The following is a 144179-nucleotide window of genomic DNA, read 5'->3' on the forward strand; positions in this document are numbered from 1 at the left end:
CTCCCCTCAATTATGGGGAAGGAACCATTGAACCTAGGCAACAATTGATTACTGGCAACAACAAATAAAAAAACAGGAACAGGCGTGAAGGTCACTGGGCAAAAATCAGTGTCCAGAAGAGGACACTGAGCAGAGAACCACCAACAGTGCCTAACGGTATCAAGGAAGTCAGTGGACACTGCCCAGAGGAACTCTGCCCAGAGGCGTGATTGGGTAAGGGACCAGAAATAGGCCCCACAGTCACAGAACACCCCTCTGACAAGCTTCCTCCTCCTGGAGTGATGGATGGCCTTGCAAATTTGTGGGGCCACAGATGGGGTGTGCCAGGATCAGGAGGTGTGGAGAGAAGTGCAGACAGAACCTCAGTAAGAGGTTCTGGGGAATCAGAAGAGGGGCTGCAACCTGACACCTCTATGTAGATGTGTGCAAGGGTCTCCCTCTCGCTGGAAAAGGGGAAAGCATTGGGGAAGTCTGTGAATTGTGCCAGGTACCTGCTCATGGCTCCATGAAGGAGCTGTCAGCTGATATCCGCAGTGGGCCACTGGACCAAAGGAAAGCACAGACTGGCCCACTGAGAGTCCTCTCCCTTTTTTGGTGGCAGCAGGTTCTGCCACTTGGTGTCGAGTTGAAAGGTGAGTAGGGAATCAGGCAGGGGACTGCAGGAAGAGAAAGGAGGATCACATGGTTCAGGCAGTCAAATGCCTCCATGGAGATTTTAATTCTATCCCTGCTTTTGCCACAGAGTTCCTACATGATTCTGGGCAAGTCACTTTGACCAAAACTTTTCACAGCTGGGCACCAATTGTGTGTTCCTCATTTTCTGGGTGCCCAACTTGAGATCCTGGGATTTGCTTTGCAGAGTGCTGAGCACTCACAGCTGCAACTGATGTCAATGGGAGTTGTGCTTTGAACATTTAAGTACTATGTAATGCTAAGTACTCTTAAAAATCAGGTTCTACACAACTCAAATTGGGCACCCAAAACTCAAACTTTTGACCTTAATCTCTGTGTCTCAACTCCCCACCTGTGGGATAATACCACGCCCTCACCTCACAAGGGTGTTGTGAAAATAAATTCATTAATACTTCCGAAGCACCAGATCCTAAAATGATGAGTGCCAGAGAAAAGCCCATGAGGAAATTAATAAATCTGCGTAGTAGGGTTTGAATAGTTTGCAGCAAATAAAGTCTAGGGCCACACATTGAGCAGTTAGGGAAAAACAAAATATTGAATAGCTGCTCATTCAGTGAGCACTGTCCATCCTGTGCCCTGAATGAGGTTCTATGGAAAAAATAGCATGTGATGATGTAATTAAAGACTAGATCATAATGTGTATGCACAAGAGGACAGAGTTAAGATTGTACAGGCAACCTGATTTCTGGCATCTCCTAACTTTGTAGTGCTTGACTTGGCGGCCTTAATAATGTTATTTTAATACAGTTAAAGCAGGAGAAGTTTGAGATCCATGGTGTTCATATTCTTTCCATCCTTAAGGCCAGCTTCTCAGTTAGTGTAAATCAGTGTAGCTTCAAAGAAGTCAATGGAGCTACTTCAGTTCACACCAGCTGAGGATCTGGCCCACAAAGCTTTCTATAACCCAAGACTCACCCTGGCTGATGATGATCATCTAAAGTAATAAACAATGGAGAAAGTGTCAGATTTGTGCACCACAGAAGCAAACTTGGACTTTAAGTGAATGACAGACCTTGATGTCAATGAACTCTTTCCATTAGTCTGTAATGAGATGGCCACAGTCCAACATCCCAAATCCAAGCACTCCCTGAAGATTAGTACAGTACATCTGGTATTCTTATTACACGCTGGTATTTATCATCTGACAGAAATGTATTCAGGACTTCATTATGAACTAAACAATTAAAAAAAAAAAGAGCTTGATTGAAGAACCTCCTTTGTAATCTTGTTCAGCCATCCACGTGGGCAGTAAAACAATTTCTTGTGCTGAACTGGGATACGCAAGAAATCCATTTTAAGATAAAAAGGAAACCGAAGCAGTTTTTCCTGTTAAAACCTTAAAAACATAAGAACAGTCATACTGGGTCAGACCAAAGGTTCATCTAGCCCAGTATCCTGTCTTCCGACAGTGGCCAATGCCAGGTGCCCCAGAGGGAATGAACAGAACAGGTAATCATCAAGTGATCCATCTCTTGTCACCCATTCTCAGTTCCTGACAAGGGGCTAGACACACCATCCTGACCCATCCTGGCTAATAGCCATTGATGGAGCTATCCTCCATGAATTTATCTAGTTCTTTTTTGAACCCTGTTATAGTCTTGGCCTTCACAAAGTTCTCTGGCAAAGAGTTCCGCAGGTTGATTGTACATTGTGTGAAGTTTTTAGAGTTGTTTTTAGAGTTTGACAAGGTACTTTAACCTGCCTGCATCATGCCTATGTTTTGATTAACTGCAGAGGAAAAGAGCCAGCAACCCATCACTGACAACCAACCATGCAACAACAAATTAAAGGACCTAAGACTGCTATTAGTATTTACTATTTGTATTGTTGTAGTATTACACCTGTAGGCATTCTGCACCAAAAAATTAAAAATTCTGTGCACGATATTTTAAAATTCTGCAAATTTTAGTTGTCAAAATAACACTACATCATCACGCCAGTTTCAATTATTCTGGTAATTTATTTCAAAATACCTGTCAGCAAGTATGTCTGTAATAATACAGACACACAAAATTTCCCCCAGGAGTAGAGAGTTAAAGAAACCCCTATGACAACCTAGTTCCTGTTTCTCTGTTTCCTTCCCCCTGCCAGAGCCCAGCTGGGGGGGCAGACACCCACAACCCCTCCCCTACAGAGCCCACCTGTGGGCCCTCCACAGCCAATACCCCCAAACCCTCTCCTCCCCAGAGCCCAACCGTGGCCCTCCCCAGCCCAGATACCCATACACTATCCCTCCCCCCAGAGCCCAGGTACGGAGCCCCCCTTTGCCCAGACTCCCCCTGTTTCCCCCCCACCCCCAAGCCCAGGGACCCAAAGGGAGAAACAGCCTGATGCTTGGTCCCAGGCTTGCACAGAGTTTCCTACATGCAGCCCTCTCCTTCCCTCAGGGCATGCTGGGAACTGCAGCTGTCAGGGACCCTCTAGTTCACTCTCCTTCCCCTGAGCCATGTCTTCTATGTGCAAGGTGGGTTCTTCAGAGTCCGGTGGCCCCCAGTGGTGGTTAGAAGCACTGCAGACCATTTCTGTGGGGGAAAGGAAATTCTGCGTGCACAAAATTAATTTCTGCAAAATTCTGCATTGCGCAGTAGCACAGAATTTCCCCAGGAGTATAGTATGTAGGAGCTCCAGTCACAGATCCCAACCCCAATGTGCTAGGTGCTATACAAAAAAGATGGTCCTTTAATTCCCTAAAATGGCCCTAAAATTCCTACTGAAATCAATGGGAACATGGCTGGTTAAAAGAAAAGTAGATCTAGCCTGAAAATCTTGTCTGCAAACACAACAGAAGAAATCAAATTTCAGTTTGAAACTCCCAAGTAGTTATTATCAAGCAGTGCAAAATGGCAGTTAAAAGTATCATTGTCCTCTCAAATAAACAAAGCCATAAGCCGTGGCAACTAATTTTGGTTACAATTTCCAACTTGTAGACGAGAGCTCTCTGAAATGCATCTCGAGCATTCCATTGCTGCAGTATCTATGGGCCCATAAATCCCCACTGGAGTCAATGTAAATTTTCCCATTGACTGCAAGGGAAGCAGGCTCTAAGCAAAGGTGCTGTATAAAGACTAGACTGCAATTTTTACTCTCACATTAGTGAATTTACACATGCAATTAGACCCATTCAGCTCAATGGGATTGCTCATGTGAGCAAGTGCTCACCACCAGAAGAGTAAGGATTGCACAAACTAGCCTTAAGTAAACAGAGGGAAAATGGAAGTTAATTCCCAAACCAACCATCCCTTTCAACAATGAACTAAACAACCTTTTTATAAGAAAGCTAGCTCGAAGTGGCTCCATTTTAAATCTCAGCCACTCCAGTGCCATCCAGGTGGCTAGTAAAAGCCACTCTTAGCGATGACTAGTCATGACCAATAAGGTATTTAGCTCTCATCCACAGCGCAGAGATTTTAAATTAAATTAAAAAAAAAAAAAAGGAGGAAAAGGTTACAAAAAACTTTCAGTCTTTGTTTTATTGAATTACAACAAATGAGCAACAGGTTAGAAAAGTTGATTTTATTCCAATTCCCTAGAATTATATTTGTGCAGTGTACTGAAATATGGGTAAGTCTCCAAAAGACAACTAGTCAGATTGCAACATTTTCACCAGATATCTCTCATGCGTGCTGGCTCACTCTAAAATAAAAAGGTTAGGGTTATTTGAAAAAAGTGCACGTGGGGGATCTAGGACTGATCTAACAATTTAGTGGCAAGGGTTAAAGGAAATGTATGTTGTACACTACAACATCTAAAGCTGAAGGGCAGAAAAAAAATATAGTCCATCTTTGTACCAACTAAGGAAATATGAACAAGTTCATTTATGAAGAATCTTCATTTCCCCATTGTCACCCCTTTTTGGGGTTGTAATGCATGTAAAAAAAAAAAAAAAAAAAAAAAAAAAAGGTGCTCAAATATGACAGAGGCATGCTGTTAAGGTCTGCAGAGGTCTGTGGCTCCAGTTGGTATTTGATGGTTGGGCAAGAGAGAGATACAGTAGTTGGAAAGGAGATTTGCCCCTCCATTGCACAGAAATGTGGAGAGTTAAATAATAGCAGGTAGTTTGTTTTTATTTTTAAAGAAAGCTGAACAAGCAACACCACAAACCCCTTGATGCATTCGGTGGGCTGAAATGTAAACCATGATTGGGGTGAAAATCCAGGATTTGCTACTGATGCAACACATTGAAAAGATTTCAAATTTTTAATATTTTAAAACCGAAGCAGATATAGTGGTTACTACTAATTCTAAAAACAAAAAACCCCCAAACCTTGCAACGGTATGATCTGAAAAAGTAACTTGCACCAATTAAAAAGGTAACAAAATTCCCACTTTGTACAAATCAGTTCCAGCAGAGGAAGAGGGTGAGAGGAAGGGAAGCTAAGGAGAAAACTATGTACAAGGACCCTTTCTTCTTTAATGCGGTAGTGGGATTTTGGCACTATGAACAATTCCATATCAATGCTCCACGATATTTCTCACTGTGCCTCTGCAAGCGTGGTTGGACTCAGAGTTGCAACTCATTGGTTATCTTGTCCCAAGCAGGAAAATAGACGGTTATCCTGTTTTCAGAGACAGTTTTCCCCCTTGATTATCACGACAGCACGACTGATTGGCATCCCTACAAAAATTAAAAATATTTTATTTTTTAATAAATGATGAGCACACATTTGCACTGTCAATGTACCTCTTCACATTTATAGTGCTATTATATTTTACATTAACTATACTTTGAGGCCTTCCCAATAGCGTGCCAGAGTTTTTCAATTTACAGAGCATTTAATTGATACTTCCCCATACAGATTTCTAATGCTAACATAAAATAGGCCTGATTCTTCACTGAATCTGATGATTTAGCAGGGTCTGATTCTTCACTGCCTTGTACCTTGTGAAGTCACTGACGCTTCTATGAAGTGATTATAATACGCTATTGTTCTGAACAGATGTCAATGATTATACAAAGTGCAAGGTAATGAAGAATCAGGCCTTTCTATGTCACATAGTTTCAGGGCTACCCACTCTTGATAGCTTTCCTGTGGTTTATTGGCCCTAATGCCTCATGAGTAAAGGACTCTTCTTGAAGCAGGGATTTAACAAACCCCTCAACAAACTAAAAGACACCACCGAGTTCTCATGGCATTTCGGGTGGGGATGTACTGGACCAATTTACGATGAGGTTATTACAGTAGAGATCTGTTTTGAAATATGAAAATTAGTGAAGTGTTGAGTCTGGGTGAAAGTGCAAACATCAGTTTACTCTGAAGTGGAGTCTAGTAGTGACAGATAGGCAGATCCGGTACAGTTTTCAAAACCCATCATACACCATTGTGCTAAAGCATGTTTAAAAACTTTGTGCTAGTCATTCATTCCAGACCTTTTGTTAATATTGCCAATTAGTCTGATATTTTCTGAGAGCACCATTCATCATTCAGGACGCAGAGCAAACCAGTTGGTTAGTGTGAAATAGTGCACACACACAGGCGGTAAAAAAATTCCCAGGCTCTGCTGTCTTTGCTCAGCAAAACTCACATTGAAATCAATGGGAATTTGCAATTGTTGTATCAGGCTGAGTTGTTTAATCTATTTAGAGATTTACACCTTGCTCCTAAGAGGCCCTGAGCACCAAAAGCCCCACTGAGTTCAGTGGGAGTTGTAAGTGCTCAGCATCTCAGGATCAAACCCACAGGCCATTCTAGACCATTTTGGGTTCATCCAGCCCCTGCTGAGGTCAGTGGCAAAACTTGTATTGGCTTTAGTAGGAACAGGATCAAGCACTCGGGGCGCAACCCTGCCGTCCTTATTCCAACACGCAAAGACATCAATGGTGCCAGTGGCAGATGCCTTTTAGGATATAGCCCTAAATCCCTAAAGAAATGAGAACTTGAATGAAAAGGGAGGGAAACCCCAATATTGCAACTATCCTTTTACCAAACCAACCACCCAGCTAGGGCCGGGCCAGGTTATGTGACAGGCTGAGTGTGCTCAACTCTCATTGAAGTCAAAGGAAGTTGAGGGCACCAGCAGGCACCATGCAGCACAGGGGCTGAATGCACAGAGTGATGTGTACATTTGGCAATCAGTGAGTCGGAAACTTCTTTGTTAAGCACTTCCCAGGTTGCCTTTGGTAAATCTCTGCAAAGCACCACTCTGTGCCTGACTCACTTGCAAGCAAGGAACATCCTGTACCACCTCTGCAGTGAGGTAGTGGAGAAGACTGTGGTGGAGATACGGACTGCCTAGAACAAAGAGGGCACACAGAAGTGTTTCAGCAGCTCAGGAATAAGATTCTCATAGGCAGTGGTAACAACTCTAAACAGGAAGCTCATGCAACTGTCAGAAAAGGGAAAAAAACACTTCTTTGTACTGGTGGTCTTTGAAAGTAAAAAGCCCTGCTTCGGAGAGACACTGGTCTTGGGAGCGCCCAGTGGGAGACAGCGGCATGAAGAAAACCAGCAGTAATTACTAACCTTGCTGGCATTATCTGTTCCCACTCTCATGCCACCCCATATTTGTGTTGTATTTAATTTAGGACCAAATTCCGCTGGTCTTACTAACACAAATTGTAAACTGGGAATAATTCCACGGAGGTCAATATAAAAATGGTGCAGATCAGATCAGAATCAGGCCCATTGACATCATTGTGAGTAGGATTTAGGGTCTCATTTGGGGCAGAGCATCTTCAAAATCATTGTCTTCAATGCACCTTGCAGAAGGCACTCAGCACCTGGCAGGAGTGAATTCTTAGCCCTTAAACTGTAAGCTCCTTAAGGGCACAGGTCTTGTGATCCTATGTTATATGACTTAATAATACAGCTTTTTATATTCTATGGGTGGAATTTTCAAAATCATTCAGTTTTGACCAAACTCCATTCCCACTAAAATCGGACAGTGGTAAAACTCCCATTGACTTCACTGGGAGTACAGTTTGGGGAATGCTGAATGCTTCTGAAAATCTCGTTCTCTTTCGTTCTCTAAAGAAACATGTTCACTATATAAATAGCTACTAATAATTTAAGGACCTACCAAAATTACATTTATCCATTAAGAATAACCTAAGAAATTTGTGAAATTTTTATCAAGTTTTAGGGAAATTTGACATGAACTCTGCAACAACAGAAGTATCAAAAATGAATGCTGAAAACATTTAAAGTAATACCTAGGAGTGGATTTCTAAAATGCTATTGTTAAATTAACATTAAAAAAACCCACTCATTTTCAGTTGACGTGCTGGGTATGAAAAAAAGCACTGAGATTATGGAATCTTATTTAATTTTTGTAGGTTTCAAAGTTCATAAACACTACTCAGTCCTAAATGTAAGTTTTCAATTTAATTGCATCTAATCACATTAGGAAAAGAAGGTATTGCATTATTTAAGCAATGATCAATCAGTAATTAGACATCTATTATTAATTATTATTATTATTATTATTAATTCCCCTCCCAGTCAATCCTTTAGTTAAATTCCAGTTTGGATAGTAATATCCTGCTTAGCAAGAATCCTCCTCCGTTTTCACTAGATACAGTATTAATAGTCACTTTCTGTTTTAAACTGATGTATAGTGCTGGTGTGGGATGTCGGAAGGGCATATTTTGAGTAGGGAAAATCCAGGGTATTTCCAGTGACTTTAATTGAGTTACTGTGGGCTTTCACTGCTTTAAACTGAGAAAAGAATCTGGTCCAACATTAGGTAGGTTAGGACCAAAATTTAGGTTTAGTTTTTAATAAAATAAGTTGTATAAAACCTGCTATGAAGAGGGGTCAAAGATTTTAAAAAAAAATGAAGAAAATTAGAATAATCTGTCTTGTGGAAAAAATGAACAATTATTTTCTTTTCCTCCCAATTTGAAATCATTCATAATGTTTTTGGCAGATGAGGTGAATATTCCACTGTGTCTCTGTGTGCGCTTCCAGGAGCTTGCAATGATATTTCAGGGGTTGCCAGAGCCAGAAGAGTACAAGCAGCGCATTACTTTTAGGCAAACATACCAATAAATAGTGGCAAGCATGTCAGAAGAATGTCACATTCTGCCACTAGAGGGCACGCGGGCTCACATTGAGTACTGAAGTGATAAATTTGTATGAAGGAAAACAAAATACCTGTAGATAAAGGCTTCAGGCTTTTATCCAGCACTAGGGCCAATGTGCTAAGAAATGAATATATTAACAGAGGATAAAGTCTTCATTTCTTGAACAATCTAATAGGTGAAAGTGCTATTAACCCAAACCAGTATATGATGGAATCACTCTTCCTTAAAATGTACTTTTATTTTTCTAGCCTTTATATGAAAATTTCCTGTCAAAAAGATAAACTAGTTGAAATTTAATTGATGTTAAAATGTTTTATATTTAAAAAAAAGTCTCTGAACACATCCCAGTAAGAATGTCTCTGCATGCAAAAGTTGTTGCAATGGTGTACCAGTGTTACCAGCACGACTGTTAAATAATCTCTCTCAGAACAAGTCTAAGCATCAATTAATCCTATATTGCTGCACTGGTAGCGTGCACTAAAAGTACAGGCAACTGCATCTGCACTGTTGCAATTAGTTCTTCCAGCACAGTCCCACAATGCACCTGTAGCCCCATCAGTGACCACTCGATGCAATATGCATCATCTGCTGTGCTCAGAATCATTTTCTTGCTTTAAGCTACTACAGCTTCTGAAAATTTAATGCACGATTTTTTTTTTAATATGGTGCATTGCATGCAATCTCCATGGCCTTTTTAGTTAATTTAGTTAATGATAGTACAGATTTTTTAAACTATTTTCAAAATGGTTGATTGCTACATCTTCAGATTATCACCAAGGGGTGATGTGCCGGCAACTTTTGGAAATATGCTTCATGTAGACATGCTGAAGATTTTGCTCTAAGCCAGGATGGGTAGCTTACAGTGGTTCAGTTCTACTGAACAGTACAATTTTCTAGTGTAGTCAGGGCTAAGTGTCAGTCATAGCTTTGAATTTTCTGGGTTTTCTATTTGCGTGTGTTTTGCATTTATTGTAGTTCAAAGGAAAATTGTTGTTAATTTGAAAACCAGGTATTATTTAACAATAAATTTCTAATACATACATGCTACTTTATTTATCTCATGGATTAAGGAGAGGATAAGTTTAAGGAGGGAGACTTCATGTAACAGATTCTGGTCTCAGTTACACTAGGGTAAATCTGGAGTAACTTCAATGAATTCAAGAAGTCATTGAAGTCCAATGAAGTTAATGGAGTTATTCCAGATTTACATTTGTATAACTGAGATCAGAAACTGGTTCCAAGTCTTCAAACCACACTTCCTTTTACACTTTGAGAGATCTTAAAATTATAAATCTTCTTAGCAAAGCTCCTGCAGTTCACTTTTACAGTGAAGCTCTTGTGAAGAAAAGCTGCTAACCCACATGCAGGCCTCGGACTGGAGTAATTCTTGGGCTTCTAGAATATAGTGTGCCTGCCCCATGTCCCTGTGTGTTTAACATTAGAAAGGTCCCCTTATCTGCAGGGGGAAGAGAGCTCATTTGCACAAGCCATTTCTGTTCCCACTTGGCTCAACATTTTGTTACTTGCTGTTGCAAGTAACAAAAGAATGTTTTTGAACTGGGCCCAGGCATCAGCTCGACCTCTTCTCTGAGCCGGGCAGACCGCTGCTGAGCCAAGATCCATGCTGACCTGTTGCAAAAATAGTCACGGCCTCTATTCACTGGAGATCATCATTAGTAACTATGGTTACCTACTTTTTCTTTGTATGGCTTCATCAGCATGCTTTATATCAGGCTCTAAAGAGGTTATGGGAGGTCAATTAAAGGCAGAGTGTTTCAGCATAATGAGTTATTCCGAGCATCCTCTCTTATCCAGTACATGACAAACACCAAAAACACAACAAACAAAGAAAATGTTCCCAATCCCTCCCATATTTAATCTACAGAAGACAGGACAGCCTCCCTTGTGCTCAGAAATCCAGTAAACACACAGCATGCATCAGGAATGCACTCCTGGGATTTAAATTAAAAGGCACTATTGACACTTGTCAGGACTAAGGCTAGGTCAGACTAACAGGGCAGTGGTAGCGTTACCTGTCTAAATATGGGAATTGTCTCCAGATACACTTTCCGAATCAAAATCTGCTAACTCAGCTTGGCCTTCAGGTGCAGTTTGACTCCAGCTGTCTGTACAGTCCGAGACAGCATCATCATCCCCTACTGTCACCTCCACCCAGTTCACATCGCCAGTGTCCTCATTTTCCTCACTACCATGGCCGTCTTGGCTGTTGCATTCCAATCTGTCCTCAGTTTGATTCCCTAACAAAGAGTCTTTTGGTGGATCATAGTCTCTGGTTGACCTCATGACTAGTTTGCCCACATTCTCTTCGTTCAGCTTTTTATGCTCCTGGTAGTGCTGCCGAGACACCTGGTTGCTGTTCTTTGGACTTTCATTTTGTTTTGATCCCTTTTTCTGGTTTTGCTCATTATGACCATCAACAATATACTGCTGTTGGTATCGGTCAATCCATTTTAATGTCCCAGTTCTTAGGGAGGATCTATTCTCCTTAAACCAGCGGACTATTTCAGTTCTAGTGAGCCCAGTTTGAGCTGCTAACTGGTCATACTCCTGGGGTGATGGCCACTGGGTTCTTGCAAATGTGCTCTTCAGCAGGTGAATCTGCTCTTGGGTTTTTTTGTTAAATGCTATGGAGGATTCGGATCCGGACAAAGAACTGGGTAGCTGGGAGCTGTTCAGGAGCTCAGACTGGCTTATTGTACCATTATGGAGTCCCTGATCCTTATTTTTTTTGTTGGATCCCATAGAGTCCAAGACAGCTTGTTCCATGCTATCCCTTAGCTTTCTCCTCTCAGAGAACCAGGAATCAACCTCTCTTCTACTCAGCTTGGTTTCCACCCTAAGCCTGTCCAATTCTCCTTGGGTTGGAAAAGAGCTTCTAAGAAAACTTTCTTCAAGAATCCTAAGCTGCTCTTGTGTTTTCTCTTTGAACCTCTGGGGTGTGAAATCTGCGTATGTGTGGTATGTACGCCCGTGCCGCGCAGCTGCAATGGCTAACTGATCTTTTGCTATAGATTCACTAGTGATGTGAACAATGCCCCTTTGACTTCTGTATCTGTGATCACTGAACCACTTCTTGATCTCGCTTCTGGAGAGACCGGTTACTTCTATTAGCCTGTAGACTTCTGCATCGTCAGGAAATTGGCTCATGATAAAACTAGCCTTTAGTTCTGCTATCTGTTCCTTGGTCTTTTTTCGGTCATTTGTTGGCGTCAATGGTGCAGCATTCAGCTTGGGTGAGACCTCAGGCACATGAACTACGTGTGGACGCTTGACTTCTGGGGCACCCGATAAGGTCTGTATTGTCCGTTTCTGTCCGTGATTAGCAGCTACTGCAAGTGTAATCGGTGAGCAAGAAACTGTTGATCCATTTGACACTTGAGTCAAAACCAGGCCAGTCTGGCCGAGTATCTGGCAAGGCAAAGCTGTTTGGATAATTGGCTGTGGCATTTTTGCAGCTGTCAGATGAGCTGGCAGGACAGTGATGGTTTGGGGTACTGACTGGATGGTTCCATTAAACATCTTCTTTCTTGCCTCTTCTACCTCTTCTGGAGACCAACTTATTCCATGCTTCAAACGCTGGGTAGCAAACCAGATTCGGATTTGCTCCTCTGGATGTTTTGATGCTGCTGTCAACCATGACAGCTCTGCTTGGGTTGGGTAAGGAAATTTATTAAAGGAGTTGATCATGGTTGCATTAGTGTCCAGTGCACAATTGTATTTGGTACTGTTCAGAGGGACCGGGACCTTGGGGACAAGGTTGATATTTGGTGGCAGCTGTACAGAGGGCATAACATGAGCCAATACATCATGAAGAAGGTCAGCTCCATTGATACAAGCAATAGATTCAGTGGTTTCTGTAATGACACGGGGGAGTGTCCCCTCCACATGGTTTTCCATACCTCCCTCTTCTGTCTTTTTGGGACCCCTCTTGGTTTCCACTTTAGGCTTTCCCTGTTTCATGATTGGGGTTTTACTTACATTGATCTCACCATGAACGGCTTCATCACACTCTGCATTTTCTAATCCACTGTTTGTGACAGTGACAACATTATTCGTTGTCTCAATGGATTGCTCTAACACAGTCTGATTATTGCGTTTGATTAATTTCAGTTTAAAATTATTCTCTCCCGGGTGATATTTTGTGTTGTGATCAGATAAGGAATCATATTTTTTGGTTGTAAAGTTACATTCAGCACACACGTAGAGAGGGTTGAGGATTACGTTTGGGTGCTGTGTGTCAACATGCTCCGTAAATTCATTTAGGTTTTGCGTTGAATAAGGACAGTATTTACATTCATAACCACCTTGGGGTTTCTTGGATTGATTCTCAACTGGGGCTTTCCCATCCACCATTTCACATTCTTTTATAGAGCTTTCTGTATCAGCAGCCCAGCAATCTTTAGAATCTTGCTGGGGTGTGCCAGCACCCCTTTCTTTTAAGGCTTCTCCGTCCTCAGGAACAGCCTGCTCCATTAGTTCAGGTGTTCGCAGCATACATGGAGTTGTTGACTTTCTTTTGCTAGCCATAGCACCTATTATGATGTGCAACTGTTTCAGACGGTGACTCTCTTTTGGGGGAACAAACCCAAAGAAGCTCCCTCTAATGGCTCTGATTTTCCTTGAATGTTATGGCCTGGTATGTTTCCAAAAGAGTTTAAGTGCCATCTGTGATCGTCAGCTCCAACCCCCAAACATACTGGGCTGCATTATACCTGCAAAACAAAACACACACACACACACACACACGATTAGATTCTTATTTATAATGCATTTTTAAAAAAAAAAGTCAGCCCCCAAGACATGTGCATCTAGGATTCAATCCTGGATAATGCTGAGCACCCTCTTTTCCTTATACTAGATAGACGGATGTGAAACCACTGTTTGCTTCACATGTCACAAGGCATGAGAGCATCTAATATTCTTTTCCCAATGAATTCAGGGGCAGGATCAGGCCGACAAAGGACAAAAGGAATGAACACCCCAGAATGAAAAATTCATTAAAGGTAGAAAATGGCACTGGAACAGAAGTCAAGATGATCAGACATAATGTTTAAGACCCATTACAGAGCCAACACATTTAGTTGGGCAAGGGAGAAGATACGTGTATAAATACTGTGTATCTTTCTTTAGAAGCAGCAGCTTCTATTACCATTATTTTTAAGTCTACAATTTTAAAACTGAGTATGTTTTATATGAAACTTCATTACGCCCCACGGTGGCTTGCATAGTAAATATATGGCTACTGAATGAGCGTGGTTACTAATCCAGGGTGATTTCTAAACAAAGATATATGGTGGTCTCACTTGTGTTAGTACATGCAGAATGGAAAGACGGAGAGTTAGGGCAAAGCAAATATTTATTATACACAGCCACTCAATTTCAAAGCGCTACATTTTGATTTAGAATAGGTTAAAATAGATGGCAAATTGCTGCATCAGCCCTTTGTGAAGATCTACAAGTTACAGCTATATAAATAAAGTTTCCTTAAAGAACACTTTTCACTGAAAATCGATAAAAATGACTGAGGAAAATTTCTAGAAGGCCATTTCTCTCTCTCTCTCACACACACACCCCCACCCACCCACCCTTACTGTACTTTGTTCCTGCTGGTGTTATGATCAAACTATAAGTTATATACTGAATTTTCTGAAGGATTTCCTTAGCTCTGTTTAACTGTTTCAGGGGTTGGATTCACATGATGTAGGAATTTGAAGTCCTTTTTTATTTGATTTGATGTTCTGCATGGATTTCTTCTTAAGTTAATGTTTTATTTCTTTAAAGAACATGACATCAGCACCAGTCAGTAGAATAGCAAACAAGAACAAAATGACACAAGCTGTATTATGAACTCTCTGCGCCGACAAAGGGAATGGAATTTAAGTGTCACAACAACTTAATGTACCTTAAACAAAATATTGATGTCAGTGTAAATTTCACTTGTAAGTAAATGGAAGAGTTAAAGAGACATAGATGTTGGATCATATTAAAGAAGTTCTGTATTAAAAATCACAAATGAGTTTGATTCCCCATAGTTTAAATTCCAGGGTATTACTAATTAAGAGGCCTCTTGGTTTTTGGTACTGTTTCTCTCCCTCTATGTGTGAAACTTGCAAGCTGCTAATTGTGTTAGTACATTCTAAGACAGAGTCTGTTCTCAAAGCAATCCTTTGTAACAACAACTACTCACACACACACACACACAGAGAGACTCAAAGCAATACTCTGTAACAACAGAAACAGCACCCAGAGACTCCCCGATCTTTTGTTGTATTCATCTCGCTTTGTTAACAATTGTGATTAAAATAGAGATAGAGGATGTATGTGGATGGATGCGTGGTGTGGATAATAACTGAATGATCAGGGAGGTGCCAGCCTAAGAATGCAGTGTGCATCGGCTGAAGAAGGCGTCAAGTGGAAATAACCAGAGGACTCCCGGAGGGCAGACTGGAATCCACCCAACAGCTTCAAGAATGGGAGAACCAAAGAACAAGATAACATCTGGCAGCACGGAGCCATCAGGAATGTGCCATCTGCTGATTGATTCAGCAACAGCACAATGAAGCAATTCCCATAGACTGGCATAGGAAGAAATTCCTATAAAAATGGACTCTAGAAAGTGAGAACTTTGGGGTCTGATTCTGCAAACCAACTTCCAGGAGCATCAGATGAGCATGTGACAAGGCCCTGCTCCCTCCGCATGTCCAGGCCACCTGGCCAGTGGCTTGGCATGAGCAACTCTAAGGCTGGTAACTATGATAACAACCTTGCAGAACCTGTGTGTGTGTGTGTGAGTGTGTGAATGAATGTGAGAATAAATATGAAATTGAATGGGATGTTATAGCTATAACTAACTGCTTACTATGATTCTTTCTGTATTCACAATAAATGTGGCATTTTGCCTTTTCCCCTTTAATAAGATCCTGCTGGTTTTTATTTTATTGGTATAACAGAGACCTTCTGAAAATATCTGTTTCTCGGTAATAATGGCAGATTTTTCAGAGATGCTGAGAATCTGATGTTCCCATTGAAGTTAGATGGAGCTATAGATGCTCAGTACTGCTGGAAACCAGGTCAAACTCAAAAAAGGTCAAATTCTTCTCTTGGTTACACAGGTATAAACCCAAAATAACTGCATCCATGGGCTTCAACGCCAATGGATTTAACTGTCTGGTTCAAACTCAGGTAATGCTACTTCAGAAATAGGCTTTAAAAATCTTGTAAATGCTGTTCACATTTCCAATGGCTCAGGTCCTGAAAGTGCATCTCACTCAGGTGCAGAGGCATTTCTCTAATTCACAATCAAACCTGGATTTGGTTCACTTTGGGATCACTCAAGAGCTCAAGGTAGTGCAGAATGTCACTGCCCACTTGGTGTGTGGTGCATCAGGCAGAAGCACATAACACCAGAGAACTGCTTCCCTGTAAATTGCTGGGTGGAGCTCAAGGTGCTGGTTTTAAGCTATAAAACACTGAATGATTTGGGACCCCGTTGACTGATCCCTCTCCTTATGCCATGTTCCCAGCGATCAGCAAAGACATGCACTTGAACTGACACCTCTTACTGACAGGACGTTTTCTTTGATGGGTCCTTAACTCCAATTTGCTTCCTTCCTTGATCTGTCAGAGCCTGGATTTTGTAAACTGCTGTGCATGCTGCAGAACTAATCTTTACTAAAAGGTAGCCAGGGTTCATAGATGGAGGAGCTGGATATGGAAGGGGACTTATGGAATGAGTAGGTAGAGGGCCTTTATTTTTGTAAGGGGACTATTAATTGGAGAATTTATGGATCAAGGTACTATATGGAAATAAATTTAAATTTTTCTAATTGCCTGTTTTTGAATGCTGGGAGGAATCCAGAGCCTAGCAGAGACATCGGAGGAATCTAAATTAAATAATGATATAACATTCAATGGCAGTTTTAACTGGATACACTGTTTTCCTGTCCAGGGTTACCGTGCACTATTAAACAGATACGGCATCCCAGCCCAAAACGTGCCTGCATTTCAATGGTGGGTGAAGCGATTACCTAGATTTCACAGTGTGGAGCACCTGGGCACGAACGGCTCTCACTAAATGTGAGTTGTTAAAATGATACAGCTAAAGTGTGGAGGAGAACACAGCTGAAGATGCTGTTTGTTATATAATAGACGTCTCAGCATAGATCCATGCTGTCTTGGTCATAGTCAGCTTCCTCTCATCACCTTTTATTAGTATGGACAGCTCTGTTCTACGTACTAACAGAGACTATGCCTTGGCATGCTGGGGAGGTATGCTAATACATATTGGCCCCAGTTCAGCAAAGCACTGATGGATGTGTTTAATGTTAAGCACATGGTTAAGTCCCATTGGGACTCAACGGGAATTAAGCACATCTTTAGGTGCTTCAATGAATAGGGATGGGACTGTTTCATGTGCCTCAGATTAAGCATATGCTGAAATGCTTTGTTGAATCAGGGCTATTATGTTCCATATTCCTCTGACCTGACAGCACCGATATTGTACACCAGAAAGGATAGTGCTGTCCAAAGCCTTGCAGAGTCTGATGCGATACATCGGGGTACTGTACACATTTGGATTGACTCAAACAAGATTTCTCTTTTTATTTGAAGAGTTCACATGAGGGGGCAGAATTCAGGTTGCCTAACTGTCTTGTGCATTATGATACAGACTTTAATTACATGGTCACATACCACTTTTACTGCAGGCCCCTGTCTCCACTGAGCGTCACTAGTAGAAACAGTTGTTTTCTGGAAGTAAAAAGGGCTCATGTATTTTCACCACCATTGTGGCTAAATCTACTCAGAGCTGGGTTAGATGCTGCAGCGGTGAAATCTTTTGCTACTACTGGTGGTAGTAGAGCTGGTGCTGGGAAATTGTTAGAGAAGTGCTGGGGGATGCAAGGCCATCCATCCTTATCCCCCCCTCCATATGGGACAGATTATTCCATCAAAAAGAACAAATTCAAATTTGCCCATAGAAGAAACTCATTTTTATACTGCAGTGAGCACAGTCAGTTTATTAATAGATTATAAAGTCAGAAGGGACCAATTTGATCTAGTCTGATCTGTTGCATAACGGGCCATAGAATTTCCCTGAAGTAATTCCTCTTACATGTTTCAGTTTCCATAACATGGCAAAATCCAGAAATCACCCAATGAAATACAACTGCAGAAACATTTTATAATTATTTCTAAGTTTCCACTATTCTTGTTCTAAAATAAAGATTAAAAGAGAGAGAAACAGAGAGAAACAGAGAGAGACAGACAGACAAAGAGGCCACTTTGGTTTCTAGTCATCTCCCTTTCTCATTTTGCACTTCACTACTTTTAAATAATAATACCACCTCGTTCTTCAGCCACAGAGCTCAAAGTGCATTACCCTGGCATTATCATTATCCCCATTTTACAGGTGCCAAAACTGAGGCACAGAAAGGTGAAGTGACTTTCCCAAGGTCCCTGAGCAGGCCAGTGGCAGAGACAGGAGTGCAATTCCCAGTCTAGTGCTCTATCAACTAGGCAACAGTGCCTCCCTAAGAACATGTTTTATTTTATTTTGTTTTTGTTTTATTTTCTCTAAAAGAACCATGTGGTAAAATCAGCAAAAGAAAGAGAATCAAAGAGGCATCAAAGCCAAAACAAGACTTATTGAGTGTGTGCATATGAGGATGCTCAGACAGAGTGAAGGAGCCGAGATACCACGATGGGTACGTTATAAATAGCTACACGGACAGATGGATAGATAGATGTAGAAGAAAGCAAGACACTGTTCCAGTTAAGATTGTGATTAAGGCTAAAAATTGTACAAGGCTCCACTTGGGCACGATCTCGAACAGCTCTTACGCAGAACAATGTGGAAGGACTTTTTTTTTCCCATTTAACCTACGGTTTGTAAATTTCTTTTTAAGAATTAGTTTTTCTGCTCAAAAAAATTATGACCCTATGTGCAAATTAAAGACAAATCAGATGCTTCCCTTTAGAGATTTGTAAAAAGTTAAATCCATTTTGATCATCGTGTTTATTTGCAGGAAAAGATCCACAGAGGTTCTCCCCAGTCCTAGACATCAGTGAGATCTCTGTGATGGCACAGAAAACCCCTTGACCTTTACGTGAGATGGCCTGCCTGCAAGACGAGAAAAATAGGGCACAAATCTCTAGAGCCCCCGGAGATGCATCTCAAACCAGCTGATGCATACATTGTCTTTTGCTGTTAGGGTGAGAAAAACATGTCTCCAGCGCTTGACCTCCTCGATGGGATGTCTGCCAAAGTGCAGAGACGTTATGAATTCAGACGTCCATGGTGCCTGCCCCTCCAATACCTTGGCTCACGTCTCATTTGGGATAAATTAATATAAAGTTGTTAAGAAGCCCCCTCCGGCCCTGAAGCTACCAGTCAGTTCTCATACTAAATGAGGACCACATATGCCAAATCTCAAAGAATCACACCATATGAATTTGGAGGGGCTGCCACATCTAATTTAATAGCTGTTCACTGGGAATGTCAGAGAAAATAACAGAAGTGTCTCAGAGCTTTCAAAAGGAAGCATCTTGTCAGGACATCAAAACCCACAAAAGATGGCTTTTAGCTTCGTTGGGTCTTCTGACAGAGTTGTTAAATGATTCTGCCTCTGCTCCTCTGAAATGGGAGCCTCACAGACAGCTTAAAAGTTAACTCGATCAGCTGCTAAGGAAGAATATCAACTTGCTAGCACAGGGGTTCTCAACCTTTTTCTTTCAGGGGCCCCCCAACATGCTATAAAATCTCCACGGCCCACCTGTGCCACCATCACTGGTTTTCTGCAAATAAAAGCCAGTGCTGGCGTTAGGGGGTAGCAAGCAGGGCGACTGCCTGAGGCCCCATGCCACAGGGGTTCCCATGAAACTACATTGCTCAGGCTTTGGCTTCAGCCTTGGGTGGCGGGGATCAGGGCCCCGGGCTTCAGCCCCATGCGGTGAGGCATTGGCTTTCTATCCTGGGCCCCAGCAAGTCTAATGCTGGTCCTGCTTGGTGGCCCCCCTGAAACCTGCTCGTGACCCCCCTGAAACCTGCTCATGGCCCCCCATGGGGCCCTGGACCCCTGGTTGAGAACCACTGTGCTGGCATGAGTCACCATGTTGTACTACAGATGGCTGTTTCTGTAACTAGTAATGATTTAAAACCAAACAAACCCCAAACTCACTCAGCTACAGCCTAGCTTTGTTCCACAGCAACAAACAAATCTACATAGAAAACAAAAGTTAAACCTCATCTCACAGCCTTCATTTAATTTTTCAAAAATACTAAGATTTTTTGGGGCCAAATTCATCCCTGCTATGAAGCCAATGGTATTTGCCAGGAATGGATTTTTTGCCCCAGTCATGCACAGCCTCCCTCGCCACGACCCAGCCTGTTTTGTTGTTTATGTTTCATGAGATTTGGGAACCCACTGACCTTCCTTTCAGTTGCTTTTGCTGACCGAAGCAGTCTCAGGCAGTGTGGGGGTGCAAAGATGAGCGGTTGTTACTGGTGTTCCACCACACGAGTCATGGAACTAGGCCCCAGCAAGCACATTAGGCAGAGAGGCCTTAGACCAGTGACTCATTCAGGCCAAGCATACATGACTCAGCCGGACATGGGGATGACATGCAGACTTCGCACAGCCAAACCCTCGCCTCCTTCCTGCACCCCCACCCCCTCAACCTAGGCTGCCATATTACTTTTTTGTCTTGCCGTGCTAGAACACAAAATCCTGGTATTTCATGCTCTAAGACACAAAAAGCTAAAGACAACAAGGTTAAATATGAGATCACTTGTCTCTCAACACACAGCTGTATGCCTGAGCTTGATCCAAGCCAAACTCCGTGTGGGTGTGTGGGTGCGCACGCACCCTGCTACTGACAACTGATTTGAGCTGATCGTGTACAAGTCAAAAGTGGCCTGCTCCTTTAAATATATCTTCTTAAAAATACATTATAGCATTTGAGTGGCCACAGTGAACGGCTTTGTTACTGTTTAGCTTTGGGTCAGAATAACTCAACTTCCCCCTCACAATGACTTTTCCTGATGGGTTCTTAAGAACCATACAGAGAGACAGGCTGCGGGAAATGAACCACTGCTTAGGCCAGGTCTACATTAGAAAAGGTTTGCCAGTATAGCTATACCAGTGTAACTATATCAGCAAATCCTTCCAGTGTAGATGCAGCTTATACTGGCAAAAAAGTGCTTTTACTGATATAGCTTATGCCAGTTCCCTGAGCTAAATAAGTTCTACTGGCAAAACCACTTTCATGTCAGTATAACTATCTACAATAGGGCTTTTGTGAGTATAGAAATGTAAAAAAAAAAAAAAAAATCCACTTCTCAATCTGACATTTCTGTACTGTCAAAAGTTTCTAGTGTAGACCTGGCTTCAGGAGTTGTTCTAGCCTAGGACTGATCAGACCAAGAATCAAAATCTTTACTGGCTGAACGCTGAACCTCTTGACAAGTGAGCATTAGCTCCTCTTCATACCGTCACATCCCTCTCTTTCAACACTTGTGGCCCTAAACACTGGCCACCTCTTAATCTCTACTTTGGGGCTCCTTCCCCACAATTATCTGCTTGAGGAACAGTGCTCCCTCTAAGCTGGCTCCTCAGAGGAAGCAGCAGTGTGGAAATTTTCCATACAGCTGGGACACTGCCCATTTGCACAAAGCACAGCCCAAAACCCAGAGAGGAGCAACTGCAACCAATGTGACAGAGAATATGAGGGCGTGAGAAAGTTATTTCCTCACATCATCAGAAATTGTAAGAAAGCTGTCCTTAAAAAGCAATAAGGAAATCTGCGTAACTCTGAGAGAAAGGAGAGAGTAGCAAAGATGGGATCAAGCTACACAGCATCCTGCTTCTGTATCAAAATTGGCCAGATATAATAAATGGGTAAGGGATGAAACCCCAAACTGTTTGCAACCCTGTCCTGGGTGAATTGTATCTACTGCAGATTTATACTCGAGAGGTCTGTCTGCTTTAAAAATAAAAAAAAAAAAAAAAAAGACACCCCCACCTTCCTCTCGACACACTTTGGCATCCCTTGTATGGCTTGTCATGCTAACAGAATCTAACTGATCTGTCTTACTCAGTTGTCTGCTCTGCCATACATCAGCACAGAGAAACCCCAGCACCTGTCTTCGTCCAGGAATTTGTGGCAGGGAAAAGAACAACAACAATCAAAATAAAATATAAATTCAAACAAACAAAAAATTGGGGTTTCACTTCCAAGATATAGAAAGGGTGTGAGTGGTGTCGCCACTTTGAACAGAGAGGGTTGGGGCTTTTTTGCTAATCTTTTGGTTTAATTGATCAGTAGCCTAATCTCCATAAAAAGTATGTTCTTGATAATAAATTTCCTGAACACAAACATTAGTCTCCACAACTCAAGGAATGAATTGCACCCTATGACTCAAAACTGTAACAATATAAAAGCTACAAGAAACAATGCCCCAGATCGGATGTCTAATTTCACTGAGTTCTGAACTGCCTCACACAGTTCTCCAATTCTTTTCTTTGGAACCCGTTCCTCGCAGCGATTTACAGATGAAGCAGCTGGGGAACACACGTTGAAGCTTGCTAGAAGGGACATCTCTGACAGAGAGCATCCAAGTCTTTATGCCTTCAGGTTTCAGGATATTATCCCAGTTTACAGTGCAACAAATCAATCTGATTGAAAAACAACTACAGTCTACATTCATTCCTCTTAGATGCCATTCAGACACTGTTTCTATCAACTCACAAACTGCATGAGCACTTTATAAAGTAGAAAATCAGTTGCATTTATTTCCTCTTAGCAACAGAATTTCTTACCACAATCAGTGCTCTAAAGCCAAGCACTCTGCAATGCTGCATCTACTCTATACCTGAACTGGCTAGTTAATTTCTGACTTGCTTCATTGATGGCATCCTCTCCCCATACCTTTTAGACTTGTGTGTGCACATCTTCTACAAGACTCAAAGTGTAGATGTGCATGCTTGACTTTGAAACACTTGATTCCAAGAGGCATGGCTATGCAAAAGTCATACTCGAGGAGTTTAGGTCAGTGCAGATTTTAATTAACATTACACGGTCGATTATCATACAACACCCCCCATTTTTCACCACACAAAGAACATGGGAGGGGAGAGGGTAAAGGTGTGCAGTATATTAGAGTTATTATCCTGTCTCCATTCAGAAAAGCTAAATGCATGTTCATGTTGACAGAATATTATTCCCTTACAAATCCAGGGATGTGGGATGAGAGTTACATTTCAGGGTATGAAAAGGAACATACACGGGATAGTGTTTTCTCCCCCCACAACTGTTTTTAGTATGCAGCAGTTGCAGTAATTTAAAAAAGCATAACAACTAGGATAGTGAAAATGCCATTACGTTCTACTGTAATTACATGCTCAGCACATTTTAATCATGTACAATGAATAAGCATAAATGGACCCGGGCAAATGAGACCCATAAGAAGGTTCATATATAGTGGCTGGTTATGACTTACGTGATTTACAGAAGAAAATAGTAGAAGGAGGGAAAAATTTTGGGATGATCTCACACTTGGAAGTTGGAACACGGTTTACATTTGGACAATGTGCTGGGGAATACAGACTAGATCTTCTAAACTTCTATTCATGTTGGAGCTGGCTAGAGGCTTGAGACCCTTTTGATTCTTTGTAGGTTGAATAAAATGGAATTAGAAGAAAATGGAATTAGAAGGTGAGATAAATGGAAATGGTTCTGAATAAGATTTATAATACTTGTGTGGAAATGTTAATTTATTAGGTTAATGTTAAAGATAAACTTCTGTACAATTTGAATTATTCTATTACTTTAGCTTCATAGAATATCAGGGTTGGAAGGGACCTCAGGAGGTCATCTAGTCCAAACCCCTGTTCAAAGCAGGACCAATCCCCAATTTTTGCCCCAGACCCCTAAATAGCCCCCTCAAGGATTGAACTCACAACCCTTGGTTTAGCAGGCCAATACTCAAACCACTGAGCTGTCCCTCCCCCCATACACTACTTCATGTATGTTAGCAGTGACAAAATGAAATAAACAATGTTATATTGCCATAAACACAATTTGAAAACATCCAGGTGTTCATGATTATGGCTGTTCGTTGACACCTAGAATTCTGTGACTAAAGGAAAAAAAGTGATTTGTAGTTTTTCTTTCTTATAAAATCATATGGTCAAGATTTCCAAAAGCGACTAGTGATTCTGGGCACTCTGCTTTTTCGGCACCCACCCTGGAACACTACAAAGGGCTGGACTTTCCGACAAAATCAGGCCCTCTTAAGGTGCCCCTTAAGGTACCTTTAAAGGAAGCACCCCAAATCACTAGTCACTTTAGTCACTGGTCTTCATCACTATAGCCAGCCAATTAAATATAGAACAAGATTCCATGTTGTTTTTTGGGGGCATTGGGAGGGTAGGAAATTTTCAAAGGGGAAATTTTCAAAGGCACCAAGGGGTACTGACTGCAGAGGAAGGATGACCCAGTGGTAACAGCACTAGCCTAGGACTTGGGAAACCTGGGATCAGTTCCCTGTTCTGCCACAGACTTCCTGTGTGACCTTGGGCAAGTTACTTCGCCTCTTTGAACTTTAGTTCCCCATCTGTAAGATGGAGATAATAGCACTGCCCTACCTTGTAGGGACATTGTGAGAGTAAATGCATTATAGATTGTGATGCACTTTGAGATCTACTGACTAGGAGTGTGGTATTTATTATTATTAAAGCCAATAGGAGTTGTGTGTCTAACTCCCCTCTGTGTCATTGAAAATCTTCCCTTTTGTCTTTAAACAAATTTGGCTTGTATATGACCAGTGTGATAGTGATTTGGGCTTATTATGGTATAAAATCATGTATACTGGGAGAGGCCTTATCAAACCAAGACATACCAGTAAATGTTATATAATTTATACAGGTTCTTTGTTCTCATTGCATACTTTTAAACTATAGACGACAGCTATTTTAAGACTTTCATAATGAAAAATAAACTTTGTCATTTGCATTGCTAAGAGTCCAAGGCCTCACACGGAATCAGGGCTACACGAGCTATTGTACATACACAAGTGGACAGTCCCTTCCCAGTTAAGTTTAATATTAAACTAAAATACTGTGTGCCGTGACTTTTAAAAAAAAATTCCCAGCTAGGATCATCAGTCGGAATATTTACAGTTGACGGCTTAAAGGTAGGCACTTACATCCATGTTTACGGTCCTAAATATAAGTGCAAAAGACACTCATTTGTCCCAGTGAAATCAACGGGAGATTCAGGATCTTAGCACCTTCTCAGGCTGCTTATATTTAGTTGCCCGAGTACAGTTTTAGGAGCCTGCCTCTTACAATCTCAGGTCAGAAAATGTTGACCCTGACTTTGTATTTTGGATCATCACGGACTAATCTGTCCAAAAGGGAAGTTTCTCCCCTAACCCTTTTTCACTTTGTGGTTAGTTTACACCCTGAAACATAATTATTTGCAGTACAGTAATGCATGGTGGTGCCACCCATGATGAGGGCCTCCATCTGGCAAACACTGCACAAACATAGTAAGAGACAGTCTCTGTCTAGAAGAGCTTACAGGCTAAACAGACAAGAGGTGGGAGGGAAAATGGACACTGGGAGGTGAAGTGACTTGTCCAAGGGTCAAACAGCAGATCAGTGGCAAAGCTGGGGATGGAATCCCTGTTTCCATACTTCTTGTCCAGTGCTCTATTCACTGGAACAGACTGTTTCTGCAGGCATGGCATGAAGGTTTATATCTTTTCAAAACTATATTTTAAAATATCCTACTTATTTGTAATAGTGAGTGTTCTCAATTGTCACCGAAATGTCTGTCCTCTTTTCAAGTCCTTGGCCTCAATTATTTCCAGTGGCAGTAAGTTCTATGGGTTAATTGTGCACTGTGTAAAAAAAATGTTGGTAGTAAAGTTGTGGTTTGTTGTTTTTTTTGTTTTTGTTTGTGTATATGTAAAAAAATAAAATCAATCTCTGGATTTCTAAAAAGAGTTTTTAAAAAGTTGACTCTGAGTTTTCTTAATAGGAAAAGTATAAAATTACAACACAATTACCCTAGGCACTCTAATTCCCTGCCTATTCAGCTGGTTGAATTCCCATCCCTGGATTAACTTTTTCCATATTGGCTTTAACTAAGGCCATAAGATGGGAAGCACATGATTTACAGATACAGAATAGAAAATGTATTTCTAGATCGCACCCTCCACTACACTGGTAAACCCCAGCTGCTTCCACATTTGATTTGACATGGAGAAAATTATTTGTATGAGTATTTAGTTTCTTCTCTTTTGTAGCACAGTTGATGCCTTTACAGAAGAGTGAGTTATCCCGGGGGGGGGGGGGGGGGGGGGAGGAGGGAGGAGGGGAGGTTAAAGGACCACTCTTCATTCTAGCAACTTTTAGAAATCAACTCCATTTGTTAAGATGGAACATCTAAATGGCATCTCCTGGGTTTCTTTTCTCCTTCCTGTGTCTTCCATTACAGCGGTTCCCCACCTACATGGAATACATTCTCACACTGAAGTACTTTTATCCACTTCAAACATAAGGTAAGAACTCTACCAGGTTATGTGTCCCCAGACCACAAGGAAAATTGGACAGTCTAGGATCAAGCCAGGTCCTTCATCATTTGATTTCTTCTCTTCATATGTTTACAGTTTTTAAGCAATAGGACAAAGTGTTTACCCTTTTGTGTTTCTAGCACCAGTCCTCTCCACAAATGCATCTGTTTACACTAAGAATTATACAATCTTTCCATCTAACCAGACAAAAATTACCTTTTCCATGCAACAACATCAATTTACAGGCACTCATGAATGCTTTTAAAGTTGAATTGCAAAGTTAAAGAAAACAGAGTTAAGCCTATTTGTACCTGCTGGACATTCCTACCGTATGGGGCATTCAGCACGGAAACAAGTTTTAACTGCCTTTTTAAAAGACCTTTAGTTTGTTGAAAAATATCCCATAAAGCACTGTTCTCTGGCTTGACAAAGACAACATATGGCACATGTCACGAATGATACAGGAAGCCAAGCAGTGCCCAGAGGATTTCACAGAGGAGAAAACTTATTGTGCTAAAAGCTCCCCCTCCCCAGTAAACCAGCATAGTTAGGGGCATTCAATGCCTGATTTAAGTCTCAGCAGAAATGCCAAGGATTAAATATACGTGGAGACTCACTTCTGCAAGTGATTTCTGCAATGAAGGTTGAGGCACGCTGGGGTTTGTTGTGGGAAAGCTTTCCCTGCTGTACCTGCTCCGTGAATTTTGGGCTTCAGTTTCCAGCATCAACAATCTAGCACCTTTCACAAGCACTGAAAACTTTTTAATTTGGAAAAAAAAAAACCCAGAAGGGAACGAAAAAACCTGCATATAATCAAAAGGACGTGTTTGAATGATGTATACTCCTTTCAGCCTCCCCCCCGCCCCATAGACTTTTGTTTGAGTAGATTATCGACCAGTTAGGAAAGTTCTTAGTATATACCTTATAGAATGGAACAACAAAACAAAAGACTGAAAAACTAATGATGTACATTTGTAACTCATGCTTATTCAATCTGCTGACTGGGTCACACAGAGAGGTCGATAAGCCTACAGAATCAGCCTTGGCTAAGAGAGATGTGTCTTTTAGCTCACGCATAGCTGTTCATCCTTTCAGATCCAGAGATTCTGGGTTTGATCCCTGCTGTCCATGACACACCCATTGTGCTGCCTTTACATATTGGACACCTGTTCAGTGTTGCCAGCAGCTGTAATTTTGTTAGTTTTGTGATATTTGAAGTTCTTAAAGCCTCAGCACCAGAAGGCAAATAGAAAGAACCATATATATATATATATAATGATTTTTAAGTCAATTTCATGATTTTGGGGGGCCTGGCTCATGATTTTTGAAAGCTTAGGGTTTGTAATATTACTGTTGCATAGGAGAAGGACTCCACAGGAGAATCTAGCAGAGGTGGAAAGCAAAATAAATGTATATATATAAAAGTTATATATAAAATAAGGGGCTATCAAATGCTTAAGACGTTTCTGCTGCACGTGTGGCAACCCGTCAAGATGCACTATCAAAACAACTGGATGGGCTGCATGATTTAAATGATTTATTATGCAGGTGGGTCACTATCTAACTACTTTATTTCCTTTCTCTCAGGGGCTTCTCTATGTACTTCATCTTTACACTGTTGAAGGAGGATCACTATTTCACTGAGCCTTTTTTTACAGATCAGGAGAGGGTAATCTGAGAACGGTATAGCTTAAAATCTTCCTCCCACATGGTGTTTTCAACCTGACTCCCAATATAAAGCTGTTTTCCCCATTTCCCTTATTTTCCTCCTTTATCTCTCTCTTGCCACTGATGCCACTTATCACTTGTAGTCATTTAAATTGGCAAGGTTCATGAAAAGTGAACTTCAGTTCAGCCCAGAGCCCTTTTTTAGCATCTCATCTCAGTAGTTCCCATTTTTAAATCACCGGTTCCAACCTGGAATTAAAGTAAACCAGATTTAAAACCCTTTACTAAAAGTGAACTCCTGAGGTTTCAGTGCCTTAACACTATAGGGAATGGTGCAGGATGCACTACAGGGGAAACCACAGCAGAAGTATTTGCACAATAACTATGCTCTCAGAAATATGTTTAAAAAATAGGAGTCCTTATTCCATATTTAGGCACCTAAATAAATAGCTTGGTTTTCATAGGCTCTGAGCATCCAGTACCTCTCAAATTAAGCCAAGGGTAGCTGCTGTGTGCTTAGCACCCAAGAAAATCAGGTCCCTTATTTTGGTACCTAAAACCCTGATTCAGCCAGGTTCTTATGCACATCTAGCTTTAAGCACAGAAAAGTCAGTCCCACTGAAGTCTTTGGTACTACTCACATCCTTAAGTTCCTGGCTGAGTCAGGACCTAAATACGGATTTAGGAGATGAACCTCAGGCACCCATTTTGAAAATCTCAGCCTTGTACTCCAGCCTTTATTTTTCCCGTCAGTGGAGAAAGCAGTTTGTTTGGTACAGCTTCTTCCTAAAGTTTTATCTAGTTCCCCTGCAGTCACAGTCAGCACTGGATGATATTAACATAAAACTTGCCTCTCCTAGCTTTTAAAAGAAACACACCCCAAGATATCACAAAGATCTTGTGCAAAAGTATTTTTATAAGACAGAGAAGCTTTTGATGGAGATCAGCTGGCCAAATCTATATGGCCCCATTGTGACGGATTACTTTGTACAGGTGGTGGTGGTGATGGTTTCCTTTTTAAAGCATAGCCAAAATGATACAAGGAATACAGTACTTGACTAGGGAGTATTTTAAAATGGTTAGGTTTTCTTGTCTCTCTATTTTTTTAATCCCATGGTGATTAGAGGATTTAGTTTTAAATGAGAGGCTTTTGTGCAAAGATATAACTGGGATCCAATCTAATCTTGTCACATATTTTTTAATTAAAATTTATCTTATTGTAACTTGTTGAAAGGAAAAATCATTTTCAAAAGTATTCTGTAGATGCCCATCAAAATGCAACGCCACAGCTAGGGGACATTTTTTTTTTTTTCAAGTGTTGCCAGGTGATTTCCATTAATGTAAGCTAAAATCCCTTGCAGCAATTGGAAAGTATACCTTTCTGTGTCCCCTCTAAACACACAGACTTCTATCTTAGGTACTTATCTATCTGTGGAACTTATATGACCCACATCACTGTAGTATCTGGGCACCTTACAATCTTTTTTGTGTATTTATTCTCACAACACCCACTGTTTAATAACAGTAGGGTACACAGTCTCCCAGCATCTCTCACAAGCAACACATTTATTTAGAATAATAAGAAACTGAACAGCATGCTGCTTTCAGCGAACTGGCTCAAGAATCATTGTACCTAGCTTCCATGGTAGCAACTTCACAAATGAAAACCATCATTATAATTACACTGAATTCGGCCTTCCCATCAACCTCTAAATTGTGGATATAGTTAAGTTTTTCAAAAATGCACTCTATGAAATGATAGTCAGTGAAGTTGGTTTCATTTTGTAACAAATGAGACAATAACTACTTCAAGAGTTAAGAAAAGAGTCTCAAATACAGGAAATTAAACTTAGACTCAGATACATGTTTCCTTTAGGACAATGCACCCCTCACTTGCGAAGTGGGTGAGAATATAAGGATAGTTTGCAAACACACATCCCTGCTAGAAAACCTTTCAAACAGTGCCCATTCCTAGGGAAAAGGACTGTCCAACCATATAATGCCTGATATTTCAGGTGTGCTTTTACAGTTTATTAAGCATTACTACTTGCAAATCAGGCATCTATTAGGCACAATGGCAAACAAACACGCTTTGCCATTTCAGATCACATGATAGAACGAGCTTCCCCTTCCTCTCCTAAGCGTATTTCACCACTCAGATTTGACACAGTGTAAAGCCATTGCCCTCTTTGCACAGTAATGGTTTGCTACAACAAAGATTTGGCAAGGTCACAAAAGGCCTCTGTACATGCTAGAATTTGGGTGCACAAGGCAATTCTTTCCCCTTGCCACCCAAAATTGATTGTGCATAGCCCAGTGGAAAAAAACAAACCTCTCTCTCAAACTTACACTCCCTTTCTTCCCATTTTAAATGGGCAGGCAGGGAAGACACAAGGAAGCAAGCAAATTTTTTGTAGCATTAATTACTGCTAATTCTAATCTGAATTACAGCAAAGAGTGATGAGTCTCAGACAGATTATGGTGTTCTCTCTCAGTGGGTAAGGCTGCCAACTTTCTAATTGCACAAAACCGAACATACTTGTCCCGCCTCCTGCCCCTTCCCTGAGGCCCAGCCCCCGCTCACTCCATCCCCCCTCCCTCTGTTGCTCACTCTTCCCCACCCTTACTCATTCATTTTCACTGGGCTGGGGCAAGGAGTTGGGTAGTAGGAGGGGGTGCAGGCTCTGGCTGGGAGTCTGAGCTCTGGGATGGGGCCAGGGATGAGGGGTTTGAGGTGCAGGAGGAGGCTCCGGGCTGGGGATCAGGGGTTTGGAGTGTGGGAGGGGGCTTCAGGCTGAGGCAGTGTGGGAGGGGGTACAGGCTCTTGGAGGGAGTTTTGCTGTAGGAAGGGGCTCAGGGCTGTGGCAGGGGGTTGGAGTGCAGGAGGGGGTGTGGGCTCCAGGAGGGAGTTTGGGTATGGGAGGGGGCTCAGGGCTGTGGCAGGAGATTGGGGTGCAGGCTCTAGGAGGGAGTTTGGGTGCGGGAGGGGGCTCAGGGCTAGGGTGACCAGACAGCAAATGTGAAAAATCGGGAAGGGGGTAATAGGTGCCTATATAAGAAAAAGCCCCAAATATCAAGACTGTCCCTATTAAATTGGGACATCTGGTCACCCTACTCAGGGCTGGGACAGGGATTCAGGCGTGGGCGGAGATTCAGGCTCCAGTGCCTGGAGCCCCCCTGATGACCCCTGCGCCTAGGAGCCAGAGGACGGAAATGCCGGCCCCTTACGGAGGCACGTAGGGAGCCTACCAGCTCCGCCAACTGGGCTTTTAATGGCTGGGTGTTCCAGTCAAAAAAATGGACACCTGGCAACCCTATCAGTGGGCCTCTTTGCAACATTAGCTGGTTTGGAAACATACAAAACAATTTGTTGGGGAAGAATCAATATGGCTTTTGTAAAGGGCAATTGTGCCTGGCCAATCTGTTAGAATTCTTTGTCGGGGTCAACAAATGTGGACAAGGGCGGTCCAGTGGATATAGTGTATTTGGATTTACAGAAAACCTTTGACAAGGTCCCTCATCAAAGGCTCTTAAGCAAAGTAAGGAGTCATCAGAAAAGAGGGAAGGTCCTCTCATGGATCAGTAATTGATTAAAAGATAGGAAACAGATAGGAGGAAAAAATGGTCATTTTTTAGAATGGAGAGAGATAAATAATGGTGTCCCCCAGGGATCTGTACCGGGACCAGTGCTGCTCGAGATATTAATAAATTATCTGGAAAAAATGGGTAAAACAATGAGGTATCAAAATTTGAAGATGACACAAAATTACTCAATATTGTTATATCCAAAGCAGACTGCAAAGAGTTACAAATGACTCACACAAAACTGGGCAACAAAATGACAGCTGAAATTCAGTGTTGATCCATGCAAAGTAAAGCACATTGGAAAACATAATCCTGATTCCCCACTATAAATACAAAATAATGGGGTCTAAATGAGCTGTTACCACTCAAGAAAGATGTTGGGAGTCAATGTGGATAATCCTCTCAACAAAATCTGCTCAGTGTGCAGCAGCAGTCAAAAAAGCTATCAGAATGTTAGGAACCATTAGGAAAAGGATAGCTAACAAGTCAGAAAATATCATGATGCCTCTATATAAATTCATTGTACATCCACACCTTGAATACTGTGTGCAAATCGGTCACCACATCTCAAAAAAAGATATATTAGAATTGGAAAAGGTTCAGAAAAGGGCAACAAAAATTATTAGGGGTATGGAACAGCTTCCTTATGAGGCGAGATTAAAAAGACTGGGACTTTTCAGCTTGGAAAAGAGACGACTAAGAGGTGATAGGATGGAAGTCTATAAAATCTTGACTGGTGTGGAGAAAGTGAACATGGAAATGTTATTTACTCCTTCACATAACACAAGAACTAGGGATCACCTAATTAAATTAATGGGCAGCAGGTTTAGAACAAACAAAAGGAAGTATTTCTTCACACAATGCAGTGTCAACCTGTGGAACTTCTTGCCAGGGTATGTTGTGAAGGCCAAAAATATGACAGGGTTCAAAAAAGAACTAGATAAGTTCATGGAGGAAAGGTCTATGAATGGCTATTAGTTAGGATGGGGAGGTATGCAACACCATGTTCTGAGTGTCCCTAATCTCCGTTTGCCAGAAGCTAGGAGTGGACAATAGTGGATGGATCACTTGATGATTGCCTGTTCTGTTCATTCCCTCTGAAGCACCTGGCATTGGCCACTGTCAGAAGACAGGGTACTGCCCTAGATGAACCATTGGTCTGACCCAGTATGGCCATTCTTATGTTCTTTTACTAGAGACTCAAATATATTGCTCATTGAATTCCAGGATTCTTCTTGCCCTCAAGTAGCTTTATAGATGGTGTGATCAAACTAGAGCAATATCAATCACTTGCTTTACACTTTGCACGGCACATTCATCCTTAGAACTGCCATTGGTTTCTGATGTCCTCTCTCAGATAGATACCAGATTCTTAAAGGAAGGTGCAAGAAGTAGTGAATAAATCTGTAATAACCTCCTCTTTGGAGAAGTTTTTTTTGCTAAACCCTGTCAGTTAGTAGTTGCACACAGAGAACAGTAACCAAATTATGCAATAAGAAAAGGAGTACTTGTGGCACCTTAGAGACTAACCAATTTATTTGAGCATAAGCTTTCGTGAGCTACAGCTCACTTCATCGGATGAAGTGAGCTGTAGCTCACGAAAGCTTATGCTCAGATAAATTGGTTAGTCTCTAAGGTGCCACAAGTACTCCTTTTCTTTTTGCGAATACAGACTAACATGGCTGCTACTCTGAAACCTAATCAAATTATGTAACTGCTCTGCAACACACAGAGCACAGGATGATGGACTGAAGATAAATAAAATTAGTAAGTATTTGACGTGACTTAGACTTAGTCCAGTGGCCATGAAACCAATGAATGGATTCCCATCAAATTCAGCGGACCAGAAATCTTTCAGAGGTGCTGAGCCCCCAGGATTTCAACTGAAGTCAATGAGAGGAAAAGGTACTCAGCACCCCTGAAAATCTGGCCCTTAGTCTCTTGTAAGCACTGCAGAAAGAGAGGGTCTTTGAGAAGGATTTGAATGAGAAGAGAGCAGTGGCTTTGTACTGCAGCTCAGGAAAGATGGCCCATGCTGAGGGGGCAGCATGGAATAAAGTGAAGAGGTGATTGTGAAACGCAGACATATGGGGTACTGAGGCTGACATCACTGGTGGAGTGGAGGACTGGGATGACATCATAAGAGAAAAAAATCAGATAAGAGTGTGTGTGTGTGGAGGGGGGTGGTGTTGGTGTTGAAGAGGAGGACAGGAAGCTTGAACAATCTGGAATGGAATACAGGGGTAAGCCAAGACAGGAATTCAGAGGGGTGTACTGCATGTGACAAGATCAGATCAGATCCACAGGCAAGGAATGTGGTCCTTAGCAGCATTGCTTTGTATGGACTGGTGTGGGAGAAAGCAATATGGATGTCAGGGAGAAAATATGTGCAGATAAATAAGATTGCTATAATGTATCTTGAGCAATGGGTCAAAAAAGCAGAAACAGGGAATTACATATGGACATTTCAATGAGTAGGAGGGATCTCTTGTTTTACAAAGAAAACACTGGGTTAGGCATACAGAAAACATCCACTTAGAGAAATAATTCTCAGTTCCCACTTAGTAGGTCCACTTGTTATTTGATTTTGCCTTTTTTGGTGCATGCTAAGTCTAGGCATTTAACAGCTTTATTTCTTTATCAAGTATTTGAAGAAATTATTTTAAATACTTCTTGTAACTAGTGTATTCATGCAAAAGGCAGAATGTATTAGCCCTTCTCCAAAAGGATTATATTAGGATGAATGAAATACAGCAAGTGCAAAATAAAACACAGCTAATGGAAGTACAAAAGTGTAAATAAACTCAAAGCTTCACAATCCTACGCCCATCTGAATCAGTGGAAGGGAAGCAGGATCTAGGCCTAGGTTTGTAACATCACTTCAATGTCATACTTCAGTTTTCCTTTTATGTTTTATGGTTCTTATTCCTCCCTCAACTTCTTTCCTCCTGCTCTAAACCCCAGTGCTGTTCTGTGGTTGCTAGACATGATGGATTCTCTAAAGGCTAAATTTCGCAGGGGGGAAGGGGAAATTGAAAGAAAGTGTTAATATCTTTCTATTTCTCCGTTTCCACATCTCTGACCTGTGCTCAACAGTATGCCCCTAATTTGCAGGGATATGGTGAGGCCTGTTTGTCAACGAGGCACTTTGAAAATCTCAGATGGAAGGTGTTATAAAAATTCTACATATAATTATTTCAGTAAAGAACTGTACTTTGCGCAGCCTGGACTGCCTTTCAAGCCAAATGGAATGGAAAGATGTTTTCAGTCAGAAGCCAGTCAAAATTCTGTTTGAATCCAAACACAGCACAGAACTTCACAGTGTCATGTGAATTTCTCTTGGAATCTTAATTTCAAAATAACCCACAAATTGAAGGTGCAACTAAGGGTATGACTCACTCGCTCCCCACCCCCTGCAAAAAAAAAAATCTTCATGAGGCCCCTGTGAACACAAAAGGCTGAGTTTTGCAGAGTGCTAAAATACATGTTTTCTCAGTCAGAACAAGACGTTAATAATCTACAATGCAGTACAGGAGGATCACAAAGTGTGAAAAGCATGAGAAGAGCTACAGACAGGTCGAAAGAAGGAGGACAGCAAGGAGACCAGACTAGCATTGCCAAATTTCTAATTTCTGAAAACTGGAACCTCCCCCCCCGCCTCTTCCCCCTGAGGTCCTGCCCCCTGTTCCACCTTTTCCCCTAAAAGGCCTCGCCCCTGCTCCGCCTCTTCCCCCAAGGCCCCGCCCCCCTTCTCATTCCTCTCCCTCCATTGCTTTCTGCTTTTTCCCCTCCTCCTTCCTCGTTGCTTCCTCTGCTCCAGGGCTGGGATGGGAACTGCAGCCTGATGTGGAGCCTGCTGCCTTCCCACAAGATGCAGGTAGGAAGCAGCCCCAGCTGAACAGGGGCTGGTGCGGGTTGATGACCCGGTGCCTCCCTCCCATCTCCTTTGGTTCTGGATTTTTGGTATCCTCAGTCAGTACATCTGACCAGACACTGCCAGGTCCCCTTTTTGACTGGACTTTGCAGTCAAAAACTGGACACCTGGCAACCCTAGACCAGACTATATACTAGTTTCTCACTCAGTTCCACTCCTCCTTTCCTCGACTCTGCAAAAAAGGCCCCAAACAAATAAACAATCAGTCTTTAAACGACAACAGACATGTCAACAGCCAGTAGTACATCTGGCAGTAAAATACACAAAACCCTCACAAGAGGAAAAGATTCACAAATTACTCTGAAGTTCCAAGAACTGCTGATTTTGTAACCAGCTAGCACTAAAATACATTTTTTGGGGGGCTGGGGAAAGGGGAGGGGAAAGAGTGCTAAAAGCTCCATCTTGGTTTCTCTAATCTAAGAATCGAGTTACTTCAGGAAACTGAAGACATCAGAGAAAGGCAACAATTTTACATCTCTCTTTTGAATGGATCTTATCTCAAACTGGTAACCAGCTCTGTAGAGCTTTTAAATGCATTCACAGGTGGTGGTGTTTTGTTTTTATAGGACACCCCCACCGCCCCCAGATGTTTAATTTTTATACTACAGTATATTCAATATATTGTTTCCGAAACAGAAAAGGCAGATTACATTAATAAATCACTTGAGCAATGCTGCCTAAAATCATTCTACTCACCCACACAGGTCTGGATTAAGGCAATCTGGGGTCATAGGCACTGTCTCATGTGGACCCCCACGGCCACCACTCCAGTAGAGCGGGTGGACTGGTGCTAGTGCCGTCTCCTCAGGCAGCGATGGGAGCCTAGGCTACTTTCATCCCCTGAACGGCAGCAGGGGATTGCTCCCAGAATCACAGAAGTGACAGGCTCCCCCCATCCAGAGAAGGGGCCTGGCCTGCATGGAGGCAGGTGGAAGCTTGACAGCTTCTCCCTGGCTCTAGTGAAGGATACTTGAAGTTGCTCCTGGAGTTCTCCTGGAAGCAGTCTGAAGACAGCCCTGCAGCAATTAAACATGGGTCACGTTTTCAAGCTTTCTTTTGCGACAATAAAGGCTAGAAACAATTTTTTCATTTAAATGAAAGCCTAGGTTTTAGCATTATCACACCTCTCCAGCGGCTGGGGTCCTGGGCACATGCCTATATATCTTATGCGTAAAATGTAGCCGTGCAACCCAGTCCAATAGTTTTCTGTAACTATTTTGGATCCAAATCTGATTCTAGTTAAAGCAGGGAAAATCCAGGGATTTTCTGTCCCTTCTAAACAATATCCTGCTTCCTTATCACTGGCAAAATTCTGTGCTGATTATGCCTATTTAATGGAGCAATCTAGAGTTATTCTTGTTGGGAGGGTCTCACGCAGGGCTGCTGGAACAATTTGTAAAGATAGGGTGCTGAGAGCCATTGAACCAAACTGTAAACGATGGAAAATACTTCAAGCCATGGGGTGCAGCAGCACGCCCAGCACCCCTGGTTCCAGCACCCATACTCAAGACAATTCTGTAAAACCGAGAAAATTAGATCTGGAAGGATTATACTTGTAGAGCCAAAGCAACAGGCATCCATTTACTGTAGGATATATATAGGGCCCATTTTCTTTAGTATTCTCTGGGAGTCCAAGAAAAAGAAATCTACTGCTATAATTATCTGTGTTGTATAAAAGTTACTTTATTCTTAAGAAGAACAGGAGTACTTGTGGCACCTTAAAGACTAACGAATTTATTTGAGTATAAGCTTTCGTTGGCTACAGCTCACTTCATCGGATGCATAGAATGGAACATATAGTAAGAAGATATAGATTGTGTGTGTGTCTAAGGTGCCACAAGTACTCCTGTTCTTTTTGCGGATACAGACTAACACGGCTGCTACTCTGAAACCTGTCTTTATTCTTAAGATTCTTATTGCAGTGGCAGTGATCTGCTTGCTGTGATCACTTCCCCTTTCCCAAATCCCAGCTGAGATGCAATTTGTGCCAAAGTTGTGATCTGTCTTTTGATGACATCATCATTCTTTTCTATCATCTCCATTCCTGGCATTGCACTGATCTGCTTGTGGGTCCATTTTATTGAGGCCAGCTTTCTGATAGCCAGGGTGAGTTTTTTTAAATGCAATTTCAGTTTGGCACATCAGGAGATGGATCACACTACACATTTTGTGTCTTTCTCCCTTAACTAGTCCCCTCACATGCCCTTTGCTAGTGCCTTCATTGGTGGGACTCTATCTGAAAAATTCAAACTGCATTTTCCTTTATTCTTCAAATCTCCTTTTGCACTATGTAGGACACTCTGTACCTCAAAGTAAGCACCCTGGAACCCTCGTCTTCACCACGGTTATATAATTATATGTTTTGTACAAAGTAAGCCTTGTGAGGTATCATTTTAAAAGTCTTGATCTGTCGAACATTAATATTCTGTTGGATTGTATGTGCTGTCATTGTATGTGAAGCTATGAAGTATTGCTATATATGTTACTGAAAGACTTTGTGAGGTTGGGAAACAAGTTGCAACAAAGGAGGGCCCAGAGTGCGTTAATGGCCCATCAAGAAAACAATCCACTATCCCAGAGGCTCCTTAGAGGAGGTAGGCAATGATGACTGTTTGACCAATGGACGCTGACTAGATAGCAAGTGTGAAAAATCGGGGAGGGGGGGTAATAGGAGCCTATATAAGAAAAAGCCCCAAATATCGGGAGTGTCCCTATAAAATCAGGATATTTGGTCACCCTAAGACTGACAGACCCCCATATCACAGCAAGGATCTTTCAAGCAGCTGGAAGAAGGTATAAAAGAGAGACAGTGACATCATCATTTGGCCTCTTTCCCCCCCACCCCCGCATCTCAACACTTGGAAGAACACCTGGAAGAAAAAGACTTTGAACTGGGGAAGAGTGGTTCCAGGCTGGAAGGGTGTCCAGTTTATGTATGGAGGAACTGTAACCTGCCTGTACCATCTGTTAGGGTGAGACATTGCTTGATTCAACTCTTGCTTAGTCTGTTAGAGTTTAGACTGCATTTCTGTTTTATTTCTTGGGTAACCAAATTTGATCTCTATGCCTGGTACTTATAATCACTTAAAATCTAGCTTTCTGTATTTATACATCTGTTATATATTTTAGATATTAAGAAATAAAATAGAAATGCAGTCTAAATTCTAACTTTACAGTGTGTATATATATGTTTTACCAGTGGGAAATCTTAGCTCAGATTATAAAGACTGGTGTATGTCCACTTTCCTATGACGTGGCGGCGAACTAAGTAATGAATTTACACTGGCCAGGCTTCTGACTAGTGCAAGACAGTACAGTTCTGGGCTGCACAGCTGGGGGGAATTGGCTGGAGCCTCTCTATTGATGGTAGATGCGTGGCTGGGAGATCATTCATGTAACTCAGTTGCGTGTGTCCCTGCCTGTGGATGGCTGTGTAAGTGCAGTGCCTGTCAGGGGTTTGTAAGCTTAACACTAGCATCACAGTGTGAGAGGCAGCCAGGCTGGTGGGTTTGGAGGGCTCAGTGGTCCCACCATCCAGGTCGCAGCTGGGGATCTCCATCACCCCATGCTAAGCAACTTTCTGTGCCTCCTACTATTCCTTCACCCCACTTGGTGGTTTAAATGGGTGAGTTATCAGTAGGCATCAGCAAATAGAAACCTAGGAGATATTTTTCCTGCCTCATGGGATCTCTGTCTCAATCTCACTTAAAGAGACTGCCTGCCTGCGAGTCTCAAGGTCTTTTAATCACCTATTGAACAAGTGCAGCACAGTTTGCGGTAGCACAGTCTTCTTCTTGCTGCTTTACCAATGAACTAGAACCCTGACCATGAAGGGAAGGGGAGCTACCATCACACCAGCTCTTAGGCTAAGAGTTCAGTCTTATTGCCGATTCTATTCTGGATCTATTTGCTAAGGCCACTGGGAAGGTGCCAGTTAGTTCCCGCTATGGGGATGTTTGTGTTAAGGACACTTGTCCCCTGGACAGACCACCGGTAGAGGTCATGCTTTTGAATGAAGATGGCTGGAAACCTTTAGGGGTACATTTGTTGAGCCAGCTTGTGACGTGGTGCATAGACCCCACACTGATGAGGAAATGCAAGAGAGGCCCTGTGTGCAGGCTATCCCTGTCCTGCCAATCATGTATGGTAGGGAGAAGGCCCTTAAAAAGGAGGAAACTGCAGTCAGCTGAGGGGAGAGACCATCCTGAGCAGGAAGCTGTAGGGGGCACTCCCATCTAGGCGATCTCCATCCTGACCGTACAGGCAAACTCCCAGCAGTCCAGACAGAAGGCCACTTCGAAAACTTCTATGCAGATGGCCCTGAAGTAAGGACATACTGTTGGCCTTTTTCCTTTTGAGGAGGCTCTGGGAAGAAGTTATTCTCAGGTGCGCTGTGACATTTAATTTTTCTTTTGATTCCTAGGGTTACCAATTTTGGTTGGATGTATTCCTGGAGATTTTATCACCTGACATAATCTTTAATTAAAGATTAATCTTTAATTTCTGGAGATTCCAGGACAATCTTGGAGGGTTGGCAATCCTACTGATTCCCCATCAGAAGAGATTTAAGAAGGCCTGCAAAGGGAGGGGTTCCCCTGGCAAAAGCTAAGATACAGGGGCCTGTGTATAAGCCACCCAGTGTAGATAATTGGGCGTGGCCAGGGTCTCCCACCATCTAGGAGAAAATACCTACAGGGACTCTTTTATGTAGCCTCTGAAGAGGACGAGCGATACTGTGTTAAAAAACTCCAGAGCCCGATACAGAAAAATGCATCCGTTCACTTGGCATCTTCAGTGGCCTCAAGACAAGATATGAAATAGCAGAGGTCAGACACAAAGAGGTATTGCTGTAGGTGAGCAAGTGAGGCTGGGAATGGTACAGATCAGTGGCCCTTTACATCCCTTTCCCCACACATCAGGAGCAGAAGAAGCCGCTTGTGCTTCTGTTTCTCTTTTGAAACATTTCAATCCTCAGTAAAAGTTCCCACCTTTCACATGAGAAGGAGAAAGGAAAAGTAGAGCAGTTTTGAAGAGGTACGACAGACACTTCCCAATAGGTTACCTTGTGTATACAACAATAGACAAAGACATAAAATAAAGCCAATCTGGTGAAACACAATGTGAAAACAAAAAGACTATGCAGAGACATATTCTAGATCTAAATGGTTTCTGTTACAATCAGAACATAACAGCCTCAATTACATTACAATCAGCCTCAAACTGGAATCATTTATCCATCCCAAACTTTGGAGTTTCAGATAAAATGAGATCAAAATCCAAACCACTCTTTTGTTCTGTGTGTGTGAGAGAGAAGGGGGGAATAATTCCAAGTCTGTGCCTATCTCTAGTATTTGGATTATATCCCAAATCTCTGCCTGTATTTAATGTGAATTTGGAAAGTTTTTCAGCTGCCAGCAATTGAGCTCAGAACCTTTTGCTCTCTTGTAACATTGGAGCACACCACCACACTCAGAAAGAACCAGGGGCTACCCTCCTAGCACTGCTTTTGGACTGAAGTAATCAACTGTTGCATGAAGGGGTGGGAGAAGGAAGAACAAAACCTTGATCTTAGGTCTATCTGTACTCTGTTAATGATTCAGGATGCTGAACTTCAAAAGAGAATGGGCCAGTTCCTCAACTGGTGTAAAATCTGCCTAATTCCATTGTATAAACTGGTCTAACACCATTAACATCAATCAGAGGATCTAGCCCAAAGTGTTTAATGTAGTTTAGTTCACCTTTTAGAAAGCGATGGCCATCCTGTTGTCAGTATCAAGTATGTTTGAAGTTGGAGCAATATACTGTTGATAGCAAATAGCAGGAACTAGAAAAGTTAGAAAGTTTAGAAAACTTCTGAAAACTTCTAAAGAGTTATTTTAATGTTTTAAAGTGAAATAACAAGGTGACTGCTGCGATAAATACATTATATTCTGAATGTATCTGTAAGTATTTGCTCTGAAAGAGGCCATTCCCAGTTCATGTACCAACATCCAGCTTGAAGAATGCTGCTTACCCTGTGTTTCCAGTCCTAGAGATGCAAGAACCGTAAGCTACAAGGGAGAGACTCTTGCATTAAACCTGGAGGAGCAGCACAAATTATTTAACCCACTGAAAGAAATGTTGGATGTGATCCAATCTTAGCATTTTAGAGGAGAAGGGGGAAAAAAGTACCGCCCAAGGCCTATGTGAAAACATATTGAGACAAAAAGGGGGAGAGAAAAGTGAGTGAATGAGCGAGACAAGTTTTCTGCTAGATCCAGCGTGAGAAATCAAAAGGCTATTTAATAAAAGAAAATGCGTTTTCCCTCTCTGAGTCCACAAAAAATGAACAGATGTGAAGATATAAAACAACACTGCATGTGATCACAATTTCTTTGGGGTGCAGCTAGCTCCAGGGGAGGAACACCTTTTAACACAGCCCTGCTTCCAACCTTCAGTGTCTCAAAAGGAACACTGTCTGAAGATGCATAGCAGCAGGTCAATCTCTCCTAGCAGGAGAGCAAGCTATAAATCAATAGGTTTTTATTTTTTTTTTCCCCCACTGAGGCTTGCTGGGAAGAAGTAAAATGGGGAAAAAAATAGAGATGAAATGCACCTGTAATCTCTTTAATGCAGCAGTGAAGTTCCTATGAAGAAGGAGCAGAGAAATGATGAAAAAAAAAGGAATGAAAAGAAAAATCTAGTCCATTTACACCTACTACAGATGCTTTATAAAAGGGGCATTAGGTGAACAGGACATTTTCTGTCAGCCCTTCCTACACCAGAGCTTTGATGATGTTGCATAAGCCTTTCCAGTTTTTAATAAAGAGATTACCATGTAGGAGCCATTAGATTGGTACCTGTGTCTATATTGTTGCATGGATTCTAGTGGGGTGTGTCTCAGTTTGTGAGGTGTGATCCTCGGGTGGGTCATGAAAGGGCACCTGCTGGGTCACACCCCATCAGCTGGGAAAAAAGGGGAAAATGAACAGAATTATGAAGTCACTAGGACCCAGAAGAAAATGGGGATCGGGAATAAAGGAATAACTTGCCCCCTCCCCATCCTCCTGATGCCTTCCCCTTTGCTCATCAATTCAACCACACTAGAACACTTTCTCTCATCCTTCCCAGCAATCACAATGGAGCTCCCATCCTCTCTCCCATAGCACCTCCCTTGGTCCCCAGGGCTCATCCCTGGGGCAGGAGAAGTCGTTCTACTTGGGGAGGGTTGTGGAGGCTGTTTAAAGCAGCTCTGGCCTAGAAAGGAGGCTGAGCACCTGCAGAGTTCTGAGAAGCTCTGTGATCTCTGGGCTTGAACCTGTGAGGAGCTAAGCAACCTTAGCTCTAATTGAATTCCCCATAGCATCTGGCACCTCCTGTTTACAATGGTCCAGCCAATCTCCCCTTGTTTCTAACTGCAGGTGTTCACAGCAAATTCCCAAATTCTGACCAGTTTCAGTCTGAAGCCATTACAAGCTGCAGATTCCAATGGCACATTCTCAAGGCTGTAAGTCTGGCCAGGGTTTCTGAAGGTTCAGAAACCAGCACAGGTTCTGGGTTTGCCATGAAACCTGGAACCAGGCAAGTTTTGCCTGCAATACTTTCATGACAAAAGCATCATCCAGTTCTGTGATAGCTCCATCACTCCTCCTCATGGTGAAACTGGTAGAGACATGCAAATGGTTGATTAGGTGAATATCTTCATGCCCCGCTGATGGAGACATAATCCCCTGGGGAATGTGTATTATGCTTCATCCCTTTGTGCCTGATGCACAGAAGAAATGGGTCTGCTTCAGTTTCAGAAACTGGTGCTTTAGGTCAAGCTATAGACACGCATCTATTAGTTTGCAAGGTCTCCAGCTCAGTCTCTGGTGCTTCAGCCAATATGGTAGCCACCACAAAACATGTTCCCTGCACTAATTTTTATAATACTTTGCATTTATATGCACATGAAGAGACTCCCCAGACTCTCTCCAAACAAAGCACACACAAAAGGGGAAAGTTAATGCACCCCATAATGCTTTTGTTTTTAATTCTCTCTTGACGTTCCGTTTAAATTAAATGAGGACCATGTAAAAAGGTTAAACCTTATCACAGTTGTCAGTAAACTGACATTTGACCCTGCTGACTGTCCATCTGAACTTTAAGAAGGTTGTGTAGAAGCAGGAATTAATTTTTAAAACATGGACTGGAAATAAGTTCTAAAGGCTTGGAAACCTGTTTTTGGAAAAGCCTACCTTCTTTCTAAAATGGATTATCTTCAAAAAGGCCCATTAATGCAATTTTTGAAAAGTTTCTCTTTAAAGGAAATGCTTAGGGGTCAATATTTACCTTCTTTAAAAGGAAGTTAAATCCAATACAACATCCCTGGAAGATGTGACGTTATATTATCTAGGAGCAGTCCTACCCAGAATGGCTCTCCATTCATGAATGCTGAACTGACAGATTGGAAACATGGAGTTCAAATTGGAATTCAACCTTAACCTCCATAATATACTTTGTAGGTATCAACGCTGAGGGTTGGTGCATGGGATTTATTTTGCTTCAGGAAAGGTGAATTTAGGGCATGAAGAGGTCTAAAAGTGTCAAGGAAATTGAAGTCCATGAATTTGCTGCAATAATGGCACAGGGGTCTGTGTTTTGGGTGTTAAATGTACATGGGTAAAATGAAGATTTCTCAGGTGTAACATTACAGTCCCTCACGGAGACTCATGGCCACCACACCTAGGAGGAGGAGATGTAGGGTGGTGGTGGTCGTGGCTGAGGACTCCCTTCTGAGGAGAATGGAGGCATCCATCTGCTGACCAGACATAATGTGGTGTGCTGGCTGCTTGCAGCCCGCATCCGATACATTACGGAAAGGCTGCCCATGCGGATCCATCCCTCTGACCCTTACCCCATGTTGCTCATCCACGTGAGCACTAACGATATTGCCAGGTCTGACTCGGACCAGACTGACAATGACTACAGGCAGGGATAGCCCTAGGATTTTTGCTGTCCCAAGCAAAAAAAATTTTTGGCCGCCCCCACTTTTTTTCGTGCCCCCTCTGCTCCCGGCTCTGTCCCAACTCCGCCCCTTCCCAACCCCTTCCCCAAATCCCTGGGCCTGCCCCCTCCCCCGGGCGTGCCACATTTCCCCTCCCCCGATTGCTTCCTGCAGCTCCCCCCAGCCGCAACCGCCCACCCTAGCTCACCTCTGCTCCGCCTGCTCCCTTGAACATGCTGCCGCTCCGCATCTCCCCCCTCCCTCTTAGGCGAGCGAGAGGCAGCGCATTCAGGGGAGCAGGCGGTGCAGAGGTGAGCGAGGGTGTGCGGTAAGCACAGGAAGTAATGGGCCAAGGGGAGGGTAGAGGAACCGCTCCCCGCCCCAGCTCGCCTCCGCTCCACCACCGCTGCCTCCCCGGAACGTGCCGCCGCTCAGCTTCTCCTCCCTCCCTCCCAGGCTTGCCACGCGAAACAGCTGTTTTGCGCACGGCAAGCCTGGAAGGGAGGGGGGAGAAGCGGAGAGGCGGCGGCACGCTCAGGGGAGCAGGCGGAGGTGAGCTGGGGCACATTTCTAGGGGCGGCATGGCCGGCGCTGGAATGCTGCCCCTATAAATGTGCCGCCCCAAACACCTGCTTGTTTTGCTGGTGCCTAGAGCCAGCCCTGACTACAGGGCTCTGAGAGTGAGGGTGAAGGAGTCAGGATGCAGGTTGTATTCTCATCCATCCTCCTAGTTGAGGGAAAGGCCTAGGTAGGGACATGAGCATCCTGGAGATGAATGCATGGCAAGGAGTATAGGAAACAAACAGGAAGAACTGGAAGAATTAGTACCTAAACTAAATTATGACTTAACTGACATCACAGACTTGCTGGAATAGATCTCCTGACTATAACACTGGTATGGAAGGATTTGTTCAGGAAGGACAGGCAGCGAAAAAAGGGAGGAGGTCTTGCATTATACATTAGGAACATATACACTTGTTCTGAGGTCCAGAAGGAGGCAGAAGGGCAAATCAGTCTCTGGGTGAAGATAAAAGGGGGAGAAAAGGTGTGATGTCATGGCACGGTCTACTATAGATCTCCAAATCAGGAGGAGGGGATGCATGAGGCATTTCTAGAACATATAACAATTATCCAGAATACAAGATCAGGTAATAACACTTTTAACTGACCAGACATCAGTTGGAAAACACAAAAAATGTCCAATAAGTTCGTGGAATGTATTGGGGACCACTTTTTGTTTAAGAAGATGAAGGAAGGAACCAAGGGGACAGCCATTTTAGACTTGGTTCTAACAGGAAGTAATTGGTTGCCAATCTGAAGACTGAAGGCAATTTGGGTGACACGGATTATGAAATGATAGATTTCATGATTCCAAGGAAAGGAAGGAAGAAAAGAATCAGAATAAGGACAACAGACTTCAAAAAAGCAGATTTTAACAAATCCAGAGAATTGGTAGGTAAGGTCCTATGGGATGAAAATCTAAGGGAAAAGGGAGTTCAGGAGTGCAGGCAGTTTCTCAAATAGACAACATTAAAGGCACAACAGTGAACTATCGTGATGTGAAGAAAAGTTATGAAGAATAGTAATAGGCCAATATGGCTCCATCAGGAGCTCTTTATACCTGAAATTCAAAACGATTCCTACAAGAAGTGGACACAAGGACAGATTGATAAGGATGAGTACAAAAGCTTAGCACAAACATGCAGGGACAAAATTAGAAAGGCTAAGGCAGCAAATGACTTAGATTTAGCAAGGGAGATAGAAGACAGTAGGAAGAGATTCTATAAATACATTAGGAGAATAGGAAATGAAGGAAAGTGTAGGTCCTTTAAGCAGAAGAGGAGAGCGAATAATGGACAACATCAAGAAGGCTGAGTTTATTTTGCTTCAGTCTTCACTAAAAAGATTAATTGTGATCAGATGCTTAACACAATATTATCAACAAGGGGGAAGAAATGCAAGCCAAAATAGGGAAAGAACAAGCTAAAGAATATTTAGTTATTCAAGTCTGCAGGGCCTGATGAAATTCACCCAAGAGTACTCAAGGAACTAGCAAAAACTGTCATGGAATCCTTAGCGATTATCTTTGAGAACTCACAGAGGACAGGTGAGATCCCAGGGGTCTGCAAAAGGGCAAACATAGAACCTATCTTTAAAAACAGGAACAAAGAGGACCCGGGGAACAATAGGCCACTTAGCCTTACTTCAATACCTGGAAATACACTGGAACAAATTAATAAACAATCAGCTTGTAAGCACCTGGGGGATAATAGGTTTATAAAGAATAGCCAGTATGGATTTACCACAAGCAAATCATGCTAAACCAACCAAATTTCCTTCCCTGACAGGGTTACTGACCTAGTGAATAGTGGGGAAGGAGTAGGCAAGATATATTTTGATTTTAGTGAGGCTTCTGCCACAGTCTCTCATGACAGTCTCATAAGCAACTAGGGAAATACTGTCTAGATGAAATTACTATAAGGTAGGTGTACAACTGGTTAAAAGACCATACTCAATGAATAATAATCAATGTTTCACTGTCAAAGTGAGAGGACATATCTAAGGAGTCCCACAGGAGTCAGTCCTGGGTTGATTTGGATAATGGAGTAGACAGCATGCTTCTAAAATCTGTGGATGACACCAAGCTAGGAAGGGTTACAAGCACTTTGAAGGACAGGATTAGAATTCAAAATGACCTTGACAAACTGGAAAATTGGTGTGAATTCAACAGGATGAAATTCAATAAAGAAAAGTGCAAAGTACTTCACGTAGGAAAGAAAAAAATCAAATGTACAACTACAAAATGGGGACTAACTGGCAAGGCAGTAATGCCACTGAAAAGGATCTGGGGGTTAGAATGGATCACAAATTGAATAAGAGTCAACAACATGATGTAATTGCGAAAAAGTCTAAGATCATTCTGGGATGTATAGGATGTAAGACATGGGAGGTCCTGTTGTACTTGGCACTGGTGAGGCCTCAATTGGAGTACGGTGTCCAACTCTTGGCACCACACTTTAGGAAAGATCTGGACAAATTGGAGAGAGTCCAGAGGAGAGCAACAAAAGTGATATAAAATTTAGAAAACCTGACCTATGAGAAAAAGTTAAAAAAAACCCTGGGTATGTATAGTCTTGAGAAAAGACGACGGAAGGGGGACCTGATAACAGTCTTCAAATACGTTAATGGCTGTTATAAAAGAGGGTGGTGATCAATTGTTCTTCATGTCCACTGAAGGTAGGACAAAAAGTAATGGGCTTAATCTGCAGCAAGGGAGATTTAGATTATAGTTAAAATATTTTTGTACTATCTAAGGATAGTTAAGCACTAGAATAGGCTTCCAAGGGAGGCTATAACTTCAGTACCAGGCAAATTGGTTGAAAACTATAGTAAAGAACAGAATAGATGAACATGATATGTTGGGGAAGAGTCAACATGGCTTTTGTAAATAGAAAATTGCCTCACCAATCTATTAGAATTCTTTGAGGGGACCAACAAACATGTGGACAAGAGTGATCCACTGGATATTGTGTACTTGGACTTTCAGAAAGTCTTTGACAATGTCCTTAAGCAAAGGCTCTTAAGCAAAGCAAGGAGTCATCAGAAAAGAGGGAAGGTCCTTTCGTAGATCAGTAACCGGTTAAAGGAAAGGAAACAAAGGGTAGGAGTAAATGATCAGTTTTCACAGTGGAGAGAGGTATATAGCTGGGTCCCCCAAGGATCTGTACTGGGACCAGTGCTGTTCAACATATTCATAAATAATCTGGAAAAAGTACGAAGTGAGGTGGCTAAGTTTGCAGACGACACAAAATTACTCAGGACAGTTAAGTCTAAAGCAGACTGCAAAGAGTTACAAAGGGATCTCACAAAACTGGGTGACTGGGTGTGATGGGGAGTGCATACCCCGCACTATGCAGGAAAGGGTTAATTCCATACTATAGGCCAGCGTTCTTCACTGCAAGGCCCGCGAGCCGTGGCGGCTCCTAGGGACCCTGAGTGCGGCTCCCTGTCCATCACGTTCTCCAGTGGGGCAGTGGGGTTGCAGCTAAGGCTCCCTGCTTGCCCCGGCCCCACGCTGTTCCCAGAAGTGGCCAGCATGCCCCCACAGCCTTGGGAATAAGGGAGTGGGGGGAGCAGAGGTTTCCACGCACTGCTCCTGCCTACAAGCAATGCCCCTGCAGCTCCCATTGGTCGGGAATGGGGAACTGTGGCCAGTGGGAGTTGTGAGGGTGGTGCCTGCAGAGAGAGGCAGCACACTAGCCACATGCCCCACCCCAGGGGCCGCAGTTGCGTGTTGGCCTCTTCCAGGAGAGGCCGCGGCCACCTGAAGTAAGTGTCGTCCCCCTCAATGGGCAGGTTCTGAATAGGTCTTCCGCCACCCAACCTGCAGCCTCCTGGAGCCAGCCCCTCATACCTCCTCCTGCACCCCAAGCCCTACCCCAGCCCTGAGCTCCCTCCCAGATCCAGCCCCTCATACCCCCTCCTGCACCCCAAGCAATATTACCAGTAACAGTAATATTACTATATCAACCAACAAAAAACTTGAAGTGTTCAACCATCTGTGTTGGGTTGATGTGGCTCTCACATTGAAGGTTTTTTACCAAAGTGGCCCCACACTTCAAAAATAGTGAAGAGCACTGCTATAGGCAGAGGAAGTCCCGCCCCTCAGACTGTACTGGGCATGCTCCAACTGCTGTGCTAGTATAAAGGCGAGTTGCCCAGCTCAATCTAGGTAGTCTGCCAAGGAGGAAGGATGCTTGGTGGAGGCTCCAGCCCAGGAGCCACTACAGCCCTTACTTGTGGAAGCCAGAGATCCCAAGACAGACTAGAGACCTGTCACCTACAGCTGACTGGCTGGAGTCGGAGCCCCAGGTAGCTACCTATGTCAAGGAGCCTGGAGACCCTGATCTCATATGGACTGCAACTTCAGGAAGTACAGTAGGAAGTATCCCAGGGAGGTGGAGTGAGTGGTATCTCCCACCTGTGTAAGGTCAGCGTGTTGCGGCTGGATTCCCCACTGGCGGAGTGGTTCACTACTGGGTCACCATTAGGGCCCTGGGTTGGGACCCAGTAGAGTCGGGTGGGCCAGGTCCCCCTACCCTGGCTGCCACCCCCACTTTGGTAGTGGCCCCCTGGATCTGGCCACTAGGTCACACTGCCCTGTACTCGAAGGCCACAATATTGACTCTTGGCCACTAGGCCATGCTGCCCAACATTCCAGGGCTGCTGTATTGACTCTGGCCATAAGGCCACGCAGCCCAGAACCCAAGGGAAGCTGCTTTGACTCTGGCCATTGGGCTGCACCATTGTGAGGCCCAGGACAATCTGGTAGACTGTACCTGCGGTGTCACCACACCCACGATCCACCCCAAAGGGAAACAGGGTGTGCATACACCACCACACTGGGCAAGAAAATGGCAGATGAAATTCAATGTTGATAAATGCAAAATAATGCACATTGGAAAACATAATCCCAACTATATATACACAAAATGATGGGGTCTAAATTAGCTGTTACCACTCAAGAAAGAGATCTTGGAGTCACTGTGGATAGTTCTCTGACAACATCTACTCAGTGTGCAGCGGCAGTCAAAAAAGCGAACAGAATGTTAGGAACCCTGAGGAAAAGGATAGATAATAAGACAGAAAATATCATAATGCTACCACATTAATCCATGATATGCCCACACCTTGAATAATGTGTGCAGTTCTGGTTGCCCCATCTCAAAAAAGATATATCCAATTCTAAGCACAGAGAAAAACAAAAATGATTAGGGGTACTGAACTACTTGGATATGATGAGAGATTTAAAAACTGGGACTGTTCATCTTAGAAAAGAGACGACTAAAGGGGGACAGGATAGAGGTCTGTAAAATCATGACTGGTGTTGGATCATATTAAAGAAGTTCTGTATTAAAATCACAAATGAGTTTGATTCCCCATAGTTTAAATTCCAGGGTATTACTAATTAAGAGGTCTCTTAGTTTTTGGTACTGTTTCTCTCCCTCTGTGTGAAACTTGCAAGCTGCTAACTGTGTTAGTACATTCTAAGACAGAGTCTGTTCTCAAAGCAATTCTTTGTAACAACCACCACTCACACAGAGAGAGACTCAAAGCAATACTCTGTAACAGAAACAGCACCCAGAGACTCCCCACCCTTTTGTTGTATTCATCTCACTTTGTTAACAATTGTGATTAAAATAGAGATAGAGGATGTATGTGGATGGATACTTGGTGTGGATAATAACTGAATGATCAGGGAGGTGCCAGCCTAAGAATCCAGTGTCCATCGGCTGAAGAAGGCGTCAAGTGGAAATAACCAGAGGACCCCCGGAGGGCAGACTGGAATCCACCCAACAGCCTCAAGAATGAGAGAACCAAAGAACAAGATAACATCTGGCAGCACGGAGCTGTCAGGAATGTGCCATCTGCTGATTGATTCAGCAACAGCATGATGAAGCAATTCCCATAGACTGGCATAGGAAGAAATTCCTATAAAAATGGACCCTAGAAAGTGAGAACTTTGGGGTCTGATTCTGCAAACCAACTTCCAGGAGCATCAGATGAGCATGTGACAAGGCCCTGCTCCCTCCTCATGTCCAGGCCACCTGGCCAGTGGCTTGGCATGAGCAACTCTAAGGCTGGTAACTATGATAACAATCTTGCAGAACGTGTGTGTGTGTGTGTATGTATGAATAAATAAGAGATTGAATGGAATGTTATAGCTATAACTAACTGCTTACTATGATTCTTTCTATATTCACAATAAATGTGGTATTTTGCCTTTTCCCCTTTAATAAGATCCTGCTGGTTTTTATTTTATTGGTATAACACTGGTGTGCAGAAAGTAAGGAAGTGTTATTAGCACCACCACATAACACAAGAGCCACGGTCACCCACTGACATTAATAGGCAGCAGGTTTAAAACAAACAAAGTATTTTTTCACATAACACAGTCAGCCTGTGGGACTCATTCATTGTTAGTGGATGTTGTAAAGGCCAAAAATATAACTGGGTTCAAAAGAGGATTAGATAAATTCATGGAGGATAGGCCAATCAATGGCTATTAGTCAAGACTGTCAGGGACGCAAACTCATGCTCCGGATGTTCCTAAACCTCTGACTGCTAGAAACTGGGACTGGACGACAGGGGATGGATCACTCTAAAACTGCCCTCTTTTGTTCGTTCCCTCTGAAGCATCTGGCAGCAGCCAATGTCAGAAAACAGGACACTGGGGTAGATGGACTATGGGTCTGATCCATTACAGTTATTATGATGTTATGTTGTGGAATCCCCATCATTGAAGCTTTTTAAGAACAGATTAGACAAATACTTTCAGGGACAGTCTAGGTATACTTGGTTCTTCCTCAGTGCAGGGGGCTGGACTAGATGACCTTCTGAGGTCCTTTCCAGCCCTATATTTCTATGGTTCCGTGAAGATTATATTCCATGCAATTACTTGAGTAGAGAAACGTGTATAACAAATGACATTTTTGGTCTCAGTGTCTCTGATACTTATTGGCATATGTTGGTATTGAATCACGATAGGTTTAATGACATGCCAGGTACTTTGGTTCATATATACCCTTTTAATGGAACAAGCCAAGAGAACCTTGCATTTTCTTTTGAATTAAGTTACAAATTAGATCAAGAATGCCTCACTAAATGGGTCACATACCAAACATAGTTTTCATCCAGTTTTAAATCCCTATGTATACTTATGGAACTTTGAACAGCGAAACAGAGCTCCCCAAAGAGACAGAAAACTTCTCTTCATAGATTAGAAAGAGAGAGCCATGTTCTAGTGGTTAGCATATTACTGGGAAAATCCTGATTCTGGGTCTTCAGACGAGTCCTTTAACGTCTGTATCTCAGCTTCCGTAGATGGAAAATGGGAATAATTATTATTTAGCATTTATACTGCAGTAGTCCCTAAAAGCCTGACCAGATCAGGGCCCTATGGTGCTCGGCACTGTACAATTGGATGGTAAATGGCAGTCCCTGCCCACAAACAATTTATAATCTTAATACGGACCTTCCTCGCTAGAAGGAGGTGAGGATTATTAATTATGAACTACTTTGAAGGTAAAAAAATATGTATGTGTTAAGTATTATTGTTCTCTTGAGTCACCACATCCTCCTCTGAACTCTGTTAACCATTTATAACACTTTAAAATTTAAATTTGAACAATATCCTGGAGACACTTTATCATTGGTTGGTTGGTGGCAAAAAGCTACTTTATCACTGACATCTGTGATAGCCGTCCCTTGCATGTTTAAACTGAGTTTAACAGCATTCTCGTAGCCACCCCATCCACACTTGCCAACTAAGCAATTTTGCTCACCCCTTTTAATGAGATGAGTAAGAAGACTGCAGAAGATACTTTCACCCTGCAAAAATCAGAGAATAGTTGGTATTATCAGGGAGTCTTCTGTCCTCTGCTACGCTGGAATCCACTCTTTGGATAGTCTATAAAACAGCACTCACTTTAGTTAACTGCTATTCTGTTTAAGGTAGCGCTGCCTTCCAATTCCATCAACACATCACAACATAATTTGGCACCAAGTCTCTGCTCAAGAGACTCTCAGGATCAGTGTACTGGTAAAAATGCATGGGAAACCATGCATAGTACAGCAGCATATGTAGATGGTTCTAGCCATGGTATTGGTCCCTAACCTTCACAAGTATCAAATTCCCCAATACAATTACAGAGCAAAACTTCATGTGCACACTTTATGGGTTGGCCATAGAAACACAGCCTGGGTCTGATGTTCAGCACCCAAAATTCCAGATGAAGTACCGGCAGCCCTGCGTGCTCAGCACCTCAGAAAAATAAAGCCTGGCAGCTGTGACACAAAGTCATCCAAGATCGCCTGGTTAGTTCCATCCCACCCCCCGTAAGGAAGGTTGCCATAAACTCCACCATCCCCAGAAGTGAGAGCCAACTACGGCTGGACATAGTCATCACCAATGAGGACCGGAAGAAGATAATCATGGTGGACGTCACAGTCCCCTTCGAGAACAGGACCCCAGCCTTCTGCGATGCACGAGCTCAGAAGCTGGAGAAATATAACCCTCTGGCCAAAATCTTGAGAGCTAGGGGTTGCCAGATTCAGACACACACACACACTGATCGTTGGAGCCCTGGGCACATGGGACCCCAATAACAAGCAAAAGTTGCGGGAATGCAGAATCGATCAATGCTACGCTTTGCTGATGTGGCAACTCATGGTGTCGGACGCCATCACGTGGTCAAGGGATATCTATATAGAACACATCACCAGACTTCGGCAATACCAGGAGGGATAAGCTGGAGTTCCGATGAGAAGTGCAGTAGGGAAAGTAACTGAAATACTTCCCTGATGGATTGCATTTTCTGATTGGACAACTTACCCTAATTCTCAATTACTGAGGGACAATCTTCACTTATTGATATATTTTGCTTTCCTCAACCAACTCTCTGTACAACTTTTCATGAGTGATGTACCTGAATACTTGCATGCTAATATCTAAACTGTATTCTTAAATTTATTCACCTAAATCTGGGTTATTGCCGATTATGTACTGTATATAACATCTGACTTTTAAAAACAAACTTTGTATTTGTGGATAATCCAAGCACTATACCCAGATGTACAGACACTTTTTTCTCAACCTGTGTATTATATAATTTTAACATTAGCTTTAATAACATTTTAAAACCTTAATTAGTCTCATTAACAGCATGAATGGCTCCTTTGCTGAAAAAGCATAAATGTCATCTTAAGGGGGAAAAAGCTAGTTACTTAACCCTTTGAACACCACTAATTTCCAGGTGGATGACACCTGGAAACCAGGTTAATTTTAGGGGCTGAGGACCTGGTGGTTGCGGGAGAGTTTGGTAGCACAGAGGAAGTGTATATGAGGAACAGGGATGTTAGAACTAGATGCCTGTATTGAGCAGAAGGAAGGCTTTGTACCTGGAAGGAGAATGGGATACTTGCCAGAGGAGTTAAGGGAAAGAGCAGCAACTGTGTGGGGTGTTGAGGGTGCTTGCCATAGGGGTGGTTAACTGGGGTTTTTGCAAATGATGGGGAAGGTGAAGTTTGAGGAGGGATGAGAAGAACTGTGCAAACTAGTATATGGCACCGTACTTGCCCTTAAAGTTAACGGCTGAGAGAAACTGGCAAACCTTTCTTTGCAATAACAGGAAAGTAAAAGAAAGGTGTTGTAAAAACTAATTCCACGATCCTGTTATCCCAACAACTAAAATTCTGCCAGTCAGCTTCACTGGCTTCCTGTGAGACAGACAATTTAGGTCAGAGGTGCCCAAACTTTTCCTCTTGTGCCCACCCTTACCTGTAATGAAACGTGTACGCACCATCTCCCTCCTCCACCTCCCAGCCGAAGCCGCAGCCAGAGGCTGGAGCCACAGCTGGGGACAGAGGCTGAGCCGGGGACAGGAATGGACCGGGGCCATGGTTGGGGCGGGGCTGGAGCAGAGCTGGGGGCAGAATGGGGCTGGGTCGTGCTCTGTCCACACCCCCATGGGGGCTGGCTTGGGCCCCCTGTGCCCCCCTGGATGTTCCTCCACGTCTGCCTAGGGCATGCCCCACAGTTATGGGATCACTGACCTAGGTCATCTAGTGCTTTTATTTCCTTTATGGAGTAGGATGCTCTGTCAGGTGTGAAGGTGTGGTAAGCCTTCTCCTCTTAACTAGGGAAATCTGCTGACTGAGCAGTAAGGAAGGAAGAGGACTCTGATAAGAGTTACTGAGAGAGCCATCTATGGAATTAAATTTAAAATGTATTTCTGTACGAGCAGCACAGACAAAAAGGGATTTAGAAGATGTCCCCAGTACAAATCTTGGCAGAAGTCAGGTAGGATAGGGGATAATAGAAGTGTAGGACTGGAAGGGATCTCAATAGATCATTTAGTCCAATCTTCTGCACTCAAAGCAGGACTGAGTAATAACTAAAGCATTCTTAACAGGTGTTTGTCTAACCTGTTCTTAAAAACCTCCAATGACAGACATTCCACAACTTCCCCAGGCAATTTTAGTAAGGAAGTTTTTCCTAATATCCAACCTAAACTTCCCTTGCTGCAATTTAAGCCCATTACTTCTTGTCCTATCTGAAGAGGTTAATGAAAACAATTTTTCATCCTCCTCCCTGAAGCAACGTTTTAGGTATTGAAAACTGTTATGTCCCCCCTCAGCCTTCTCTTCTCGAGACTAAACAAAGCCAGTTTTTTCAATCTTTCCTCCTACCTCATGTTTTTTAGACCTTTACATGTAAAAGAACTGCATGCATGAGCTCACTGAGTGCAATCAGGCTGTAGAGACGAGGGCACAGCCTCTACCCCAAGACCTTACTGTCAAAGGGTCTGATCCGGCAAACCTTTATGGTAATGAGAGCTACCGTCAGTTGTGTTTGCAAGATCAGACCCTGAGCCTGACTCAGACAATATAGTATAAACATGATGCACTGGATAAGAGTCAAAATGATTTACTTTAAAATCATCACTTACAGTGAGAATGATGTTTGAAAGCTTCATAGAAGAGGCCTGTTTCACTGAGGGCTTTGCAGGGAGAAAGCGTGGCTGATACAGCATCATCTCAGTGCTCAAGACATTGCATGGGTAAATCCCAGTACAAGAGATATGAAAATATAGCCCACTGCCCAACATCGCATTTCCCTTAAACATCATGCCATAAAGCACAGCCTGAAGCCAATTATGTTGATGTCAGGACCATAACTGTATTTTTAGGCCTCAGGCATTTATTTCAGCTGGAAGGAGAGAAGAGGCTACCACAATTGGGCACTGTGCAAACACAACCTTCTGCATATTAATATACAATTAATACTGTGTATTAACAATTAATACTATCTAACTGTTTCCTTTAAGTCTTTTAGAGGCAAGGGGTACAGAATCGTAAACTGCCTCATCCCACATTAAAATGTGTTTTAAAAGACAAAGCAATAAAATGGTTTATATATATTTTAAAAAAATGTTCAGCTGCTTGATCTAAGCAATTCTGTATCAGCTAGAGAGAAAAGCTGTGTTACGAAAGGGAGGTGCTGAAGACGGTCTCTTTGGGATTCCATTTTAACGATCTAATTTACCAGCTAAATCTATTTGAGTTTTTATTCTTTTTATTTGGTAGTGTTATGAACACTGAATCTAGGCTGTGACAATATCCTGAACAGGCAGCATAAAAGGGCAGTTCAAAGGACCAGGAGTGCAGCGGCATATTCTGCTACGGCAGCAATACGTAATGAAGCAGAATGTAATCTACAAACTAGGCCATGGCCTGAACTGGTGACTTGAAGAGTGGCTGATAAATACTGACAGAGACTGTGCACCGGGAGAGGGAGAGAGAGTCTGCCTCCAGTCGAGTTTGCAGGAAACTCCCTGCCACTCCTGTCAGATAAGCAGTGCAGTGAACCTTGCTTGTGGAACTCAAGTGCCTCTAGGCCCACGAGCTAATTCTGGCCAAGAAAACCCTGCTGGAATAGAAGGAAGAGGGATGTGCTTGTAAGGTACAGAGCTGACTCTGTAAGGACCTGTGCAGTGAGGAGAATCAAGCCACTGGAACTTTTAAACTGGTTCACTACCCCAGTTGAGGTCTACCTATTCCTGCATTGCCTTCAAAACACAACAGGTAATACTGTGCTCTCCACTCATGAATGAATGTAGAAATCCTCTCCCCTTATAGGCAAGATTTCAATGTTTGTTTATGCTGCAGCTATCTTAATCCCTGATATGCCCATTCCCATCACAGTTTTGCTATTCACTCTACCATTAAAAGCTCATTGGAGATCCCCTCTCCTTTAAAACTAGCTGTAGGTAGCACAGGAAAGGAATCCAAATATGTGGCTACACCGTAGCTGCTAAAACAGCAGCTGTTCAGCAATGCTCCCATTTGACTCCATTTTCTCTCTTTCACTCCTTCAGCTGCATGGCTATGCCATTAGCACAGTAGGGGTAGGAGGTCTTCTTGGGGGCTCAGCACATTCTCTGTGTTGCTAGCCCAACGCCTGAGGATGTGTCAGAATCTGTTCTCCATTCTGGCATCACTAGGAGTGTGACTCTGGTCTAAACTGTGTGTGTGTCTGTGTGTGTGTTAAAGGCACCTTGATCGATCGGCCCATCAGCTCTCACAGAGAGAGCTCCGATCACAACACGTCATTCGTGTTGTTCTAGCCAGTCCTTCAGCCACCCACTGGCCAGGCTGTCAGTGGCACCGGACACCCGATTGGTATAGCACATTGCAGCCCAGAACCCCTGAGCTCAAGCAACCTGCCAGCTCAGCTTCTCAAATAGCTGGGATTACAGGTGCACGCCACCACATCTGGTCATGTGTTAAAGTAAGCATTTAAAAGAAGAAAAATCCATTGAGCTTTTTAAGATCCAAAATTACAGCTCCTGGAAAACTCAACACAGTGCTAAATATCACAGAGCTTGACAGCTTTATACCTCTCTAACCACCAAGGGCCTAGTGCTGATCTCACTGTATCAATCAGGTCTAGCTCCAGTGAACCCTATGGAGGTACATCCGTGCAACTCTAGTGCAAGCAATCCTGGGTTAGTCACAAAGGCACAATTACCCAGCCAGAAAGGTCTTGAAAGAGATACTTCCAGATTCTCACCATATATGTGAAATTTACACTTCAGGGTTTCAGCACAGACAAGAGGAGGAAGTAGTTTTGGATCCTTTCTTATTAAAGTAAATGCCAGTATGCTAGAGTAGTGGACCAAAACACTGCAGGATCATCACAGTAAGCAGCCATGTGTTTCAGAACATTGGTATAGAATGCTGCAGAGATTCTTTTCTTTTACAATATGGGCTGAGGTCTTTATGAAGGGAATGCACAGTTATGACTTTTTTTTGTTTTTTTTTGCATGCATGCATACATCCACCTGGGCATTCACTCTATTTGTCTACTTGCATGTTTTCTTAATGCCTAGTAAGCACTTGTTTAAGGGCCTGATCCTGTCTCACAAAAGTCAATTAGAATTTTGCCATTGAACTTCAAGAGGCGCAAGATCAAATACCATCTGCATATTACTGCAAGACATAGGAAACAGGCTGTCCCCCTTCCACAGATTTATAGATTCTAAGGCCAGAAGGCACCATTTGATCATCCAGTTCAGGGGTGGGCAAACTATGGCCCGCAGGCCACATTTGGCCAGCCAGCCAATTTAATCTGGCCCTCGAGCTCCCACTGGGGAGTGGGATCTGGGGCTTGCACCGCTCCCACGTTCCAGCCAGGGACCAGGGTTGGGGGCTGCTCTGCACGCGTGTGCCATGGCTCCTGGAAGCAGCAGCATGTCCCCCCTCTGGCTTCACACGCTGCCCCTGCCCCAAGTGCCACCCTCGCTGCTCCCATTGGTCGGGAATTGCAGGGGCGGTGCCTGCGGATGGGGCAGCACGTAAAACCGCCTGGCCATGCCTTTGCGTAGGAGCCGGAGAGGGGACATGCCGCTGCTTCCGGGAACTGCTTGAGGTAAGCACCGTCCGGAGCCTGCACTTCTGAGCCCCTCCAGAACCCCAACCCCCCTCCTGCCCTCCGAACCCCTTGATCCCAGCCCAGAGCATCCTCCTGTACCCCTCATCCTCAGCCCCACCCCAGAGCCCGCACCCCCAGCTTGAACCCTCCTCCCTCTCCCGCCCCGGTGTCTCAAACCCCTGCCTCAGCCCTGATCCCCCTCCCACTCTCCAAACTCCTCATTTCTGGCCCCATCCCAGAGCCCTCACCCCCTTCTGCACCCCAACCCCAATTTTCATGGCCGGCCATACAATTTCCATACCCAGATGTGGCCCTCGGGCCAAAAAGTTTACCCACCCCATCTAGTTTGACCTCCTGTATAACACAGGCCATAGAACTTCCCAAAATAATTCCGAGCGCAGATTTTTTAGAAAAACACCCGATCTTCATTTAAACATGGTCAGTGATGGAGAATCCACCATGATCCTTGGTAAATTGTTTCAAGGGTTAATTACCTTCACTGTTAAAAATTTACACCTTATTTCCAGTCTGAATTTGTCTAGCTTCAACTTACAGACATTGGATCATGTTATACCCTTCTAAGTTAGACTGAAAAACCCCTTATTAAACATTTGTTTCCCAAGTAGATACTTACAGACTAATCAACTCACCCCTTAACCTTCTCTTTGTTAAACTAAATAAATTGAGTTCCTATATGGCATGTTTTCTAAACCTTTAATCATTCATTCTCATGGCTCTCCTCTGAACCCTCTTCAATGTACTTGAATTGTGGGCTCCAGAGCTGGACACAGTATGCCAGCAGTATTTTCACTGTGCTAAATACAGAACTAAAGTAACTTGTCTACTCCCCTGTTTATGCATTCCAGGATCGCTTTTGGACACAGCATCACATTGAGAGCACATGTTCAGCTGATAATCCACCACGACCACCAAATCTTTTTCAGAGTCCCTGCTTCACAGGATAGAGTCCCCCATCCTGCAAGTATGCCCAACGTTCTTTGTTCCTAGATGCATACATTTACATTTGGTTGTAGTCAAACATATATTATTTGCTTGCACCAAGTTTAAAAAGTGAACCAGATCGCTCTTCAATCAGTCACCTGTCCTCTTCATTATTTACCACTCCCCCAATTTCTGTGTCATTTGCAAACTTTATCAGTGATGATTTTATGTTTTCTTCCAGGTCACTGATGAGGATGTTAAATAGTGTACGGCTATTAATGAGGGACCCCACAGAAACACACCAGCTTGAGGACGATTCCCTTTTTACAACTACATTTTGAGACCTATTAGTCAGTCAGTTTTAAATCCATTTAATGTGTACCACGTTAATTTTATATTGTTCTCGTTTTTTAATCAAAATGTCATTGGGTACCAAGTCAAACACCTTACAGAAGTCTAAGTATATTACGTCAAGGCTATTACCTATTATCTTTATTAACCAAACTTGTAATCTCATGGAAAATGGTATCAAGTTAGTTTGACAGGATCTGTTTTTCATAAACCCATGCTGATTTGCATTAATTACATTACCCTCCTTTAATTCTTTATTTATAGAGTCCTGTCTTAGCTGCTCCATTATCTTGCCTGGGATCGATGGCAGGCTTGACCAACCTATAATTACCCAGGTTATCCTGTTTACCCGTTTAAAAAAATGGCACAAGATTAGTTGTCTTCCAATCTTCTGGAACTTCCCCAGTGCTCCAAGACTTATTGAAAATCAACATTAACAGTCCAGTGAGCTCCAGCTCTTTTAAAACTCTTGGATGCTGATTTAAAATACTCTAACTTTAGTAGGTTCTGTTTAAAATCCTCCAGAGATACTAGTGGAATGGAAAGAGTGTTATCACCATAGGACGCACTCCACTGGTACTGGAGGGGAAAGCCTATTCATGGTGACTCACTCTCATGTTTCGGCCTCTTTAGCACACCAGAGAAACTGCCAGAGAAAAAAGGTTGTACTAACAGTAGAAACCCATTAAATGGTTTAGCACAAAACCAAAAATCCACTTCCTCCTTCCACCAAAAAAAAAAAAATAATGCTCCGTCTCACCCACAATTACATTTTGAAAAATGCCAGTGTAAATGCAGCACGATTCTTTGTAACACTGGATCTTACGACTTTTACTGTAGTGGTTCTCAACATTGCATTCTCTCTTCCCTCTGACACACACAAACCCCTTAAACCTGCAAGGAGGTACTGTGAAAAGGTACTAGGTTAAATTCACACATGGCAGTGCTGACTGGGATTCAGACTGTGCTGAATGGAGACTAGTTTTAGACTTTTCAGTGGGAGGACTGTACTTTGGGCAGTGTAGAAAGGAAAACATGCCAGATTTGTTTAGATCTGAGTGATGACTAATGTTGACAGTAAAAACTGAGAAAACTCAGACTATTATTGTACCCCAGTGTGTGCACAGTGCATTTATAAAATACTAGCCTGATTTGCTTAAAAGCAAAATCAGTGCTAAACACAAGTTAACCAATGCAAATTTCATAGTTGCATCACATGGGACTAATTATGATGCAAATCACGCGAGTTGCACAACAGGGGCATGTGACAGAATTCAGTTTCTCTAATGCACGGCTGGAGTCATAGTCCTAAGCAGTCCATTCTCTAGAAAACCAACCCTGACTGATTTCCACACTCGTGTTAGCTGATGCCCCGAGGAGCAGTCACTGGGAGAATAGTGCTAGCAAAGGTTACCTGTGGAACACTTCATTGTCATGCTGTTGGTGTTATTGAAGCAGCTCTCTGCAGTGGGGCTCTTTTCCCAGTGCTGCTGAAGATTGTGCATTAAGTATTCTCACCGAATGAGCTATTCTTGAATAGCCAAGAGAAGCTGATCTAGAAACACAGGCATTGCCAATCAGAAAAGACCAGTAATGTTCCACCTAGCACTCTATCCTGTCTCCAGCGGTGGACTGTGTCAGAAACTTCAGAGGAAAGTGTAAACAATCACCACAAGTATCTTACAACAATGCTTAAAGCTGCATTCTTCACCCTGCTGTTGGGTGCTCATGGTATCATCACCTGTTACAGGGAAACGGAATCCTGAACTCTGATCTTAGGGACTTTGGCTATGCCTATACTTCAGCAGCTACCGCAGCACCACTGTAGTACTTCAGCACAAACGCCCACTACAGTGCCGGAACCAGTTCTCCCGTGGCTGTAGTTAATCCATCTCCCCGAGACGCAGTAGCTAAGTCAACAGAAGAATTCTTCTATCGACCTAGCGCTGTCTACACAGGGGGTTAGATCACCTTAACTACGTTGCTCAGGATGTGGATTTTTCACGTCCCTGAGTCACGTAGCTGTGTTGACCACTTTTTAGTGTGGACCAGGCCTCAGTTTCTCTTTACAGTACTACACCCTTTGTTCTAGAGCAGACTTCCCCAGTAACTTATGCCAGGTGTACGCTAAAAAGTTAGGCTGATCCAGCTACGTCACTCAGGTGTGTGAAAAATTCTGACCATATCCTGAGCGAGGTAGTTAAGCCTTCCTAACCTGATGTACACATTGCTAGGTCAATGGAAGAATTCTTCCATCGACCTAGCTACTGTCTCTTGGGCAGGTAGATTAACTACAAACAGAAGAACCCCTCCTGTTGCTGTAGTGAGTATCTGCACTGAAGCACAGCAGCTGTGCCACTGTAGCAGTTTAAGCGTAGACACAGCCTGAGTCCATATGCTTATTACCCTTAATGTGAAATAGTATTGCTGGAATATGCTAGGGTTTAGATCATGCCTTTGTATTACAAGCAGGCAAAATTCTAACCCTGCTGTAAACAGATTCTACATATTGTATTTGGTTGGAATTGACACCTTTTCCTGGAGGTTACATTTGAATTACAAAGGCCTAGTCTACAGTGGAAAGTCTGGTTGGGGAACTGGCACAAATTACACTGGTATAAGCACTTTTATACTGGTATAATTGCATCTACACTAGGTCTTTTACTTGCATATCTATGCCATTGAAAAAACAAAAACAAAAAAACCCCACACCCCTGACTGACGTAGCTAGGCTGGTAAAATTTTCTAGCGTAGATCTGTCCTAACAAACAACAAAAACTTGAACCTTAGGGCTCATCTCCACTTACCAGAGGATCAACACGTGGCAATAGATCTACTGGGGGTCGATTTAGCGGGTCTAGTGAAGACCCGCTAAATTGACTGCTGATCGCTCTCCCGTCGACTCTGGTACTCCATCGGAACGAGAAGCATAAGGTAAGTCAATGGGAGAGTTTCTCCCGTCGACCCAGCGCAGTGTAGACACCGCAATAAGTTGACCTAAGGTACGTCAACTCCAGCTACGTTATTGCGTAACTTAGGTCGACTTAGCCCTGTAGTGTAGACCTGCCCTTAGTCTAAACTTTCTTTCTAAGGTTGGCTGATCCTTGCATTTCCCAGCAGACAGCCTTCTATCCCATCCCCCTAGCCTTTCCGCTCAGAGCTCCTCTAATCTCCCTTCTGTCCAGGATAATACAGTTAACAAGCCAGACCTGCCAGGAGTCAGCAGTTATCAGTCACCATCACATCACCCAGGAGGGCTCCAAAACTTGCTAACAAGGTGAACAGAAGAGCCCTACTGCTCTGTTGCATACCTTCCCCCAGAGCAATTGCTCCAACATCATCCCCTGACTGTTTCATCAGCAAGCTGAACACAGTGGAACTGAACTCCTGACTTTTCTTCCCAAACCCTTCCTTCTCCTCTCCCATTCTACAGCACTGCTGACAACACATGTCACTCAGACCCAGGCCATCTTTGATTCCTCCCTTGCCTGTACCCCTCACATCCAGTTAGCACACAAATCCTGCTGCTTTCCCCTTCATGTTAATTCCAAAATCTGACCACATTGTTAAAGCTCCAGTTCAGGCCCTGGTCATTTCCTTTCTTGGCTACTGCTGCCTCCTCTCCAGTTACACACAGCACCCCACTCTGACACACTCCAAAGCACAGTGGCTAGGATAATCATCTTTCCTTGTTAGTCACTGTCACCAGATCACCTTCCAAGTCCCTCCACAGACTCCCCCTGTTCCACTGCATTAAGTTCAAACTGTTAATCCTCACTTTTAAGGCTCTTGCTCCTCCATAATTTGTCAGCTCTTGTATGTTATCATCTTGACACTTGCCTCCTCCATTCCACCAGCAACTGAACCCTCTTCCATGTGTCTGTCAGCTTCTCTCACAACAATCTCCAGGCCTTCCTTCCATGCTGGCCCTTAGGCATGGAATGCCCTCCCTGAAATAATTTGCAAAGCCACTACCCGATGCTCTTTTAAATGCCTCCTAGAGATGCACCTTCGCTACAAGACCATTGAGTTTGCTTCTGTGGTAGCCGCATTTTACTTAATTTATTTTTGTAAAACAAAAAAATCTCCTCTCTTGGAACCATCAGGAATGGTACAAGAATGAACCTATATAACTGTGTGATCTTGTAAATTAACCTTGTCCTCCCCTGCCCACCTTTCCTTCTTTTGTCTGTCACATTCAGCTGTCGAGTCCCTTCTCAGTTCAAAGGTAATATGTCAAAGGGCCTGACACCGACTACATTTTTACAGAAGCTACAAGGCTATAAGATGAATCTAAATGTTCAGCATGTAAATAAGAGGTGTGGTATCAGATGTAATAAAGGTTTTTAGACTTGTGCAATATTAAGCAAACATATTAAAATCACTTAAAATAATCAACGGGGAAAGAAAAATAAAATAGAGAATGTGAGATTTCTATTTTTCTTCCCTCGTTGATTATTTTACGTGATCTTATAATTTAGTTAGGATAAATGGGAGGGACAATGGTCTAATGAGTAGAGCAGGAAACGCAGGATTCTTAAGTTCTTGTCTTGGTTCTGTCACTGACTTTCTAGAAGGTCTTCAGCAGGTCTGAACGTCTTTGCACTTTGCTTTGCTCATATGGAAACTCATTGGGTTTAATAATGTTTGCCTCTCACTGGGATATTTCACTTCTATAACGCTTATCTATGAATGTGACAGATGTTAATCATGTTGCTTTGGATGTTGCTCACATACTAAGATGACAAGGTGGTATAAAAACCTGTATAGAATGAGGAGGATGGTCCAGGATTAGGGCAGTAGCCTGAGACTTGGCTCAATTCCCAGCTCCGTTACAGATTTCCTATGTGGCCTTAACCAAGTCAGTTTCTCTCTCTGTGCCTCAGTTCCCCAACGATAAATGCAGGTAACAGCACTTCCCTACCTCCTGGGGTTGTGGCGAGGATATATGTGTAAAACTGAGGTGCTCAGATACAACAGTGCTGTGGACCAGAGAACTACGTCAGGTATCTAGAACAGAATGGAATCTTCTGAAGATGTCAAAGCACTTTACAAAGAAAATTAATTAACATTCAAATAATGTTATATGCTTGATATAAAATTATGTAATATAAATATGTTATCTATGAAACTCACATTATATAGAGTTATTCATGTTATGTTTCCTTCTTATATTATTTGTGAGACACACACACAATAAGTTCTCCAGAGCAGCTTTCTTACCTGAAAAGCCCAGCAACTTCTGATACTATGCAGATGATAAAAAAATATAAAATAATGTAATTCATAAAAAGAGCTTTTAATTATTTTTGGGACTTGGTACTCTGTTATTGTCTCCCCTGTAGAATATTTGGTTTATTAGGGAGCACAGGTGCTCACCTTAAAAAAAGATTCACTCCAGAGTCTGATCTGGATACACCAACTGCCTCCTGTACCAGCTGATGCGGGGAAAAAAGCATCCAACCTGACACATAAGGAACATGAAGCAAACAAAATCAGGCAGGCACAGGTAAAATGAGGAATTCCAGCTACAAATAAATGTTTAATAAATGCTATCATACTGCTATGTCCTCATGTAGTGAGTTGACATTACACATCAAAGAAGTGACAACCTTCAATTGCAGAGTAACTGCGGATTTGCATTACATTTGCTTTGTGTCTTGGGAACAGGCTTACATTTTCTTGCAACTAATGAATTAAAGTGATTTTTAGGGAGCTGACAGTTCTGGGGGAAAAAAATGTGGCTCTGAAATATTCTTCATTGCTAACCCTTTGTAGTAGTAATTGGAGTAGTTCTTACTCTAGCTTGCCAGAAGCATAGTTTTCATTAAATATTAAAAAGCTATTTGTTAAAATAACATTACCATAGCAACTAGAGAAAGCTAAAATACTGCGTTGCTGACTCACAGCACATTAATCAACCACTAGCTATTATTTAACAAGACCTTGCAGGGGGCTCTCACAGTAACGACCGAGTTGATAAGAATACAGCAGTCGCTGAATCAATAGTCCCTGAGTACAGCGATCATCTCTGGTCGCTTTGGTTCTGGACTCTGACCTCTTTGTTATGGCTAATGCCTGTTGCACTCAGTGTCTGCCCCCAACATGGGAAGAAAATGCTTTTGGAGTGTGCATTGTAGACCCTATTAAATAGGAACTACATGATGGAATGGGATGGTATAGAGGTTTTACTGGCGTAAGTTTGGAATGGCTGCTTTACTCACAAGTGATGAAGGCATGAATAAACTATGCAGGTTATTCTAAATGAGTGCTCATGAAACCTTTAGCTCACACCACATAACCATGTAGGTAGTACCATTTATGTGCCATAAGTCACAGAAAATCTATTTTAGTAAAGTCTAAAAAAAATTATTAGGACTATTTCTTGTAGCAGGGGCCTGAAGTTACCATAATCCAGGGGTTCCCAAACTTTTTGTTGGCATGACCCCATTTTAATGAATTATTGCCTCCCAGAAGCCACGCAGAATGGAAGACACCATTTTGTAGAACAAAATGGCATCTTTCGCACAGTGTGACCTCACCCTCCCTGCAAGTGTGAGGTCACATGTATGGAGGACTCCATTTTGCCCTACATAATAGCATCTTCCACACAGCATGACCTCGTACATATGGTGCGGGTGAGGTCATGCTGTGCAGCGGATGCCTCTTCATTGTACAAAATGGTGTCCTCCATGCATGGTGACCTCACATGCACTATACATAACCGGTCATGCGGTGTGGAGCAAAATGGCATCCTCCACATATTAGGGATTGCCGTGACCCCATCTGCTAATGGCACAACCCCATTTGGAGTCACGAGAACCACTGCCATAAGTCCAACTGTGCAGGTCTCAGAGGGAGAGAAAAATAAAATCTGGTAAGTGCAAAACCCCTTCAAAACTAGCCTGGAAGAGTTTATGTATTATACACACACACACACACACACACAAATGTCACTACTTTTAAGTTTGATATCTCAGCCCCTGCCAGGCATTGGGCTCCACTGGGAAGGTAGGAATTTGAGCCTCATCTTTCCAATTGCATAAAGCTTGTATTTTTAGCTTTGCAGGATCCCAAGGTACCAAATTTTACAGCTATGATATTTTATAGAGACGAAAATGAGTCCCTGGCTCAGGACAGAATCTCACTTATCCTGGGCATTGTGCAGGTAAATTTTGGGGCATAAATTTCTTATTTGGGTGGTGGAGGAGGAAGGATAAAGCTTTTCTCACTCAGGTTGTTTTATTGAAAAAATGGAGGAGTTTGAAGCTACTCTAGGACTTGGGATGTTAGAATAAGTCTTGGGGAGATGGGTTAGGAAGCAAGCAATACACTCATAGGCCTGTAATAAATTTATTTATCACAGCCCTGTGCAATTTATCACATGGATATTGTCATGTGTGCAATGACCTTTGAAAGACTGCCCACTGGGCAATCACCTTTGAATCACCTTTCTCATAGGGGGAAATCCTGGCCCCATTAAAGTCAATGGAAGTGTTACCACTGACTTCACTGGTCAGGATTTTACCTATGTGTCATACCAATAGAAACTTGCTGCAGGGATTCTTACTGAATCAGAAATTCCAGTCCAATTTTGGGGGAGGATGAAAAATTAGGCTTTATTTAAAAACCCACACCAAGCTGTGAGCAAAAGATTGTTAAGTTTCATACTTTTTTTAAAAACGAAAACTACATACATAAATTAGTAGTTATTAACCAGAAGAATGTTATTAATATAACAGCTTTTGGATGCCAGCTTTGGTTCCTTGCTGCTTTGTTTGGGTGTTGTAGGCTGTGACTATGACAACCACAAGCAGTTCTTGGATTGATGCAATTCGTGGCAATCTGCTCAATGAAAATTGCCCCTCCCCCCCAACTGTTAAACTTTTTAAAAAAATATTTTTTTTGTTCCTTTTCGGCACTATAAGGAATTGTCAGGCTCTGATCTACTGGGTAGGATCGTGCGATATTAATGAAACGGGTGCCATATCAAAGTCCAGAAAAAACAGAATAATGGATTGCAGCCTTACAAGGGAGCAGAGCTAAGCCAATGGTGAATGCTTTGGAAACTCTAACCCCCACATGTATGAGATCGAATGTAATTTCATGGCAATAAGGAATAAGTCTCCTCTTCATCCTGCCATGGTGAGAACTGTGTGATCCAATAAGTGCCTTCCATCTCTGGTCATTATGATCTCTGGTCTCAAGTTCGGAGGTCAAAAAAGGGTAGCTTTATTTAAGCTCTGACTCCTTAGAGACAGGATTCCCCTCACTCCCCCCTATGTACTAGTACGTGTGTTCAGTTTTTTAAAGAAATTACAATACACAGTCTCCCCCCAATACTACTCGGGCAAGGGGTTGATATAGCACAGGGAATATCTGCCTATTAATTGATGATGTTTAGAGAGGTGGACTTTCTGGTGAAAGTGAAAATGAACATTTTAGCCTTCAAGGAACTGAAGGAGCTGGAGCTGAATCTCTCAGCTCACATAAAAGAGGAGAGGGAAGCCCAGCAAACCGCTGTCATTCTGCCACATTTTGAACAGTCATTATTGTGCGCACTCGGTGAACTTTCTCCTTTGCTTTGTTCGTCTTTAACGTGGTTACAAATGGTTAGCAAACTCAGGACTGACAACAAAACCACCCCAACATTTCCTGTTAGGGAACAGTCAGCCGCAACGAACATCTCCTTTATGTGACCCACAGATAAATCGGGAATTTTGTGTCATACACAAAATCACTACATCCTGAATCCAATACTAAAAGTGATAATGTACATTTTAAACAAACCACACACTATGAAGTCAAAAGGACATCACAAAAGAAGTTGGCTAAAGTCAATACATGGACTTCAATGGACTTCTGATTTACACAGGTATATCTGAGATTAGGCCTCTCGGGCACATCATCAGCTGTTGGGTAACTAGGAAAGAGGATTCTCTCATTGTTATAATCCAGGTGAATATCGGATTTATCTGAACATGAAGAAAACATCTCGGAACAAATTCAGAGGTGAGTCTTAAGCAAGATTGTTAGATTCATACCCACTTAGCAATGTGTAACGCACATTCCCTTACACAGAAGGGATTTTTGATTTTTGCCGCAGGTCCGCACTTCAATACACTGGACACAAGTTTGGTCATTGAGCCCTGGACCAGGCAAGATCCTGGAACACTGTGGTGGTTTTGGGCTCAGTTCCTGGATGGACCCTCAGCCATTTCTTAAGTAGCTTGTCTAGGTGACCTCTGCGACAATACTGACAGCTCTTGAGGGAGGAAAGGAAGGGAAAAAAGATAGGCAATATCTAGCTCTCCTTGGCTTAGGGAAAGCTTGCCATGAGGAGAGTCGGGGAACTGAAAAAGAGAAAAAATGGTGAAGGGATATTAAAGGATTTTCCTTCCCCTGGACCCCTCAAAATCTCACCAGGTTGAACATGACAATTACACTTAAAACGTATCTCTGAATAACTAACCATCTGGCCCTTAGGCATTGCTAACTACAGGAAACTACTGAAAGGAAATGCAGATAGCAAAGGTGCAGAAACCAAACTCTTCCATCTCCAGTTTCTCCCCCACCTCTCAAGCAGTATCATTTCCCTCAGTCAGTCAGCAGAACTCTGCTGCAGACATTTTGCATGCCCCAGTTTATCACTCTCTTCATTCACACTTCTGTCCAAGAGGATTTAATGTGCCAGTATCTTAGGAGACAGGTAGCTGGGAATTTTACAGTCTGCTCTTACTATGTTGCAGTGACCACATCACACCGCAAATAATTTTATAGCCTCATGAGAATAATGCACACCAATTACCTGTGTGGCTTCCACGTGGTCTGTTATCTCACTTTTATTCTTCACTCTCTCAACACGGCTGTGATATACTAGTGGCACATACAGGCTGCACTCCTCTTTCAAAATCATCCCTTCACTTTGGTCTAGAAGATGGACATTGTTCAACTTGAGCTACCAGCCGAGTTTTGAAGAACGAGCAGGCAGATACGAGTGAGTCTCCCCATCTTCCAGCTGCACTGGAAGCTAGCACTACCCTAGAATTCATAAGAAGAGTGGCTTCTGAAATGCTGGAGCGCTGGATTCTTGCCAGTTTCAATACTGACAGCTTCGTACAGAGGTGGGCAAACTACGGCCCGCGGGCCCGTCCTGCCTGGCCCTTGAGCTCCCGGTCGGGGAGACAAGCCCCTGGCCCCTCCCCTGTTGTCCCCCCTCCCCCACAGTCTCAGCTCACTGCACTGCATGCGCTCTGGCCTGCGGCTCCTGCCGGGGAACGCGGCAGCGTGGCTGGTTCTGGCCAGCCAGCAGGGCTGCGAGCTCCTCCTGCTCTGAGTGGCGTGGGGGAGGGAGAGGGGTTGGATAAGGGGCAGGGGGTTCCGGGGGCAGTCAGGGGGTGGGGAACAGGAGGGGTTGGATAGGGGGTGGATAGTGTTCAGGGCAGTCAGGGGACAGGGAACGGGGGGGGTGGTGGATAGGGGGTGTGGTCCTGGGGGGTGGTTGGGGCGGGGGGTACTGGGAGGGGGCAGTCAGGGGACAAGAAGTGGGTTGGGGGTTCTGAGGGGGGCAGTCAGGGGGCGGACGCCAGGCTGTTTGGGGAGGCACAGCAGTTTCGCAGTCCCAATGTGGCCCTCAGGCCAAAAAGTTTGCCCACCCCTAGCTCAGTAGAAGTGTGTCTAAAGGAACAGCAGGGGAGGGAAGGACTGCCATGGTGTGCACCTTTGGAGAAGTGGTTTGTTACTGTACAGGAAAGGTGCAGTTCCACGATGTGAGCGTTATAAATATCCTTAAAGAGAAAAACAAAAACAAAAAACAAACAACCTCCCACCCCCAACCAATGTTCAAATGTATGAATGAATTTTCAAAACAAATTAACGTTACTTTTCAAGCTAGGTGAACAAACAACTTTAAAGTGGCCCTCTAACCCATGGTTATGTTCAGAAAGAGACACTAGGTGAAGAGGGCATCTTTCTAATACATTGATCCCCTGTGACTATCCCCGTCATATCTGCCGGGTTTACTGACACAAACAAGCTCTACTCTTTCTTGCTGGCAACACAGCTGCAGGCAAAGGAGCTGGATTCTGGTCTGGCTCATGCATCAGAAGCAGAATGGCCTCTGTCCTGACTGCAGAGTCTTAGCTACTGACTGAAAGAACACAGGCAGATTTTCAGAGCTCAGGGGGCATTGGAAACACTGGTAGTTTAGAGAAAAACATTTTTTATTCAACTGAAGAATATGTGCTATGGAAGTTATCAAGGAGAATAAAAAATCCCCAGATAACTCAGAGTCACTTTTCTAACAATAACTGCACTTTAAAAAATAGCTTCTCTTCCAAAATATTTGCCTCTTTATGCTTACTTTAACATTTCACAAAATGACTGAAACACAGGATTTTCTATTGCAAAATTGCTACTCTATACCTACATTTTTCAATTCCTAAATGACTGCTAGATGTTTTAGTGATCATTTCTTTTCTCAGCAGAGCTGGAATCGGTCCCTCTCTCTCGTTGGCAAAATATAGTCCTTACAACTTTCTTCCCTAAATGGTTTCAGTTTGTGGTCTCATTCTGCTCTCTGTGACCCATCCTTGCAAAGGGATTCTTTCCATTGAAGCAAAATGAAATGGGATTGTATTTCAACTTGAAGTTCTGCTCATTTGGAAGCAACAAGAGGCATCACTGTACGGTGTGGATAAAAGATAGGTTTACCTGGATCTTGCCCATTTTAGTGTGCAAGACAACAAATTAGAATATAAAAATAGAGAGCAGACTAACTGCATTTACTGCTGTAAACTCGCCCCTCCCCCCGCCAAGCCGATATGTACCTCAGAACAATACCACACTAAACCCTGGGTCTGGCACCTAGACCCAGCCAGTATTTTTCTCCCCACCTTCCAAATTGTAATGCCTAAATGGAGAGCAAGTGTAGGCATGCCTCTTACACCAAAATAAATCTGGATCCCAGTGAATCCTGGAGAAACAGCATGTGAACACCTGGATCCGACCCATGGATCCTAGAGTTTTTGGCCCCAATTTCCCCCCTGGTATTTGTGCTTCTCATTGTCCCAGTCCTCTACACTTGGCTAGATCCAGCAGGATCTAGGTGTCAGACCTGTGGTTTAATGGCGCTGTTGCTCTGGGACACATTGTTCCTACTGCTCCCCAAAAACCAGCCCCAACTAGACCAGTTGTCTATTTCGATGATACAATTGGCGTCTTAGATACAAATGTCATCAGAATCTTGACAGATCCGGTTTTTCCCTTTTCCCTTCAGAATATGCAGATTTTCCACCAAAGAAGAATTCTGAACTTAGATCTCCAACAACATGAAAATCAAAATTTCATCTGTCTGTGGCACAGCAAATAAAGCAATAAATGAGCTTTGGATAGTGCCACAGGTCCATTTTGTTGTCCCTTTTCTCAGTTAAACACATTGATGTGGTCTATGTTTTCAGCACGGCTATTATTCAGCCCATACAGTATGGACCTTATTTTGTGATTTACAGGAGAGGTCAAAAAACAGTGGATTTTCTCACTGTACAAAATATCTTAAATAAGGGCACTTTAACTTTGATTTTTAATCTTCCATCTCCTTCCTTCTGCTTGACCAAACCCAGATTTCTCATTTTAAACAAAAGAGAAAATGTTACTCACCAGTAACGTATCACTTACATCATGGGATTTTTAGTATTTTTAACTGCACTGAAGACAGGCAGAACTTCAGACACCTACAGGGGGTGGGAAGGAATAAAAACTTAACTAATCAGAAGGAAGGGGAAAAAAAGCAAACACCCACCCCAATTCTCTGACCAGCAAGTAAAACAAAAATCAGAGCAGAGTGAGGGACAATAGTTTTTTCTAGCTCACCATTACTAAGACAGAGTGCTAGACCAGAAGACTTGGACTTCAGTTCATATGGAGGTAGCATTATTTACCTGGGAAGTGTCTGGAACAAGATTTCATATTGCTTAAGCTGAGCAGACAGTGGAAACCTATCATACATTCTGGAATCCTAAAATATTGCTGCTAATTGTATATACTGTAACTAACCCCAGAAGGTCTACCAGCAATAGACACGTTCCTCCAAAGCACAATCTGCTCTGCTAGCCCATGGGGAGATGGCATCTTGACAAAGAGGTCATCCATCCAGGGTGTGGTGGAACTCTGGAGAGAGTAGTGGCACCTGCTGACAGAAGTCCTGCTGCCATTTTCCTCACCAGAAGGACTCATCTGATGTGTCCCAAATGTTACCGTTTGCTTTACCTATCTCCGTTTCTTACCAGAATGAAGATAGGGCTACTCCCGTTTTCAGCAGCTGTAGCAATAGCCCTGACGATAAAAGCTTAGCGTGACTCAGAAGGGGTGTGTGTATCTGGGAGACAGGCAGACAGACAACCCTTGAGCCTGTAGAGTAAGGTGGGTTTGGAATGAGGTCGGAGGTAAAGAATAATTATGGGAGTGGTAAGAGCAAGAAGAACACGGGAAGCAAATGTCACGATTAAGTGAATGGTTCAAGAGAAGGGATTGAAGGAAATTGTCATTTCAGTCAGCAAATAGAGAACCACCTGCATTTTTAACTCAATCTGAAGGATTTGGACATAAACTTCAGACTGTCTTGTCATTCAACTGAATGGGAAGTTGGAAAATCTGTAATTGGATAGGAAGAGAGTCACCATAAGTCTTTTGCTCCTTTCCAGCAAGTGAGGAAGATGTTTTCTGGCTCTTCCCAAAAGAAGATATGACTTGATTTCTGGAAAGAACATCAAAGCAATTCCAATAACTGTGAGACTGGGGTGTGTGATACAACCGAAACCATTTTCAAGAAGTTTGAGTTGAAAAAGTTACATATTTATACATAGTTAAAGGAAAACTGCACCTACTTTGCTCGGTCTCAAAATACAAAGAAGCTCTAATTCCCCTAAACTGTAATTTTAAAAAGCAATACAACGTATGTGTACACTGAAATTAGACATCCATGCCTGGGCCAGCTGATTTGGGCTTGGGTTTGGGCTCCCCCCCCCCCCCCCCCGCACTGGGTCCTACAGCCTAAGCTGCAGCTGGAATGTCTACACTGTTATTTAATAGCCCTGCAGCTTAAGCCTGTGAGCCTGAGTCAGCTGGCACAGGCCAGCCCTGGGCTTTTAATTGCAGTGTAGACAGACCCTTAGTTGCGGTCATAGTTATAGAGATCACTACACTGCTTACCCCTCTTTTGGTCTCTCTGAATGCACCCCTCAGCTGCCAGGCCTCGTGCCTTTACTTTCTTTCGGACAGAATCCTCCAATTCTCTCTCTTAGACTGAGTCCCAGCCAGCCTCAGTCCCCTGTGTATCAACCTTGCTCAAGCCAGCTGAGTTCAGTACCTGTAGTTCTTCCCTTCGGGAGCCACGACCACTGGTTACAGTGACCCAAAACAGCCTTCTTAAAACCAAGTATTGCTTAATCTTACCAGTAGGAGCAAAGCACAGCATAAGAGAAAAGGTTTTTTAAAACAAAAGGTCTGCATGCATGCCTACCTTACCTAGAATCCTAGGCAGGCCTATCTTATCCCAGACTTCTACCCTCAGGGAGCCTGGGTCTCAATCTGTTCCCCTTGACTCTCCCTCACCATGTTCTTGAGGGTCTGGCTTTTAAATCCAACCAAAGTGCTTTGTTCTCAATTTCCCAGGCTCCTTTTGCCCTGCTGCCCAAAACCAGTCTGGTGAGCTCAGCAGGGTGTCAGAGGTGGAGCTTCAAAGTCAATGGCTCTCGCAGTGTCCTGAGAGTGCTGGTAGATGAGTGGCTATCTGAAGACATTGTACTCTTTCCTGCCTATGTGCAGCCAGCCTTGTCTTGAATTAACCCCTTCATCTCATACAGTAAACCCCCTTACAGCAGTCAGACAAACGCACAGAATAGTGGTAAGTTACAGGGAGCTCCAAATCTACCACAGTAACAGTAGGCATTCCTGAGCCGAGGGCTGGAGACAGCTATTTTCCTGGAAGGTGACGAGAATTGTGACCGCAACAGAGAGAGCCCCATCTCCACTCTGTTTTTAAAGGAAGGATTATAAAAATTTACAGTGTTGCTACTTCTTAGGATTTTATGGTGAGTCTTACAATGTTTGATGCTTTTCGTAAAGCCCCGGCTCCTACAGCGATTATGTGAGATTCTCAGCTCTAAACATAAAAGTTTCTACTCCTCATTGGTGTGGAGAAAAAACTGAAACCATAACCTGAGGGTAAACCTAAAGGCTAAGAAACCAGAAGGCAAATAAAAAAGGTCTCAATTTTTAAAAACTCATGTTTTTTAAGCCAATCTCAGGATTTTTGGGGACCTGACCTAATTTTTGAATGGTTGGGGTTAGCACTACTGAAATTACATCAGATAATAAATAATCACATATAATGGTACATTTCATACAGACATCTCAGGATGTTTACAAAAGGTAAGTAATCATCATTCCCATTTTTCAGGTGAGGAAACTGAGGCATGAGAAAATTTGGGCAAGGCTCAGAACCTAAATCACCAAATTACTGACAGAACTCACATCACATTATTTTGGGGAAGTTCTATGGCCTGTGTTATATGGGACGTCAACCTAGATGATCATAGTGATCCCTTCTGGTCTCGGATCTATGAATCTCTTGACTCCCCCTTCTGTATCCCAGTCTGTATGGTCCATGACCTCCTGAGGTCCCTTCCAACCCTGATATTCTATGATTCTATGCTGTCTCCCTCAAAGGGGTCTCAAATTGAGCGCAACATTTAGATTGCTATAAAAAAAAAGTTTTGACAAAAATCTTACACCAATATAAATAGTTTAAGGATTTTTTAAAAAACCTATTAGAAACTCTTTTTTATAAACTCAAACATTCCCGTGCAGTTTTTTGCAGCCCAAACATAACAGCACTGAGAATCTGAAAATGGAGTGACTTTTCATTGTTCAAGCTGAAGGAAACAAATCTCCAAATGTCAAGATCTCCGGTGATCTGGAACATAGATCTAGAGCAGATATTTCTGTGGGATGATATGTGGGAAGGGGGTTGGGAAGGGAAAATAACTATACCTTTTAATAGCCGGGTAAAAAGAAATTCCTTTGAGATTCACTGAAACTAAGAAAATTATCAGTTTGGTATAAGAAATGTTTATGACGGAAGTGGGAGTCCTTGAACTGTTTGCGTCCTTGCTCTTAAAGCAAAGATTTTTCCCAGAAGATGCCAACATGGTAGTTTAAGCCCTAGTGAGGTTCACAGAAAGCATCAGTGTGCAGCAGATAATGCAAAACATCTGCTGGCAGAGAACAGCCTTTGGACTCTCTGGCTCTTCCTATTTAGGCTTAACCCAGTTCTTTGGTAAGCAGACACAAACCTTCTGGCTTCAGCATTCCCCAGGCTGTCTACAATGCAAAACACGAGTGGGAGTGGGGCAGGCAGTTGGTATGTGTTACGTCCCCCTATCGATAGAGATATAAAAATAAGTATCACAAAGTGCTGCTTCCCTCCTGAGCTAAAATAAGCCTACATTTCAGTCTTATTACTGAAAAGAGGAATGGCAAATCATAATAAATGAGTCATCTCTCTTTTTTTAAAAAGACACTGTGCTCCACTATACTTGTTTGATCATGGAGTATAAATGTCCTGATTCATAGTTAGGAAGGCCCTCTGTCCAGCTAACCAAACATATTCCAGATTTGAGCAAGAGAGACTTACTCAATTTGGTTATTATCCTTCGGTCTACATGTTATGCAGTCAGCGTCTCTCATCAAAGAAAATGTTCTCAGAGCATTTGCACTGCCCTGCCTTTTCCCTGTCTGGATGGAAGAGGTCTGTCTAAAGGAAAGAACGGACATCAGAGGAAGTGCGATAAACTTACTACATCCAGGCTGTGGTGACAAATATTTTGAGGCAAAGCTTTAGCCTGAACTTGTGACCCTTCCCAGGCCTTCCAAGTTGCAACTCAGATTCTCTGCTCACCAATGCTGATGTACTTTACTGCCTATGTAGAGCTTTCTTGCTGCAAGATCACAAAATCTCTCGGACTTTAGCTCTGTCAGGGGCATATGCACTAAAAATTAACGAAGCCCCTACTTGGAATGGTAGGGCTCTTGGGAATGGGAGTTCTGACTCATAGCAGTGAGAGAGAGAGAGGGGTAGTGGGGGAGGAGGCAAGACATAAGCTTGCAACTCCGTGTGAACTAAACTTGTCACAAAGGTAGCCAAGATCTCCCTCTGGTTCATGTTCCAACTATTTCTCATAAAGTACTCAAACACAGGGAACACTCAGGTAGGCAGAGCATCAAAAAGGGCATTATGGGCACAATTCTTGAAATGACCTCTTTAAATGAGAATCCAAGACTCGTACCTTTTGAGTATTTAAGTCACAGCCCTAAGGGTTCTGATATTTTTCACCCTAATACATGGATTTCCCCTAAAAATTACCATAATAAAAATTACAGCCCTATTTACTTGAATTATTTGTTTGATATTGAATTCAATATTCACAGCTGCATTGGCAATGTATGGTCTGCAGTTTGTAGATTATATGCTGTTATTATGATATACTTAGCAGCTATAAACTGTCTGGAAATCTATATCAACATGCTGAAAATTCAATTCATCCTGGCAGATCCTGGTTTTGCAGGACAGACATCAGTTTTAACATACAAGATTTTGGATTTCTAAGCGTCTTTTCTTTAAGCACTAGGCAAGCTTTGCGGCAAGAGAATCATTCCTGCATCAGCTATTTAGCAAACCTCATACAAGCACCCTTTTTAGTCAGTAACCTTGTGTAATTTACTAAATATACATTGCTACAATAACAAAAAGCACATATAACAAGTATGGCTTTATGGTTTGAGCACAAGACTGGAATCAGAAGATCTGGGTGCTTCTCTGGCTCTGCTACAGACTTTCTGTGTAAGCCTGGGCAAGTCCTATACATATCTCTATGATGCGAATAAATAATGCTTACATACCTGATAGGTGTATTGAGGATTAATTAATCCACTTCCCCTTTGTTTCCCAGATAAACCCATAAAGCACGGGAACACGTTTTTTTATTAAAAACATCAACATGAAATATAAAGTAATGAAGTTGAAGGATACACTTTGGAATGTTTTACAAAGACCTACAATGTTGCAAAACATGCAAGGTGTCTGACCCTCTTGGAAACAATAATCCCTGCCCTTCCATTCCCACTAATTTGTCCTTATCCCATTTAACTGGCTTTATCTTGTGTTTTGAATGGAGCTGAAATGGATATGGCTATTTTCATTTAACAGCAGCTGTTGTTGGAAACCATGAATTCCTTAAAAGGACCCCAGCATTTTACACTGACCCCAGAGAAACACACCAATTCAATAAAAGGCTTTTGAACCAAGAATAACCTAGAAAATAAAGTACATGGTTTTCAAATGAATGTTTGCATTTAATAGTTTCACCTTACATGCACCTTGTGTCTAAACATCTTGGTTTGTGCACAGACATCACTGATCAAGGTCAGCACAGCTCTGGGGAAATCTTGTTTGGTTAGTTAATAGCTACTGCATAGCCAGCCCTGGGAATCTAACAATATCCCTGCCCCCAGAGGCTCATTTGAAGTGGTAGTTGGTTTTTGACTATTGACATCAGGTATTTATTTAAATATGGAATAGGAGAAGTACTAAGGACTTGATACACCTTAAAAATGTTACACTCTAATGAGGACGAGTCTGGGGCCTGGAAACCTTGACAGAAGCACTTTAAATTTAAGGCGGTGAAGGTCAAGAAGAAAATGTATCAAATCCATTTGAACTGTGAGGTGCATGACACAGTAAACAGAAACAAAACCACAACTTAGAAACACCAAGGGCTACGCTGTGCTCTGTCCCTGGACCTGTTCTTTACTACTACCCCAGGAGGGGACAGATCCCATCTCGCCCATCCTATTTGCATCATTTTGCAGACCTGGCCAGGCATATCTGGAGGAAAAGGGGAGGCATACCACATCTAAGAGGTGGTGCAAAGTACACACTTCCCCTGGAGACCAGAGAGCTCCAAGACACTAAACTTCCTCAAAAGCCGGTGTGTTAGGAAAATCTCACAATGAGCTCAAAGTCTATGACTGGAGCTCCTTATTAATGTTGCACAGACAGCCACTGTTATATTAGCCAGCATCCAAGGTAAGTTATACTAATGATGAAGCGTTGTCCACCTCCATACTAAAGCCAGATGATAACATGGGTTGTATTTCAGAGTTCTCTTTGGCCCAGAACCATGAAGATATTTGCACTCCTAGCTTCCATTGATTTCAATGGAATTTAGAAGCCTAAATAACTTTGTCAATCTGCGCCTATCTTCCTAATTCAAATTGATCTTAAATTACAGCAAGACAAACAACAGACTAACATTTTATTCAAAAATTTCCTAGATTCTGCCAGTTACCTCCAAGTATTTGGAAGCAGGTGAGGAGGCAAGGGAGAAAGGTGGTATATATATAAAAAGAGAGGAGAAAAAGCAGAAAATTACTTGCTCATCGGAATGTTTCCAGGGAGATTTTAGTGGGGGCAACACTAGGATGTAATGCTCTATATGCCTAAACCTGGTAAACAGTAGCTACCTGAACATCTGGTACTAAAATTAGTTCATCACATGGTGCTTCTACACTTCACCATGGTGCACGTGATCTGAAGACCTACAAAAGAGAGACAAATCATGGACTAGGGCATCTGTGTGAGGGTTCATATTGCTGCCCATCACTGTAGTATCTGAGTGCCTTCCATGTAAAAATCAATAGCAACCGAGCCTTTCTGGGAATAAAAATTAAAAAGGTACACATCTGGGGATCTATTCCTTCACACACTTATTTAGACAGTTCACATAGTCTCTCAATTCCTCAGTATCCCCATCTTTAAATCTTGTCAGAATTTTTCTAGTGAAAAGCCTTGCTCAAAGATGTTTTTCAGCAGTTCTCTCATTACACCTTCTAGCTGTATATATGTTACCTATGAAACAATCACATTACCTTATTTATTTTTTCTTCTTGCTTCTTTATTCCTTCATCAAATAGAAGTGCTGTGTTTTCAGAATGGCTGAGAAATATTACTTTTGCGTACTATTTTAAATTGGCAGTCAGTAGTTTAGAAACAGGAGGACACTGTTTGAATACATACGAAAATTCAGCCCAAGAGTGGTGTTTGTCCTGATGGGTTCTAGCCAATCAATGGAAAGTTCATCGTTTACATCTATTTCAAGCCAAATAAGTTAAGAGGAATAATCCAAAATATTTACATAACCTCTTCCTACACAGTTGAGATGGACACCCTTTAAAAAGTTACACACTATGCAACACACTGAGGGCTTGTCTATCACTAACTTAAATTGTGCTAGTAAAATATGTATTGGAAAGCTATTTCAGACACCGTTTTGCCAGAACCATGATTGATAACTGTTTCCCATCATAGTTGTTGCTACAGTAGCAGTGTTGCAAGACTGTTTTCCTCTCCAGCACACATACAGTGATTTAAAAAACAAGCAATCCACCATGCTATGAATGTTCCCCCCAACTAATTAAATTACAACCCAATTCTGAACACTGTATTAAGCAATGTTAGAGCAGGTCTGGGAACCACAGTGATATGCTTGGTAGAAATACACAAAGGAATAGGCAGGATTGATATTATCCGCCATAATGCATACAGGGCTTAGCTCAGTTACCACACACCTCTTTCCACACACAGATCTACCACACACAGATCATTCAGTTTGTGACAGGGAGGGAAGAGAGTAAAACCTAACATGCCTACATTTCAGAGAGAACTTAAGGCAATAAAATACAGAAATAGATTGATTCAAATCCTGAAAGATCAAGCCCTGAACTAATTATTGGTTAAAGTGAGCTTGGCAAATTGGAAAGAAGATAGGATAAATTATAATCAGTTCACTTTTATTAGAATGAATAGGTGTCATACCATAATGTGTATGATCAAGAGTAAATTCTGTGACTAGTTTGTGTTGGGCTGCAGATAGCAACATTTCTACCTATCGTAGAGACTTATACATTTCCCATCATCACAGTATCTGAGTGTCTCACAATCCTGAATGTATTTATCCTCACAACACCCTTGTCAGGTAGCGCAGTGCTATTATCTCTGTTTAACAGATGGGGAAATTGAGGCACAGAGAGACTAAGAGACTTGCCCAAGGTCACACAGGAAGTCTGTGGCAGAGCAAGGAATTAAAATTGGGTCTCCCAAGTCCTGATAGCTTCCCAACCATTGACCCAGGCTTCTGCTTACACACAGAAAAGCGTCCCCCTTCTTCCCTTTCTCCCTAATTTGAAAAACAAAAAAGAAAACAGAAAAGAAAATACTGAGCAGGCTGCCTACATCCAAATTTTGTTATTAAAAATGTGGTTTCTCTTATCAGGCTGTTTGGACTATTTCTGGTTTTGACTGAGCTGGAGGCATCAGGGTTGCAATTTCCTGCCAAACACAGCAGCAGCCAGTGCAAAAGCAGCAAAGGAAATAATATGAGCACAGGATGTAACAATAAAACAAGAAATCACTTCACTCCCTTTTCAGGTGATTGTACTTGTGTTTCATTTGGAGTGGCTGCCATTAGGCATTATCTGTCCTCTCATTTTCAGTAAGTGCATGTATGTATTTACATTTATGATGTTAAACACGGAGCAATCTGGACAGCAGCCCATAAGAGCAGGCCAGGTGACCTATTTTCAGCTAAAAGTAATCATCAAGGAGGCATTAAAGATTGTGGGAGAGGATGCCAGGAGTCCACTATACGCTGGTGTATGGTCACTTACAGTCTCTCGTCATTTAGGTTCATGTGCTCCCATTATCAGAAACCATCAAACCACCTTATGTTATATATGCTTTCACCTAGGGTGAAATCATGAAAGAAATCCCAAACATCGAAACAGCTAACAAAGCAAGTCTGGCCACTTCTGGTGTTTGTCTACACTACCCACTGCATCGGCAGGCAACGATTGATCCAGCAGGGGTTGATTTATTGTGTCTAGTATAGACACGATAAATCGATCACTGAGCACTCTCCCGTCGACTCCGGTACTCCACCAGAACGAGAAGTGTAAGCGGAGTCGACGGGAGAGTGTCAGCTGTCGATCTACTGCAGTGAAGACACCGCAGTAAGTAGATCTAAGTACGTCAACTTCAGCTACGCTATTCACGTAGCTGAAGTTGTGTATCTTAGATCAACCCCGCGCGGTAGTGTAGACAAGCCCTTAGATAGCTCCCAAATCTCAGGTGCTGTACATAGAAGTGAAGAGCCATCATTACCTTCCAAGTCATGATTTACTTGGGACACAAAGCAAAGGCCAAAGGGGAAGATTTTTCAGACTGAATAAAACATATAAATAGTTAAGATGATGTGTGGGGGCACATCCAGCCACACATCCATGGCTCTGGAAGGTCTCTACAGTGGTGACTGTACTAGGCGGGGATAAATGGGGGTTATACATCATCTCACAGCTCTAGTGTTTCTCCTGCTAGAGCATCCACTTCTGGTCCAACCCTCACCTTGGATCTGCAGAGGCTACTGAGGGTGGCTGCTCTGTGGTCTACCATGGAGATGTCCAGCTCACAGCCTGCTACACAGCTAGGTACTGCACTGATGGATTTGGCTTTTAAGTTACAGTATCTTGTCTCCTTTTCCCCCTTCCATCTATATATTAAATGTTTTTAAAAAGCTGGGAATGTAAAGAAATAGAATGAACTTTCCCTTTGCAGCCTGCATCACATCGGTTTAATCACAATTACACTAATAGTAACAATAATTTGTTATTTCACATCAAATTCCGTCCCACTCCCTGAACATTAATGGGAGTTTGGGGAGCACAAAGAATTCAGGATCAGGTGCTTACTGTAAAAGAGGCCAAAATAAATTTGCTTGGAGGTTAATTTTTGGGGGATCGATTAGTTTGAAGAATCATGTGCTCTAGAAACGTTGGGTCACGTTTGCAGCAGCAGATATAGCTGGTTTTGCAACTTTCCAGCTGACGAATAATCCAGGACATAATGAATTCAGCTGCCATTTAAAACAGAAATTTGCTACGGATTTCAACTGGAGCAGGATGGAACTAGAATACAGTGGGGCGGAAGACTAGGTTTTATTATTCTCCCTAAAAACCATGTTCGATTGTGGGGAGTTGTTCAGGATGATGGCATTTCACAATTTAAAAATCTCACAGAATAGATGGCACAGAATGTACACCCATATCTTGAAAGATAATGACATTAATCTCTCCTTTCTTAGTGTATTTAATGCATGCAAAAAGTACATGTGCACACTCGTTCTCCAACTCTCTTCTTGTTATTATTATTCCAATGTGACTCTTCAGAGCTGCTGAGATCCTATACGTTACTTCCTTTTTGGAGGATCAGATATATTGCATTAAAAAACATGCAGAAAAAGTTCTAGGGCATGAAATTAATTTTCACACACTTATCTGGGTCAGCGTTTCTACTGACTCTGCAAATACTTTACTTTTTTATCAGCTTTTTTTTTTAGTTAACACCCCCCCTCCCCACTGTTCATTAGAACTTAAGTCTGACATTCACCTGAGCTAAAGTTTAGTCTTGCTGGGTAACTCCTCAACAAAGGCAGGATTTTTGGCTTTTGGTTTTCATTACAAGGTTAAACACTTACTACATGTCTGGATTGATTCTTGTATCCAGGAAACTCTTAACACAGGAAACTCTTAACACGTTACCTTTGTTTTGAAGAAATGCGCTTTCACACCTCTGTTGTGAGGCCTACAAATGACAGTTAACAATGGCTAGGAAGATGGTAAGCAGAGACTGCTTGCAGTGAAAAATGCACTTGTGTCACTATTATCCCCTTCCTCCACTTCCCTGTAGGATGATCAGATGTCCCGATTTTATAGGGACAGTCCTGAAATTAGGGACTTTTTCTTATATAGGCGTCTATTATACCTCCCACCCCCGTCCCGATTTTTCACACTATTTGGTCACCCTACTTCTCTGCCACCCTGCACCTGTTGGTTTCATCCACTTGTTGGGCCTTGTTGAAACCAAGATGGTAAATTATTTGGCACTGCATTTTGGCACTAAATTTTTTCTTTATGCTTGTACCGAAGCCAACACAATGACTCCCTGGTCCCTCACTGGGTGCTGAAGATGCTAGTGTAATAAAAGAAAAAGAAAAAGAGAAGAGATAGATATCAGCAGACAAAGGCTGGATTCTGTTCTGGGAGTGATCTGCTGCAAAGATCTTCATGTGACATATCCACCTCCTGTGGACATAAGGGAAGTGGGGAAGATGTGCTCTAACGGGCACGGCCTTTGAAACAACACAGTTTGGAGTTGTGGCAATTCAGAAAATTCACTGGAAACTCAAGCCGACAGCTGAAAGGAATTTATAAGAGGCAGGGAAGACTAATTAACTCGCAATGAAAACAAAGAGCTAATGAGCTGGCTCTCAAGTGCTTTTCAGGATGCAGTTCCTTTAATTCTGAGAGATGCTCTTGCATATTTTGTTGGTGTTGCCGCATCCGGAAGATCTAAATGCTGCCCAGGAGCCTGATTAACAAGTGTGCTTCTGCTGAAAGCTGGTTTAGCATTTTGGCAAGGCTCTTGCTTCATAGGGGAATCAGCACACAAGCAGGAACAGTGTGTGCACACGCCTGAATTTCAAGGGCCATGAGCAAACTGCCTCATGCTGCTGATCTCTTTCCTGACTGCTGCAGGGCTCAAACTGGCAGAGTCAGACCCAGAGGGTCATCCTGGCTCTAATCCATGTCAAGGAGCTACAATTTTTTTCATTTTCCCCAATAGAGGGCTGAGAGTAGGAAAGTGAATAATACACCTCTATCCCAATATAACGTGACCCGATAGAAGGTGGGTTCGCATACAATGCGGTAAAGCTCCAACATGCTGCTCTGAGCAGCGTGTTAAGGGTGCTGGACTGGGGCCAAGGGGTTGGATAAGGGGCAGAGGGTCTTTGGGGTGGTCAGGGGCTCGCCCCGCCCTGGGTCTGGGAGGCAGGAGCTGTAGAGGGGCACTTTTGAGGGCCCTGCAGTCCCATTGTGGCCCAGGGGATTAGCGGGGGGCCGGGAGCAGCCCGCTCCACTTCCCTTGCCCCAGCCCCAGGATAAGGTAAAATTTTGCCATTTTAGGCCCTGTCTACATTAAAGAAATTTGCACCAGTGTAGCTACATCCTGCAAACCCCTAGTGTAAGTGCATTGTACTGGTGTGAAGCCAGGCTTGACCTAGTGACACTTTGGTAGCATGTGGAAGTCAGCTGCACTGATGTAAGCCCTGCTTTGGGCTGGTGCGTTGTCCACGTGAAAGGCTTGTACTGGTGTAACTACAGCAACACAGGTACAGTGGTGCTAATTTCCTTCATGCAGGCAGGGCTCTAGATCCCTTCTCGCTCAGAAAATCTCCTTCACAATCCACAGATTAGTCACTCATACTCCATCCAAAACAGTTTGTAATTTCTTCTTAGTTCTCCTCCAACAAGCCCTATATATGAGGTAACAATTTGCTTAAGTCTACCTTGACATTTCTGACTGGCTAGGTGAAGTATACTACACTCCTCTCCTACAATACACGTGGATCTGTGTCTCCTTCCCGCCCCCCTATTTTTCAGCGATAAATCAGAGAATTATAACCGATTATAGCTCCAAGTCAGGACACTTGCTGTAGCATGTGCCTAAGTGCCTTCCTGAGTCAGGGCCTATGCCTCCTTAATAATGGGCTTGGGGATCCAGTTATTGTGCCATTTTACACATTCTGGAATGGCCTCTCTTATATACTCTATTCAAGGTTTTATATCCAGTTTTCAATGTACTAATTGCAAGACTGCTGGTGTACTATATTTTGACTTCTGTCTTATGTTGTGCATTAACTGATCGCTCGGAGCTTATGATCTTTAGTGAAAGCCCCTTGAAAAACAAGATTGGATAGAATCACATTAAACAGAGAAAGGAAAATGAATTGCTAGCTATGCTGAAAAAACTAGGCCACGGTTCTCTTTACCAAGTCTCCCGGTATCTCTCAGACAGTAAAAGGATATGAAGATCCTTAAGATATGCACACACTGTTACAATGTCTGCTGATTAAAAGCTGGCTTACAGTGCTTAGTAAATTTAAGGCATTAGCAGTGAATTTTAAAATTATACAGTCATTAGTAATTTTAAAGGAAACCTTTCATAAACACCATGCTGCTCATTTAATTCCTTTTCTAGCTCTCTTTACTCATACAAGATATGCTGCACGAAGGTCTTGTGGAAAAGGTGGTGTTTAAAACCTGATTCTTGGGTTTAAATTAAAATAATCATTATTCTAGGATGTACCCAAAGAATCAGCAAAAGTATCCTTCTTAACTGGCTGAATGAAAACCCATCTACCTAGAAAGATGCTTATACAGAAACAGACTATATTTTCAAAACAAATATGTTCCACATTCTGGCTTTTTTCTTTGATCAGGTCCATTTGGGCTGGAAAAACTTCACCTGGAGCTGATCTAGGAAAGGCTGAGCTCTGCCTTGTCCCCCCTCTGTGCCTTCCCTCCTCTCTGTGGCTGGAGGGACCAGCAGGCACCCATCCCCTCTCTTCCTCACATCATGTGAAGAGCGGAGATGTTGGGTGGCTTTATTTATACTGCACCCATCACCTGTGTTTTGAGCGGCAGAGCACCTCACAAATGTTAATGAATTTTACACTGAGAGGTAGGAAAGTATTATTACCCCCATTTCGCAGATGAGGCACAGAGAGATTAAGTGACTTGCCCAGGGACACAAAGGAAGTCTGTTGCAGAGTGGAGAACTGAATCTGGGTCCTGTGCCTCAACCACAAGGCTCTCCTTTCTACCACATCACATGAGCTCTTGGGAGGACTGAAGGAATCTCCACATTTAAAATGCCTATTGTGATGGTATATATTATACACATACACTTACCGCTGACTTCAACGCATAGATCTGGCCATTGTTCTCATAGGAAGTTCAAGACACAGCACAGTTTATACTACTTAACAGGATTGTTTTACAAATTAGTTAACACATGACACGCCATGTAAATTGAACTGACTCCCTCCTTCTGGATCCAGAAATGAATGGCGCCATGTTTACTTAGAAGGCATCAGGGAACGTGCCTAGCGAAGCACAGAATATTTTGGAGGGTGAAGGCGGAGGCTTGAAATATTTTATACAGAGCCCTGCCATTGGGCGACATCCTTAAATGAAGCTCAGCAACCCTATAAATACTTCCTGGGTGGTTATAGCTCTCCCTTAGGCTTGTCCTTGGTGTGTTTTTAAAGTGGTTTATTAAATATCAGTCATAACTTTGCTATCTGGTGGGTCTCTTTGGTGATGTTCTATGACATGTTCCCCATTAACTGGAGAACAGTACAGTAATACTGACATTCCTCGCTGTCCACATGGGAACTGAACCTGCTGAAGATTACATTTAATTCAGAATGGGGATTATTTATAATTCAGAGTTATCCTTTCATACATGTTCCAGACCGCCAGACATGTGAATGCATCGGTGGTCTAAGCAGAAGCCTAGGAACTAGGATCTCCAGCGTTCTGGTCCCAGTTCTGTCAATGGCTCCCATCTGTGATCCTAGACAAGTTGCACTTTGAACCTCAGTTCGCTCATCTGTAACCTGGGGATTTACCTACCACACACAGGCATTGCAAGGATTTGCTTGATAGTGCTCGGAGATTCTCTGATGGAAGGTGCTATGCCATCAGCACAAAGAAAGGCCACAATCCTTCCAGCTGTTCAATGGGACTCTGCATGAGTGCAGGGGTCCAGCACATGGAAGTCAATGGGGCTGCACTCAGGCACTCCACTCCTGTCCCTGTGGAAAACCTGAAGCGTGAGGAGCTATGTCTGTAGCACTTGGATAATGAACGGTGCCAGGGGCTATTACTTGTGGAGGAGACTGCCCATACAACATTATTTCAGCTCTCAAAAGGCTTACCCATTAAGCTTATTAGGGAAGCGTTACAAAGGCCTTCAAAACATGAGCAGTTTGCAATGACACTGGTAAATCAAAGAGTGCAAAAATGCCCAGATATACAGATCCAGGGGGCCAAATTCTACCACTATTCACAAGCTTGAAGCTCCCACTGGTGTCACTGTGATGCAGGGATATGAAGGCAAAGTTTGGCCCTCAGACTTTTCACAAGTTTGCTGCAGAACTTACAATTCCATTTTAAAGTTTCTAGCCTATAGCTTGAGAAGTCACTGTGCCATCAGATTCAAGCTCTTATTGTAGGGTGAAGACAAGGTAGGACTTTATTGTTGGTGAATGCAAAGAAGCAGCAGCCTTTTCTGTTAATCTACCTAGGCAGATGTGGTGGTGTTCATTTATTTTTAATTAGAATATGTATGTAAATATAGGTGAAAATTAGATGCAGCCCTCTGGCATCTGGCAAATTATCAGTGCAGCCATACAGCATCTGGCAAAATTATCATCCCAGCCCTGCGGCTCCTGGCAAGCTACCAGCTTGACCCTCCATGATGCAAAGGTCCTGGATCTAGCAGCTGAAGATAGACTGTATATTTGGTTTTAATTCATGTTAAAGCATCTCAATGACATGCTGATAGATGCTTGAGAAATTAAACATGAATAATCCCTCCATTTCCAAAACAGCTTTTACGATTTAAATCAAGTGTTGCCAAATTCACCCGGCCTCTCAGAAAACACTCCAGGTTACAACTTCAGCTATCAATAACAACACCACTTTGCACATTTCTGATCTCAAAGTGCTTCACAAATATTAATCAGTCTCCACGAAAACGCTCTGAGGTAGACACATATGGAGGCACTGAGGCCTGGTCCACGCTACAAACTCAAGTTGATTTAACTACATCGGTCAGGGTTGTGAAAAATTTCATGTCCTGTGCGACACAGTTAAGTCAACCTAAGCCCCGGTGTAGACACTGCTAGGTTGATTAAATAATTCTTCCATTGACTAGCTACTGGCTCTAGGGTTGCCACTTTTCAAATGGCTGCTAACTGGATGCCCAAGGCCCTGCCCCCTTCTCGGTCTCTTCCTCATAAGACTCCACCCCTGCACCACCTGTACCCTACCCCCACTAAAAAAAAAGTTAGACATCAGGGCTTGTCAAATGGCACCTGGACACACAAGTCGAGACCTGAACTGCCCAGTTGAAAACCAGACAGGTGGCAACCCTAACTGCTTTCAGAAAGGTGGATTTACTACAGCAATGGAAAAACCCCTTCTGTTGCTGTAGTCAGTATCTACACCGCAGTGCTGCAGCTGTGTCACTGTAGCATTTCTAGCACTGACATACCCTGAGATATTAGGTTACTTGTCCACAGGACATGCAGCAAGCAAGCAGCGTAGCTGGGATTAGGACCCAGAGTCCTAAATCTCTGTTCCTCAGCCTACTCACAAGGCTACACTCCCTAAAAATGGCAAAAATGTGTGAACCTCTCCGCCCTAAATATCACTGCCTCAGAATAGTGTTAACTTCAGAGCCTAGCTAAAACCATTAAAATGCTATTGTTTAAAAGAACTGCAGATGGATGGAAATCTCTGAAAAATGAGAGAATGTAGAGACAGCTGAGCTGAAAAGTCTTGTCTTAGTAATAAAAGCATGGGTGAGTTACTTTTCATGAAAATATTTGCATGTACCCCTGCTGATTATTCCTCACTTTAAGTCACTCATCTCTCTTTATGACATAAGAATCCAGGGTCATTTGCTCTTCTTTCTGATCTCTGCAGTGCTTGGAAAGAGATTGCTGGCCCTGAAAGCATTGGTTTGGGGAGAGCTGTTAAGGCCCCAATACAGGAAAACATCCTTAATCAGTGCAGGACGTAAGCACATGCCTAAAGTTAAACATGTGCTTATATCTTATTGACTTCAATGGTTCTTAAGCACATGCTAATGGCTGTCCTGTTTCAGACCTGAAATCCCTTTGCAAGTCTTCCAAATGTGATTTTTGCCCCTGTCCACCTACTTATTACCAACTCTTGCTTATTCATAATGGTTAACATAAGAATGGCCACGCTGGCCCTCTAGCCCAGTATTTGGTCTTCCAACAGTGGCTGGTGCCAGATGCTTCAAAGACAGATGTGGCCAACCTGTGGTTCCGGAGCCACATGCGGCTCTTCAGAAGTTAACATGTGGCTCCTTGTATAGGCACCGACTCCGGGGCTGGAGCTACAGGCTCCAACTTTCCAGTGTGCCGGAGGGTGCTCACTGCTCAACCCCTGGCTCTGCCACAGGTCCTACCCCCACTCCACCCCTTCCTGCGCCCTTGCCTGAACCTGCCATGCCCTTGCTCCTCCCCGTCCAAGCCTCCTGCATGCCACGAAATAGCTGATCGTGAGGTGCGGGGAGGGGAGCTGCCGGTGGGTGGGAGGCACTGGGAGCGGGGGTAGGGGGGAGCTGTTAGGGGGCTGCTGACGTATTACTATGGCTCTTTGGCAATGTACATTGGTAAATTCTGGCTCCTTCTCAGGCTCAGGTTGGTCACCCCTGCTTCAGAGGGAGAGAGCAGAACAAGGGTAATTATCTAGTGATCTGTTCCCTGTCGTCCAGTCCCAGCATCTAGCAGTCAGAGGTTCAGGGACACCCAAAGCATGAGGTTGCATCCCTGACAATCTTGGCTAATAGCCATTGGTAGCCCTATCCTCCATGAGCTTATCTAATTTTTTTTTAGCCCAGTTATACTTTTGGCCTTCACAACATCCCCTGGCACTGAGTTCCATAGGATGACATTGCATTGTGTGAAGAAGTACTTCCTTGTTTTAAACTTGCTGCCTATTAATTTCATTGGTGACCCCTGGTTGCACAATTCTGATGGAGGAAATAACTATATTGGTGACAAAATGGGGTAGGAAGAATACACTTAAATTTGGAGTCATCATCTGGATACATTAATGATGTAACACATACATGACATTATTGCATTGCTATAACAATATATTGTTTGGATGACATTTGTAACTAGATACCCTGAGTATTCGATCATACATTGGCTCTTTCCTGTGGCCTAAATTAAAAACAAAACAACACAACCCTGGGGACAAAAGTGTAAAGCCACAGACTTGTATGTTTGCATTCCTCTGTCTTGATATCAGTAATAAGAATGTGTATTCATTTACATCTCTTGTTCATTGTTTTGTTTGTTGTACTTTGTTTTGCATTTTTCTTGGAAAAAATAATTAAAAAAACAAAATATGAAGCATCTGATTTTGAATGCTGGAGTCCAGGCACTGGCTACTAGTGCTACAGCAGCTTAAGTTCATGGCTTCTGAAATAATGCCAGAATTCCAACATGGCGTGCGGGGACACTGAAAGCAAGATGATAAACTGAACATTGCCATGTTCAGGTCTGAGATCCTGTGACATGCCAGAGCAAGCCAAACACGAATGCTTATGCCATGGAAAGCCAGGGATCCAGCTTTTCACTGCTGTAAACAGTATTGGTTTAAGCGTTTATACAATTTGCTGGATACCAGACCCTAATCAGGCCTGGATCATCCAAGATGTTTCTGCATGTGCAAGAGACCCTGCTTTAGCCAAATTCTCATGGTGGCAGGGACCCAGAGAGGAGCGTGAGGGGGAAATGCCAGTTTTTGATGTGTGAGAAAACCCTGGTACACAAAAACTTGGTAAAGTGAGTTTTGGACTCTTCCTCATTCTGACTTAGTCTGTGTGTGTGTGGGGGGGGGGACAACAAAACAAAAATATTTTATACTTTAGCTATATATAATAATATAACTATATAGCTTATATGTTAGGGTTTAAGAGGTCATTCTTCAGTGTAAGGAGACTTCCATTTTCTTTTGAATAATTACATCTAAACAGGTTTTTAGCGGAGTCAATTTTTAATTTTGCAATTGCAATGGCCTGAATGAATGCACTAGTTTTACCAAAGCGGTTAAGCAACATTGTAAACAAAACTTACTGCCACGCTGGCTGATGAAAAACATCTAGTCCAAGGTGGCCTCTGCATACTCCCATTTGTGGCATTTAAACATTGGCTCCACTGAGCTCCGAGAACCTTCTGGAACCCAGTGCATTTTGGGACTGCACAAGGGCCCCCGGGGTTGAGAAGATAGATGAGGAAAGAGGGCACGTGCTCTCCAGACAGGAAGGATGGTCCAGTGGCTAGCAGGCTAAACTGGGTTGTGGGAGAGAAGGTTTCAATTTCCTGTTCTGCCACAGACTTCTTGGGTGACCCTGGGCAAGTAAGTAAGCCTGTGCCTCAGTTGCCCATATTTAACATGTACAAAGGGCTGTAACAAATAGCACTTTGCTGCCTCACACAGGTGTTGTGAGCATAAATACATTAACAACAGAGATGTGCAGCTACTACAGGATAGGGACCATATAAGTACCACAGATCTGTGGTTTTCAACCTGTGGTCCGCAGACCCCTCGGGATCTGCAGGCAATGTCTACGATTTCCGAAGGGGTCTGCACCTTCATTTGAAAATTTTTAGGGGTCTGCAAATGAAAAAAGGTTGAAAATCACTGACCTAGATAGACAGATGCCTTTTCCATGGCTCATTGAGGGTATATGGAATGACCTTGGGTTGTACGTTCCAGTGAAAGAAGCAGGGAACTTTAAAAATGATGGAGGGGGAAGAGGAACAACTTAAATTGTTGTATTTGATCTGTGAGACTTGTAATAGCAACATAAAGATGTGAGAAAGGGAAGGAGGCAGAGGATTAAAATCCAGGGTTGGGAGAGCAGAGTAGAAGATAAAAGTCTGGTGGAGATGCCAATCCTTTAGGGGTAGAACAGCATTGGTGGGGGAGGGAAGTCACTGGGTTGATCTGAGAGGTAAAGTTCCATTTTGCCTCCTCTGTATGCAATTTTTCCGACTTTTTATTTTTGGATCTTGCAACATTATACAATATTAAATCATGCATAGCTAGAATAACAGCCAGCAGTGACCTGTTCCCGAATGCTTAGGGAACATCAAAAAATGACACACGAGAAGAGATGCTACATCATTAATATGTAGTTTTCATGACTGTCCTCTGCTTGTTGATGAGGGGCTGAAAATATTTTTTAACATTACATAAAACTAAGGTGTTTTCAGAAGAAATGGAGAAATCCAGTCTAGCTTTGTATAGTCTGAATTACAACCCATCATTTCAGAATATCCACACAAAATTCAACCTTTATCTACATGCCCCTCAAAAGCCACACATTACACTCCACTAAGAGCATGTCAAGTGCTGTAACAGAAGCACCAAGATGCGGATGCTAATATAAAAAGTTTTACAAAAACCCAGTAGAAGCGTTTTCATGAATAAACAAACCCTAAATTAACAGTTTTTGGAAAGGAATCAGCCCCTCGACAGAAGCTATAATGCACATAAATATTCCCCTATAGCATCAGCCATTCCGGCACACCCACAGTGTACTTGTGCTTAAGCACCAGCAAATGAAGACAACTAGACAAGAGTGGAAGCAATGACCCTACTTTTCATCACTCAGTCTGAGTGATATGGAAGAAATAAACAGTGTCCATGGTGAATGATGAGAGATTAATACAAATCAAAGAATGACTGAAATTGAAGGGGCTATTCCCAGGTGACCACATTTAGAATGCATTGCAAGAGAGCTTTGTCCAAGATTTTCACTAGCTGCAGCTTCTGGAATCCCGGGCATACAGTCCACTGATTCAGTTACTCAGGCTCGGTTCTTTAAACTTGTGTTGCTGTGAGTTTTTACTTGCTCTTCTTATTGTGCTTGGTTAATTGTGACTTGCCCCCAAATCATATCAAATTATCTGGATACCAGGGTGACCAGCAATACGTGTGTGTGCGTGTGCGTGTATTATGAGTAACAGCAGTTGTAGTAATACATGAAGATATGAGCTGAAATTTTAAAAAACTTGAGTGTCTGAAGCCAGGCAGCCAAATTCATATCTAGGCACCTAAATGAATGGCTTGTTTTACCAAAAGGTGCTGAGCACCCACAACTCCCATTGAACTGGAAGGGCTCAAGCCATTCATTCAGGTGCCTAAAGACAGATTTAGGTACCCAACTTTAGGCATCTACATTTAAAAATTTGGGCAACCATTTTTATCTTGACAAGACACTTCAAAAATATAATAGCAACAAAGGAGAAAGGAGAATGAGATGAAATGTAATCGCAAGAGCAGCTCAGGATTTCATGCATGTAAATCTGTTGAAGTCAGGATTCTATTCAGGCCTGTGAGGATATTTCCCAACCAATGCATGTTTTTCCTTGGAAATGTATCCCTCAGTTTGGTGGGAAACAGAAGGTGCATCTTCAATCACTTTAGTTTGGAGCAACTCTTCTTTTAGTTCAAGTTATGTCACCAATAGTTGGAGGAGAACCAAATTTTGCTGTTTCTACAGAGGACTTCCCACTTTTTCTTGGTAATCTGTAGGCTCAGTCACATTCTGACCTACTGGAGATCATCACCACCAAACCTGCTCCCATTGAAGTCAATGGTACTTTTTGCTATTGGCTTCGGTGGGAGTAGGATCAAACCTAGAATTAGGACCTTTACTGAAATAACCTAACTCATATCGACTTTGTACTTGGCTTCCCACAGAATCCTGTATCAGCCCATATCTAAAACGCAAACTAAAATTCATTGAAGGAGCAAGAGACCGCTCATGGGGCACCCACCATTCTTCACAGATGGTAGCAGAGGTGCAAGCATAGTGCAAAACAAGCTCAGGTGTTATTTATCACCGTGCTGTCCAAACCTGCTAGATGACAGTGGTAAAATAGTGCTTTAGCTCTGGCTATGCTACAGCTTCTATTATTGTGGCCTCTGGAGTAGTTGCACAGATGAAGAATTAAGCGTCCAATTTCTGCCACTTTAAAGGCATTCTAAGATCAATATGCATCCTTGGATGGCCCAGCCATCTACTTGTTCTCTAGTTCTTCAGTAAATCACTTCAATATATTCAGAGTGCCTGGCGGTAATTCAGAGGTCTGGACCTAGCTCCCAGATCAGTCGATGCCCAAGAGCCTAAGGCCTTATCTTCAATACAAAATGTTATTGTATTAGGACATGACTGTGAAGTGTCAGATTAGTTCACAAGATGCTGACCGTGGCTTCGCAGGTAGTGTTGAACAAGGACAAAATGTTCAGCATCATGTCAGCTGGTCATTGCTAAACCTTACTGGGACAAGGATTTAGCCATGAGTAGCTGACAGGATACTGACCATGACCTATTCTTGTTCTTCACTAACTGAAAATTCATGGTCACCAGAGCATTAGCTAACTCAACTCTCCACAGTGTCCTACCAGGAGAAAATTCTGTAAAGCAAATAGGTCCTTAGACACCTGCTTTACTAAGAGGTCGGCTACCGAGTCCACTTCAGCTTTGCTCTCTAGCCTCCAACAAAAGGAAATAATGAGTCTAGTAAGGAAACCAAATATCCTTTGAAATTTGACATGAAATTGGATTAAAAACACTGTTAAAAAAAAGACAAATAAAGCAGAGAGCATTTTGATGTGTGTCTGTGTCCTCCACTTTAGTGCCATTAGCAAGTCCAGAAGCAAGAAGAACATTAAAGACAGGCCACTTGTGATATACTCTGCATGCTTAAAACAGAGCTCTTATTACACTGGTAAAGGCAAGTTGCACAGAAAAATGAGGCATTACACTTTATACAGAATAACCTTGTTTCTTCAAGTGTGGTTATACTCAAAGGGATTACGGTAAAATGAGCTCATTCTTACTTGAGATGCCTGCTCCCTGGAAGGCATGTTATCTGCTTTGACCACCTAATCCCTCCCATTTTTTCCTTAACTTTTTTTTTTTTTGGCCCCAAAGCCAGCTGTAGGAAAGAGCTGGATGCTAATTTCCTTGGTGCATCACCAGCTAAATTGCCCACTGCTTCCCAACTGCTCATTGCTGGTGATGATGTAAAAGGCAGGAAGAGCACAGCTTAATTTTCAAATTCCGGACTGGGGAAAATATTGTCCCTCCTGCTTTTAGGGCGGAGACAAGCCAAAACAACTGGAAGACTGCCATGGATTTGCATGACCCTTCCCTGAGCTTTCTCCTTCCTCTCTGTGTCTCAATGGAGCATCTCTGCCTGAGAGGGAGAACTGGCTTGTGGGTAAGGCACTGAACTGAGACTCAGGAGATGTGTATTCATTTCCTGGCTGTACTACAGACTTTCTGCATGACCTGGGAAAGTCTCTTAGGCCTAGACCCTCAAAGTGATTTAGGTGCCTAACTCCCATTTAAATCAATGAGAGTTAGTTGCTGAAATGCCTTTGAGGATCTGGGCCTTAATCGCTCTGCGCCTCAATTTCTTCTTTCCTAAAATAGGGATAACAACACTTCCCTGCCTCACACGAGTGTCCTAAGGGTGGAACCATCAAATGTTGTGAGATGCTTACATACTATGGTGATCTAGATCTGTAGAGTCTGGACTCTGAAAGTGAGGGCTGGAGGTGGGGAGCAGCTATTCACCGAGGCATGTGCGCTCATTGAGCTAATATATCCAATCAGGAGTCAATGAACCTTCAAACAGCATTAATGCCTACAGATGGCAGCCTATGGCAGCATGGAACTATGATGCTGGGAGAGGGGATGGCCAAGATCCATGCCAATCTTTAGCTATTCTCTGGTTAAAGGACACCCCCTACCTGCCCATTTCACAGAGAAGGGGAAAACTCCAATGATGGTCAAACTAATGACAAATCACATGATTGTCAAACTGGAAGGAACATGAAACAGACTGGCTACTTGGCGCTCTGGGACTGAAGGTCTTTTCAGCCTTCATGGTATCATAGGACTGGAAGGGACCTTGAGAGGTCATCTAGTCCGGTCCCCTGCACTCATGGCAGGGCTAAGTATTATCTAAGACCATCCCTGACAGGTGTTGGTCTAACCTGCTCTTAAAAATCTCCAATTATGGAGATTCCATAACCTCCCTGGGCAATTTACTCCAGTACTTAACCACCCTGACAGTCAGGAAGTTTGTCCTAATGTCCAACCTAAACCTCCCTTGCTGTAATTTAAGCCCATTGCTTCTTGTCCTATCCTCAGAGGTTAAGAACAATAATTTTTCTCCCTCCTCCTTGTTACAACCTTTTATGAACTTGACAACTGTTATGTCCCCCCCCTCAGTCTTCTCTTTTCCAGACTAAACAAACCCAAATTTTTAAATATTCCCTCATAGGTCATGTTTTCTAGACCTTTAATCATTTTTGTGGCTCTTCTCTGGACTCTCTCTAAGTTCTCCACATATTTCCTGAAATTGGTACCCAGAACTGGAAACAATACTCCAGTTGAGAGCCTTTCACGCTCCTGTTGCATCTCTTTTAGACCCTACTACAATGGACGTAGTGAGAGGAGGCAGGAGAAAGAGGAATGACCTGTCAGCATGGGGCATGAAGCTCTGAATCCCAGCAAGAGAATTCATTCATATACCAAGTGCAGTAGCTAGAGCGCTGTTGGACATGGTACACATGTACTCTTAGTATGAAAGAGTGAGTATTTTAATCAGAAGTCAGTAAATCCATTTACTCACGTATGAATATCGGTGACAGCACAGCAGAAGTTTTGGAAACCTTCACGATCCATCGCTAACTTTGAGCCTCAGCAACTAACCTTCCCGTGATCTGTCACACACCATCCATCCATTTTTTTCCACTGGTCATCCCCTACTAGGAGGACCTTCCATCATTCTTTCCATAATACTTTCTCAAGGGGATTTCTATCTCTATGCCTAATGCGGCCAAAGTACATAAATTTGCATCGGACATCAGTGTCTGCTTCTATCCTGTCTTATGGAAACCCAGTCTCTGTGGCCTACTGCGGTTTGCACTGTGGTCTGCGGTTGGTGGAGACTTGCAATGAGCTCAATGAGATGGTATGTAATCCCCAAGTCTGCCAGTGTCCTTCAAAGACAGTTGTGTCAGGCAATATCAATGCTTTTGAGTCATCAATGAAGCACATGATCAATTGGCAATTGTACTCTGCATTTTTCAATGGATATTTGCTATTTGGTCCATATGTGGCTCAGCTCTCTGAGACCAGCTGACTGTGGTGGTAGTTCTGCTTCTATCCTTTGCTTCTTGTGATCCTGGATTACGAAGAATGGGAATTTTGCTTGCGTGCATGATCTGGGAGACGGCACGATATTTACTACACTGCTATGTGTCTCCCTTCTTTGATAAGGGCAGAAAAGTTCCTTTCATTCGGTTCTCCAGTGCAACAATTCTGCAGGTATGTTGTCTACCCCTAGTACTGTCCTATAAGAAGTCCCCAGTAGCACTTATATAACCTCTGTCCAGAATGCATGTAAAGCAATGGCACAGGTGAAAAGAGAACAACCCCCAACAAAACCTGGAATAAACTGAAAACCATTATGCTTGAAACTTGCCAAAGCACACATCCAGGAAAGTCCGAGTTGGTCCGCACAATGGTTAACTGAGACGGCATTTGAGCTGGTGGAAAAAGGATGCAGAGTGGAAGAGAATGACTCTGAAGGACAGAATATAAGGAACTGAGCACACAGACTGAGAGGCAGACTAGATGAGACAAGAACAAATATATAACAGTATAATGTATGGAACTCGAGAATTATAAAGAGTAATTATACAAAAGGTATGTTCATGTGGGCAGACTGTTTACCAAAAGGTTTTCTCTGTGACCAAACTTAATAAAAGATCATGATGGCAGAGCCTGACTGAGGGTGATGATATTAAATACAGGTGGAGAGATTACTGTGTCAATATGTATGTCTCACCAGAGCCACTCATAAAAACAGGATGACAGAAAAGAGAGCGTGGAGCCGGAGCCATCAATCCTGCGAGAGGAAGTGGTGAATGCTATTTAATTGAAAGCCTGAGCAAAATTTAGAAAAACCACATGCAGACCTGGCTGACTTACTGCAACTCAGCCTTGGACAAACCGTTTAACCTTTGTGCCTCAATTTCCCCATCTCCCCACAAAACAGAGATAATACTTTCGACTTAGTAAGGTTGTTGTGAGGCTTAACTGGTTTAACGTCTCTAACTCACATTGATATCAGAGGCAAACACTACAGCAAAGGCAAATCATTTGCAAATTAGCTGTAACTTTGCAGGAAGGTGGGGACAAGTATGTAGGTTGCATTGCTTTGGTTATGAATCTGCTTTGTTACAGAATTTAGCTTGGAGCGTATGACAAATATACAGCTTGGGACCCGTTGACTAGCTGGTGCTTCAAAACTGTCAATTATAGGCAGGCTGTTTGACCCTCCAGCTAGATGTGCAGTGCAACTTCAGAAAGAGAGAAGAAAGAAACTGCTTTGTTCATATTCATAATATTAATAATAATACTAAATGAAACTTGAAGGCATGTTGTTATCTGCTGTTGCTCTTGCCCTTTTGCATAGTGAGCAAGTCATAAATATTTCAGGAAAGAGCCCAGAAAACTTGCAAGATTGGTCCTAGCCCTCTATAGCATTAATGAGCAGGTCATTAATAGTTGATGAGACAGCTGTGGCTGGAGCTAGGGGAGGCAAGAATAGAAATGTCTGCCCATTTAGTACAGTATAAGAATTGCAAGATCCCTTCATCAATTACCCCTATCCAAACATATCAACACTGTTCCTTACTTATAAAAGCAATATGACAAGTTCAATTTACTCAACACACATGGTAAGATCCCAGTCCTCATTTGTGCAAAGCTCTCCTAGACCTGAGTGTTCTAGGAGCATTAGCTATTTACTTGTTCTGAGCCGCACCTCATGAGCCAAATTCAGACTGACTGTAGGTAGGTGTCGTTCCACTGACCAGAGCAGTTGCATCAGTTTACACCGGTTTTGAATTTGACGCTCTGTGCAGAAGAGAGCCAACTGAAATACCTTTATCTTCAGATATTTCCACATCTGACCCTTAAAGTCAGGACCTTTCATGGTGAGCATTCAGCTCCCATCCCCCAACCATTTCCAAACTATCCCAGACAAAAATCCCACTGGATGTAAGTTGGACGCCAGAAGAGACCACCATGACCACCTAGGCAGACTTACTTGCAAAGTATAAGCTATAGAATTTCACCTGGCATTGAGCACAGTAATTTGTGGTTGCACTAGAGTGTGGGTTCTCAGCCTTGGAGTTGCAACCCTTGGTGAGGTTCCAAACTGGTTTCAGGGGCTTGCAACCATCTTCCGTCTTTAGGGCTAGATGGGAAGGGGGTTCTGAAAGATTTTTCTGTTGCTAAAAGAGAGCCATGGTATGGAAAATATTGAGAACCATTGAATTAGAGCATCTCTTTTAAAGTCATCCATCATTGGTTTAAAACCCCAAGAGATGGAGGCTTTACTACATCTGTAATCCGTTGCCATGGTGGTATCCACTTGTTGGTTGCCCTCACTTGTAAAAATTTACCTTTGATTTCTGGTTTGAAATGTTCTGATTTCAGCTTCCAGTCATTAGATCCTGTTATACCTTTGTCCACTAGATTGTTTCAGACCACGGATCATTCTTGCAACCCTCTCCAAGTTTTTCCAACATCCTTTTTAAAGCACGGACACTAGAACTGAACATAGTATTACAGGATTGGTCTCCCTGTAATACATGTATTACTGTAATACTCTGTATACAGAGGTAATACCCACTGCCCTACTCCTACTTGATATTCCCTTCTTTATACAGTCATGTGCATTTGCAGTGCCCCTGGAAAGTACTAAGCACTCTTAATTTCCATTGAAGTACAAGGGATTTGAGGGTGCTCAGTACCTGGAGGCATTAGACTCGCAGGGAGGATGGGTATGATTCAGCATTTCCTATTTGTGCAAAACTCTCCTTTCTCTGAATGGACATTTTACTCAACTAAGGAATGAAGAATCAGGCCCTGTACACTAACAGCAAACTGCCAAAAGATGTATTTGCAGGTTTGTTTTAATAACAGAAACATGTCCTGGCCATTAGCTCAAATACAGCCCAGGTTGTCAGAGGACAAAAGTTGTAACTACCTGACGGCTATTCAGAGGCCCATCTGACAAGAATTTGGGGACCTCAGCTGATTCCCACTTGACCAGAAAGTGTACATCAGTGGTAGGCAACCTGCGGCCTATCAGGGTAATCTGCTGGCAGGCCATGAGACAGTTTGTTTACATTGACGGTCCACAGGCACGGTCGCCTGCAGCTCCCAGTGGCCACGGTTCACTATTCCTGGCCAATGGGAACTGCAGGAAGCGGGGGCCACCAGCGGATTGCCCTGACGGGCTAGGTTGCCCACCACTGGTCTTCATCGTTAACATCAATAACTACAACTGGTGTGAAAACAGGCCATCTCAAAAGACAGGCCAAGAACTGAATGGGCAATGAAACTGACCTGCATTCTCGCTCTCAGGAAACGTTCCTTCCAGGTTGTTAGCAGGGCAGCGTGGGGAAGCTTTCATTGTTGCTGGCTGAGCTGTACCTGTTCTGAAGCTACACCAAGCACTTTGGTGGAAGGCTATCAATTCAGAACCTTTCAGAAGCTCTAGATTAATTAGGAAGAATGTAAAAAAAGAGGGAGTTTTCTTTGCAAAACTATTGACCAGCTTCTGGTCTGTTATACCAGTGCAAATCTGGAGTTACTCTGGTACAACTGAGTGCAGCATTTGGCCCAGTGTTTTGCAAACAAAACAAAAATTAATTAAGATTTGGACTAAGAAACCTGCACACGCATGTTGAAAAGGCAGAGCAAGAATGTTCTCTTCTCATCGCTCCCCCACCAAAAATAATTATACCCTAAACAGCATTTTCAGGTAAGATTTTGTGCTCCTCTGTATGAGCACTGCTATAAAATTAGCTACTTTCTAGTTTTAAACAAAAATAGTCATCTTTCTTCCACATCAATGAGGCCCTACCTGTCAAGTTTCAGTACAGAAGAGAGGTGTTTTGGTTTTTTAAATCCTCGATGTATAAAGCCCTTTAAAATAGGAATTTATTATTGTACATTTCTAGTAAATAATTACTTGAGTACAAAAATTATCACTTGGACCAAATAATAACATGCATAATTAGAAACAAAGTCACAAGAGCTTCCCCTTAAAACCTATGGGAAGTAACATTTTTCGTATTTTAAGTGTGGAATCTCCTAAATTGATTATAACCTTTGATTTAAATACTTTAATACATTAAAACTGTTTAAATCACATTGGGCTGAAACTTTGTCTACAAAAAAAAAAAAATGGTCAAGCCCAGATGTGTGGGTTTTTTACAAATAATAAAAAACAATATTTACATCTTTGAAAATAGATTTTTAGAGGTACTGAACAGCCAGAGAAGTTTAATAACTAAAAATGTCATCTAACACAGTGGCTCTCAGTCTTTCCAGACTATTGTACCCCTTTCAGGAGTCTGATTTGTCTTGCATCCCCCAAGCTTCACCCTTAAACACTACTTGCTTACAAAAATCAGACATAAAAATACAAAAGTGTCACAGCACACCAATACTGAAAATTTGCTTACTTTATCATTTTTACATTATTTCTATTACAATGGATTTTATATTGTACTTACACTTCAATGTATTGTACATAGACCAATATAAACAAGTCATCGTCTGTATGAAATTTCAGATTGTATTGACTTTGCTAGTGCTTTTTATGCAGCCTGTTGTAAAACAAGGCAAATATCTAGAGGAGTTGATGTACCCTCTGGAAGACCTCTGTGTACCCCCAAGGGTACACGTACCCCTGGTTGAGAACCACTAACCTAACTGACTTCAGATGCTTTTTAACTGGCCTCCTATATTCATATTATAACTGCTTTATTTTACAACAAACATAATGAGATTCACTGATATGAATTTAGGGGTCGGGGGTTCATAAGTGTCCGGAAGGGTGTGTTATTAACCATGCACACTGCTGGTTTTTCAGTACTTTATAAGTGTACTGTTTTGCTTACAGATTTTAAAACGCAGCAAACCGCCAATGATGCTCGGGCAAGCCAAAAATGTATCTAGTTGGCACCAAAGAGACCCAACTGATTAGACCAAAAGGCAAGCGATGTTTCAGAATGAGTAGTCTGGACTTTGAAAAAGAGTCATAATGAACCATGTCAATGCACAGTCCCTTTTGCTCTGTTGTGCAGGCCAGCGGTAACATTCGAGCAGAAGAATGGTCTCCCAACTGATCTATGCCAGAAAGCTGGCGTGGGGGAGGTTTTTCAGAAGGAAGCTTTTGCAGTGCCTAGCTGAATGAAACAAGTGGGATGCCAGCATAACATTACAGCATGAGGTAACTGCCTCCATCTAGAGATCCAAAAAGGAGGGGTGAGGGGGGAAGGGAGAGGAGAGGAAAGAAGTGGAATTCATCTCTCCAATGGTGTTAACAAAAACAGACTGATTTCCAAAACCACCTCATTACGGAGAAAAAACATGACACAAACTGTGAACCAGTTGGACCAAATCTTACCTAGCAAAAGGCACTGCTGATACCCAGTCAATCTGTGAGAGTAAAGGATGCATCAGATATAGGTATTTTAACAAACTGATATTATAAAACATCCATGATCACTTAGCAATTTATGTTTGCTACTGTGCTGTACACCCGTGGTCCCTAGGAAACTCTTAGAGAATCTTCCTACTCCAAAATCACATTCCTCCTACCACTTGTGCTTACAGGAGAACCTGTTTGCAGTAGAGTGCCTATGCCACAGAGGTTTTGATTCCAGACAGCAGTGGTATGGCCACACACTAGTCACATTATATACCTTTTCAGTCAAGAAGCAAATTTTACATTCCACTTAACAAAACAGGACAGAATCCATCAATTTTTGGAGGGGATCTGTTAGAATTCCAATGGCAGAACTCCAATAGAGGAAAGATGCCATTTCAGTGAGCCCTGATATTACTTCCATTTTATTTGGCCTTCTAGGACTCTACTTTGCTCGAACAAGTGGACACAAATAATGGTAAATGTATAGTGTGTGTGTTTTTTTTTTTAATTCCTTGTTGTCAGGAAACTGAAAGTCCAGTTCTTGGATGGGACATTAGTTTTGCAACCTGTCAAATGTGATTTTACAACTAGAATGCTCCTAGCTTAGAAATGTATCCTGTCCAAGGGATGAGAGACTATTGAGATGCAGCAGATTAGAGAGTACACATAAATACAGGCTTTAAAAAGGTACATAAAGTAAAGTGAAGACTCAGTTCAAGACAGTGACCGTGATGGACACAATAGAATAGACAGCAATTTTGGCTTTGGGAACCATGCAAAAGGCTTTAACCTGGACACACTGAGCATTGTACACCATCCTTGAAGGAGGACAATTTAGTCACGACTCCAATAACAGAGCTGCAGATGGAGGAAGTCCTGAACTCCCTAATCCTGAGACAAAGACATACCACTTGCAACTTTGTTTGTGATCTGCGTTTATCTCACATAAACCTGGAGCATCAAGGAAAAATAGGCTTAGACTTATACACAACTTTTTCTCCCCAAAGGATCACAAAGCTCTTTCACTCTCTGCCTCACAAAGACCTTTACTCACCACTGAAATGGAAAGTAAAAACTACCCAGTAGCTCACTGCAAAAGTTTAGGACAGTACATGAAACATCCGCCCGGAACTGCAGTGTGAATTTAGGCAGGCAGAATGCTAGTCACCCAAACTGTAATCGGATTGTGTCACAGAGTTGAAGGCCAGCAGGGACCACCTGCTCATCCATTCTGACCTCCTATCTCACAGGCCGCTAACACCTACTGCACATTAAGCCCAACCACGGAAAGTAGACCAATGTATGACAGCCCACAAGAGGCTAGACTATGATGTGCCACAGACAGAATAGGAGGGACGGAGAGGTGCACCTGTGCTTGACTGCCCTGCAACGGCAGGGAAATGATTAAGTGAGATATACCCAGATAATCTTTGCAAGTGACCTGCACCCACACACACTGCTGAGGAAGGTGACCCCTGCCCCCAAGGTCACAGCTAAGCTAGCCTGGAGGAAAAACTCCTTCCTGACCCCACATATGGCAATGAGTTAGACTCTGAGTATGTGAGCAAGAACCAGCCAGGCAAGCATCAGAGAGGGAGGGCTCAGTGCCACCTCAGAGCCCTGGCCCATTCTGTCCAATGTCCCTTCACCAGCTGTGGTCATGACGCTTCAAAGAAAGGAGAAACAAAACAAAACAAACCCAGAATACACTGAGTGCACATGTCCGTGTGTGTGGGTGGGGGAGGGAAGATTTCTTCCTGACCCCTGCAGGTGGCTGGCTGTAACCCTGAAGCATATACTTTTAGTAAGGTTGCCAACCCTCCAGGTTTAATTCCTGGAGACTCCAGGCCAAAGATTAATCTTTAATTAAAGATTATGTCATGTGATGAAATCTCCAGGACTACATCCAATCAAAATCGGCAGCCCTAGCTTTTAGGAACAAATGAGAGGAGGAGGGATAACTCAGTGGTTTGAGCATTGGCCTGCTAAACCCAGGATTGGGAGTTCAATCCTTGCGGGGGCCATTTAGGGATTTGGGGACTCGTCCTGCTTTGAGCAGGGGGTTGGACTAGATGACCTCCTGAGGTCCCCTCTAACCTTGATATTCTATGACAAAAACCAAAAATGAGCCTTAGGGCCGCTGAGCCCTGCTCAAGGGCCGCTGAGCCCTGCTCAAGGGCCGCTACCATCACAAGCAACCCCATCATACAATCTGTCACTGTGGCAAACACCCCTAACCCTTACGGAGAGAGCCAGGTGTTTTCCAACACTGTGGTCAGTAAAGCCAGAATTTTCAAAAGAATTCTGTACCCACAATCAGGGCCAGATTTTCAAAAGAGCTCAGCTCCCATTTAGGCAACAAAACATTGGTCAGATTTTCAGAAATGGGAGCCAAGCTTGGTCCTTCTCTTCCCAGACTAGTAGAGACTCTGTGAAGGCAATGTGCTCACTCTGTAGAGGGAGACCAATGTCACATCACCCAGGAGCAGCCCCCTCTCGCAAACTCATTGTCATGATACAGAGCACTTGAAAGCAGCGGCCGTGGGGGGAAATGGAAAGGATACTAGAAAGGCCTGCCAAGAAACTAAGACCTACAGGCAAGTCTCAACTCTTTGATCCTTCCAATGCCAGAAGAGGAAATTTAGGTGCCTGCCCATAGAGTTTTAGCAATAATGAGACAGTGCTCTTGTAAAGATGCAAGAGTTTGAAGTAGAAAGAGTTCAGATTTCATGAGATTAATTTATACCCACAAGACAGTGCTGTGATCTTCTGGTATTTGAGAAGAGATGGGATGGAGTGAAGATCTTTTGTATGGTTTGGCACAAGATCGCTTGTGACATTCCTTCTCCACCTACTTGGAGATACCATGAATATCTCACATTTGGCTGCATCATCTGGATTAAGGGTGCTCTCAATCAAAATGGAGATAAAGAAGGACTATCACCAATGAGTGGGATGACAACTGTCCTGAAGAGCAGATTCTACTCTCCAAGTTAGTCGACAGCCACACACCTTCAGTTAGTCCGTCCCAAGAGGCAAATCTCTACAGCATGGCAGGCATGAAAAGCTTCTGGAATAAAATAACTTTTGAGAAAGGCAAAGGTCTCAAATGGGTAACAGAACGCAAGGGGATTTGAGGGTGCTTCAAATACCTGTATACTCGAAAGCAAAAGAGTTTAGAGAGTAGATGGGTTTTCCTAACCTTCTAAGATCTGGGGTTTGGAATCTGCACTTGTCTTGCGCCAAACAATGCGAGCACAACCGCCTGCCAACCCCATAATGCCCCTTTGCTGGTAACTGCAATTGGGATCATCTGTTTCCAAAGGCAAATGAAAGAAATCCCAGACTCAGCAGGTAAAGGAGGAAGAGCTCCCAATAAATATTGTGTTTGATAACGTAAAGGATGCTTGCACTTTTTAAGTCTGAATGGATATTTTGTTCCCAACTTGGCATCTTAAGCAAAACAGCTTCCTTTATTTGCTCTCTTCACCTCCATCCCAAACAATCCCCTTTAAGAAAAGTTCACAATCTGTTCCTCTGGTAAGCCAGTCTATGCTAGACAGAGTGGGCAGGAAAATATTGTTTTAAGATAAAAATTTCCTCAGGCTTCTCAAGTGGATAGTGCCACTACATGGAGGATTCCCTCAAACCTGTTTATTGGTAAGAAAAGTTAATGCTTTTTTCCCCCCAAGACATTTGATCACCTGTACTCCTAAAAGAAGAAAATAATTGAATCCTTTAAAAGCAAGGGAATGGGTGAGTACAATGGGACGTCTCTTCTCTAACAGACTGGCTGTACTGTTTCAGGGTGTGAATACTGTAGAAGTTCAAGATTGCTTTCTCAATGAACTTTACAGAGGACAAACAGTTCACGAATGAGGTTGGGGATAATGAGATCTAGGACAGTGCTGAGTCACAACACAATCCTGTCCTTCCCCCAAATGGCATTAGCCTCCTCTCGCAAACTGAGGAGAATGATCTACATGGGAACTCAGATTATTCCAAAGGGACAGACCTCTCCGCTCCCCACTGTGGCAATCTAGTACCTTCCATCCAAAGATGTCCCAGTGCTTTACAGTGAATGAACCTCACAATACCCCAGTGAGATAAGCATGATCATCCTTATTTTACAAAAAGGGAAGACAAAGAGAAGCCTAAGGCCTCATCTTCAAAGATGTTCAGTCCTTGCACCTTCCTTACTGTCGCTGAGTGTTTCTGGTGTTCAGCACTTCTGAAATCAGTTCCTAGGATACTTGCCCAGCGCTACACAGCAAGAACGTGCAATCAGGAACCAAACCCAGACTCCACTCCCAATCTGTGCTTTAATCACTAGATCATGATCCCTTCCTACTTTGTTTTAGAACTGAGCTAGGAGATAGCAGCATCATAAACATAGCATACTAGAATGGATACTAATGGAATGGTTAGTGTGGCCTGGGCCCATCAGTAAGGACATGAACCAAGCATTACAGCATCAATGACTACATTTGACCCAGGACATGGACGGCTGTTAGTCAGCCTGCTGCAAGCCATCCAAAGCAGTAAGACTGAAGGGGATGACAATCGGCAAGGAGGTGTATCCTTTATAGCAGTCTGCTACTATCAAAAGCTTTCAATGGAAGGGAGCCAACTATTAAAACAACATCCTTTCTTCTGAATTACAGGAAACAAATTAGATTTGACCTAGTATCACTCTGCTCCAAAAGAGTGAATTGCAATTTTTTTTTTTGAGAAACGCAGCGGGTTTACTTAGCTTTAACCAGAGGTGAAAGTAAGCCGGTACGGCGTATCGGCAAGAGCTGGTACACAGCTGACCGTAGCAGCAGGGGGCAGCTTCCCCAGGCAGGCGATTTAAAGGGCCCAAGGCTCCTGGCAGCTGCCAGAGCCCCGCTGCTGGAGCCTTGGGGTAGCAGTGGCAGCCAGGAGCTTCCGGGGCTCCAGCAGCGATTTAAAAGGCCTGGGACTCCACTGTGGTAGTGGCGGCTGGTGCCCTGGGCCCTTTAAATTGCTACCAGAGCGCCACTGCCAGAACCCCGGGGTAGCAACGGCAGCCCAGGGCTCCGGCGGTGATTCAAAGCATCCAGGGATTTAAAGGCCCGCCTCTTCCAGTTGAGGCCTGGCTCCTTCCGGTTGAGGCCCGGCCCCCTGCTCAGGACTCCGGCATACCGATAAGTCCTTTAGGTTTCTTTCACCCCTGGCTTTAACCAGCAAGATCATGATCCCTTCTCTCTCTGATAACTTGATATTTCGTAAGTTCCAGGGAAGCCATATCAAAATGTGAAAGAACATTAGCAATACAATTTGCACCATCGGTGCATTCTCAGCATATCCGTGGAGACGAGATGAGAAAAATTCCTTGCAGTAATTTACAGCTAGTACTAAACAGTAGGCAGGAGGAATTCAACAACACGGTTCTGCTTTGGTGGTGAAAAAAATCATGTCAAACAACATTGCAGGTGAAACTATTCAGACTTCGTTTACTGAGAGATAATCACCAGCCTTCAGTGAGGCAGATGCTGAGTGGAAACTGAAGGTGTTCAAAACTTTGTGGGATTAGTCCCTACAGCTCCTAACCATGGAGTCTTTGAAATACAGAACACAGACTATCTCAAACTTGAGAAGAAACTTTCTACTCTTTGGCTTTTATCTTATATATATATATATAAAAGGAGCAAGAAGCTCCAGCTTCTAACATCTTACTGAAGTGTAATATTATGTAACAAACTAACAAGCATGAAATATAAGTTTAGGGATAAGGAGGGGAAAAAATCCCAGAAAGCTCGGAGAGCAGGGAAAAAGAACACCTATGTCAAAAGGTCCATGGGCTTTTTTCTTCAGCATTGTATCAAACCCCTTCCATGCTGTCTACAGAGTTAACTGCTAGCTCTTTTCTTTTGTAGGGTTTTGTTTTTTCTTTTTTTTTTTTTTTTAAAAGAAACAATTAAATACAAAGATTCTGTTTAAAAAGGCAGGAATCACATTTTTCACATGACAACTTCAGTCATAAGAGATGTACCAGAAACTATTTCTTTCATCTTCCCTACACCAGTCTAGACAGTAGGTTAACTAACTCCTAAAAAGCAGTGTAAAGTAACCTTAAGCTTCCTTATTTCTGATCATTCACTTAGGCAGGTCAGAAAAGCTCTCAGAATCTGTTTTACTGTTCAAAGCCCAAATGAGTAAAAACAGTTTCAGCATTTACTGACCAATAGTATGGTAAAAACAGACAACTAAGAGAGGATCTGAAATCTACAGTTAACTGGAGGGTGCAAATAATAAACAGAAATTATTTAGGATGGTAAAGGGGGTAAAACTAGGACTAATAGGCACAAATTAAGAAAGGAAAACGGAGTCCAAATATCAGGAAAAATTTCCTGGCAGCAAGAAAGATATATTAGGGTGTGGAACAGCCACCCAAGCAGATCCCTAAGATATTTAAAACTAGCCTGGACAAACCACTGGGAAATTCTTAGCTGCACAGAATTTAAGTTGAGATGGGACCAGTAGATCATCTAATCCAGGGGTTCTCAAACTTCATAGCACCGTGACCCCCTTCTGACAACAAAAATTACTACAGGACCCCAGAAAGGGGGGACTGAAGCCTGAGCAAAGCCCAAGGCCCAGCCTAGGCCGGGGGCCTGTAACCTAGCCCAGCCCCAGCAACTCTAAGCCAGCCCTGGCGACCCCATTAAAATTGGATCGCGACCCACTTTGGGGTCCCGACCCACAGTTTGAGAATTGCTGAATCTGATCTCCTGTATATCAGAAGCCATTAAATTTCACCCAGTTACTCTATATTGAGCACAACAGCTTGTTTGGCTAAACCATAACTTCCAGAAAGGCACCCAGTCTTGATCTGAAGAGACCAAGAAATGGAGAGATATACTGTAGCAAACAGCTCTGCTCTGGCATGTCTTAGGCCAGGTCTTCACTACAAATTTTTGCTGGCATAAACATGTTGGTCGGGGTATGATGAGGTGTGATTTGTGACCGACGCAGCTGTGCCAGCAAAAGCCCCTAATGCAAATGCACTTGCACCAGCAAAACTGCTCTTTTGCAGACGTCACTTATTTCACTGACAGGGTTGGAAGACACTATGCCAGCAAAAGTGCAGTTTTGCTGGTGTCAGCCGTGCGCACACTAGAAGTGCTTTGCCAGCGTAGCGCACCAGTATGTCTATATTGGCAAAGCACTCCTACTGTAGACCTGGCCTTCGGATGTCTTTTCTTCCATATCTACGAACAACAGGATCCTGCAGCACACAGGGCTCTCCAGTGTTCTGACGCTCTCTTTTTAATAAGAGTCACAGCTCGTGCAGCTTTCACACCATCAGGGAAGCCTGACTGGGTGGCATGGTTGTTCCGTTTTCCTCTAGTGGAACATTCCACTATGGAGAGAGGGGAGCAAGAGAGCCCAAAATACATGTGGAATATTAACCAAGGTCTTTATAAACAAAAGTCTGGAAAATAAACATACATTCATCCAAATTATGGGGCTAGAATTCAATCAAGGAATTCTCATGGGGTATGTAGTCATCAGAATTCTGGTTGCATAGCCTTGTACTTTTAACAGGGTGAAACACATTTGTGTTAAGGAGGTTCCTGGAATTTTCTATTTATCATCCATGCTCTTACCCCAGGATGTATGTGAGGCATAGATCTTTCAGCAGGCCCTCAACAGAATTTCACCCAGTGCGCTGTTTTTAACGGTACACAATACATAGATCTGCTTCCTCACAATTTGCTTCCAGTCCCCTCCTCAACATTCCTTGCCCAGTCGAGCTCCCTGCTGGCTCCTGCTACTGTGTTCCCACTGCCAAATATGAAAATCCCCACTGGCTCCTGGATGGCTGAATGGCAGCAGTAGCATAGGTCTGTCCTGGCTCAACACCTTAATTTCGTAACACAGAGATGTGGCCTCACAAGAGTGAATTTCAAGATCCTTTCAGCATTAGTTGCAGTGTGTTTAACATTGTAATGCATGTATTCGTCTATTAGAATGCATGTCTTCAAAGGTACTTCTTATGTAGGGTTGGAAGGATTAAAATTTTTATTGGTAAGTATTTTTATGGTAAATGTTGATTTGATTTGACTGTACACACATTGATGAAAAAATATTTCCATCAATAATAGAAATTTATAGATGGGTGAATTAAGAAAGCTGCTGCCTGAGAACTTACAAAAGTACTTATCCGTAATTCAAGCTCTAGTATGTTTTGATGCGAAGTTGATACTTCGTGTTTTATTGGTTATACAGCTTTAACTTTTTGAATTGTAACAGCTACTTCATTAAATAAATTGTCTGACATGCCCCAAATTTCCTGCAACTGAAAATTTAGATCAACCAAAAAATACTTAAAACTCATAATTTTGTACAACTGTGAAAATTTAAATACCGTATATACTTGTTCATAAGCTGAATATTTTTGGTAAAAATGTGACGCATCAAAGAGCGGGGGTTGGCTTACAAAGGGGTCTACTCCAAAATCTGATGGATTTTAAAAACTCTATGAAATCATTGAATTGAATATCTAATACACTGTCGTTTTGTTTACTTCGAGCATCTGCAGGCATGGAGCCCCTCAATTCCCTGTGGCCGCGGTTCGCCATTCTCAGCCAATGGGAGCTGCGGGAAGTGGCTTTTCACAAGAACTGAAACAACTTTACTTACTTTAGCGAGTGGCACCATGGCCCCGTGTGCCAGGCTGCAAAGCCACCGACTCAAGTAAGTGAAGTGCTTTCAGTCTGTGTGCAAACCTGCATTGGTAATAAAGCAAAACAAAACTGTTCCCCCCTTGCCTCCACAAATTTGGGCTGTAGTCTTGTGCCTACTTTACCTATACTGTACATTAATCCAGCCCTGGCCTCTCCAACACTGAATGTGTGAAATCACACTACACAGTGTCTTTCTCTGCAATACTACAGCATTCATGGCTTGTCCACGCTTGAAATCCTACAGTGGCACACACAGCTGCCGCAGCACTTCAGCGTTCTCCCATCAGTATAAGTAATCTATCTCACCAAAAAGCAGTAGCTACATTGACAGAAGAATTTTTCCATCGATCTAGCGCTGTCTATCCCAGGGGTTAGAGTGGCTTAACTTCATTGCTCGGGGGTGTTGATTTTTCACACCCCTGAGTGACGTAGCTGGACTGACTTAACTTTTTAGTACTTTAGGCAAGCTTTACTTTAGGCCAGGCCAGGAATCAAGTGTTGCCAACTCTCAGGATTTTATCACTAGTCTCAGTATTTGGCATGAGACGTAAATCTCAGTTTTCACATAAAGAAAGTTTCTAATCCTTGTGGCTATAGAGAATAGCTTAAAAACATGAACCGTAGAGGCTCAAAAATGACAAGGTATGTATAAAGAACTCAAAATATATTGTTCTTAAAAATCTCATGATTTTTAAGTCAATGTCATGATGTTTTGGGGCCAGATTAATGATTTTTGAATGACTGAGGTTAGTAGTGCTGATACTGCTTTCTTTTGAATGGTGCAAATACCCTCTTCATTTCAGCCAGGCTTTGCTACATATTAAGGCCGGTGGAAATAGAATGCGGTGTCTATAAAAGCTGTTGCACATGAAGAATGTTTTCAGTGCAGATCTGGGAGTCAAGAGGGTCTTTATAGCTTAAAGTGTATTTTTGCACCAAAACTAATATGTGCTGGGTAACAAGCAGATGTGTAATAAATTTCAGAATGATATATTTTTATATGGTTTATAAAATAAACCAACAAAACAAACATGAATTACAGCTGACGTGACACCCATAAACATATCTGCACACCACGCAGTGAGTTACTTTGGTAGGTTTAAATTCAAATCTTATGTGTTATTCTTGTGTTTCGTTTTATTACTTATTTTAAAGTGTACATATGCTACCACCAGAAAGGTTCACAAATTAGGGCAAAACACTATTAGTCAAGTGATGCTAAAGCATGGAAGAAATTCCTTTTTAAAAGCCAAAAATCTAGATCACACTGTTTTCATTGAAAAGTTAAACTAAATTTTCCTATTATCTACAAAACATCCCCTCAATTGTGAAGGGATCTGGTTTTACAGCGATACTGCCGTAAATTATACACAACATATTATTTTATTTATTGTCAGTAGCCCTTTTTATTCCTCAAACTCAGTGGACATGATGAACAGTAATTTGGGCCAGGATAAAAACAAAAACAAACTACACCACAAACAGACCCAAAACATTAACTGTGCTGCAGCTAAGATACTCTGCAAGACCATCCAAGAACAGGGGGAGTAAAAAGTGAAGTCATGATACATGCAAATACTGTGATGTCATTTCTGGCCTTAAAATCAACATTCTGTACAGGGACAAGCAGATCCAGGCCTGGTCAACAGCAATCAGATACTTTGGGGATTCAGAAAAGAAAAAGAAAAAGAAAAATAAGGATACCTTTTTTACACTCAAGTGCTGTCTCTCTTATAAAGTTTCACCAGCAAAAAGAACAGATGTGATGGTACTAACATCTAGTACTAGGGCCAGCATATTAATTTTATACATGCTGATTAGAGATCATATATTTATCATAACTTGGAGAAGAGGACTTCTGGAACTTGAGAGGAATTATTTATCCAAGAATGAGCTACTTTCAAACACTTTCAACTGGCAACCTATCCGGAGAAAACCTGAGAGAGTTTCTGCTCTTTATGTGGAGGAGCAGGTGGGAACTTAGCTTTAATTTTAGGCATGAGTTGTCATACTGACATCAATTGGTCTATTAACATGCTCAAATTAAGCATGTGCTTAAGTGCTTCCCTAGATTGGGAACATAAGGGGCACAGAGAGGAGATGACAAGTGAAATCTTCCACCCATATATGGTAGAGGTTTTGGAAAGAATGAATAGGTTAAAGGTGTAGAATGAGAATAAAGGCTGGTGCTAAAACTTTAAAAGGCTTCTTAGCATTTAAATTTTCAACTATCATACTGTGCAGTACATTGCTTTCTTTGATGGGGAAATTAATACATAAAGTTATGAATTTAAGTGGTTTTACAGGGTTGTTAGTGCCTCATACCTGAGACTGACCACATGCTTAACCCATAGCACTGAGAGTAACAAATAAAGGCAGAGCATTAACAAGCAAGAGGCAAACTACTTGTATGTAAACCAAAAAATGAAACAGAGATCAGAGATTTCAGAGTAGCAGCCGTGTTAGTCTGTATTCGCAAAAAGAAAAGGAATACTTGTGGCACCTTAGAGACTAACCAATTTATTTGATGCATCTGATGAAGTGAGCTGTAGCTCATGAAAGCTTATGCTCAAATAAATTGGTTAGTCTCTAAGGTGCCACAAGTACTCCTTTTCCTTTTTAGAGATCAGAGAGTGCTTACACAACCAGAATATTTCTTTTTAAAAAGGGAGTTCAGGTAGTTGTCATTTTTAATGTGTTACGCCCTGATTCAGGAAATTAGTTGAGGCTTCATGTTCTTGAAGTTAAGCACATGCTGAAGTATCTTCCTGAACTGGGGCCCTGATATCTGCACAGTCAAATGGCAGCTGGGGAAAGAAATCACACTATGGTTGCTTGTATTCTCATATTTAAAACAAACAAAAAAAACAAGTAGTATTCCACTGGTGACCAAGCACTTATGAGGGCTTCATAACTCCCTGGTGTTGTTAAATATGCCATTTTACAAGATATATATTCTTGTTGGTAGTCATCTGATGCTTTGTGGCATTGCTGCCTTGGGACAGAAATGTAATGAGATGATGAAACACAGAGATGTCTAAATGTAAAGTTACCTTTTGGTTTAATACCTCCTGCTTAGCTCTCCTTCCCCAGTTCTTTAGTATCTTCCCCCACCCCTTTATACTTCAAATTTTAACAGAGTTTTGTTTATTTTGTTCTTCTCTTTTGGCAGGCCTCCTGCAATCCTCTACAACTCCAATCGTTTGCAAACAGCATCTGCACTGACAAGATCAGGAACTTTCATTCAAAAAAGTTACCGGAGAAGCCCCATTTAAAAAGCTAAGGAAAGCTTATGCTCAAATAAATTTGTTAGTCTCTAAATTGCCACAAGTACTCCTTTTCTTTTTGCGAATACAGACTAACACGGCTGCTAGTCTGAAACCTGTCATTTAAAAAGCTGGCATTGCGGAAGGCTGGATTCCCACAGTAAAAGCAAACAAAAGGCAATCAGGAAACAGTTGAGGGCAGAGACCCCCACATGTCTTTGAAGTCAATCAATCAGGTGGAACTCCTCAGCAAATCACAACTTCACTTCCTGAGAACCAAGTTTTAATCCTATCAACACGGGGGGGGGGGGGGGGGGAGAGAGAATCTGTCTCTCTTCCTCTCTCCCCCTAGTCTCAGCCAAGACAGAAAAGAACAAAAATCACCGATGTAATGCTTTATAAAAATCAAAAACTCTGCCAGGATTCTGGAAGACTCTTCCCAAAAGTGGTCGGAAGAAGCCAAGAGACAAGTTTAACTAAGATTTCTAAGTTTACTAACGTTGTCTTTGAAAAGCAAGTTGCAACAAAAGAGCTGAAAACACCACCACCAGCAACGAGGAATTAACCTCTGATGGGATGGTTTAAAGCACCAGCCACTGAGAGAGACTTTTTTTTTCTTAAAAGGAGGAAAGATGGATGCACTAAAAAGAGAAGAGCAACTCCGTTTGGAGGATGATCAGTGTCGTGGCAAGTTTTCTGTGGGGGTAGTGTGTTGGGGCGGGGGTGTCAACCTCTACCCACCTCGGGGCCGGGGATAGAAACACTCTAGCTCATGATTGTAACACAATATCTCAGCAGCTGCTTCTCTCTCTCACCTCTTATCTGCAGTTACCAGGAGCTGTTAGAATTTAAAGGGGCTGCGCCCCAGCGCGTCATGGTGCCTACCACCACGTTAAGGACAAATCGTCACTGGGAAAGAATACCCCCCCCCCCCCCATCTCTGCCAACTCAGAGGAGTGGGGCGGCGAGCGGTGCAAACGCTACGCGTTCCAGCAGGAGCCAGGGGACCTGCCCCCCCCCCAGTTGGGCACCCAGATCCTTGGATTTATTTGGCTTTAAACCAGAGGGAGCTTTTAAAAGGAAGCAATACCAAAAAAAAAAAAAAAAAAATCTCCCTGCTCGCCTCTACGTAACGCCCTGTCGAAAGCGGACGCCATATTTTGTGTTGCTGATGTCGACAGACACAGGGAAACGTAGACATGTTTTTTTTCCTTCTCCCTCCTCCTCTTCTCTGCCCCATTCACCGAAACTTGCATGGGGGGGGGCGGATACGTTTAAACAAAATCAGATCCCCCCCCCCCCCCTCCAGCCTGCAGCTTCTCTCCCTGCTGTAATCCCCCCCCCCCCTCCTTCCCAGCTGAAGTTCCCTTCACAAGCCCGTTTCCGAAGGCGCTAGTCGGGGAGGAAAAGTTGGGTCCGAGTGGCTGGCGACCGGCTGCGCTGCGCTGGGCTCCGGCGAGGAGCAGGAGCGCTCGCAAGTGCATGTGGGCAGCGAGGTTCCCGGGTTCGAGGGAGCCCTCGGCACTTCCCCTGGCGGGTCGGGGTTTCTTGCAAGCGGGGGGGGGGGGGAAGGAGGGGGGGGAGTTTCTTACCTGCGCCCAGGGCTTTAGGCGGCGGCGGCACGAACTTTCCCCCAGTGGAAGGGCTCTGCCTGTCGCCACGCTGGGGAACGTGGGAGCCGGCTGGGGAGCCTGGGCAAAGCCCCCCTCACCGCCACCACCACCCCCCCCCGCAGCACAAACACTGGCAAAAAAAATAAAATTAAATTAAAAAAAAAATCCTTCGATCAGTGGGGATCTACGCCAAAACCCACATGATCTCTGACGTCAGCATGCGTATTTGCATACGATACCACCGGCGGCTCTTCCACCGGGGTCCCTTTATTTGGGAGAAAGTTAGAAACTGAAATTGACCCAGGCGCCTTTAAGAGACTCATTATAAAAAAAATTCCTCCCCCTCCGCGATCCATCCACGTGTGTCTGTGTGTCGGAGGGGGGGAGTTCTCTCCCTTTTGGGTAACTTAAAAGTCTATCGCTACCGCCAGTTTTTTTATATTATTATTATTTAGCTAGGAGTTGGCAGGGCCGGGAGAGAGATCATTGGATATGCCAAAAACTGCATCTACCTGGATCCTGCTGATGTTGTACCCAAGACCCCAATCGATCCCACTGAAATAGAAAACAAGGATAACCACTCCCACTGCCTCTTCCCTACCCCCCTAGAAAATACCACAGCCCCTCCAACACATTCCCATGCAACTGCCCCTCCCCATCCGCTTCTGGCATCTGGATCCTACTCATTTCCCCCCGCGCCCCAAATGGTAACGCTTCATGAAGAACAAGTGTAAACGCTCCTCTTACACCAAAAAGACCCCAATGCGTCCCACAGCGCCAGCGGCATAAATACACGGACGTGGGCCCAGAACAGGGCTCTGTCAGTTTTTGGTCCTAGTCCCCCCCAGATGCGACCTCCTAAAAAGCGAGCAAGCAGTAGCTGTTCCTGCTGCACCTTGACTATCCAGTCCATGATGAACCACACCTCAAATCTGGCATCTGGATCCCGCTGTGTTTTTGGCCACAAACACAGAAACTGTACTATGGGAACACAGAATAAGCTATGATTCTACCATTCTCCCCCGAGAACCCCCCTGGTCCCATCACATCCTCCTAACAGAGAGATGCAAACACTCTAATTTGACACCTGAATCTTGCTGGATTCAGCTGATGTTTGGCTGCATACCTCACACCCAGTTTTCCTGTGTAAACGTAGTTCAGGTAGACAGTGGCATTTTGCGGCTTGGGGTCAAAAACTGTAAGGATCCAGTCTTGGGGGACGGAATGGATCTGCTATTAGCAGCCCTCTTGTTCCAGGATGCACGGTGGGTGGGTGTTTTGCTCTTTGTTTAGGCATTATAATGGGGGGGGGCAAGGCCAAAATTGGCACGACCCAGCGTTTAACAGCACTGTTGGAGGAGTGCATGGGGACCGGGTGTTTTGGGGAGCAGTAGGAGCGGCTCGATTCAGTCTCTATTATGATGGTACAATTTGAGGTCTTGGGTACAAAGAAAAGGCAGGATCCAGGTTTTACACAGCCCCCTTCGGGACGCTCTTCTCTAGTGAGGTTTGAAGGGGGCAGTGTCCGAAAATCCCAAGGCGAGACCCATTTTCTTTAAAAGTTCAAGGTGTCACTGATGAGCTCGGCAAACTGTTGATCCCCGACCACGTGTAGCAGCCAGAGAAGCCGGTGAGAACAAGGAAAGAGGCGGCATGCTAAACAGCCTGTGCTCCTCGTTTACCCAGTGTTCAGATCTGCCTGAATTCTGTCTGTTGGTGAAACAAAACAGATCTGTGAGGAGGCAGGAATGACAGTCCTGGCCTTTTCAGGCTGTGACTATGTGCATCTTGTGTATCAGCTGAAAACAAAGTTCCAATCACTGTTTACATTGTAAGGGCATTGATGAAACTTCTTCCTTATATAACTAGCTCGTTTAGAATCAGGTCAGGCTACCTGGGGAGGTAGGAGGTTTTTTTTTCTCCTTCATGCTCTACTTCTAATGTAGCTTTTTAAACCTTTTATATTTTTTAAAGACTTCAGATCACTCTTGTTTATTGTTTTCTGAAAAATACTGTTTCTCAGTTAATGCCTGAAATTCCCATTCATCTCTTGTAAACAGAGGGATCCTTTCACCCTTTAAAATTAAGATTTAATGTCTTTTTGGCTTTAACCTACAAGGATGTAGTGAGATAGGTTGCACGCTATTTTCTATTTACTTAAATTCATTTAAAATTCATATGTACTGATTGCATCTGAGTTCTAAATACCAGCCATTTATAGCAATCACAGGCTAATATGACTTGTGAGAAGCATGCTATCCTCTGAATGGCAGGGACATGTTATCTATTCTAAATTCATATTTTAATTGTGTATATAGAACTCTCCAAAAACCTGGAATCTGGACTTGGTTTTAGAACCACCCCTGAAGTTTTCAAATTGGTTTCATGTTAATAGTATTGTGGGGTGCATAGTTAGACCCCACCTTGCACCTTTGAAACCAGCTATATAATCTTGTTTATTGAACATTTTGTTTTTTCTGTCTAGAATGGGGGATTGCAAGATGCTTGCATTCGAATGTTTGAAGAAAAGCACCACGTTATTGTAACTGAATAATCATCTCAAGAAGGTAAATATGTTAAAGTGATGTCAGAAGACTTTTTTACAGGGGCACACTCAACTGAGTAGGTGTGTTTTTGACTGCCTGGTTAAGCTTAATATCTGTGAGTGTTGATACCAAAATTGATTTCTGCCTTTCTCTTCTGTGGTTCCAACTGAGGTTTATGCTTACCTTTTAATGCTCTAGATTTAGGTAATAGGGGTGGATAGACATACACACTCTCCACTTATATTGAAGGCACAAAAGATTACTATTGAAAATAGCTGAAAGTTTCCAAATTTTGAGTTATTTTTGGTCAAATGTTTTTATTGACAGTTTTGATTTATTAAAAAAACCCTTCAACTCAATATTTGCAAATTGTGGGTCTGGGGGTGGGGTGGAAGATCCTAGTGAGGGGCAGGTTGACCAGCTACAGAGCCAGTTCAGAATTTTTAGATTTCTGACAAAGGGATGAACTTTCAAACAATTTTTTTAAAAATCATCTCTGATGACTGCCCTCATGTCCATAATTTGTAAAATGAAAAGAAACAAAAGCCACAATGTTTTGGTGCATCTGTGTGTTTGTGTTTCTAAAGGAGCAGATGAACAAAAAAGGTAAAAATCCACCTGCTTTTGAAATGTTCTGATTTTCATTTATATTACAGCCCCTTTAAAGGGTTCTGGCAGTGCAAAGAGACCTGTGGATAGGCGTAAATGTCATTTGTATCCATTTAGAGTCACCTTTACAAAGTGTAAATGGACATAGATGTAAATAAAAATCAAGCCTAAAAAGTATCCTAAACATTTAAAGGGCCAATTCTACCCTTGGGTCCTTAAAGTCATATAGCAAAGACTGTATAACTTGTACCAACAATGGCTTCTGCAGTAAACTATCTGTTGGGATTTGTTTGTCCTCCAAAAATATGTATTCCATCAAAAAAGGTTAGTGATCTTCTATCACATAAATGAGCCACAATTTGATCAAAAATTGGAGAATTTGGTCTTATGCAAAAATTATTTGTGTCCTGCCATTTGATATGAACAAATTGGGAGCAAACTGCTCTCAAGAAATTTATTTCAATCTCCTGTTGGAATAACGGGTATTGCTAATACTCAGCAGATGCACAACTTCTGTCATTGTCAGTCTGGTCACATGATTTTGCACATTTCAGTTAATTCACTCATCCCCACAAGCTCTATTTTGCCTTTGGATATCATGTTGATTTGTGACTTTGGTTTATAAGCCCAATCAGTGGCCTAACTGCTCCATATGTAGCCTTTAAAATATATATATTTATGACAGATATATGAATACTCTTCTTAACTTTCAATAGATAATAATCACTTATAATTAATACAACTTTAAAACTGTGTTTAATGGATTGATGGCAATGTAACAGAGTGGGAATTGCCTATACATTGTGTGAAAGGGTAAGTTGCAACATTCCATTGTGTGGGACCTGGTTCTCAATGGATAAAAAAACAAAAGCCATGTTGATTACATAGCACAAAACACACATGCACTGCTTCCCACGACAGTGAGAGCAGAGATCCCTCTTGTTTTAAATATTATGGCTTCTTATTTTCTTATGATCAGGGTGTCTAGATAATATGATGATTTGAGCTCCACACCTAAAACTGCCAGCCCTGCTGTAAAGTGGGTAAAGTGACACCATCCTACATTGCTGAATTATTTGGATTTTTTTGCTTATGGCCAGGAATAGGATATGATGAGGGCATTCTTTGGTGTCACATATTGTAGATCATCTTTGGACCTTACAGTTTCATTCAACAATTATTTATTCTTCATATAGAACACTAATCAGAGTTAATGTGCTAGGTCTACTAGAGAATTGACTAGGAAGTCTGTTCTGAGTTGAAGGAGACAAGTGGTTTGCACAGAAATGCTTCAGTTCAACTCCACACATGACTATATTTTGCATAAGCATGGTAGGGGAATCCTGACCACAGCTTAAAATAAAAAAAAAGTCAGCTTGTGACTTAAGTTTTGCCCTCAGTGAGGCAGAGATCCACCTGCTTTTTATATCTTCTTTTGAAGAAAGGTCAGTCCTTAAGAGCATATAAAGACTATAATAAGTAGTGGAGCTCCTGTGGATCGTAACAGGAGGTTCACACACAGGTTTAAATTATCTCCTAGGCAGAGCAGCTGCAAAAGGTCTATGTACTACTTAAGTCCCACTTATGCCTTCTGTTATGAATTTCACTGATAGTGAGACTAAGGACGAGATCCTCACTCTCTCTCCAACCTCTTTACGTTGAGTAAATGGGCCTGAGCAACATAAATGTAGCTGAAAAGCCTCGTATCCAGGACAGCTGGGAGAGACTTCCCCCTGCCTCTAGACACTGCAGAAGATAGCCTAAAGTGGTCTGCCAAGGGATAGCTCCTTTCAGGACTGGGACCTTAGTCTTTGGGGCTAAAAGATGTTTCTCTTCTTCTCAGCCTTTTGGCTTAGATCACAGGTATACATCTTTTTTGTATTTGGGACCAAAGGGGTTGATAGACATTTTATAGATATAAAATAAAGCTTATCACTATTCATTATCTCTTTGTTCATTACAACTGAAATCAGAGTACAGTTCCAGTGTATGTTTCACTATTCACGCTCTTTGCATGCTGCAATTTGATTGGCTTGGGTAATGAAAATATACTAGGTAGTCTGACTTTTGTTTCTAGTCAGTTTTGCTTTCAGATTTTCACATGCTGTAGTGTTTGGGTTTCCAACACCGCAATGAAATCTAATCAAAACCTGTTTCCATTTATTTTTAAAAAATTGAAAAAATGTGTTTTGATTAGGTTTAGATGGTAAAATATTATAGGATTAATATTCTTATTGATTTTTTAAAAATATTTTTCCCTTTAAAAGATTCACAAGTTGTAAAATCAATGTCCATTAAAGAGACCCTATATTTTGGACCAAAGTTACCTGACGCTATCCCTTTAATATAGGGTACGTTCTCTGGCTGGAGACTTGCAAGACAGTGGAATTGCTACTGTAGGATCAGATCCAGCTCCTATTGAAATCAATGGGAGTCTTTCAATTTACTTCAGTGGGAGTTAGGTTAGGCCCCAATAGCTAATTTCACTATGATCGTTGTCCTCTTTGCCCCCTAGTTCTGCTATGGATCCATTTATGGATCTTCAATTGAATTAAATGGTGATTTTATTACAACTTAAGGGGTGGATTGGGTCTTGTACCATCATCTATGTCAGTGGAAACTAAGGTACCTGTAATACATTGTTTAAATGCAAAAGCTGGTACTGTATTCTTTTGCAGAGATCTTGATCTCTGTGCTACTGGCAGGAAGTGGTGTTTGGCTGAGGGTCAGGACACATGGTGCAAACGAATGGTGGCAAAACAAGGCTCTATATCAGTATCAGTTTGTCCAATCCACCCTCCCAAAAAACAAACCCCAACCTCACCCCTTTCTTCTTCTTCTTTTTTTTTTTTTTTTGCAAAGAAAGGACCCAATGAAAGCTTCCTACATACCAAGGCATTTTGGTTTCTGATCAGTTAAATATGTTTTCTTACTCATTCAGTTGTATAAATCACAAGCACAGGAAGAGCAGAGAGAGGCTGATCTGATGCATTATCTGAAAAACAAGACATTAAAATACATGTACAGAAAAGCACAGCAACCTAATTGGATCAAATCTTGGGTAGGACTGACCTTATGATTTTCAGGGCCCTATGCTGATGGAGGAGATCTGGAGGCAAGATGTGTTCCCCCTCTGAGCCTATGGCTGACAGGAAAGACTAGTTGCTGAGTCTGGAGTGAGAGAATCCCCAAAGTGCAACCCCTCCAAGTATTTGCTTGTATTGCCTGTGCTTAAGATGGGTCCTGGCAAAAGGCACACTGGCATCTCTCTTTTTCTGTTTCAAAACCTCCAGGAGTGCTGATCCCTTATCTTGGGAATCATCTGGTTTCTTCTTATAGTGATCAAGAACTAGTCATTGAACAACGTAGAACATGCAGCATTTCACACTGCTATCAGTTAAACACATAGGACTCAATCTGCGGCCACTGAAATGCTGATCACAATGAATGCTGCAGACACAGAAGAGAGATATTTAGCTTCAGAATTCTGCCTTGAGATTGCTGAGCTGCTTTGCTATGGAAGAGCGTATTCTCTGGTGACTTTTCTCCCTCCTCCTTCTGGAAATCAAAGGAGATGCAGAGCACCAACAACACCAGTGAGGTCCCCAGGAGCTGTGGATGCTCAGCAGCTCTGAGAATCAGGACCCAAATGTCTAGCTTAGAGACATCTCTTCTGTTGGGGTTAGGGGATCTAGTGTATAGGGCATTAGCCTGAAGACCTGGGTTCAATTCTTTGCTCCACCGCCGGTTTCCTGTATGGCAGTCTCTCTGTGCCTCAGTTCCCAGCTGTTAAATGGGGATAATAGTACTTCCCTACCGCACAGGCGTGTTGTGAGGATAAATATATTTAAAAGATTTTGAGGGGCTCGGACGTTTTGGTGATGGGAGCCATATAAGTACCTCAGATAGATCTCCAAATAGTCTTCCTTATTCGGGAGTCCAAATCTCCCTCTTTCACTGTGTGGTGTCTTTTAACAAAGCCACATGCCTTCTGCACTCCTACCATCTACCACCTCCTGCTAGGCCTTTGCATAGACCAACTAACTGAAGGGTTCTTTGAGATGCAGGGAAGTTTGAATTCCACACCACTGCTCTTGGTTTTCTGCAGTCAGGCAGATTACAGGATTTTCCAGTCAGTCAGAGAACCAAAGTGCTGAGTGGGCTCATGGAAGCAGCCTCTGCTTAATATTCCTCCTCTTGGACTTTCCACAGATCAGAGAGAGATGAATCCATTAACCTTTGATGAGACTGTCATAATTTTTCTTATTGTGCTTGCTAGTTACCAAAGCAATTTAAAAAAAAAATTTAAATGAGGACGTCCTCCCTCACAGCCCATCTGCTGTGAAATCATAATGCACACAATTTGTGACTTTAAAATCATTTCCATGGCAGCATACTGTGATGTGATCAACCGAGAATTATGACCTCACTGAAGGATCAGGCAGGCAAGGCTGTGTCCAGATAAAGGATAAAATAACAATCTCTACAATAACAGTAACAGGAACTCAGCTACAGACAGGGGGAAATCCAATTCTGTGAAGAAGGACTAAAGCCTTATGCTGAACCTCTGCACAGGCGTGAATTTCACCCACAGCACATACATTTCTCTTTTGCTTTCATGGAAAAGTCCTCACCACTTGGATTTTTACATTATTTGTAGTACAAATTATTTTTCAAAATTCTTTGCATTTTGGGGGGGACTTTTGTTCCTGTTTGTCAGCCCTGGAAACCAAAAATCCTCTTTTTATCCTCAGAAACAGATACTGTGTGGGCCGTGGCAACACACATGTTCCCCATGCTACTCTATCATTGTGTTTCCACCCTTGCCAGAGAGACACCACTAGGGGGCGAGTGCCCCAGTTTTCAGCCCACTCAGTCTTCAACCGCTCAGCTCAAACTGCCGGTGAGGGTGACAATTGTGGTGATGTTTTGTGGACAACTGGACTGAAATGACCAAATTAATTTCACATGGGCTATCTAAGTGCCATCACATCAAATGCTATCCATTGTCTGTCACTAAAGACTTAAATCAATAGGAGCCTTTTCACTGATTTCAATGGACTTTGAATCAGACTATAAATTACAAACCAGGCTCCGACACTGCAAATACATACTCACATGAGTAACTGTAATTCACTGAGACTACTTGCATACAGAAAGATACTTACATAGCATGTACTTGCAGGATCAATTCCCTAGGCAGGATTTGAATGAGGCATAATGTGCCATTAATTTTTAGTCAGAATTGATTAATGGGAAGCCTGTGATGGGGATTCTGATTAAAAAATAATAGTAACAAAAAAATCAATGGCACAGTATGCCCCATGTTTGGCAATTTAAAGGGAAAAAACTAACAGATGAGACAAAGTTTAAGTATTGGCTGCTGCACTTCTATAAAGTGCCATAGGTGTGTCTGGTGCTTTTCACTGGGAATTAAGATGTGGTCCCTCTCTCAATGAGCTTTCATCTAAACTGAGAATGACAAAACAGGATACTGGCAAGATGGAGGAAAGAATACAGAAAGTTATGCAATTTCTTGGTTGGCACAATATACATCAGATTCTAATTTAACATTTATATTGTGGTGGTGTCCAGAGGACCCAGCTGGGATTTTGGCCTCATTCTGTTACATGCTGAACCAGTAATACCAGCCTCAAAAAATCAAAAATCATGAGTCAGAACATACCCATCATGAAATTAAAAACAAACAAACATCAAATCATGTTTTTAGTCTGTTTTTTACTTCTTAAATTCTCCCTACTCCTTTGCCAATGTGGGTATGATAATTTCAGGTTAAAATATCAACTTTTAATGGACCCAGAAATTAATGCGTCTCTCTTCTGCTCATATGGAGACTCAATTTACCCGCTCCTTGCCCTAAAATAGGAGAACTGCCATCCATGTCCTATTACTGTCTTGACTCCCTCCCCTCCTAGTTTATTTCCTTTTATAAGAGAAGAGCTGGATGATAAACAGTTTGAGAACCACTGGCCTAATTAATGCATCATGGATTCACACTTGCATATAGAATTGACATTACTTTTTGGCATTGATGAGTTACAGCTATACATATTACAGAACTTTAAACTTATATCAATAGTTCATATCAACAATAATGTCACTATAAAAACAATAAGGGATTAGTTTAGCCTTTTGCAAGAAACAACACTTCACTCACTCTCTTCTCCCCCCTTTCCAACTGGGCAGCACTCTTTCTCCTTACCCATGAGTTGTCTCCCTCTGCTCCCCTTCCCTTCTGCCCCCCACAACCTTCAGCACCCCATTCTTCTGCAACCCTTAATATGCCTCCTGCTTCCCCCAATGCCTGGCTTCCCCTGCTCTCCCCATCCATCTTTCACAGTAACTCTGCTGTTCCTAACAGTCCCTGTGTTCAGTCCAGCCCCTTGAATGACTGTCAGCCATGTTGCCCATGGGTGTGGCTTCAATCTAATTGAAATTAGTGGGAAGTGGCAGCCTCACTTCCACATGTAATGCTACTGGAGGGAAATGGCGGCCATCTTGATGGTGTCATCCCCTTGATTGTAAATGGAGATGGTAGCCATTTTAATGAAGGGAAAAGTCATAATTTGATGACTTTCATTGTGTTTTGATTAGATAAGTAAAAAAACCCACACCCAAATCACTAGAGTTGTGAGAAAATGGTGAGAGTTGGCAATAGGGTGCACACACACAGGACAACACAGATCTTTGCCCCAAAATGTTCTTCTTTATTTTAAAAAAAACAATGAGGAGTCTGGTGGCACCTTAAAGACTAACAGATTCATTTGGGCATAAGCTTTCGTGGGTAAAATACCCACTTCTTCAGATGCATGGAGTGAAAATTACAGATACAGGCATAAATATATATTGGCACATGAAGAGAAGGGAGTTACCTTACAAGTGGAGAACCAGTGTAGAAGGCCAATTCAGTCAGGGTGGATGTGGTCCACTCCCAATAATTGATGAGGCGGTGTCAATACCAAGAGAATACCAGTGTGTCAATACCTCTTTATTTTATAGCTGCTGTAGGGGGTTAAAATTAGGATTGCCATCTCCAAGGTACAAAAAACAGGACATCTGGGATGATTCTGAGCCCTCAGAACTGGACAACTGGCAGTGTGTACTGAGCACCCTTACAGATTTTCCAGGACAGCTACGTCAAAAAAGAGACAATCCTGGGAAAACCTGGACAGGTGGCCACCCTAGTTAAAATCTCAAGCACTCCGTCTCCCTCCCACTGCCACTCGCTATATATAATCTGTATAGCCCATGATTACTAGAAATAATACCTAGCACTTACATAGACCTTTAATCTTCGAGGCATTTTACAAAGATTAGTAAATTAACCCATAAAATGAAAAAGCTGTGAAACTGTTGTTGAACTGCATTCTTTTAACGGAAGCCATTTTTGGAGAGACAACCTCGAGTTTTAAGACTCAAACAACAAAAATTACAAAAACAATGGAATCATTTTCTCTCTCCAAAATTGGCATTAAAAATGTTCCTGGGCTCAGCCTTTTTATGCCAAGTTTCAGCCTCAAGGAAATTTTTACTGCTTAGTTATGTTCCGACCCCCTGAAAATAAAGCTCCTGAACTATTGAAGTGCAAATGGCCCAATTGAAATCAAGAAAAAATGAAGAGAGATAGATCAAATGTTATATTAAACACTTATGTCAATGCAGTTTAACAGCAGGAAGATATAAGCATGCTTATCCTGGGCAGCTTTAATGTTACCAATATACTCTCTTTTCAATAAGAGGATGTAATTAGTTTACTGATCCCTGGTTGGTGTATACTAAACAAAAAAATATATAATAATCAGTGCTTTTATAGTGCCTTCCATGCAAGGATCTCAAAGTGTTTCCCAACATTAACAGAATAAGCCTCTTACCTAGAGCTCGGTGAATAACTGATTTTTCAGTTTGGTGGCTGAACCAAACCAAACCAAACCAAACCAAAAACAAACAAAGAAAAACCAACAGAGGAAAGAAAATAATTTCAGCTCAACCTGAAAAAGAAATTTAGTTTTTCTCACCAATATGGAAAACTGAAAAAGTGTATTTTGGGTGAAACAAAATGATTTGTTCAATCAGAAATGAGTATTTGGCCTTTTTTTTTTTTTGCAATTTGTTTTTGGGTATTTTTTATCGCTTTAATAATAAATCCAGCTAACTTTAAAAAAAATAAAAATTTTGAAATGAAATGAAAAGGCTAAACATTTTAAATATGTTCAACAAAATCTTTTGACTTTTTCAGGATTCCCCCCCGCCAAACACACACTTTGTTCTGCTAAAATTATTCACCAAATAGTTTTTGTCAACCTGAAACTGTTTTTTTTGGTGAATAAACTATTTATCCAAAAAACTTTGCCTCACTTTATTCACAACATCCTGGTGTAGCAGACAAATATGGTTATCCCACGTTACAGATAGGGAACTGAAGCAGAGAGATTATGGCTCTGATCCTGCAATGACATTGCATTGGTGAACTTCTGTCCCTTACTGGTCTGTAGCTACCCTAATTTAATTGGAACACCATGCAGGGGTCTGTGCATGCAAATGCCATTGCAAGACTGGGGTCATTTGATTTTTCCAAGATCATAAATGAAAAATGTGATGGAGCTGGGTATTAATGCTAGATCTCCTGAGTCACTTTGTAGTGCCTTAGCCACAAACCCATCCTTCATCTCAGGGAGCTGCCATTGATCTCAGTAGGACTACTCACTGTTCTAAGCACTACACTGTGTTTGTAGGATCAGGGCCTAAAGTTGAAGTGGAATTCCTTCCTGTTTTCTCTATTTTAGATGTGATAAGAGAAACCTCCCTTCATCCTCAGAAAAGAGCTTCTATATGAAGTTCCCTCTTTTTTTTTTTAATAGGAGAAATATTCTGGTGCTCACTAAAATAAGTTGGAATCTTTATTCCTCAGTGAATCAACTATAGCACATGTTCAGTGAGAACTGAATCTTGTATGTCTGGAGTTACAAGTGTAACCCTTCTGCCAGGCCAAGTTGATAGCAGCAAGGGCTGGGTTCAGTACACAGGTGGTTCCCTCTCATCAAAGCAAATGCAAAACTGGCTCGAGCCCCCACCCAGTGACCTGGGAAAATCTTATATACCCCCTGGGCACCTCAAAGAGGCAATACTACCCCTCTCGCCATCACAGAGTCTCGGTGTAGCAGAGAATCTTTAATAACATGAGGTAAACGACATCAGCAGTAAATTGGGGAAACATGACAACTAGTGTTCATTAACCAAACCATGAGCAAAGACCCACCCCAGCAAATTGGGCCACATCCTTTCCCTCGGGTTCTTGAGTTCCAGAACCCAAATGTCTCTTGAGTCCAGCAATCCACAAATCACCCAAAGTCCAAAAAGTCCAGCCCCAGAGTTCAAAAGTTCATCTGCAGAGTGTTACTCCCTAGTCTGGCTAAAAATGTGCCTCTGTGTGTGTGTGGGGGGGGGCAGCAGAAAGAGATAAGGGGCACCTTACATGACCTGAAGCTGACTGCCCCACAGGGCTCCACTCAGCGTCTCACGAACACTCCACCAGCCTAGCCACAAACAGAACCACTGCACTCTAGATCTTCTGGCTCCCCACTACTTGACACAGTGCTCAGTGATTTCAGCTCATAGTAGTGGGAGCCTTAGTGCTGGTATACTATAAGGCCAAAGTGAATTCAGCACAGTATCTGTAGCAAGACTCTTAATAGACCCAAAATTAGCTCTGACATTCCACAGTGGAGAGAGACAGAGGTACAATTGGTGTTTCAGGCCCTCACAAAGGGGCCCACACCACCAGGTACTAATACCTGTCTCAAGCCTCTCTCTCCAGTCACAGAGTTTTGGAACCCATGTCTCTTGCCTAGCGAGTGCTATTTAGTTGATGGTGAGTCCCTCCATCATAACAAAAGGCCAAGTACAGTTCCAAGCATAGTTCCCATAATCAGGGTAATAACAATTTATTCTTCCTGCCCCAATAACAGAGACACTGGGGATCCCAGAACAGCCAAAGTGACTATTTGGGCAGCTATGGCCTCATTCTAGGTGGGGTGGGTGTGCCTATGCAAATGAGATCGGCCCCTGAAGTTCTTTTCCACAACTTGCCACACCTCACCACCAGATGTCAGGGTAAGCTCATCCTGACTCTGCTTACATCCTCCCCCCAGCCGAGAATTTGTCGTCCCGACAAATCACACTCCCTTTATACCAACTCATTGGTTTCCGCCAAAGGGCCTCAGGAAGCCCACTTTAGCTTCCACAATCCTGTGTGCTAAATGTATTGGCTCCTCACTAGTCACCCCAGGTGCATCATAAGTTAACCGTTTTACTGGTCTTATCACCGTGTCTCGTCTATTGAGAATCTCTGTTGCCGAGGTAGGGGGAACATTCTCTTGATTGACGGATGGAGAGGCTTCCTTTGAGGGACCCTTGGCAACTGGCGTAGGCCCCTACACTCCTAGTTCTAACGCTGGAGGGTCCAAGGTGCCCAAGACGTCCTCTACCTCTGTGTCTCCACTGTCCAATAACCTGTGCGTGTCATCACACGGGGGTCTCATCAGCGGCACAGGGGTGTCAGAAATGGGCCTAAATAATTGCGCCATGGGGTTTAGGGCGGAAGAGGGAGAACTCTCATTTGGTTCAGCTGATCGAGACTGAAATCTTGTCTCCATCCCAGGATACACCACGGTTGTGTCTTCCTCCTCAGACTCACTCTCAGATGTGCAGGATAGGGGTAAGTTAGCTGCAGGGGGCCCACTGTCTGTGTTGGATGGCGGCTTTGGTCTAGCACTTCTGTTCTGCCCGGCTGCCCTGTCGTGGCCCATCTCATAAGCGGTGCTTATCAATTCCCTCACAGGGAGCAAAAGGTTTCTATGCACTGTCTTTATTTGCCCTGGACTGTGTTCAGGTTTGATCTTGTAGACCGGCAGATCTCCCAGCTTTTCCATCACCAGGTAAGGTATTGCCTTCCATCTGTCAGCTATCTTGTGTTTGCCAGCAATACCCAAATTTCGCAGCAGGACTCTGTCCCCCGGCTGGAGCTCCTGCAAACGCACTCTAGCATCATATCGATGTTTGTTGCGGTCTGCGTTCTTCCGAGCTGCAGAGGTAGCTAAATGATAAGCATCCCGCAGCTTTTCTCTTAGTCGGGATACATATTGCTGATGAGTTTCATAGCTATCTCCATCCTCTGATACATCAAAGCACAAGTCTATGGGTAATCTTGGTTCTCGCCCAAACATCAAGAGATATGGGGTGACTCCGGTAGCATCGTTCCTTGTGGCATTGTAGGCATGCACCAGAAATGCGACTGCTGGCTCCAGGTTGCCTTCTGCTCTGGTCTCAAAGTTCCCAACATATCTAATAGGGTTCGGTTGAACCTCTCTGGCTGAGGATCACCTTGGGGGTGATAAGGCGTTGTCCTAGACTTTTTAATTCCTGCTACCTTCAGCACCTCCTTCAGAAGGTGACTCTCAAAATCCCGCCCCTGATCAGAGTGTATCCGAGCCAGGAATCCATAGACTGAGAAATATTTGTCCCACAATACTCAAGCGACGGTGGTGGCCCTCTGATCACGTGTGGGATATGCCTATGTTAGAAATGAAGTGTTAGGGGAAGTGTGAAAGGTGATTCCAGTTATAGAAAAGCTGAGAGAATCCAGGTTTAGGTGGTTTGGGAATGTGAAAAGAAGATTGGAAGAATATATAGGAATTTAGAAGGGGAGGGTAAGAGAAGGGTTGGAAGACACAAATCTAGATGGATGGATGTTATACAGAAGGATTTGAATAGCTGTGGAGTTTCTGAGGAACTGCGTCAAGACAGACTGGAATGGAGAAGGACTCAAAGAACTGACCCCATATAGATGGGACTAAGGCTAGAAGTAGACGATGATGAGACCCAACCTGAATCCACAGCGCATATATCTTCCCTACAGGCTGCAATAACTCCATGATTTTATTCTGGTGGGAAAGCTTTGTTAGTAATATCCCTTGTGCTAGTATTAGTTGTAAAAATCAAGTTCTCTCATAGTTGATGTATCACTAAAACTGAGGAGGAATATTTGTCACATCCTGATAAACCCCGGAAAAAATGCAGCTTTTTCAGAACAAAATGTTTTGTCACAGGAGTCACCTTAAATGTCAACCTATTCAGTGACAAATTTATGGTGACATTTTCCCACACAGTTAAGCTTGGCTCAAGTGCTACTTGCAAAATGCTGATTTTCCTGAACTCCCAGAGTGTTTGGGGAAAAACATGATACAGTTTGTATAATTTGATGCACAAAAACATGTATTTGTTGCCACGACTGCTGGGTGAATTTACATAACTAAGACACAAATTAAATTTAACATCATGCCGCCAACATTTGTGTAGCATCTAATGTTAAGCAAATAGAGTGAGAGATAGGCCTGGTCTACACTACAAAGTTAGGTTGAGGTAAGCCACCATGCATCAAACTAGTTGTGCACGTCTCTACAGTTAAATTTGTCTCCCACCAATGTAAGTGCCCTTTTATACTGACCTCGTCGAGTGGCATTGAGCCATGGTCGATGTACTGAGGTTGACAGAGCACGAGTGTAGACACTGTGTTACCTATGTCGAGACGAACAGTCCTCCAGCAGGTGTCCCACAATGCCTGCCACTGGCCTCTCTGGTCACAACTGTGAACTCCGCTGCCCAAGGGTCGCATAGACCGGCAGGCCTCCCCTCCCTTTTAAAGTCCCATGAATTTTTGAAATGCCTTTTCCTGATTGCCCAGTTTGGTGAGCACACCTAGCCTCTCTCTCTCTCGTGTGCAACTGCCTAGATGACCATGTTGGGGGCATGCAGGAGAAGGGGTATGACACAGACCAGCAGCAGTGCTGTGTGAAAGCCAAGGAGCTGTGGCAGGTATATCAGAAGGCCAGGAAGGCCAACAGTCGACCTGGTGCCGAGCCACAAACCTACCACTTTTATAAAGAGTTGCATGCTATACTTAGCGGAGACCCACCACCATCCATTAGACCGCTGTTGATACCTCCGAGGAGCCCAAGCCAGATACTCCTGGCATGAACAGTGAGTACAAGGTGGAGGAGGATGGAGGACATACGATCAGGGGGTCCAACTATGCAGCAAGCCAGGGCCTGTTTGAAACCCCACCACACTCCAATCCATCCCAGCAGTTGAGCACAGATAAGCCCAATGCAGGGGAAGGATCATCTGATAAGTGTGTAAATTTATTTCCCATTACAGCGATGGCACCCCCAACTTAACAGCACACAGTGATGGACTTTTCATTAATTTACTTGCACTAGAAAAAGTAGTGGTACAACAAAGCAAGGTTTGTTATCTGCTTTCCTTTGCCCTGTATAGTTAAGTAAGGGAGGGCATTTGGAGCAGTTTGTCTATGTACAGAGGGATGTCCCTGGAATCCCCTTGAGAGATTTTGAAGAAACTTCCATGGAGGTACTCTACAGTCCTCTGCCGAAGGTTTCTAGGGATGGCTGCCTTATTTCTTCCACCGCTGTAGGACATTTCCTATGCCACTCAGCAATAACTTTGGCAGGCATGATTTCAGTACACAGGTTAGCAGCATACAGGCCCATGAGGCTTCTAGACGCCGGCAGCAGCTGTGCTCTCTCTGCTTTTGTTACCCTTTGGAGTGAGATATCAGCTAAAATCCCCACCGCCTGTGGAAAACGGTGCCAGCATCCAGTGCCACTGCCCTATCCTCATAGTTTCATGCAATGAAGCAATTCCCTCCTCATGTCCCTCACCTTTGGTGGCCCATACCCACCATGGCTGGTGCTGAGTGGCGACGAGCACAAGCATTCCAAAGCAGAAGTGTCAATAAGCATATCTTGTTTAAAACTTTAGTGGAGCAAGGGAAGGGAGTTCTGAATCCTAAGTTATGCTTTCCTTTGTGACTATAAGGACGATGGTACCTCTGTAGCCTTCAGCGTCTCCCCCTCCACGCCTACGGAACACCTGAGCCACCTTAGGAAGAGAAATAAGAGGACTCAGGATGACAGGTTCTGTGAGAACCTGCAAGCCAGTGCTGCATCACACCATGCATAGGCGATATGGGGGGGGAGGGGGAGCACAAAGGATCACATCCCCCCGCCAGATTTCTGCCACACTGAAGTAGAGAGTGCGGCAGCAGAGATGTGCCTGGGAAAGGCACCAGCAGCTAGAAATCCTGCTGATCCCCGCTAGGTGGCACCTAGAGCAAGGAAGCGAGATTGGGCTATCAGTCCAGCTCCCTGCCAGGGGGGCACGGGGAAGGAGTTTTGCCCTTTCTTGGCCGGCAGCTGCTCAGGTACATGCCTGGACTAGCCTGCCTGAGTGTCGTTGCTTGGGATGAGCAAAGGGAGCTTGGGGAGTCGGGGCAATGGGGGGGAAAGAAGGAGGCTCCGGGGAAAGCAGCCGGACCCATGGGTAGAGCCCTGTGTGGATACAAATCTATGCAGATATCCGCGGATATAAATCAGTATCCGTGGAACCACAGGGTTCTCCTGGGAACTGCAGCAGCAAAAGGAGCATAACCGGGGGCCGCCGCTCCCAGGAGCCAGCACCCTGAGCCGGCAGCTCCTCCCACGCGGCTGTACCGACCCCAGATAGGAGATGCAGACAGCTGCGTGGAAGGGACGGGGGCAGGGCTGGGGGCGATACAGCTGCGTGGAAGGAGCTGCTGGCGTGGGATGCTGGCTCCTGGGAGCGGTGGCCCGATGTTCTGCTCCTTTTGCCATTGTGGTTCCCGGGAGAGCCCTGCGGTCCTGCAGATACTGATTTATATCCACGGATATCCGCATTCGCGGATATAAATTTGTATCCACGCAGGACTCTACCCATGGGGGATGGGGAGATTATGTGGGGGGCCCAGGGGAGGCAGCAGGGCCCAGGGGTGTTAGGTGGGGGTCTGGTGGAGGCAATAGGGGCCAGGAGCCATGGGCATGGGTGGGGGGCTGGGGGAGGCAGCAGGACCAATGGGAAATGGGGGAATTATGTGTGGGGCTGGGGAGGGGGGCTGGGGGAGGCAGCAGGACCCATAGGGATGGGGGGATTGTGTGGGGGGCTAGGGGAGGCAGCAGGGGCCAGGGGTGAGCATCTGGGGGAGGCAGCAAGGGACAGCAGCCATGGGGATGGGTGGGGGCCTGGTGGGAGACAGTGGGGCAAACAGCGATGAGCTGTGTGTGTCTGGAGGAGGCAGCAGGAGCCATGGGGTGGATGGGTGGGCATCTGGTGGAGGCAATGGGGCCAGGGGCGATGGGAGGGGGCATCTGGGGTGGCAGTAGGAGCCATGGGCTGGATGGGTGCGGGGCTGGCCATGAGCACATGGCCTGGAGGGTGAACCCTGCAGACAGCCTGGGGAAGGAAGGAGTGGAGAGGAGAAAGGCCCAGGAGTCCCAGCAAGAAAAGGAGGAGATGCATGAGGACACAATGGGGCTTCTCCAGCAGCAAACACAGATGCTGCAGGCTCTGGTGACTACAGGTTCAACAATCTCAGGCTCACCCCCCTCAGCAGTCCATCAAGAACTCCCTTGCAGTATCTCCCTAGACCCTGCCTTAAATATTCCATGTGGCACAAGGGGCTGTTTCACTCCACCTGGCAGAGCCGTCCCTAGAGTACGGCCATTCAGGGCGACCGCCCCGGGCCCTGTGCTTTGGGGGGCCCTGTGCTTTGTGAGGAGGCAGGGAGGAGCCCCCCGACCAACCTCCCCCTCCCCCCAATGCCTCCTGCCCATCGGCAGGCTCCGCCAATCAGTGCCTCCCCCTCCCTTCCTCCCTCCCAGTGCCTACCGCCAATCAGCTGCTTTGCGGCATCTCGAAGCGCTGGGCGGGAGGGGAGAGGAGCGAGGGCACAGCATGCTCGGGGGAGGGGGCAGAACTGGATGGGAAAGGGGCGGGGTGGGGCCTTGGGGGAAGGGGTGGAGTGGGGGCAGGGGTCTGGGAGCACCCCCTGCAGATAGAAACTTGGGACCTATGTCCTGGGCCCCGCACCCCCCTAGGGACGGCCCTGCCACCTGGGGAGACATTACAGACAACCCCAGCTTCACATATACCAACTGTGCCTTTCACAGGTCAGTGTGTGTGTAGCTAAAAGGGACATGAATGTTCTTTCCCCTTCATAAGTTCTGTTCTATTAATGTATTAAGTTTTTAATGCATTTGCTTTACAATTGCATGGATTTTTCTTTTCATTGATTTTGTTACAGAATAAAATTATATTATTTGGAACATAATTCATCTTTATTAGTTCACAACATATACTGAAGAGTGCCTAGCAGTTCTGAAAGCAACCAATTCCTGGTTACAGTACAGTGCAACAACTCATAGGATCAGTGACAAATAGCGTAATAATCATAAATGTACAGCAAGCACCACAAAATTAATAAGTGCATTGACAGTGTTATATTTGTACACATACATCGAGCACCACACAATTCCTAACAGGCCCCAGAACAGCAGGGACAGGTAACACCCAGTACTACACACTGCATTACTGTGGCTCACTGCTAACGTGCTCTTTCACAGCCTCCCTGAGCTCCTCTAATAGCCCTTGTGTCTGGCTGTTTAAACTCAGCAGACAGCCACTCCACGTCCTCCCTCCACTATGGCAGCAAGTTTCCCCCCTTTGCTTCACAGATATTGTGCAGGACACAGACGGTAACTATAACCATTGGGATATTTTCTCACTGAGATCAAATCTTGTGAGCAGACAATGCCAACACCTCTTCAATCTACCGAAAGCACACTGAACTATTACTCTGCCCCTGCTGAGCTGGTAATCAAAACTTTTCTTGGTGCAGCTGAGGTGGCTGGTGTATGGCTTCATGAGCAAAGGGTAGACTGGGTCCCCCAGGATCACTACTGGCATTTCAACATCACCAGTGGTCACAGGGCTGGCCTTACCATGAGGCAAACTGAGGCGGCTGCCTCAGGTGCCAGACTGTGTGTGTGTCGGGGCGAGGGGCACTAGGACCCAGAGTGTAGAAAATTGTGTCTGCTGCTGGTGCGTATGTAGTCTCTCTGCTCTAGATGCACAGAGATGGTGAAGTGCTGTGCTGGAGGAAGGAGGGCACAAGAGACATAACAGGCAGGCAGGAAAAAAGGTGAGAGGGAATAACTGCAAGCAGCAGGAGCTGCAGGGAGAGAGAGAAGGAGGAGCCTCTCTAGCACCCCCAGGAGCCTGGATTGATTAACGCCAGCATCTCAGGGAGCTTCCTGTTTCCTGCTGCTTCCCTGAACCCACTTGAGGAGAGCGAGCAGTCAACTGAAGTAGTAGGAGCCAGTTAGGCCCTTAAGACACTGGTATCTTCCCTCACTCAGGCCCTGCTACCAGCCTGCTTCTTTGTCCCCTTCAACTGAGTGTTGAGAGCCACTATCGCTGGCCCAGAACACGAGTGAAAGAAGAAAACGCCCCTCTGGGGCAGCATTCAGAAAAAGAAAGCAAACAAAGGAAGCTTTTCTATCTAAGCAAGAAGGAGCTCTCCTGAGATACATAGACCCAAATAAGAAAAGGAGTACTTGTGGCACCTTAGAGACTAACCAATTTATTTGAGCATGAGCTTTCGTGAGCTGTAGCTCACGAAAGCTCATGCTCAAATAAATTGGTTAGTCTCTAAGGTGCCACAAGTACTCCTTTTCTTTTTGCGAATACAGACTAACACGGCTGTTACTCATAGACCCAAATGTTCACGGTGAGCCTTCCCGCCCCAGGGAAGATGTGAGTGGTGAGGAGATGCCTGATCTTCCAGTTAGTCAGAGTGCAGGTGACCTGGCAGCTACTGCAGCATCCATATCTCCATCTCAAATGGATGTAACCACGCACATTTGTGAAGAAAAGTATAGATCAGAGTGTGGTGGAGGCGCAAGGAACAGCTGCTGCTGAGTTTAGCTCCTTAAGTCTAGATGATCCAGGACTGTGGACAGGCCGTCCTTGCCCACACGCAAAGCACGCAGCTGCCTAGGGCACCAGGAAACCAAATTTCCTGGTGCCCTGCACAGCTGTGTGCTGCTCCAGCCCCTGCTCCCGCTCTTCCCCAGGCCCCTGCTGCTGCTCTGCCCCAGCCCTGCCTCTTCCCACCCCTGCTCCGCCACAGCCCCGCCCCCACTCCCCTGAAGATTGCAGCCAGGCCCGACACTGCACTCACCGCGTGGTAAGTGGAGTGACCCGGCCTGAGCTTGCTCCGCTCCCCTGGCTCCCAGCCGTGCTGCCGGTGAGTGCTGGGGGGCGGTTCCCTCCTACCCCCAAGCCTGGGAGCCAGGGGAGCAGAGCAGCCTGGGGTCCCAGGCCTCCTTGGGTGGGAGCAGGGGGACTGGCCCCAGGCCTCCGTGGGGGGTGGCCACTTCCTGCGGGAAGTGGAGTGACCTGGCCCCAGCCTGCTCCGCTCCCCTGCCTCCCAGGCTTGGGGGGAGGGAAGAACTGGGGCCGGGTCACTCCACTTCCCGCAGGAAGTGGCCAGCCCCCGTCCCCCACGGAGGCCTGGGGCCAGCCCCTGTCCCCCCCAGCGGAGGCCTGGGACCAGTCCCCCCTGCTCCCCTCCTGCGGAGGCCTGGGCCCCACACAGCCCCCCCCCCCGCGCCCTCCTCCACAGTGGGGCTGTGTAAGGCACCAAAATAGCTAGGGACAGTTTCAGCAGTAGCCTGAAGGACTTCCTTGTACTGCATGGGCCACAGCAAGTGAAAAACTTCATGTTCCCCAAAGACAATGAAAATAAAAGTTTCCACCCAACACATTACTGGCGTGAAATCCCCAATGGTGACAAAGTGGAGAGGCCATGGCTTATAGACTCAAAAACCCAGAATGCTGCATATTGTCTTTGTTGCAGAGTCTTCCAGTCTAATGTTCCAGCACATTGGGTTCTACAGGAACAAAGGACTGGAAAAATCTGGCTAGAAATTTGGCATGCCATGAGAAGGCAGCAAATCACCAGGGAGCATTCCATATGTAAGCGGGGGAATAGTCCCGCTATTGTGTGGAACTTTCCTGGCTTCTGCATTACCCCGGTGAAGTAGGCTAGCGAAAGGATCTGAGTCCTCGCTCCCACTTCCTTTACCCAAAGACCTCCCTGCCCTTGAGGACTCCCCTTCCACTCTCTTGTCTGGCAAAGTCCTTCTAACCCCAACAAGGCTGGGCCCAGGATTCCTGGGGGGCTCGACCCCCAACCCTGCTGTGGTCACCTAGGACAGGAGCTAGGGTGTCCCCACTCCGGGGTACTCTCTGCACTGGGCACTTCTCTGACCCACTGACCATTACATACAATTTAAAGCAAATGCAAGTTATTTAATCAACAATTAATTTAAAAAAGAATAAGGAAAAATGGGAAAGGTTAAAGGAAACACATCACCCCGCTCTGTGGCAGTGAACATCACAAACAGTGTCTCTGGAATGTCCGGGCAGTTCACAGTCTGTTCCTTGTAAGTCCCAGGCCTTCTTCTCAGGCTCTGGCTGTGCTGCAGGGATGCTGTGGGTTGGACACTCGCTCTGGTGGTGGCCACACGCTCTCAGGCTCTAGGTGGCAGGGCCCTTCTTCCCAGCATTGCCCCCTCCTTGTTGGGGTTACCAATCCCCCTCCGAGTCTGGCCTGCAGAGCCTCCTGGCTGAGGCGTCTCCCTGTGCTGGGCCCACTGCCCAGGGTCCCCCTCGCTCTCCCAGCTGCTCACCGCACCCAGCTCCGGACTGCTACTGCTCCAGCCCCAGCTCCAGCTCCACTCTGTCTTAGCTCCAGCTCCACTCTGCCTCAGCACGGCTACTGCTCTGCCTCCAGCTCCCGGGGCTGCTTCTCTGGCCTCTCTGGCTCTGGTTGCTGCAGCTCTGCTCCCAGGACAGTCTGCTCTGCAGGCTGGTTCTGTGACTCTGCTCCCAGCACTGACCTGCTTCGTGGGCTGCTTTTCTGGACCCCCTGGCTCTGGTTGCTGCAGCTCTGCTCCCAGCACAGGGTCTGCTCTCTCTCGGCTGCTTTTCTGGTCCCTCTGGATCTGGCACAGCTCTGCTCCCCAGCTCAGCTTGGGCTCCTGCTTTCTCCTTAGCTCGGCCCCACTCTGTCTGACCCAGGCAATTCCAGCTCACACAGAGGACGGAACCTCCCTGGCCTCCTGGCTCCCTGATTAGCCTGCTCTCCCTGTCATTCAGGCTGACCTGGAGCATTGGCCTCTCCCCATTGCTCCTAGGGACTGGCAGTCTCAAGGTCCTGATTCCCCATCGACCCTTCCCCCTTTTAGTACTGGGAGCTGCAACTAAAACACCCCCACTGAATGTTAGTAAGGGGGCAACAGTCCCCTTACATTCCCCCTTGCTAAAATTCTGCCACAGCCACAATATTCACACCAGTACATCCGGGCCCCATAGTAACAACATATACTCACATCATATCGTATCATATCAAAAACCCATTAACAATTATCAAAAGAACATTTAACATATTTAATATTCCACATCTACTTCTTCATACTATACATAACAATATTCATTAAAACACTACATAAAACCAATAACATAATTATCTCTAACTCTAACAGGAAGTACACCCTTATTAGCCCTCTGGGACCTTTTTAAAACCGGTGGTTCGTTACTCATATTTTCTATTTCCCTATCCTCGGGTAATACTGGGTCAGTTTGAGGGATCTGGCCATTCTCGTTAGGGTTTGGGTTTACCCCACTGGTTTTAGGCTCCTCGGGAAATGCTGCTCTATGCCTCCTATGAGCCCAGGTAAGACTAAAAGTCCAATGCTCTAGCTGGTCCCTATGTACTACTCTCTCAGGACATCCTTGTTCAGGCTGGATAGCGTACACTGGAAGTTCGGGATTGTTGTGGGTGACCACAGTGTGGGGATTTGGGTCCCATTTGTCCTGTATTTTATTACGTATCTGGCGCCTGTGCCTCCGAACTGGTCTGATGAGAGCCCCACTGGACTTGCGATCATAAGTCCTTTTCCTACTTTGGGCTGTGTCTTTAGTTGTACTGAGAGCAACTTCGCTGGCTGTCTTTGGCCTGTCGTGGACACGTCTGACCCAGCCATCGAAATTGGTCACCTCATCCTTTTTATTACAGAAGTGGCTCAGTAGCAGGAGATACAGTCCGAATCCACAGCACTATATTGGTTCTGTCTTGGAGCACGTGGAGATGGGGGCTGGGGCCACGTGCAACCTAAATGGAGACAATTTTAAGATAGGCCATTTGCACGTTGCTACTGTGGGCTACCCCTCTGCCTCAGAAATGCAGAAGGCTGAAGACCCATTCTACTTAATGCAAAGCAGGTGGGGACCCTTGGGTTCCTAGCAGAGTTACCCAGCTAAATAAAGATACCCATCCTGGTGCACTTTTCTATCTAGTGACACAGGTTCTTCACTTGCTGTTACTGTTATTTTTAGCTGTCCACTTTCAGATACTTTTTTTTTTACTTCTTATACACATGAACCATGTGGCTGGCTTTTGTGAGGGTTTTCCCATCTGTTGATACCACAGTCCTCTAGCTAGCCACACTAAATCAAAGTGACCTTCCCCAACCTTTTCCCTCCTATGCATATTTAATAACTTGCCTTTGAAGAAACAGTGCTATTGCCTGATTTGATAATTGTGCAGTTCTTGCCTATCTGGAGTTTCTGAATTTGAATCTTTTTACATCAGTCTTGCATACCTAAGGCTGGATGCATGGCCTTGTTGTAGAATGGCATGAAACCTAAGACAGGGTAACAAACAGCAGAAACTTTCCTCCAACAAACTTAACTGAATGAAATTTAATGTTGTTAAGGATTTGGGCTGCATCCCTCCATAGATTAGCCTACCTAGCAGGAGGCATCAGAGAAGGACTGCAAACTGCCACTAACAAAAAGCTTCTATCAGTCTGCAGTAATATTTGTGTGTACTGTAAAATTTAAAATAGGGTAGTGGGGTGGATTGTCTCATCTGTCTCTTCTGGGTTGTGAGTGCCTGTTCCTGCTCTTATTGAAGTTAATGGTAAAACTACTATAAAGACAACAGATTTCAGCAATAACATGATTGGAATGTAAAGCTTCCTAATGCAGCCAGTCCATCTTGATCTGTGAGCCTGTCAGATATCACTAGCTAAGCAGAGGTAATATCATTATTTGTATCACAATACCCATCACTAAGATCAGCCCATTGTGCTGGGCACTGTTTATACACACAGTAGGAAATTGCAAGCTCTCCAGGGCAGGTGCTATCTAAACAGACAAGACAAAGGGTAGAAGAAAGGAAGTATTACTATCCACATTTTACAGTAAGGAATGGGGGCAGATAGAATTTAAATAATGTGCCCATGTTCACACAGCAGAGCGAGGTATCAAACTTTGATCTCCTCCCTTCTAGGCTGGTCCTTTAACCACAAGATTAATCTTTTTTTACCAGAATAGCTTGCTGTTTAGAAGGGAGCCTTCCTAGAACACCGAGATCCTGCTGGAAGTGGTGGTGATGATTCAGGAGATGGTACTCTGAGCCAGAACTGACTCATTTCCCCAGTATTGTGGGAAGGGTGCTATCTTTTAGATGAGATGTAAAAAGTAACTGTGGACCTTAAAGAGTCAGTAGTGCTTTCCATAAAAGTAGGGTGGTTTACTCTGATGTTCTAAGCAAATTCTAACACATTATTTCTTTCTGCCTACCTACATTCCCCCAGCAGTTTCCATCTGATACCATGCTCTCTACTTCCTGTTCTAGACCGTTGTGTAATGTTACTGTGCAATGTTAAACAAAAGCTACAGTGCACCATAGAAGTGAGTGTATTTCAGAGGTGGATGAATTGATTTTTGTATATTTTTTGCCTCACAAGGCTGTTGTGAGTTTTATTATCTGTAGAACACATTGAGATCCTCTAATGAAAGGCGCAATAAGAGGGAAAGCAATCAATTAAAGATATTACATTAATAACATGCCTCTGTCAAGATGGCCAAAGTTGGGAAAGTCGGAGGTCGGGCATCCTTCATTCTGCTCCCTTCTATTTATTAGACTAGTGGGAAGATGTTCCAGCAAAGAGAGCAGAGCTATAAAAAAGGAGCCAGATTTTGGCAGAAATGTAATACTTTAACAGAAGACCATAAAAGAGAGATACAAATATACCAACATGAGGCTTTGCCTTTAATCATCTTAGGGTATTTTATGGTCAAATAGAAATAGCGAATGCTCCTTGAACCCAGTAAAAAAGGTGCTCTCCTAATTAAACTCTGTTCCAATATTTATCACACTGGAAGATCTAGTTTGTTAGATTTCAACTTTAAAATGTAATTGGCAGCACAGCAACTTAATAAAATTAACTCCCCTTTATGCTTACAGAATTTGTACCCCAGTTTAAAAATGAGAGAACAGGAAATACAGAAGAAAAAAATCTAGCAAGAACAAAAACAGTCACTGGCTGAAAGAGAAGGCAAGGGAGCTAGTTACCAAATGGTCTCATTAGGGCTGGAGCTGTTGCTCCCAGATTTAAATGGCCAGCTACCTAAGGAGAGCATGCTGGGAAAGGCTATCTGCTCCTCCTTCCCTTTCCCTTCCCCTCTCCCAAACTAATTATTCTAATTTGACAAACTGAATAGTGTCTGGTAGCAGCTCTGCTTAATGTTAGTGGCTAAATTCCTATCACTCTAGGTAACATAGAACAGGTGCAAATCATCTGCTTGGTGTTAATGGAATTTGTGCTGCTGTTGCTATTAAGGTTTATGGTAAGCCTGGCAGGGAGGGCCGAGGGAATTCTACTGAAAAATGGACTGCCTGGGATCTTTCAATATATGATCACGTAACATGGTCAATGTATGACTGTGTGGCACCCAAATTTGAGATGAGCTTATTGTAA

The 144179-nt window shown here is 43.4% G+C and overlaps 1 protein-coding gene across 6 annotated transcripts; it reads right to left on the reverse strand.

Moving 5' to 3' along the window:
- Positions 1-4137: 4137 nt before the first annotated feature.
- On the reverse strand, positions 4138-117430 carry ZHX2 (zinc fingers and homeoboxes 2). 6 transcript variants are annotated; one of them, XM_073330227.2, is made up of 5 exons: positions 117218-117430; positions 72912-72985; positions 70063-70295; positions 10750-13449; positions 4138-5308 (listed from the first exon to the last, which is right to left on the reverse strand). In XM_073330227.2, exon 4 carries the CDS (start codon positions 13262-13264, stop codon positions 10754-10756), a length of 2511 nt encoding a protein of 836 aa, XP_073186328.1. In that variant the 5' UTR covers positions 13265-13449; positions 70063-70295; positions 72912-72985; positions 117218-117430; the 3' UTR covers positions 4138-5308; positions 10750-10753. The 6 variants fall into 6 exon arrangements, with proteins under 6 accessions (XP_073186328.1, XP_073186329.1, XP_073186327.1 ...); XM_073330228.2 differs by lacking the exons at positions 70063-70295; positions 72912-72985 and adding an exon at positions 23235-23402; XM_073330226.2 differs by lacking the exons at positions 70063-70295; positions 72912-72985 and adding an exon at positions 36199-36518.
- Between the last annotated feature and the right edge of the window lie 26749 nt (positions 117431-144179).

This window comes from Lepidochelys kempii, chromosome 2, assembly GCF_965140285.1.
Source record: "Lepidochelys kempii isolate rLepKem1 chromosome 2, rLepKem1.hap1, whole genome shotgun sequence".
In the NCBI taxonomy this organism is placed as follows: Eukaryota; Metazoa; Chordata; order Testudines; family Cheloniidae; genus Lepidochelys; species Lepidochelys kempii.

What these genes read in the sequence shown, in the direction of transcription:
- ZHX2 (XM_073330223.2), bottom strand. Translation starts at nt 13,264, where the DNA reads ATGGCTAGCAAAAGAAAGTCAACAACTCCATGTATGCTGCGAACACCT.